Here is a 144,179-nt window from a genome sequence, read left to right on the forward strand (position 1 = left end):
ATTAAAAAAACAAAAAACACCTCACTCCATTTCAAACATCTGACTGCAAGGCCAAAGCCTCCAAAATCCTGACAGAGAAAACCAGTTTTACATATAGCCTACTCTGAGCTTATATAATTAAGATTGGGTCCTGTCTGGAAAACAAAAATAAAAACACTGAATCCTGTAGGTACTATATAAATGCGAGCCACTGAACCCAACCATCCAAAAGGGGGCGCAGAAGAAAACCAGCTCTGAACCATGGAACTTCCCTCAGGCCAAGCTGTCCTAGAGTTGTAGGGTCAGAGCAAAGTGGTGTAAAAAACTAAGGGGCTGGCTATTCCTGTGTGTTTATATTCAGGCTAATTATTTCCACTAAGCTTTAAATTATGCTACTCATCACTGAGCAATGGAGGGCCATCTACCCTCAAGTCTCTCCCACACTTCCTTTCTGGTGTCTGCAAATAAGGGACCTTATACCACCACCACATGAACTAAAGACAGACTTTCACAGTCTAACCATGAAAAGAAGTTTCCAAGTTACTCTACCATTTTCTCATGTGGCTCCAGCTGCATATTTTGGATGTGAGGTGGTTCTTATAAACTTGGAAGGTCCTTATAAACTTTCTTATCATGGTACACAAAATGGTTTCATAACCTGAACTCTTACAGTTCCTGATGTTTTTCTTGAGGCATCACACAATCTATCCAGGTGGAAAAATCAATCCAGACTCTTCTGTGCTGAGGCTGTCATTTAAATTAAAAGGCAGATAAACTTTTCTTCTTCCAGCCCTAGGCTCTTTACCTCCTGCCTTTTGGTTTTATTTTGGTATTAAGAAAACCAGATAGCCTGGCCAGTGTGGCTCAGTGGTTGAATATCCACCTATGATCCAGGAGGTCACAGTTTGATTCCTGGTCAGGGCACATGCCCAGATTGCAGGTTCAATCCCCAGTAGGGGACATACAGGAGGCAGCCTATCAATGATTCTCTTTCATCATTAATGTTTCCATGTCCCTCTCCCACTCCTTCTCCCTTCCTCTCTGAAATCAATAAAAATATATTTTAAAAAATGAAAGAAAACTAGATAATTCCAGTTCAGAATTCAAGGTGCTACTGCTTGGTAAATTATTAACTACATAGTGAACCTAATGTGGATTCACTAACAGTACCAAGGTCTGTAGGACGCCAGAAGGAGACTTTTTCCCCTAAAGACATGCCATTAGCTATCCTTTCCATTTTCTCTATAGAGGTTGAACAGAAAAGGAAAGAAAATACTGCATGTTTGCATCACCAGAACAAGAATCAGGTGGGTTTTCCCTGGAAATCCAGAGTGACCAGGCCCCTCAAAACCAGTGCCTAAAGCTATGCAACAAGCAGGGTTCACAGTTGAGTGAACATCAATGCATAATGAGTGGAGGTATTTCCATGCAAATAAATGCTGAATATGAAGGATTAAAGAAAGGGGAAATTAATCTTTTTCATAACACAGGGCATTTTTTTTCTCTCCCTTGCGCTCTCTTTTTAAGTCATGCACACAACTGCTGGAGGGGATCCAACTTCCCCAGTGTGGTGGTGCTGCTTCATAAAAAGCAGAACATACACATTTAAGACCATGAATTTCCTGATACCAGCAACTGAGATTCTGATAGCTCTTCTGAACAGCCTCAGAAGAAAGGCTTCACTAAGTGGGGCCAGACTGACTAGTAAAAATCTCATTTCAACCCAACCTATTTTTCCAAACTCATAGCTTCCTGGGGTGTGGATGGTTTAAAGGGTTTGGTTTCAGCATCTGGGGGTATTTGGATGCAATTACTGAAGGGATTTTATTTTTCAGTTTGTTTCTAATTGCCCCATCCAAGTGATGCTTTTGCAATACCAACAAAATAAATAGGGCAGTTTCATGCTGCTTTAGCAGGTGGCTCCATCTCCTCCCAGTCTGATCTTCTTATGCCTAATGTCTCAAACCAGAGAACAAAGTGGTAGCACCTCTTCAGATTATCTCTTTAAAAAAAATTTTTTTTTAATCTGCCAATGAAGCTTTTTGTCCTAGCACAGGTTTGTATCAAACACAGGATTTCTCAGACATCCAAATTGTCTATCAGGCTATCATTTGGAGGGGGCGGGGGAAACCTCAAAATTCAAGTGGTCCCTCCAAAATCGTTAACCTAGGTTAAGAATTTTCCCAAGGTACAAGTTGGAGTAATTTCCAACTTGTTCCTTTTTCCTCAAATAACATTCTGAGAAAAAATGTCAAAGACCTAGAATTTTTAAAATAGGTTTTTATAAATAATGTATTCAAAGATTTTTGACCCACTACATAAAGAATCCCACTCCTTAAGAAAAATATACAAGTTTGGTAAGAGTTTAAATTCTGAGAGTGTCAAGCTTGATTCCAAGCCTTGAGATTTTTACTGCTTCAGTTCCAAAGGACCAACGGATAACAATTTTAGTACACAAAACTCCATTATGCTGTATAGTTCCTTTTCTCCTGGGTCAGACAGCTTTATTCTGCTTCATTAACCCCTTCTTTGCGCCTTGATGGATCTTGGAATCCAGTTTCCCTGTAAGGGAGAAAAAGAAGCCTCATTATTTATTTTTTATATTTGCAATGCAAATCTTTCATGGCCTCCCAGGTCTTCTGGTTACTGTGTTCCTGTCACATTCAATTATCTTGCTTCAGGACTCTGACACTTTCAAACTTCAGAGTTGCATTCTGTAAGAATGAGGAAGCAGTGGGAACACCATATAGAGATACAAAAGCATGCACACAAACATAGTGAGTATTCGCCTAAAGAATCTAAGTTAATATTTCTAATTTTGTAGCTAGTAGAAAAGAAACATCACCTTTTCCAGGGTGTCTAATACTAAGACAAGTTTTTAATGAATATAAAATATAATAGAGAAAGGCATTTCACACAGTGGGAAACCCATTCCTCTGACCTGTTAATTCACTGAGCATAATGCATGAACCTCCCTCACAATGAGAAAAGCAGTTCAACTCACCCCTTTCCTGCCTCTGACTTAATAGGGGGAGTGACCTGAAACAGTGGAGTAGAATCCACATGAATGCTGTACTGACAAAGGGCCCCTATCACCAGCTAAGAAGGGCAAAGGTCATAGGCTGTATGACTCTTCTAAGTGTTAAAGTTAGAAAACAAGCAACTTTCCTGTCCCAGGTGACCTTCTTTAGGAGTGAAGAACCTGTGGTCTCTGACCTCTGACTCCTCAGATCTACCAGGACAGAGTTTGGCTCAGTGATAGCAGCCTGAGGAGCCATCCACCTCATGAAGAGAAAGAATCTTGAGTTCCTTCCTGTCTGTCTGGCCTGAGAACAGAGTGTGCAGGTTGCTTTCTTCAAAAAAAGTCTCATTTAAGTCCATAGCAATGCTAATGCTGGAAACAGAAACAATTAAGTTGAACATCATCCTCGGCATTAAAAAAAACCCACAAAACCAAAAAAACAAAAAACTAAAACAAGGATCCACATGTATTAAGGATGTATTACAGGCCCATACCTACAACCTTTGCCCCCAATATGCTGTCATTTTCATTTCTTGCAGCAATCAGGTGTAAAAGAGCACTAGACTAGGAGTCAGGAGACTCAGGTTCTTGTCTGATATTAACAAGCTATATGACCAGGGGCAAGTCACTGTTCCTCTGGATTTCAATATCCTCATTTGCCTAATTAAGAATACATGTTGTGAAGGTCAGTTGGTTAAAGCATCATCCTGATACACCAAGGTTGTGGGTTTGCTCCCCAGTCAGGGCACATACAAGAATTACCCAATGAATGCGTAAATAAGAACAACAACAAATCGATGTTTCTCTCTCTTTCAAATAAATTTTTTAAAAACCTTATTTAAAAGAAAAAGAACACATGTCATGACTACTGCAAAAAGAGATTGTGAGAAAAATAACCACAACTTAACAAGTTTCCTGGTTTTCTAAATTTCTTCTCCCCTCTCCCATCTCTCGAGGGCTATACCTGCTTCTGTAATAACATTACTTCTTTTCTGGGCTTTCTCAGAAACCATCACTAAATGATAACCTAAATGCCATCCACAATATTCACAATGCTGTTGATTTGATTTTATTTTTACAATGCTGTTGATTTTAATTTGGGCTTTAGAACACAGAATATTCCCAAGGATTTAGAAGGTCTTTCATCCCCTAGGCTGCCTGGTTGGAAATCTGAACATGTGCCAGCAATCAGGCAAAGAACCCTATTACAAGGCAAGTTTGGCCCTGGCTGGCATGGCTCAGTGGTTACAGTACCGGCCTGTGCACCAGAGGGTCTCAGATTCGATTCCCAATCAAGGGCACTTATCTGTGTTGCAGGTTTAATCCCCACCCTGAGTTGGGGTGCATGTGGGAATGTGGGAGGCAACCAATCAATGTGTCTCTCATATCAATGTTTCTCTTTCTCCCTCTTCCTCTCCCCCCACCACTCCCTTTCACTCTAAAAATTAAAGGGAAAAATATCCTCACTACTTCAGTGAGGATTAAGAAACAAGGCAAGTTTGCCTTTGTATCTCTAACGCGACCAAATGATAGGCGCTCAATAAATGTTTTCATCAAATGAATTAAACAAAGAAGGCAGACACTACAAATTTCAAAACCTTTACATTATAGGGACTACTGAGTAACCAAAAATAGATAATATTAAGAGTACCCATGGTAAAGTGGTGGTACCCAGAGGTACAAAGAAGTATGGTGTGTTATTCAGCTTTTTAGAACAAGCCAGGCCAGAATTTAGAATTCCATCTAGGACTCCAGACTTCTAGTTCTCTTTATTGAATAAGCTGGAAGAACCAGGTCCCAGTTTTAGTCCTGAGACTGCCTAGCTGTATAACCTGAAGGAAGTCACCCAGTCACTCTTGTCCTCAATCTTTTCAATGCTAAGAAACTAGACTATATAGTACTGAAGGCTCTTTCCAGCCCTATGATATTATGTTCTAAAAATGAAATGTAAATTGGAATGATTTGTTTCTGAGGCAATATGAAAAAAAAAAAAAAAAACTAGAAAAGAGCTGGAAACCTAGAAGCAAAAATACAATTCTTATAAACCTGTTTACTCAACTAAAAATGAAAGGAGAAAAAATTCCTACCAACTTACAAAGTTGCTGAAAGGATTATAGCTAACATTAAGTGCTTTCTATATACCAAGCACTGTGCTAAGTATTTTACATGCACTAGTCATTTAATCAAATAACTAATTGAAATCATATATATTAAAGTGCTTCATAAACTCAAAGTTCTCTGAAAAAGTAGTTGAGGCTTGGGAGCTGTATTTCTTAGTTATGGTCTCAGTTTTACTTTTAATTTACCATATAACTCTAGGCAAGTGTTTTCATTATATTCACTTCAGATTCCTCATATTAAAAAAAAGAGACATTACCCTCTTCACACTCTCCAAGCTTTACTGTATAAGAACTTTCCAAGTATAATTTTTAGAAAACTGCAATCTGGTTATAACAACCTTCAAGTAAGACCAGCTCAGGTAAGATCAACCCATCAGAGCAAAGCACTCAGTGGTAGGCAGACTAATCTCTGACTTCAATTATGATGTCATAAAATAGAAAACTAATAGGAGAAAGGAGGAGTAAGGATTTCCAAGGCATTTCCAGGGATTCAGAAGTTCTTTTCATCCCCTAGGCTCTCTTAAAAAAAAACACAACAAAAAAAACACATAACTGTACATGTGCCAGCAATCTGTGTGCTCCTTACAAATAAGGACTTCTTTGCATTCCCTAGCATCTACTACAGTGACTGCCAATAGTAACAATTCTTGGGTCAGCTGTGGGCAATGAGGGCAAGGGACTGGGGCTTCTTGCATGAAGAAGCAGTCATCATGGCTGCCCTTGGATTACATGGACTCTGAACTTTGAATTCTAGTTCAGCTTGGATTTGGGATCTGGACAGTTAACTAATGTAACACACAGTGTACACTCTCTTAAAAGCAGAGTGATAATGCTTAGTTTCTGTATTTCCCCAATACTTTTACATTTAGTACCTGCAGCATTTCAATACTAAACCATATCCTCAATCATGGTGCCTAAGAGAAAATCAAATGCATGTGCAACAGATGGGCTAGAAGTTGAAAGGGAAAAAGTATTTGCCATCCATTGATATAACTCTCATAGGGATTTTCACATGCTTTGCATAAAATATAAGGCAGTATTTGCATGAGTTTATAGAGCATGTAGTTTATTTAAAGTAAAAAGATTCCTTTATCTCTTTGAACATTCAACCTATATATTCTACTATACTAAACATTTTTGCATTTCCTAACTTGAGCAGCGCCAAATGATAACATATTGCACACTGCTCTTTTCTAAATTATTTCAATTTCAAGAAACACCATTATCCCCAGGTCAAGCAAGTTCAAGTTTACATGTCCAAAAATATAAATCAAAATGTATACCTTTCATTGAAGGCATATATACATATACTACTGGCCCAGTGCACGAAATTCCCTCAGCCCAGCCTACACCCTCTCCAATCGGGGACCCCTTGGGGGTGTCCAACTGCCGGCAGTGGGATCAGGCCTAAACCGGCAGTTGGACATCCCTCTTGCAATCTGGGACCGCTGGCTCCTAACTGCTTACCTGCCTGCCTGCCTGATCACCCTTAACTGCCTCTGCCTGCCTGCCTGATCGCCCCTAACCCCTCTGCCTGCCTGCCTGATCACCCCTAACTGCTCTCCCCTGCCTGCCTGATCACCCCTAACTGCCTCTGCCTGCCTGATTGCCCCTAACTGCCCTCCCCTGCAGGCCTGATCGTGCCTAACTGCCCTCCCATGCCAACATGTTCTCGCCCCCAACTGCCCTCCCCTGCTGGCCTGATCTCGCCCCCAACGGCCCTCCTCTGCCGGCCTGATCTCGCCCCCAATGGCCCTCCCCTGTTGGCTTGATCTCGCCCCCACTGCCCTCCCCTGCCGACCTGGTTGCCCCTAACTGCTCTCCCCTGCCGGCCTGATCTCGCCCCCAAATGCCCTCCCCTGCTGGCCTGATCTCACCCCCAACTGCCCTCCCTTGCCAACCTGATTGCCCCTAACCTCCTGCCGGCCTGATCTCGCCCCCAACGACCCTCCCCGGCCAGCCTGATCGCCCCTAACTGCCTCTGCCTCAGCCCCCAGCACCATGGCTTTGTCCGGAAGGAAGTCAGACATCCGGAAGATGGCCAGTTGACCCGGTCTAATTAGCATATTACCCTTTTATTAGTATAGATCAGGGGTGGGCAAACTTTTTGACTTGAGGGCCACAATGGGTTCTTAAACTGGACCGGAGGGCCGGAACAAAAGCATGGATGGAGTGTTTGTGTGAACTAATATAAATTCAAAGTAAAGGAGCGGAGGGGAGAGCAAGAGAACCCTCTGCTCTTTCGGCTCTGCGGGTCAGACAGAATAGCCGAACGGGCCGGATCCGGCCCGTGGGCCGTAGTTTGCCCACGGCTGGTATAGACACACATGACACAACATGTAAATGTGTTGTATTCTAAAAGTTTATTTGCAAGTCAGAAGTTTAGAACTTGAAATACATTTCTCATAGAACTAATCTATAAAAGGTGGTTAGGTTCCTAAGCCATCCCACAAAATTTTTTTTTTTAAATTTAAACTATAGTTATGGCAGTAATTAAAGTAGAGTAGTAACTATATTATTAATATTATGGAACTTAACCACTTCAAGTAACAATATATCTAGAATAAACTATGAAGCATTCTAAATTAAAAGCCAACCATATATTCTTCCCTGTGGCAGTGGGATTAAAGACTCTCCCAGTTGTAAACTACTGAAGGTGGCCCCTATGGCCTAAGGCAAGGAAGTTCTGGCAGAGTGTAAAGTTTTTAGAGATGGTAAAATTGAATGAAGGATAAAGGAATGGGGAGTTACAGAGAACAGAAACTTTACACCAGACTAAATCTTCACTCTGGTTTCCTCTCAATTGAATTTATTTTTCTGAGACACACAGGGATTGGTGAGCCTACTCTTTCCTTTTAAAAAACACACACCAATTTTCTCTACCTATTGTTTCTGACCAATGTTTTTTCACCTTGACTGGTCTACCATGAAAGAAGCTGTAGGCTCATAATTTCTATGTAGCTCTGTTGTCCCTGAAACAAGTATGCATCCCATTTTGGCTTTTAAAAGCTTTTAACTAATAGAAACAATGGGGAAAGACAGGAGGTTATTAAAGCTTGCTCCCTAAGTTCATCACTCCCAACCTTATTAAACCTTACGGAAAAAAATGAAGGCCATATATGTGCTGAAGGTGGGTCTCTGTCTGGGTAGAGATAGTACTGAATTAAAACATTTCAGAGAAGTATCTAAACTCTGTGTACAGAGAACATTTTCTCACGGGAGCTTAAACAGTAGATAAAAACCAAGATAGAGGAGGAAGCTAAGAAAAGGTAAATAAGGTAAAGATCAAGGTAGCAGTGGGTTTGACAGAGGAGACATACCACATTTCCTCTTACCACCAGTGTTGCTATCAGTGCCTAGAGTAAGGTGAGAATGGGGGTAGAATGAGACAGAGAAGAAGAGGGTAGAATGCCACAACCACAAAGGGGAGGAAAAGAAAGATTTAAATCCTATATAGTGTAGAAGAAGGGAAAAGAATTTCCAGGGCCACTCGGATAACCGTTGGGGTAAAGTCTGAAGTAAATAATTTGTATAAGTTAAGGGCAACTTATGTTCAGATTTTCTGATTTGTAGGAAACTTAGGAACATATGTGTCATTTAAATCATGAGGGTTGCCTGAATTTTGTAGTGAATATACAGTAATTTAAGTTCATACTCAAAGTATTTCATTTTGTGATTGAAAGCAGTATTACTCAAAGTGTACTCAGTTGACCAAAGCCATCAGTACTACTTGGGAGAAGGCCTAGGATTCTGTCTTAACAGCTCTATACGTGATTTTTATTTATATTACTAGAGGCCCGGTGCACGAATTCGTGCACAGGTGGGGTCCAGCTGGCGGTTGAACTCCCGGTCAAGGGGACAATTTGCATATTACCCTTTTATTATATAGGATAGTTTGAGAAGTCCTTCTCCATAGAAAAGATTTATAAAGTGGCTAGTTGGCCTCCAAGGTAACAGGTGAGATAGAGTTGTGCACAGATGAAGACAATGCATGCCCCAGAATCACCCAGTTCACACAGTGGGAAAGCAATGTCACAGAGGCACAAAATAGTAACTGATATGAGCAAATGAGAGAATAGTTGATGTTGTTTTTTAAAGAAAGTTAGAGAGGATACCACTACGTTTCCTTAGATTGCTTTGAAACAGAAGAGGCTACTGCAGGACCAGACAGAGAAAGAGAAGATGGAAGATGAAGAAAAGTTGAGAGTTCAAAGAGTAGTCAACAAGAACTTCCTAAGAAGTGAATATAAAGAGGGTACTATAATCACAAATACATAAAAGCAAACGTTACAGAAAAAGAAATCATCAAGATGTTTCAAAAAGAGATGAAAAGCAAGAGGCTTAGGGCAAAGCTCTAGAAACGAGTGATCAAGGATACTGGGGGGAGGGTGAGAGGGAATAGTGGGTAAGTAATGCCTCCAAAATAGACAATTAAGAATAGACACTTAGCTCTAGCTGGTTTGGCTCAGTGGATAGAGCGTCGGCCTGCGGACTGAAGGGTCCCAGGTTCGATTCCAGTCAAGGGCATGTACCTTGGTTGCGGGTACATCCCCAGTAGGGGGTGTGCAGGAGGCAGCTGATCGATGTTTCTCTCTCATCGATGTTTCTAACTTTCTATCCCTCTCCCTTCCTGTCTGTAAAAATCAATAAGAAATATATTAAAAAAAAAAAAGAATAGACACTTAAAAAGTTGTCTTATTCTTGGATTGAATACTGAGGAACAATGGATAAATGACAATGTTGCCACTGAGCAGTATAGCAGAACAAAGCACACTCTTTTGGCTGACAAATAGGACTTAAATGTACTGGGGTCCTAAAGTGAAGTTTAGAATGATTCATTAGCATGCCAACAATTGTGGACCAATCAGGATACACTTTAGAAAAGGTATTTTATAGTTAACCTAACATTAAAGTTATCAATAAATATAATTTTATTAATCCTCCAACACTTGAGATGCTATAGAACAGGGTAAAAAGAGAACATTTTTAAAAAGTTAAACAAGTGAGGTGCAAGATAAAAAAAGAAAATTAGACCATCAAAGCTTGTGACTTACAGATTTTTGGATTTCCTTTAATAGGAAACTTCACAATCATTTCCTGGGGATTTGTGCAGATGAAAACAAATGGAGAATCAGATTCTTGACTCATGTCTGGATACTGTGAAATATAAAAATAAAAAGTTCAGTCTAGTTGGGACAAATTTCGAATTTCAAGAAGATCAAAGGATGTCCCAGATTTCACCTCAACATGCTGATGACAATACTCTTCATTTCATACTCATGTAAAGAGGATTATGCTCAACAAACAAGAACAAACCTTCACCTTTTCTCAGGCCTTAGCACAGTATTCTTACATAGTCTATTGCCTACCATTTCTTTAAAAAAAAGAAAGAAAAAAAAGAGGATGCCTGAAATCTTCCCAGAATAAGACTCCCTGTTCCTTTAATATAAGCGACTATGAAGTAGGAGATTCAGAGGTCTCCTTCAGGAACAATGGGCACTCCTTAGGTTCAACTCAAGTGAAACACTGGAAGATTTAAGAGAAAACAGAACATTTGTAAAAATTCTGCTAAAAACAGTCAACAGAGCCCTTCTCTCACTAAAGGGAAGGAAGATGATTCATTCTGAAAGGTATGAACATGAAAAAGCTGTTTTGCTGGAAGCATTCCAAACTTACTTAGGGTGAAAAGGTAACTGATAGAGCAATTCTGAAAATTATTTAGAAGCCTCCTCTGGATCTCTTAACACAAAACAAATCTATGTGAATACTTTGGACTTTTATTCCTTCTGCAAAGACAAGACACAACATCTAGAGTAAGATTATGCTGACCAGGCAATCACAATTTAAGGAACAATTGGGGATTGGCATAAAGTGCTCTCCAGCAATGCCCAACTGATCTGTTGTTTCATTTTTTCCTATCTTGGATGTCTTGTGTTTAGCATGTTTGACAAATATGTTTCATGGGTTGAGTACGACTATGGGTCAAACTTCATTACCAGGGGAGCCTTTCTCCTAGTAATTACCATTAAAAGTATGAAATTATTTTCCACTCTTTTTCACCTGCCAAGATGTATCCTCTAAAGATCTAAGGCTCTAAAGTAGAAATGGAGGAATCAGTAAGAAAATTTAAATTTCTCTGTAGCAAGTGGAAGCATGAACAGTTAAATTTCTTTACTGGCCACTCTGTGTTAGGTGGTAAGTAATGCTGTGGAGAAAACAAAGACTTTAAGCAGCCTTTGGTCCTGTCCACATACCATGGCTTTCTGTGTGGGACAGGTATGGCATGTACCTTTTTTTAATCCTCACACCAGCATAAAATTTTCCCATTGATTTCTAGAGAGAGTGGGAGAGAGGGAGGAACGGAAGAGAAAGAGAGATACATTGACTGGTGGCCTCCTGCACGTGCCCCTACCAGGGCTGGGGAGCTTGTAACTGAGGTACGTGCCCTTGACCGGGAATCGAACCCATGACCCTTCAGTCTGGGGGCCAACATTCTAACCACTGACCAAAATTAGCCAGGGCAGTGTGGCATGTACTTTGATTAAACATAGCTTAATATCAAGTATCAGCTACAATTATATCACAGCCAAGGTCAAAATGTTCATGGTAGAAAAGAAAGACTAAAGATGGGAGGGTAAACTCCTCTTTGTTTACCTCCTGGAGCTTTAGAACTCAAAGAAAAGTAGGGTCCAGCTGGTTACCATTGGGGTGCTTTGGTACAAATAAAACCAGAGCTGCTATCAAGATCTTTAAACATAATTCTACAGAGGCCAAAGCAACAGTAGTCACAATTGACATCGCTTCATGTTTTTTGCTTTCTCCTCTGTTTTAACAGAGTACAAAGGTAGAGGACAATGTTGCCAGTACTTCACAGCTCTGCTTTTCCAAAATTGCAAGCCATTTCAGCCATTCTCTCCTTTTCCATCCGCATCCATAAATGTTCTCTCTCTCGACTTTATTAACCTCATTAACAAACATACTTATGGCCCTAGCAGGTTTGACTCAGTGGTTGGAGCGTTGGCCCGCAGACTGAAGGGTCCTGGATTCAAATGCAGTCAAGGGCACATACTGCCGTTGCAGGGACGACCCCCAGCCCTGTTCAGGGTGCATGTAGGAGGAAACTAATTGACGTGTCCCTCTCACATCAATGTTTTTCTCTCTGTCTCTCTCCCTAAAGATCAATGGAAAAAATATCAAGTGAGGATTAACAAAAACAACGAAACAAACTTTCTGTAATGTATGCCATAAAACAAAAACTCTCCAGATCCCCATTCACCTCCAGCTATTGCCCCATTTCTCAGATTCCCTTTAATAAAATCCATTTAAAGACTATCTATACTACCTGCCTCAAATTCCTCTCCTATTTTTTTTCTTGAATTCACTATAATAGGCTTTCAACTCCCATTGCTCCACCCAAACTATTCTTGTAAAGGTCATTATTGATTTCCAAGCTAAATCAAATGATAAGTTTCTCAGTTCTTATTTTAATTGATCTGTTGAACCTGACAAAATTCTTCTCTCCCTCATTCTTTTTAAAAAAATATATTTTATTGATTTTTTTACAGGGAGGAAGGGAGAGGGGTAGAGAGTTAGAAACATCGATGAGAGAGAAACATCGATTAGCTGCCTCCTGTACACTCCCTACTGGGTATGTGCCAGCAACCAAGGTACATGCCCTTGACTGGAATCGAACCTGGGACCCTTCAGTCCACAGGCTGACACTCTATCCACTGAGCCAAATCGGTTAGGGTCTCCCTCATTATTTTTTTTTTTAATAAATCTTTATTTTTCAGATAATTACAATTGTTCCTCTTTTTCCCCCCCATAGCTCCCCTCCACCTGGTTCCCAACCCCCCTCTGCCCTTACTCCCCACACTGTCCTTATCCATAGGTATATGATTTTTGTCCAGTCTCTTCCCGCACCCCCACACCCCTTTCCCCCCGAGAATTATCAGTCCACTCCCTTTCTATGCCCTTGATTCTATTATATTCACCAGTTTATTCTGTTCATCAGATTTTTTTATTCACTTGATTTTTAGATTCACTTGTTGATAGATATGTATTTGTTGTTCATAATTTTTATCTTTACCTTTTTCTTCTTCTTCCTCTTCTTAAAGAATACCTTTCAGCATTTCATATAATACTGGTTTGGCGGTGATGAACTCCTTTAGCTTGTTCTTATCTGTGAAGCTCTTTATCTGCCCTTCAATTCTGAATGATAGCTTTGCTGGGTAGAGTAATCTTGGTTGTAGGTTCTTGCTATTCATCACTTTGAATATTTCTTGCCACTCTCTTCTGGCCTGCATAGTTTCTGTTGAGAAATCAGCTGACAATCGAATGGGTGCTCCCTTGTAGGTAACTAACTGTTTTTCTCTTGCTGCTTTTAATATTCTCTCTTTGTCTTTTGCTCTTGGCATTTTTTTTTTTATTTTTTTTTATATATTTTATTGATATTTTACAGAGAGGAAGGGAGAGGGATAGAGAGCTAGAAACATCGATGAGAGAGAAACATCGATCAGCTGCCTCCCGTTGGGGATGTACCCGCAACCAAGGTACATGCCCTTGACCGGAATCGAACCCAGGACCCTTCAGTCCACAGGCCGACGCTCTATCCACTGAGCCAAACCGGTTTCAGCTTGCTCTTGGCATTTTAATTATGGTGTGTCTTGGTGTGGTCCTCTTTGGATTCCTTTTGTTTGGGGTTCTGTGCGCTTTCTGGACTTGTAAGTCTATTTCTTTCACCAGGTGGGGGAAGTTTTCTGTCATTATTTCTTCAAATAGGTTTTCAGTATCTTGCTCTCTCTCTTCTTCTGGCACCCCCATAATTCAGATGTTGGTACTCTTGAGGTTGTCCCAGAGGCTCCTTACACTATCTTCAAATTTTTGGATTCTTTTTTCTTTTTGCTTTTCCAGTTGGGTGTTTTTTGCTTCTTTGTATTTCAAATCTTTGACTTGATTCTTGCGTTCCTCTAGTCTGCTATTGGGTCTCTGTATAATATTTTTTATTTCAGTCAGTGTATGCTTACTTTCTAGTTGGTCCTTTTTCATATCCTTGAGGGTCTCGCTAAATTTATCAGCCTTTTCTAGAAAATTCTTGAAAAACCTTATAACCGTGGTTTTGAACTCTATATCCAGTCGTTTGCTTTCCTCCATTTCTTTCATTTGTGATCTGTTTCTTTGTCTTCGCATTTTGGCTGCTTCCCTGTGTTGATAGAGTGGCTTTGTGTGCTAGGTGTCCTAGAGGGCCCAGTGGTTCAGCCTCCCCAGTTACCCAAGGTGGACACTCTTGGTGCACCCCTTTGTGGGCTGTGTGCATAGTCTTGCTGTAGTTAAGCCTTGATTGTTGTTGGTATCACTAGGAGGAATTGACCTCCAGACCAGTTGGCTGTGAGGGTCAGCTGTGTCTGCGATGGGAGAACTTCTGTGCTGGAGACACCCTTATGAGGCAAGACTTGCTTCAGTGGGGCTTTGGTGCTCACTGAGTCTGCCCCCTAAGTGTGTCCCTTATGGATCTGAGGAGTTGTAATCTGGATGGTCCTACTCAGACCCCTGGGTACACTGGCTCTTGGATCTCCAAGGAGGTGCTAATTTAGCCTCTGCCTGAGGCCACCCAGCAGGAGCTACAGAGAGATCTGCAGATTCCTCTTCTTTGTTTGGGTTTTGGAGGTGCCCAGATGAGGCCCAGCTGTGAAGCAATGCAAGCTGCTGTGGGGCCTTGGGCCTTCTTTTGGATGTTCTGGGTCTCTCTGACTCAGCTGCAGTTTGTTAGGTAAATTTAGATTTCAAAAGACCAGGCCATTCATATGCAAAAGCCTCTGCACACAGCTTGGATGGGGCGGAGTCTCAGGGCGGAGCAAACAGCAATGGCTTCCATCAGCCCTGCCCTAAGAGGCCCCCGGGTCTGTGTCCCTTGGTAATCGCTACAAGCACCTCTGAGAGAAAGCCACCCTCGAGTTCCGCCAGCTGCCAGACAGTCCAGTTTCTCCCCGTATGAGTCTGGGTCCCCAGAGTCTCGCCCAGAAGTTCAGAGCATTTGGGAGCTTGTGTCTCCCTGCGGATTGAAAAAGCCAGCTGCGTACTCAGTTGCCATCCCCCTCTGCGCGTGCATCTGTACCTCTGCACTTTACTTCCGCAGCTCCTCTGAGTCTCAGTGTGATTTTCTCTAACCTCCTAGTTGTAGAATTTCCACTTAGCCAGCCTTCCTGTGGTTCTGGATGATGTCCGTTTTGTCTTTTAGTTGTAGTTTTGAAGTTGTTGTGCGAGGCAGCAAGGTCAGGTGTTTACCTATGCCGCCATCTTGGTTTCTCCTCTCCCTCATTCTTGAACATATTCCTCAGTTGACTTCTAGAATACCATTCTCTTCCTGGTTTTTTTGCTTTACTAACTGCCTCTCATCTCCCCATTCTTTAAATGTTGGTATGCTTCAGGGATCAGGTCTCAGACCTCTTCTCTCCTGGGCCTCTAACTATGAGAGGTGATAGATGGTAACTAAATGTATTGTGGTAATCATATCTATATCTATATCTATATATATCTCAAGTCATGTTGTACACCTTAAACTAATACAATGTTAGATGTCAATCAAATCTCAATAAAACTGGGGGGAAAATAAGGTCCTTAAAATGCATATCAAAATGAGGTATCGCTTCTTGATCACTAGGATGGCTATTATAAAACGGTACATCCACTGTAGCAGTTTGGAGTTCTTCAAAAAGCTAAACACAGAATTACCATATAATTCAGCAATTCCACTTCCAGGTATATACCCAAAGAACTGAAAGGGACACAAATAGATAAATGTTCACAGCAGCATTATTCACACTAGCCACTAGTTTTCTCAATTCATCAGTAGGTTAATGAATAAACAAAATGTGGTATTTGCATAGAATGCATATTATTCAGCCTTAAAAAGAAATGAGCTGGCCAGTGTGGCTCAGTGGTTGAGCATTGACCTATGAACCAGGAGGTCACAGTTCAATCAGGGCACAGTTCAATCAGGTTGTGGGCTTGATCCCCAGTGCAGGGGCATGCAGGAAGCAGTTCATTGATGATTCTCTCTCATCATTGATGTTTCTATCTCTCTCTCTCCCTTCCTCTCTGAAATCAATAATATATATATATTTTTAAAAAAGAAATGAAATTCTGATACAAAATAGATAAATCTTGAAAAATCATACTAAGTAAAATAAACCAGACACAAGGGGCAAATATTGTATGATACTACTTATATGTGGTACTTAGAATAGGCAAATTCATAGAAACACAAGGTAGAATAGAGGTTACCAGGGGTTGGGGGGGATAGAGAAAGAAGGAATTATTATTTTTTTCCCTTCAATAACTTTTTTCTTTTTAATCCTCACCTGAGGATAGGTTTTTATTGATTTTAGAGAGAGAGGAAGGGGATGTGAGTGAGAAACATCAATCAGTTGCCTCCCTTATACACCTGACTGGGAACTGAACACGCAACCCAGATATGTGACCTGACGGGGAATCGAGCCTGCAACTTATTGTTGTATGGATGACACTTCAATCAACTGACCCACTTGCCTGGGGCTAGTTATTTAAGTTTTTTAATTTGGCCTCCCCTTAATAGTATGAAAGCTCCATGAAGGCAGAGATTTTTGTCAAAATTTCCTTCTCAGCACCAATCATGCCTGGCATATAGTAAGGCTATCAATAAATACTTGTTGAATGAAAGAATAAGGAATTTACCAACTTGTGCATTAAGGATAACTTAATACTGAATATGCATAGGCTGGGAACCAGACACTCCTAGGATTTTAACTCTGGGTAAAAGCAGGTGCTATTCTGTAATCTGTTATCCCTCAAGCTAAATTAAAACTTTTGTGTCTTGGCAAGTATCCAATAAGGCCCTATGTTTAATAAAAAGTACCCTGATATATATTAACAAAGTAAGCAAATGTCAAATAAAGGGGAAAAGGTTGGATAAATGATATTATAGAACAAGAGGTTCCTTGGACCCGTTTATGCCTCACAGTAAAGATAAATATTAAAATCAACTTTCCCTTGTGCACCAATGTCACCCCAATAAATTCAATAATATAAAAATCAACTTTCCCAACTGAATCTAAATCCAAGTTTCATGTGAATATCCCTTTTCCCAAGCTCTATCACTGAACTTTAAGAGGCTTATAAGAAACAGAGCTGAAGAACAAAGCAGCCTACAAGGAATAGAGAAAAGTAAGGCCTATGCATTGGGAAAAGAGATTATTTTTCATGGCAAAATGCATTATAGCAAAGTCAGCTTGGCAGAGCCTCAGTACCTCCAAAAACATACAATCTCTGCAACTGCAGCCTGGGCACTAGGGACCACATTATACACTAACAAGTCAGAGATAAGAAAGGAATTTCTGGTCTGAGAGGCAAAGACTAAAATGCAGCTGACTCAGAGAAAGAGTAAATTAAGAGAGGGGGATTCATATTTGTGAAGAATGGAGATAAACTCTGATGTCATATCCAGAGAGAATGCTAGATTAAGGATCACTGACATAGTACAGTAGACATTGTGGGCTATAAGATCAAGCAAGCAACTCAAAGCAACCATTCAGATTCAGTGACAGACTCTTCAGGAAGTTGCTACTGTCCTTACCCAAGACAACATGACTCCTATCATCACCTGGTTTCCAGCCTAACCACCAGGGGAGGTGTGGTGGACTCTTCTTTCATGCCTCATAATTTTCACAGCTGTCTAATATAAATAGTAATTAACTACTAAACAGCCATTTTCTTCTCCCCTCCAGAGGAAAATTATTCACCAGCCATCTAGAACAGCGGTCGCCAACCCATGGTCCACGGACCACTGGTGGTCTGTGAGATTCAAAAGGTTGGCGACTGCTGATCTAGAAAACATTTCTTTTCCATTTTCATAAAAGAAAAAAAGTTTAGTAGTTTTGGGCAACCACAGATTCAGAACCAAGTGGGCATTTTCACCAACTCTGCAAGAGTGCCTCCATTTAGTCCTTATTCTAAAATATCAGTAAACTCCTAAATGATGTCACTCTTCACAAATCCCCAGATGACCTCTAAATCTTATTCCTGTCTCCCCAGAACTAAGAGCTAAAGCAGTCAAGAAAAAGTCACTGACAAGAAACATGTATTTGCTGTAGGTTTTCTTGGTTTAAACTTTGAGGAACTAGATAAGACATAAAATCAGGCTCTGAAATCTAGTTAGTTGAAAACCAACTCCAAGTAGATTGAGGTGATAATACTCAGAAAGAAGAAAATGAGTCTGATAAAAAGGCCACAAGCACAATAGATCCAAAGCAGCAGATCCTGAAAGCAACTGTGTTCTCTGATAAATAGTTCTTGTTTACATTTTCCTTCAAAGCAATTCAAGGTGTTCAAAGGATAACTAGCATCCCGGGCCCTACTCTCCTGGAAGATAAAAGTTTCCTCACATCAGGGTAACAATGATTATGATACTTTGACTACTGTATATTGATTGGGGTTGGATAAAGATCATGCCAGCCGGCCCAAAGTGGGATAGCTGAACTCCCTTGTATCAGTACCCAATTCAAATCATGTATAAAAGGCAGGTGGTTCCAGCTCAATGATACAGAGTCAATTCATATTTGCTTCAGGTGAAATGAGTAAGTTATAAGCGATATGTAGTTTATAGGTCTCATAGTCATTTGAGGAAGATGATCTGGTTTAAGTCACAAAGCATTGGTCTCCTGGTCCCATCCTACTCACAATAAAATTTCCACTATGGTTTTCTGTGCCTTTTGGAGTCCTATGCTGGAATCTCCACATGTAATAGAATCCAATCAAGTATATTTCTCTAAAATTAACCTCAGCTTTTCTGCCCTGACCTTTCAAGACCTAAATGGGAATCACCCATTCATGATAAGTATTTTTGGTCTTAATTTTTATATAGCAAGTTTTCACTCCTACTTAAACTAGTAAGAACCAAAAGAAAATTGCTCTTAATTAAAGATACTACATTGTAAGGTTGTTAACCACTGAAGTCTACCCTGGGACTAATACCTCCTCCTGAGTTAAAGACTGTCAATTTTAGATTTTATCTCTCAACTAGAGGCCCAATGCACAAAATTCGTGCAAGAGTAGGCCTTCCTTCCCCTGGCTGCTGGCACCGGCTTCCCTCTGGCACCTAGGACCTGGGCTTCCCTCTGGCCGCCGGCAGGCACCAGGGACCCGGGCTTTCCCTCGCAGCGCCAGTTTCATCCAGAAGGTTGTCTGGTCTAATTAGCATATTATGCTTTTATTATTATAGAATAGAGGCCCGGTGCACAAAATTCATGCAAGGGGGCGGGGCGGTGTATGTCCCTCAGCCCAGCCTGCACCCTCTCCAATCTGGGACCCCTTGAGGGATGTCCAACTGCCCATTTAGGCCCGATCCCAATCGGATATCCCTCTCACAATCCAGGACTGCTGGCTCCCAACCGCTCACCTGCCTGCCTGCCTGATTGCCCATAATCGCTTCTGCCTGCCAGCCTGATCACCCCTAACCATGCCCCTGCCAGCCTGATCGACACCTAACTGCTCCCCTGCCAGCCCAATTGCCCCTAACTGCCCTCGCCTGCCGGCCTGGTCACCCCTAACTGTTCTCCCCTGCTGGCCTGGTCACCCCTAACTGCCCTCCCCTGCTGGCCTGGTCACCCCCAACTGCTCTCCTCTGCAGGCCTAGTCCCCCACAACTGCCCTCCCCTGTAGGCCTGGTCCCCCTCAACTACCCTCCCCTGCAGGCCTGGTCCCCCCAACTGCCCTCCCCTGCAGGCCTGGGTCCCTCCCAACTGTACACCCCTGCAGGCTTGGTTGCCCCCAACTGCCCTCCTCTGCCAGCCCGGTCACCCCTAACTGCCCTCCCCTGCAGGCCTGGTTGCCCGAACTGACCTCCCCTTGGAGGCCTGGTCCCTCCCAACTGCCCTCCCCTGCTGGCCTGATCACTCACAACTGCCCTCCCCTGCCTGTCAGCCATCTTGTGGCGGCCATCTTGTGTCCACATGGGGACAGCCATCTTTGACCATATGGGGTGGCCATCTTGTGTGTTTGAGTGACGGTCAATTTGCATATTAGTCTTTTATTAGGATGTCTGGTTTGACTCAGCTGTGAACTATTCTGAGGCAGAGCTCAGATAATCCTTTGACCTCAGTTAACATATCAAGGTAAGATCATTATTGAGCATGATTAACATTAACAGTACCCCTTTATTACATAACATTTGTCTTTTAAAACAAAACAGATTAAAATATTTTAAACTATGCAAATGAAAACTTATAGAAAAATTGATTTTGGTATCGTGAGCACACACTAGAGAACACCTCTCCTTCATGGCTACAATATAGGTTTCCTTTGCCATAGCTCATTTATTTTAAAATGTCATTTACCTTAAAAGAAAATTATTTTCTTTTGTATACCCCATCTGGACTAATGGTAGTACCATTACCCACTCACCACAGCCAGAAACACAAGTTTATCCTAGACTTTTCTTTTTCTCATTCTTCATATCCAATCAAATCATCAAGTCCTAAATATTTCTTTTTTTTTTAATTTAATAAATCTTTATTGTTCAGATTATTACAATTGTTCCACTTTTTTCCCCCCATAGCTCCCCTCCACCTGGTTCCCATCCCACTCTCTGCCCTTACCTCCCCACCACTGTCCTCATCCATAGGTGCACGCTTTTTATCCAGTCTCTTCCCGCACCCCCCACGCTCCTTTCCCCCTGAGAATTATCAGTCCACTCCCTTTCTATGTCCCTGATTCTATTATACTCATCAGTTTATTCTGTTCATCAGATTTTTTTATTCACTTGATTTTTAGATTCACTTGTTGATAGACATGTATTTGTTGTTCATAATTTTTATCTTTACCTTTTTCTTCTTCTTCCTCTTCTTAAAGAATACCTTTCAGCATTTCATATAATACTGGTTTGGCGGTGATGTCCTTTAGCTTGTTCTTATCTGTGAAGCTCTTTATCTGCCCTTCAATTCTGAATGATAGCTTTGCTGGGTAGAGTAATCTTGGTTGTAGGTTCTTGCTATTCATCACTTTGAATATTTCTTGCCACTCTCTTCTGGCCTGCATAGTTTCTGTTGAGAAATCAGCTGACAATCGAATGGGTGCTCCCTTGTAGGTAACTAACTGTTTTTCTCTTGCTGCTTTTAATATTCTCTCTTTGTCTTTTGCTCTTGGCATTTTAATTATGATGTGTCTTGGTGTGGTCCTCTTTGGATTCCTTTTGTTTGGGGTTCTGTGCACTTTCTGGACTTGTAAGTCTATTTCTTTCACCAGGTGGGGGAAGTTTTCTGTCATTATTTCTTCAAGTAGGTTTTCAGTATCTTGCTCTCTCTCTTCTTCTGGCACCCCCATAATTCAGATGTTGGTACTCTTGAGGTTGTCCCAGAGGCTCCTTACACTATCTTCAAATTTTTGGATTCTTTTTTCTTTTTGCTTTTCCGGTTGGGTGTTTTTTGCTTCTTTGTATTTCAAATCTTTGACTTGATTCTTGCGGTCCTCTAGTCTGCTGTCGGGTCTCTGTATAATATTTTTTATTTCAGTCAGTGTATGCTTACTTTCTAGTTGGTCCTTTTTCATATCCTTGAGGGTCTCGCTAAATTTATCAGCCTTTTCTAGAAATTCTTGAAAAACCTTATAACCGTGGTTTTGAACTCTATATCCAGTCGTTTGCTTTCCTCCATTTCTTTCATTTGTGATCTGTTTCTTTGTCTTCGCATTTTCGCTGCTTCCCTGAGTTGGGGGAGTAGCTTTGTGTGGTAGGTGTCCTATAGGGCACAGTGGCTCAGCCTCCCCAGTTACCTGAAGTGGACACTCTTGGTGCACCCCCTTGTGAACTGTGTGCTCAGCCTTGTTGTAGTTAAGTCTTGATTGTTGTTGGTATCACTGGGAGGAATTGACCTCCAGGCCAATTGGCTGTGAGGGTCAGCTGTGTCTATGATGGGAGAACTTCTTTGCTGGAGACACCCTTATGGGACAAGACTTGCAAAATTGCAAAAGCCTCTGTGCTCAGCTTGGATGGGGCGGAGTTTCAGGGCGGAGCCGACAGCCTTGGCTTCCCATCAGCCCTGCCCTATGAGGGCCCTGGGTCTCAGTGTTCCTCGGTAATTGCTGCAAGCACCTCTGAGAGAAAGCCGCCCTCGAGTTTCGCCCGCTGCCAGACAGTCCAGTTTCTCCCTGAATGAGTCAGGGTTCCCAGAAACTTGCCCGGAACTGGAGTTCAGCGCAGTCGGGAGCTTCCGTCTCCCACCCACTTTAGAAAGCCAGCCGCGCACTCAACCGCCAGTGCATTCAGCAGTCAGTCCTCTCTGTGCGCTCGCGCCTCCGGACCTCTGCCTTCCGCAGCTCCCAAGTCTCAGTGTGCTTTCTCTTTTCCTGACAGTCCAGATTCCCCCCGAATGAATCTGGTTTCCCAGAGTCTTGCCCAGGACTGGAGTTTAGCGCAGTAGGGAGCTTCCATCTCCCTCCTGCTTTAGAAAGCCAGCCACACACTCAGCCACCCGTGCATTCAGCCACCCGTGCATTCAGCCACCCGTCCTCTCCACACGTGTCTCTGTACCTCAGCCTTTTGCAGCTCCTCTGAGTCTCAATGTGCTTTCCTCCTTCCTTCTAGTTGTAGTATTTCCACTATGCCAGCTTTCCTGTGGTTCTGGATGGTGTCCGTTTTGTCTTTTAGTTGTAGTTTTGAAATTGTTGTGCGAGGCAGCAGTTTAGGTGTTTACCTATGCTGCCATCTTGGTTTTTCCAAGTCCTAAACATTTCAATCATTTGTTCCTTTCTGTCCACTAAACTGCCAGAGTATTGTTGCAGACCTTCATCATGCCTCACCTGCACAATCATTTCCTTGTATTTAGGCTTGCCCCATCCAGTCCATCTTTCCTACTGCTGCCAGGGTAATCTTTCTAAAATACACATCTCATTACAGCACTTACATAGTTTCCTTTAGAATACAATTCTAATTCCTTCACAAAGCATTTAAGGCTTTTCATATATCAACCATTGCCAGCCTCTCAATACCTAGTATATTGTTACAACTTTTATTGAGCACCTACTACGCGCCAGGCTATATACTAGGACACTGGAGATAAAAATAAAAATGAATATGACATAGATGGTGACCAACTACATGTGAACATTTTATTTATTTTTTGTAATTATAAAAAAAAATTACCATCTTGCCAAGGAGGAAATGGGCTGAAGTCAGGGAAGACTCTACTGAAAGAATGACATATAAGCTGTTAAAAAAGATTAAATAGGAACTCTCCTGGTGGACAAGAGCATAGACACATGATATAGCATGGTATATTGAGGAAGACATAAATTATGCCTTCTTCAGGACTGACCATTTTTAGAAGCTTCTTTAACCTTCCCTACCCTACCTCCAGCTGACTTAGGGTTTGGTCTCCTCTTTTGTCTATTTCTTTGTTCATATGATAATTATTATGGTTGGGTTTTTTTTGTTTCAATCTCTTCTAGTAGACTTAAGGATTTAGAGGGAATAAAATATCTTGCTAAGCCCTGGCAGGTATGGCACAGTGGTTAAGCATCATCCCATGAACCAAAGGTTGCCAGTTTAATTCCTGGTCAGGGCACTTATCCATGATGGGGGTTTCATCCCTGGTCCGGGCACATATGGGAGACAACTGATCGATGTTTCTCTCTAACATCAATGTTTTCCTCTTTCTCTCCCTTCCTCTCTCTAAAGTCACTAAAAAATATATATTTTTTTAATCTTGTTAAAACTCTGGATCCTCAGTCTTTAGCACAGTGCCTGGTACATGGCACATGGTTAATAAATACTTCATGAATGTACGATTGTATAATATTCTGAGCAATAAAATTTTTAAATAGGAGATGATTTACCACCTGGTTCATACAGTGGACTGGATGACAAATCAAGAAGCTTTGAACAGATTGCAGTAGATAGTGAGACTACAGCAGATTCCTTCTAAATCAAGCAGACCACATTCTAAGCCTGGGTTTACTTACAGGTAAAATGAAGGTGTCAGATTAGGTGTTTGATTCTACCTATATAAAACCTTTTGCATCTGCCCCCCCTCCCCCGTATTGCCTAATTCCACTAGCATTATCCTAGAACGGATTTTAAAAAATATCTCTACCTTGAATGACAAATGCCTTCTCACTAGTCTTCCTACCTTGAGTCTTTTTACTGCAATCCATCTTCCACATTGCTGCCAGAACGATTTTTCTCAAGCAAGGCTCTGATCACCTTCAAAACACCTTTTCCCATCCCACAACTGACTACAGAAAAAGTCTTCCCTCTAGAGCCTGTCATTCAAAGGCATCTACCTCTGACAAAAACATACCTTTCCAGTTTTGTTTGCAGCTTCTTCCCCTTCACTCATACTCTTCCCTCAACAAACTAGTTTGCTATTACTCTCCATACAGGCCATAACTGCCTATCTCACCTTACTCCTTCTCCTTGGCATGTGCTTTCTACCCTCTAAGTAGGAAGACTTGAACAGCAATCCCAATTCTACCAATTACTAACAGTACACAAGTTATTTTAACTCTCTTAGTCTTAAGTTCTCTCATTTCTAAAAGAGGGGTAATGATAACTTGGAGCTGTTGCGAGGGTAGAAAATAACATACATAATAGGCCTGGCACATAATAAATTATCAAAAAGTAATAGATTTTATTATTACTACCCTTCAATGTTAATTCAAAAGCCATCTTTTTCTTAAAGTCTTTTGTGATCCCACCCAGCTGGAAGCAACCTTTTCCTCCTTTAAGTTCCTCAGAGGCAGCCTTTACTTCTCTTGAAATAGTCATCTTTGCTTTTTATTTTGTATTTGGTTTACATACATATCTTATCTACCTGGCGGTCTTTCAAACATTCTGAGGTCAGAAACTTTGGCTGATTCAATTTTTTGTTTCCTTTAGTGTCTAAAACCATGACTGATTTGTGATAGACATTCAAGTATTTATCGATGAATAAAAGCTTAAGAAAATCTTAAGAATTATATGTTCATTTTCAGATGAAAAGCTAAACATTTAAAAATGTACATAAATTAATATAAAAGTATTAATATTCCCTTCCTCTCTTCAGGATAAATACAACAGAAAGCATAATGCTTCCTAGATTATTAAAAAATGTACATGCCTAATAATTCATTAAGTGAACTCTTGCTACCCAGGTTGCAAAAAACTCGGAGTCTATTCTGTCAGAAATTCTAGTAAATGTTCTAGTTGTCATCAGATTCCAAAAATACATTACCTATCTCACTCAAATGAGCTGTGATTTTAAAGAACTGCCAGGGATTAGGCTAATTGTGGCAGATATTCAACACCCCACTTTATGGGTTCTCAGATACAGCCCTCAAGATTCCTTAGGAACATACATTTTAGATCTATAAATTGGTAAGTTTTCTCAGTACAACATATATATATTTTTATTGATTTGAGAGAGAGAGGAAGGAGAGAAAGAGAGAAGTATCAATTGGCTGCCTCCTGCATGCCCCCTACTAAGGATCAAGCCAGCAACCCAAGCGTATGCCTTGACCAGGAATCAAACCTGTGACCTTTTGGTGCATGGGACCAAACTCAGCCACACGGGCCAGGGCCCTTTTCACATATTTTAAGAGACAATTTGGGGACTCTGTATTATTTAAGGTCAACGCCCGATTTAAATATTGACTATTAATTACTTCCTTCGTTTTCTAACTAACCTCTCAGACTTAAAATCGTTGGTGATAGTAGCCAATTATTTCCACATGTGAAGTGGTATTTGCAATCTTCCTGATCTGTATCACTTGGATGCTTTTTTTAAAAAATATGTTTTTATTAATTTTTAGAAAGAGGAAGGGAGAGGGTGAGATAGAAATATCAATGAGGGAGAAATATCAACATCAATCGATTCCCTACTGGGGAATCAGCCTGCAACTGGACCATGTGCCCTGACTGGGAATCAAAACCAGTGATCTCTTGGTGCATGGGTAGACGCTCAACCATTGAGCTACACGGGCCAGGCTGGATATTCTTATAGAAGTCTTCTCCTCTGGAAGATTGCAATTCTATTGCTAATGCAATTATATAGGCACACAACAGCAGAACTGCTTTATCACAATTCCTTGAGCCCTGGCCGGTTTGGCTTGGTGGTTGGAGTGCTGGCCTGGGAACATAAGGGTCACCAGTTCGATTCCAGATCAAGAGCAGGTACCTGGGTTGCAGGTTTCATCATCCTCAGCCCTGCTGGGGTGAGTGCAGGAGGCAATCAATGGATGTCTCTCTCACATCAATGTTTCTCTCTCTCTCTCTCCCTCCCTTCCACTCTCTCTATAAATCAATGGAAAAAGATATTCTTGGGTGAGGATTAAAAAAAAAAAGATAGGGTCTTGATTATTATAAAAACCATAAGATCAAATGGAATAAAGGGTCAGCAAACTGGCAGGAGAGAAATGGATTCAGTACAGAAGAAATTGAATAATCAATGACCTTGGAGATTTCAGACAAATCTGATTTTCTATTGAAGGCAGAGATATAAATAGCACAAACATAACACAGACACACAGAAACAAAAGCCACCAGCTCAACTTTTTGTCTGAAAACTTGTTAGGTCTAGAGAACTGTTCAAACCACAGCTGCTAATGGTTATGGATTTGGCAATCAAAATGTCTTTGTTTAAAAAAAAAAGTTTTAACTGCCTTACTATTGAGGTTACAAACCGCAGCCTTGATGCATTGTTGCAGTTAACATCCTCCCTGCTGTTTTTGAGAGCTTACATCTGCTGCTGGCAGATAAAACGCATGGGCTCCTTCCAGGGGAATACAAAAGTTTTAACTAGATGGCTCTCATTTACCTCAGTCTCCTGAGTTGAGCCTACAGTGCTTTCTGTAGCACTCCTACCTTGTCTAGGTTGATCCCCTGCTATTACTTAAGAGGGTTGAAGTCTAGTGGGATTTTTTTTTCTGGTACAAATCAGCCATGCCAACCATACTATTCTTAGAAGATAAAAGAAAGCCCTAACCGGTTTGGCTCAGTGGATGGAGCATCCGCCTGCGGACTCAAAGGTCCCAGGTTCGATTCCGGTCAAGGGCATGTACCTTGATTGCGGGCACATCCCCAGTAGGGAGTGTGCAAGAGGCAGCTGATCAATGTTTCTCTCTCATCCATGTTTCTAACTCCCTATCCCTCTCCCTTCCTCTCTGTGAAAAATCAATAAAATATATTTTTTTTTAAAAAAGAAGATAAAAGGAAGATGAATTCTTAGCTCAGGAGAAAGCACTTTTAGCACATATTTTAAAGCCACTTCTAGTGTAGTGCACTTGATTTTTAACCACTAATAAAACTTTTACTGTGTTGTGTGTTTTTTTTTAACTAAATGATCACACTATGCTGAAAATAGTGAGGGCTTAGTATATTTTAACTAATCAAAGAAAGGCCAAGAATTTGAGGTCAGGAAGTAAGTTACTGAGTTTCTTTGGGGAAGAGAAAAGTTAGGAACAAGATGGAGAAGTAAAATGTGGGCCAAGTCACATAAGAGATTGGTTTCAGTTGAAATAAAATTAGTATATCCACACGGGTTTTCAAAGAAAATGTAATTTAGCTGAGTGATGAGAAATGAGTGCGGAAATGCAGAAAGAAGACTTAAATCAGGAAAGTGTCTCTTGGATGATTCTCCCTCAGTGAGCTGATCTATGAGGATGCGAGAAAACCAAACATACCCAGACTAGCACTTCCAAAACTTACACACCACAAGATACCAGTTCTGAATATGCAAATACGGAGTGTTTGGGGAGAGGAGGGGAGAAGAAGGGACAGAGATGTGGTCAAAAGTTTTGTGAACAATGCAAGTTATATCCACCAGATATATCAGAGAGTTACATCAGAGAGTCATAATACATACTAGCATATTAAGGGCTCTGAGAAGTTTTTCAGTAAATAAATTTATTTAATCCAAATACATTTTCCAAATGTATATGCTCATGGAAACCTCACAACCCCCCTACCCTTGCTATTTTTCAGAGAACACCTATGCCATGGAATAGTTTGTGAAATGCTAGCGTAGGGTTATTATTCCTAAACTCTCAATTCATTCTTGCAGAAATGAGAATAAGGTTGGTAAAACAGACAAGGCAATTACATTTGGTACATCAAAGAACCCTAGCTCAAAGAGAGACAGACAGGTAGGTTACCAATCGTGCTTGAGACATTTTCCAAAAGCAGCCAAATACCAAAGCTACAACTTTAAAAGCTGTAAGATCCCCATTTGATAAACAATCATCAAATAGGGCTAATACCAATTCTGAATACATTCATGTGCTACCTTCAAACACAGACTAGAAACAATAGGGAAAAGCCACAGAAAAGCTGACCATAGGAAAAACAAGCATGGGATTACTGTGTTTAATGAAGCTTAGAGGCTTCTGGCATTTTGAGATATTCTAAAGTCATACATTAGGGAAATTCATAAGGAGAGTTGCCATGACCTCCAGATAGAAACATATGAAAGGATTGCTACACTTCAATAAGCTACCTTCAGCATTCTCAGGATAAAAGACAGAACAGGAGGAGTATTACGCTACCCTGAAAGACAGGTAACCTGGAGAAACCAAAACGATGTTTTGTTAATTAGATTTCTAATTACATAGACTAGGATTATAGTTTCCCAACCTTTTCTACATAAATTGTGGCAAAAAGACTAGCTATAAATCATTTGATCTTGTATCAGGTGGTGGTTTGCTTGATTGGCAAATGGGAAAGTAGGTTCCTTGCCAAACCACCACCCACACTGCCAGATGCTCCTGGTTATTTTTGTTAGAATGCAAATAACCTAAGAAGAAAAGTTATACTACGCTGTTAATGACTGTGAGAGTCTCTAAAATTGTAAACCCTACACGAATATAAGGAATTCTTACATTATTTCTAAACTGAAAAAAAAGGATAGAGTAAAAAATGACACTGAAAAAAATGGGCAAAGGGCCCATTAGATGGATAGGACAGGCACAAATGTGTGGAAAATGAAGAGCCTCCACATGTCTCTGGTTTTGCGTAGATCTAGATCAGTGCTAAGAGCAGGAAAAAAAAGGTCAGGAGTAAAAATTCATGCCAAATTACATGCATTGTATTTACATACATAAAGCAATCAGGGAAGGGCTGAGGAGACGATCCACAAGAAAATGAAAGGCAGAAAACTAGAGAGATAATAACTATTGGCTAAAATATGTGAAGAAAGGATAGAGAAGGTGATATAGGAATAGTGTTTTTTAAAAATGCAGACAGTAATAACACTAGTGAAAGGCATATACGTCTGGAAAGCAAAGAATTTACTGAGAAAAACTAAGCTGAAGAACACTTTCTTAAGCACAGTGGTAGAAGCCCTACAGCTTAAAGTAACGATTTAAAGTACAGGTAACCCATACTGATAGGTAAAACTCTTCATGCTTCAAGGATGATCCTTCTGATTTCGGATTTCTCTAGTCTGAATCTAAACACAAGGCTCTAAATTTCAAGTTTTCCAATTAAGCTAAAGTCCTTTGGCTCCCTCTGCTGTTCAAAAATGTACTTTAGTTATGTCAGTTCAATCTTAAAATGATCAAAATAAATAAAAATACACACATATGTATACACGCACACCAAACTTGGCACAATCCAGGCAATCAGAGTTCAAACATTTGCTTATCATGAATTCTCTGGCCCAGACCAAATGTTCCAGAATAAATAATAACAAATTCTATCATTCCCACCACCTAACTGAAATAATTCAAGGGATAATGGAAGCTTCATTCACCAAAAGCAGCGAACTTTTACTAAGGAATGAGAATCCTATATGTGTTATCTGGATTGTGGCAAAAGCTTTTTATGCAGAAATGTATATGTACCTATTCTCCATATACCAGAAATCAAAGCATCACTATACCATACTTTTTCTGTTTTTACCCTGGTCTTTTCTCTCCCTAATATCTCCTAATTAAGTTTCTCTTCACATGTTTAAATTCAGTTGCTAGCACCTTACTATCTTGAGGATATCCTGTGTTGAAGGATCTATATAGGTCAGTTATAGTGGCAAAGCAAGCATCTGTCCAAGAGAAGTATTCTTACTCACCTGATCCTTAAATTGATTCTGGGACAAGCAGTCAATTAGGTCCACACAGCCCAGTAGACAACCTGATGGATAGTCATTGGGAAATTCCACATCTGAATCAAGAATAAAGAATGATTAAATTTCCTTTTTTGTGACCATGGAACTCATGAATCTGTTTTCAATTCTGAACAAATCACTTTCTCTATTATCTATATGTAGACATAAGGAAAACAATGAGGTTTTTATTTGGCTCAACTATTGATATTTTAGCAAAAAAATTTGAGTGGCTGGTTTAGTCCACTCTCCACATCTTAAGCTATAGGAAAATTACCCACACACCATCGAAGTTCAAAGACCCCACAATTTCACTTCAAACAAATCAATTCCACTACACTCATCTGGATCAGACTAGATTTTGGTGATGATGGGTTTTGGAAACAAGCTACAGGTGTCAAGAGAAAACCCATAAATATTTTTAAAAAATTAAGAATGTCAGAACACACAAATTTAAAACAAGCCAGTTATATCAGTCAAAACAGAAATACATTTTTATAGAAACATGTACTTTTGATTCTGAAACCAAAACAAAGCTTGGTTTCATATATATGTATATATTAGAGGCCCGTTGCACGAAGATTCATGCAATAGGCCTTCCTTCCTCTGGCTGCCAGCACCGGTTTTCCTCCGGCACCCAGGACCCAGGCCTTCGCTCTGGCCACCACCTTCAGTCTTCGCTCCAGCCAGAGCGCTGCTCCTGTAGCTCCCTCCGCCCCCCACCCTCCCCCTCATAGCAGGCATCCTGCCCCACCCGGCCACTCCATGCCTGCATGCATGCTGCCCAGAGGCCCGGAGCGTTTGGAGGGGTGGGGCCGCCGCCTTCTCTGTTGTGTTAATTTGCATACTCACTCCTGATTGGCTGGTGGGCATCATGAAGTGACGGTCAATTTGCATATTTCTCTTTTATTAGTGTGTGTGTGTGTGTGTGTGTATATACATACATACATACATATATAAATAAATTTTTTTAAATTTATTTCAGAGACGAAGGGAGAGGAAGGGAGAAAAAGAGAGCTATAGAAACATCAATGATACGAGAAAGTCATTGATCGGCTGCCTCCTCCCACACTGGGGATCGAGCCTACAACCCGGGCATGTACCCTTAACTGAAATCTAACCCGGGACCCTTCAGTCCTCAGGCCAACGCTCTATCCATGGAGCTTGAATTTTAAAAAACTTTATAGGTGTTGCCCTGGTCAGTGTGACTCAGTTGGTTGGGTGTTGTCTGTGCAATGAAAAGATTGCCGGTTCGATTCCTGGTCAGGGCACATGCCCTGGCTGCAGGCTCAATCCCTGGTGGGGATGTGTAGGAGGCAGCCGATGGATATTGCTCTCACATCAGTATTTCTCCCCCCTCGCCCCCCGCCCCGCTCCCTTTCTCTCTCTAAAAATCAATAAAAAATCTTTAAAAACAAATATATAAAAAACCTTTAAAGGTGTGTCTGTATTTATCCTCTCATTCTATCTTAAAAAGAACTGTATGATCTGAATAAAAGGAAGGAAAACAAGAAACCCAAGGGTCAGAAGTGTATTTTGAGATCCAAATTTAGTGTGCTGAGGGTGATTGCCAAAATACACTGCTTAAGTCAACCAACCTTGATATGTCCAAATCCAATAGCAGATATCTATTTAGGTCACTACTGATAAAAATCTTATTTATGGTTCTTCCCAATCTAAAGATCCCAGAGTTTATAGCAGTCATTTTACTATCATAGTAAATATACTGTGAATAAAATTTTCTCAGATAAAACTAAGATTGCCCTGGCCAGTGTGGCTCAGTTGGACTGTCAACACATACACCAAAGGTTTCGGGTTTGATTCCTGGTCAGGGCAAATACCCAGGTTTCCGGTTAGATCCCCTGTCAGGGTGTGTATAGGAGGCAGTCAATTAGTGTTTCTCTCTCAAATCCATTATTTCCTCTCTCTTTCCCTTCCTCTCTCTCTGGAATCAATGAAAACATATCTTCAGGTGAGGACTAAAAACAAACAAAACAAAGTAAAACTAGTTGGTTGATTTCTGTATTGAGAACTAAAATTTTTATTTGCACTATTTGGCAAATTAATGCTTTCAACAGCTATCTATGACCTGCCACTAAACAAGCAAATACACAAAGTTTAAAGTCACTTTCATACTTTCAGCCAAAAAAAAAAAAAATCATAGGAAGAAGGAAGTGAGAGTCAGTGACTTCTCTCAATAAAGTAAGACTAAAAGGAGAATATATGGTTGTTACCTTTCCCACGAAGAAAACGATATGTAGTCTGGAGTTCTGAGACTTCTTGAGGGGAGGGTCTTTTGGCTGTGGCTGCTATCCAAAGTCGTCCTCTGTGAGGGGTGTACCAACTTCTGCCCTCCACCCTTAAACAAGTACAAATTTATCAGGAAGAATCTAAATTCTAGTGTCCTGGAGGATCTCATAATATACAATAAATTATCCAGTTGAACAAGAGATCTGTAGATGATACCTCAGCAAGAGGAATATTTTTTGTGAAAAATAATTCTCCCACAATACTCTTCACTTGAGTATGAATTGTGTTCCCTTTCCCCAGTTATTCCTATTATCAGAACAAGGACAATTCATCTCTCTCAGCTTCTGTTTTTTAAAATATGATCTCTATAACTCAGACTGGGGGCTTTCATTCGTCTCGGGACTTTTATAATCCAAATCTTCTATTTTCAAGGTATCCAAGTTGTCCCACAAAAATGGAAATCTGTGCCTTTCTTTGAGTCAAAGGCTAACCTTTTCCCTGAAAGATTTGTTAATTGTTCTCTAACCTGACAGAAAAATTCTCACCCACATATAATTCCTCAAGAATAGTTACTTTTATAATTGTTATTTATTAGGATTTAAGTAAATAAAAATGTTTATAATCTTTACTCTTTAAATTGCCACCACATTCATTTATATTTTCCAAGTATTTTATGAAAGGTTATGTTCTTTGCAGGTAATTAAATAACCTGTTCACTAGTTTGAATCTTTAAATGGAATAACAGAATGCATTCCAGAGAATTTCATTACTCCAAGGATTACAAAAGGATGTTTCTCTTTTAATTCACACCAATAAAATAAAGTACCTAGATGATATACCCCTATGATACTATTCTTAGAATGGGAAAAAGGGATGTTCTCATATCCTTAGTTTTCCAATGTAGATGAATTGGAAGACTGCTGGGCACAAAATAAGTACTTAGTAAATGAGGAATGAATCAATATATTTCTTCCCTCTAGTCCCATGGTCGGCAAACTGCGGCTCGCGAGCCACATGCGGCTCTTTGGCCCCTTGAGTGTGGCTCTTCCACAAAATACCACGGCCTGGGCGAGTCTATTTTGAAGACGTGGCATTAGAAGAAGTTTAAGTTTAAAAAATTTGGCTCTCAAAAGGAATTTCAATCGTTGTACTGTTGATATTTGGCTCTGTTGACTAATGAGTTTGCCGACCACTGGTCTATACCAAATAACCTTAAGGGCAACTGGGGAAATTATCTCACAAGCACAGCAAAACCACCCACTTTATTTCTGTGGGATTAGTGATTGTGGGTTGGATGCTGCTTATCCTGTTCTTTGCAGTGAGAAAATCTGAATAAACATATCCAAAATAGGGTAAGAGAAATGTAAACATTCTGATTCCCTCAGCAGAGAACAAGCTGTCTAGTTTTCTACTTTAAAAAGGGAAGGCACCTAATTGCAGAGAACGAATGAGGAAACAGACACCTGTAGGCCTGGTTGCCCTGGAGCAGCAGCAGAGTCCTACACACCTGCTCTAACAGCACAACACACCTGGACTATGATGCAGATAGACAAAGCAGGAAAGCCTGACCTTCAAGAGGAGGGGAAAAACGGTAATGCAACTTAATGAAGGAGGGAAATCACTACTAATCATGAAAATACCAAAGCACTAATGATTGTTCCTAAATATTGATAACAAATTTTCTTTCAGGAAAGTAGAAAAATGACTCTTACACAGTGAGTGGAAAAAGCACTTTGAAACCTGACCTCTAGTTCCATTCCTGCCACTAGTAACTAACTTTGGAATTCAAAGCAAGCTACTTTACCTTTGCCTGCCTAAATGCCCTCATTTGTCCAAGATTGTAATAATACTGCCCCAATCTATTTAATAAAGCTACCTCTTTGAAAATGGTAAAATGTTATTTAAATACAAAATATTATCCCGTTATGAGTTAGGACACTGCCAGGCATATAAAATTCTGATAAATAAGAAGGAAGAAAGTGATATCTGTACTCCCACATTCACTGCAGAATTATTCACAATAGCCAAGACATGGATTGATGAATGAATGGATAAAGAAGGTATGATATATATGTTTATATACATAATGATATATTATTCACAACCATAAAAATGAAGAAGATCCTGACATTTGCAACAACATAGACAGACATTGAAGGCACTTTGTCAAGTGAAATAAAATAAGTTAGACAGAGCCCTGACTGGTTTGGCTCAGTGGATGGAGCATTGGCCTGTGGACTGAAGAGTCCCAGGCTCGGTTCTGGTCAAGGGCACATGCCCCAGTTGTGGGCTCGATCCCCAGTAGGGGGCATGCAGGGGACAGCAGATCAATGATTCTCTCTCATCATTGATGTTTCTATCTCTCCCTCTCCCTTCCTCTCTGAAATAAATAAAAATACATTAAAAATAAATAAAATAAGTTAGACAGAGAAAGACAAATATTGTATGATCTCACTTATATGTAGAATGTGAAAAAAAACAAACTCATAGACACAGAAAACAGATTGGTGGTTGCCAGAAGGAAATGGGGAAAGCAGTTAAAAGTTACAAACTTCAAGTTAGAAGTAACTTCTGGGGATATAATGTACAAAATGGTGACTATAGTTAACAATATTTTATTATATATATTTGAAAGCTGCTAAGAGAATAGATCTTAAATAGATCTTTTGTTTTTGCCATCACAAAAAAAAACAACAAAATGTGTAGCTGTGTGGTGATGGATGTTAACTAAACTAATTGCGACAATCATTTTGCGATATATACATGTATATCAAATCATTATGTTGTATACCTTAAACAAATACAATGTTGTATGTCAATTTTATCTTTTTGTAATGTTTTTATTGATTTTCTTTTTTTTTTAGAAAGAGAGGAAGGAAGAGAGAGAGAGAAACATTGATGAGAAAGCATCATTGATCAGCTGTTTTCTACACGTCCCCTACTGGGGAATCAAGCTTGCAACCCGAGAATGTACCCTGACTAGGAATCAAACCAGCACCTCTCAGTACCCAGGACAACGCTCAACCAACTGAGTCATACCGGCCAGGGAAAATGTCAATTTTATCTTAATAAAATTGGATAAAAAAGGAAAAATAAATGTTGTAATAAAAAGTGAAAGAAGAAAAACACAAACATAAATACATATTATGACCTCACTATATAACAATTTGCATAGGAAAAAGAACATAAACACTCCAAAATGCTAACAGTAGCTGTTTCTAGGTGATGGGATTATAGGTGATCTTTCTTTTTCTAGCTACTTTTCTGTATTTTCCAATTTTCTATTTACATTTATAAAAGAAAAATACAAAACTATTTCTAAAAATTGAATTGAGAAGAAACATATGAAACCATGGAATTATAAGCTATTACTATCACCACTAACAGGTACAACTCCACTATATTATACCTCTACTACGTGTTTCCCCGAAAATAAAACATCCTCCGAAAATAAGACCTACTTACAGGTTTCCTTCTGAGTGAAATATAAGGCATCCTCCTGAAAATAAGGCCCCCGGGCTCTGTCTCAGAATGAAAATTAATTTACCGTAAACTGGTCGCTAGGGCCGCCCCGACTGGCATCTAGCAACCAGTGACGTTTCTCAGAGTCCTGACGTCACTGCTGTGTGGAGGTGGAGCGGAGGTCGGAGTGAGCGGTGAGCGCGGGGCGGGAGAGAGGAGGAGACTTTCGCAGATGCGTGTAGAAGAACAGGAGGATTAGAGCGGACGGGACGTGGCGAAGGTGGTGAGTGCTGGTATGTCTCTGGTGACACTACCTGATGCTCACGGCTGCCTTCATGATGACTGAAGGTTCTCAGTCAGTGGCAGACCCTGCTCCAGCCCAGATTCAGGCCCCAGCAAGCCCAGTGACAGTCCCCAGGCAGGCCCCAGGGGGTAAATGTCTGATAAAGGGGTAGGGAGGATGTCTGGTGAAGGTGTTCAGTGGCACAGGGGTGGGGGGAGGGGGATCACTTAAAATGACACAGGAGGATCAGAGGGGGCAATCAAAATGACACAGGAGGATCAGAGGGGACAATCAAAATGACACAGGAGGGTCAGAGGGGACAATCAAAATGACACAGGAGGGTCAGAGGGGACAATCAAAATGACACAGGAGGATCAAAAGGGGTTACTAAAATGGTAATCCCCCCTCTGATTCTCCTGTGCCATTTTGATTTCCCCCTCTGATCCTCCCTGTGTCATTTTGAGTGATCCCCTTCCCCCCACCTTGATACCCCAATTCCTTTTTTTTAACCCTAGAAATGAGCGCAAAAAGAAAAAGCTACTCCGTGGAGTACAAGAAAGGAATCGTGGAAGACTCTTGGGGCCAAAATCTTACTGCTTTCTGCAAAGAGAAGATGTTGAGTATCCGATTGGTCTGAAAATGGCGAGCAGAGTATGGTAACCTCATTGAACAAGTGGACAAGGGAAATGCTAAAAAGCGCAAGTGTGGATCAGGTCGGCAACCATTATTTTCCGAGCTGGAAGACCTGATCTGTGAATGGGTTGTTGACAGGAGAGCAAAGGCTTTGGTTGTGAATAGGGCTCAGATTCAAGAATTTGCCTTTGCAATGGCACCACAGTTTGACATAGCCCCCAAAGACTTCAAAGCATCACAACACTGGCTGGATAATTTCCTTCAGCAAAGTGAACTGTCTTTAAGAAGATCTACCAACATTGTTTAGGTTGGAAGATACTCAAGTTATTAAGCGAGCACTTGCATTCAAGTCCTTTATTGATGCTGACTTCTCTAAATACAATCTTTCCAACATGATTGCTATGGATGAAACTGCAGTGTTTATGGGCCAATCATCTCAAACAACAATTGAACAGCGGGGTGCCTCCTTAGTGTACATACCCTCCACTGCTTACGAAAGTGCATGTGTTTCCTGTATTTTGGCAATTCGTCTGGATGGCACTAAAATCCCACCTTTAATCATTTCTAAGGGCAAGAAGGAAAAGACTGAACGTGTTTTGGGCATTTTTATTCTTGAAACTGAAAAAGCCTGGGCCACACAAGCAGTTATAAAGAAGTGGGTCAATTTAATGCTGCCGCTTGTTATGCGAGGGAGCCAAAGAGGTCTGCTAGTCTGGGATGCAGCCAGCACTCACCGCGCTAAAGACATGAAGACATTTCTTCACGAAAGAAAAATAGATCAGATAATGATTCCCGCAGGAATGACGGCCTATCTCCAGACTCTTGATATTGCAATAAACAAGCCATTCAGACAATTTGCGCATGGAAATTAATGACTACATTGAAAATAGAATGGAGAGAAATCAGCGTGGAAACTTTGTGAAACCTAAACTGCAAGAAGTTGTGACTTGGGTGAAGAATTCATGGGAGAAAATCACTGACAGTTGCACTGCAAATGCACTGCGAGCAGGCTACCTTGACAAGAAGTACTCATTTAAAGACAGTGCTATTGCTAAACATGAGAGATTTGGTCCACTGATTCTGAAAGAAATGGAGTCACAAGAAATTCACCAGGAAATTCAGGAATTGGATTGTTATGATGATGTTCCAGAGATGATGACATGATTGTCATTGAATGAGTAAATTCTTGATACTGTAGGATTCACAGTTTGTCTGGTTTGTGTTGACAACTACTGTACTACCGTACCGTATACAGGTAATAAATTTCCTTTATTTTCATTTAACAATAAATGTGTACTGTATTCTTCTTCATGGAAAAATAAGACATCCCCTGAAAATAAGACCTAGCGCATCTTTGGGAGCAAAAACTAATATAAGACACTGTCTTATTTTCGGGGAAACAGGGTATATTCCTCACTACTCCTCCGACTTTTTGTAGCAAAGGAATTTGTGGTAAAACAGTTTCTCAATATGATTACTCAGACAGATAGATTAGCTGGATGGACAGACAGATAGATGAATAAAAGAAAAACAAAAGCAAATAGGCTAATGTCTTAAATTAATAAATATTAAAAACCTTGAATTTCAAATAGGATCAAACCATTAAAAAGTTGAATGCCTTATTACAAAGGCAGTACCAAGATAAGTTTTATCAATAGACTTCCTACAAAGATAAAAAAACTGGTATTCTATTGTTTGTTATGACTAAAATCCTTAGTCATTTTAACCTCAGTTTTTTAAAGCTATTCAGTAAAAAAAAGTATTATCAAGTCAGTAACATTAATATATTGCTTAAAGTTTTATGTAATAAAGGTTATAAATAATCACTAGATTGGGGAAAATAAATTCTAATTCATAACTCTAAATCAACTTGATGTCACTGTAAAATCTCTCACTGTCAAGATTCACTTCTGTTCTTACCTTTTAATCCCTCTGACAAGCAGAGAAGCCCAGGGCTGATGCATAGAGAGGCACCAGCCACCATCAAAGCCTTCCTGAAATTCTTCATCCTGGATTCGCAACTGGTGTCGATGTGAGTTGAACTCTGGTTCTGATCCTGCTGAATGGAAAGCCTTCTTCTGTGTGGCTGCAGCTGTCTGGTCTATCCACTACACAGGGGGAAAAAACAACATACAGTTCTGAAAAGGAAAGTACCCGGAGTAGGTCTAAAAAATGAGATGAATGCTAATAATGAAATCATAGTGGGAACATATATTTAGAAAATTTTATCCCATCTTTGAAACAAGGACAAAAGAGCTGGAGAAGGTACAAATTCAGTAGAAGCCCAGGTATGATAACAAGGTTCCATCTTAGAGGATAATTAGAATGTTGAAATCTCCACACAAAGCTTTCTAATTCCAGCAACAGTACAACTATCACACCAAATAACTGGTCTGTAATTATTTCCATTTTATACTTATTAATACATTATGTTTCCCAAAATAAATATTTCAGCCCAATGAAGATTTAACGTTTTGATCTGTATATTCTTCATGTGCTGAGGGGCAGAATCACATGCTGGTACCATGATAAAGCCAAACAGATATTGTCAGGGGCAGTAGTTCTGACTACTGGATGCAAGAAGTATTATTTTCTTACCCTGAATTAAACAACTTGCCCCTAAAGGAGAGGATGGAGCACTACAGAAATGAGGCTTTCATCATGTAAAGAGAATAGAAATTACAGGGTACAGGTAGTTACAGGAGACTGAAGAGTCCTGACAGTAGTTCAGTCAGAGAATGACAAAGCTTAGTGTTTCTTCCATCCAGAGCAAGAAGAATGAGTGCTCCAAAATTTAAGGGGGGAAAAAGAGGCTTTATTAGGATGGTGAGGTTAGATTAGTTGTCTTAATTTTTTTACTTTTTACTTAGTAATTTATAGATGGGAAAAAATGCTAGAGTGGTAGTCCAGAAACTCTAAGCAATCATTTAACCCCTAAAGGTTTCACTTTTCTATAATGTAAAATAATGGGGCTGGACTAAATAAATCTCTAAGAATCTTTCCGCAATAAAATGTAAGTCCAATCCACTTTGTATATTTAAAAAAACCCCACAGAAACATTCAAGTACTTAATTATATGAAAAGGCAGAAAGCAGCAACATATAAAATATAAAAAAGATTATGGTTCTTGATTTCAAGGAAGTTACAATCCTAATAGAAGACAGACACATAAATATCCAAATTATAAGGCAGAGAGATGCAAATCAAAACGACAATGAGGTACCATCTCAAACCTGTCAGAATGGCTATCATCAACAAATCAACAAATGACAAGTGCTGGAGAGAATGTGGAGAAAAAGGAACCCTTGTGCAATGCTGGTAGGAATGCAGACTGGTGCAGCCACTGTGGATAACAGTATGGAGTTTCCTCAAAAAACTAAAAATAAAACTATTTGACCCAGTGATCCCACTGCTAGGAATATATTCCAACAAACTAGAAACACCAATCAGAAAGGATATATGCACCCCTATGTTCATAGCAGCACAATTTACCATAGCTAAGATTTGGAAATAGCCTAAGTGCCCATCAGCAGATCAGTGGATTAAAAAATGTGGTACAGTCCTGGCTGGTTTGGCTCAATGGATAGAGCGGCGGCCTGTGGACTGAAGGGTCCCGGGTTCGATTCCGGCCAGGGGCACATGCCTGGGTTGCAGGCTCGATCCCCAGGAGGCAGCCGATCAATGATTCTCTCTCATCATTGATGTTTCTATCTCTCTCTCCCTCTCCCTTCCTCTCTAAAATCAATAAAATACATTTTAAAAATAAAATAAAAAATGTGGTACATTTACACAATGGAATACTATACTGCTGTAAAAAAGAAGGAATTCTTACCATTTGCAACAGCATGGATGAAACTGGAGAGCATTATGCTAAGCGAAATAAGCCAGTCAGAGAAAGATAAATATCATATGATCTCACTCATTTGTGGAATATAATGAACAACATAAGCTGATGAACAAAAACAGATCCAGAGACACAGAAGCATGGATCAGACCGTCAAACCTCAGAGGGAAGGTAGGGGAGGGTGGGGTGAGGGGGAGAGATCAACCAAAAGACTTGTATGCATGCATATAAGCCTAACCAATGGACACAGACACCAGGAGGGTGAGGGCATGACTGAGGGGTGGGGGAGCAATGGGGGAAAAGGACACATATGTAATACCGTAATCAATAAAGAAAAAAAAAAAAGAATGCAGGAAGACCCAAGATGGTGGCGTAGGTAAACACCTAAACTGCTGCCTTGCACAACAATTTCAAAACTACAATTAAAAGACAAAACGTCTATCACCCAGAACCACGGGAAAGCTGGCTGAGTGGAAGTTCTACAACTAGAAGGAAAGAGAAAAGAGCATTGAGATGTGCACAAGCGCTGAAAAGCTGAGGTACGGAGGCACACGTTCCAGGCTGGCATCAGGCTTGCTTTTTTCAACCTGAAGGGAGACAAGCTCCCGATTACTCTGAAATCCAGTTTCTGGGGAGACGCGGGGACCCAAACTCCTACAGGGAGAAGCTGGACTGTCTGCCATCGTGTCGGAAAGTGAGGGTGGCTTGCTTGCAGAGCCGCGCGCAGGAATAATTATTTACTGCGCTGGGGCGTGGGACGCGGGGACGGAGACGCAGAGCTGGCTAACTGGCAGCCATCGCTGTTTGCCACGCCCTAGCCTAGTGACGCCCTGAGACCCCGCCCTGCACAACCTACAAACCCACCCAAGTTCCAAGCAGCGGCTTTAGCATATGAATGGCCTGCCCTATCGCAGCTTAACCTAACAAACTTGCAGCCCGGGTCAGACAGCTCCAAAACCTCCAAACCCCAAGCAAAGAGGAGAAAACTGTAGTTCTCGCTGTAGCTCCTGCTAGGTGGCCTCAGACAGTAGCTGACCTGCACCCCATTGGAGATCCAGAAGCCAGTGTACCTAGTGGTCAGTGTGAGACACCAGATTTCAACTCCTCACATCCATAAGTGACACATTCAAGAGGCAGACTCAGTGAGCACCAAAGCCCCACTGAAACAAGTCCTGCACCATAAGCGTGTCTCCAGTGCAGCAGTTCTTCCATTATAGACACAGCGGGTCCTCACAGCCAATTGGCCTGGAGGTCAATTCCTCCAGTGACACTAACAACAATCAAGGCTTAAACTACACCAAGACTTTGCACTCAGCCCACAAAGGGGTGTACCAAGAGCATCCACCTCAGGGGATTGGGGAGGCTGAGCTACTGGCCCCTATAGGTCACCTACCACACAAAGCCACTCCATCAACACAGGGAAGCAGCCAAAATGCGGAGACAAAGAAACATGTCACGAATGAAAGAAATGGAGGAAAGCAAACTACTGGACGACATAGAGTTCAGAACCACATTTATAAGGTTACTCAAGAATCTTCTAAAAACCTCTGAGGAACTTAGTGAGACCTTTAAGGACCTTAATGAGAATGCCAAAAAAATAAAAAAGGACCAGTCAGAAATTAAGCATACACTGTCTAAAATAGAAACTCAACTGTAGATCAACGTACCCCAAGAATCAAACCAAAGATCTGAAATATGAGGAAACAAAAAACACCCAACCAGAAAAACAAAAAGAAAAAAGAATCCAAAAATATGAAGATAGTGTAAGGAGCCTCTGGGACAACTTTAAGCGTACCAACATCCGAATTTTTGGGGTGCCAGAAGAAGAGAGAGAACAAAATATTGAAAACCTATTAGAAGAAATAATGACAGAAAACTTTCCCTACCTGGTGAAAGAAATAGACTTACAAGTTCAGGAAGCACACAGAACCCCATGCAAGAGGAATCCAAAGAGGACCACACCAAGACACATCATAATTAAAATGCCAAGGGCAAAAGACAAAGAGAGAATCTTGAAAGCAGCAAGAGAAAAACGGTTAGTTACCTACAAGGGAGTACCCATATGACTGTCAGCTGATTTCTCGGCAGAAACTATGCAGGCCAGAAGGGAGTGGCAAGAAATATTCAAAGTGATCAACAGCAAGAACCTACAACCAAGATTACTCTACCCAGCAAAGCTATCATTCAGAGTTGAAGGTCAGATAAAGAGCTTCACAGACAAGAAAAAGCTAAAGGAGTTCATCACCACCAAACCAGGATTACATGAAATGCTGAAGGGTATTCTTTAAGAAGAGGAAGAAGAAGAAAAAGGTAAAGATAAAAATTATGAACAACAAAATGACATCAAATACATACCTACCAACAAGTGAATCTAAAAATCAAGTGAGTAAAAAATCTGAAGAACAAAATGGACTGGTGAATATAATAGAATCAGGGACATAGAAAGGGAGTGGACTGACAATTCTCAGGGGGAAGGAGGTGTGAGGGGTGTGGGAAGAGATTGGACAAAAATCTTACACCTATGGATGAAGACAGTGGCGGGGAGAGTAAGGACATGGGGTGGGGTGGGGTATCAGGTGGAGGGGAGCTATGGGGGGAAAAAAAAAAGAGGAACACCTGTAATAATCTGAACAATAAAGATTTATTAAAAAAAAAAAAAGAATGCACACCAGAACCTACAAAAAACCCCAAACATATAACATATAAGGCAGAATTGAGTAAATACTACACAGGGATATAAACTCTTCAGTAGGAACACAGAGGAAGAACTGATCCATTACAGGGGAAATAAGTAATTTCATAATTATGTTAATATTTGAACAATTCTGAGGCTCACATTCTCTGTTCTTCTCTATTACAGTTCTTGTTTATATTACTTGTTTCTATATTCTCACAGTCATTTTGCTAAATTAATCTCTTATTACCTTTCAATAATACTATTGAGCCCTGTTAAGTGGTCTCATCTACCTTTTTAGCCTTTAAGAAACTGTCTACTGCCCTCCTAGTGCTACAACACTAATTTAGGCTCTCAGAATCTCCCCACTGTGCTACTACAATAACCTTTTCAGCTATTTCCCTGCTTCTAGTCTTATTCCTCCCTCCAATCCATTCTCTATATAGACATGGAAGTCAAGTCAATCTTCAGCTAAAATCCTTCAAGGCCCCTTCTTTGTCTACTTTAGGATAAAACCAAACTCCTTAGAATGAGACATAAAGGCTTTCATAATGAGATGCTGCCTACTGTACTGGCTTAAGTAATATTCCCTCCAAATTTACGTCCACCAGAACCTTACTTGGAAATAGAATCTCTGTAGATGTAAATGAGTTAAGATCATACTGGATTAGGGTGGACCCCAAATCTAATGACTGGTGTCCTTAAAAAAGAGGAGAACACACAAAGACAAAGACAAAGACAAAGACAAAGACACACAGGTGGCAAGCTCTTCCTCCAGGGAGCACACCCTTAACTTCTCTCTGCCCCTCCCCTTCTGCTTCCCCCGACAGGTAATTTCCTAAACTCTAAGGGACCCCACCCCAACCAAGGTAGCAATGGGCAGTGGCAGTTCGTACAGAGCTAACCCGCTGACCCTGTCCCCAAGGTTCCCTTTTCTCTGACTTCCTAGTAAGCTAAAGCAGACCTGCCTAGGCTCATTTCCCCAGCCCTTTCTTGTTTCACTGTCCCCAGCTTTAATATAAATATTTTTTAAAAGATACACAGGAAAGAAGGCCATATGATGACAGATGCAGAAACTAGAATGACAAGCTACAAACCAAGGGCTGCCTTACAGATACCAGAAGCTGAAAGAGGCAAGAAAGCATTCTCCAGTAGAGCCTTTAGAGGGAGTATGGCACTGCTAACACCTTGATTTCAATGTTGAGAACTGAAAGAGAATAAATTTCTTAAGCCAACCAGTTGTGTTGCTTTGTCATGGCTGCCTTAGGAAACTAATACACCTACTAGTCCATTTTAACTTCAAACAATACTTAATTACTTGTGGTTCTCCAAAGCTCTCAAACTGTTGAGCCCCTATATATGTTGTATCTTCTACCTGGAATTCCCTTCCCAGATCTGTCTGCTTCAAAATTCCTATTTATCCCTTATGTCTTCTCTTAAACACTATTTCTTTTGTGACTCCTTGAGTGGGCTTATGAACTCTCTCCTAAAGTCCTATTGTACCTATGACATGTGTCTATCATAGCAGTTACCTTAATTAATGGTAATTATTTGTATTCAAACACATCTTCCTACTAAATTTAAAGTCCTTAAGGACTGGAGTTAGGCCTTTATCTTTTAATTTCCCAGCACCCAGCAAAAAAAACCTAGCACATATACAGTACTGATGAACAAATATTTCCAGTTAAGCTATCTGCAGCACTGTTTTGATTGCAACTCTCTGTTTAAGAACCTTCTATGGCTCACATTAATTTACAAAATAAAAATGTGAAAACTTCCTAGCTAACCATTTAAGCTCTGGTTCTACCTACCTAACCCTATACTATTTCTCACGATAATGCCTTTTATGAGTACTATCTAGGTTGCTTAAATTCAGTATTCCATATATACACTGAGTGGCCAGATTATGATGATCTCTGAACACATAATAATCTGGCCACTCAGTGTATATCCTATATAATAAAAGGCTAATATGCAAATTGTCCCCTCGACCAGGAGTTCGACCAGCAGGCAGGCAGGCCGGCCAACTGCCCATGTCCCCTCCCCCTGGCCAGGCTGGCTGGACCCCACCCATGCACGAATTCATGCACCAGGTCTCTAATACACACACACACACACACTGAGTGGCCAGATTATTATGCATTCAGAGATCTTAATAATCTGGCCACTCAGTGTATATTTCCCATGCTCTTGTGTACCCATGGCTTATTCCAATAATTCATTCTGCCTGGAATGTTTTTCCCATCATTCCCAAACATCCATTTTCTTGGATATTTACTTGTAATGAATGACAGCTTCCCTATAAAAAGCCTCTTTTAATCCCCTGAACTGGAAGTAGTCTTTCCCTCCTCTGGATTTCCACCGTACTTTATTTATATCTCCATTAGTCTTAAAGTTGCATATATAATCTTTTCCCCTATTTGTCTATGAGTTCTTTAAAGATAGAAGTAATGCCTAATGTGCTTGTACAAAACAGATGCTCAATGTTCTTGATAGAAAAATGACGACAATGAATATGTGAATTAATGTATTAATTTAAAACATCACTCTATTGGACTACCCATATTCTGTAAAATATACAGAAAAAAACACTAACAAAAGGACCATGGAATTATCTAAAACTATAAGTACTTAACAAACCCTCTCTTTGGAAATACTCAGAAGATAATACAGTCAACTTGTCAGAAGTGCTGCAAAAAGACTGGAATGAACTGAACCAGAGAATAAGGTTGGTGGGTATGTTGAGAAAGCAGATTGGGATTTAAAGCCTATTGAAGAGGCACACTTGAAAGGAGAAATGTCTGGGCCCAAACTTCTCTCATTATCAGTTAGAGCAAAGATCCACTAACCTGGGGAGGGGACTGGTACAGGTTCGGATTCACCAGAATTCCCAAAGGCTCTTCAGAAGATCTATCCAATTTGGTCAGTGATTGGTTCAAGGTTCCACTGGCAATAGCCTGTATTGTCTCATCTAGTCTGTGATAACAAACCAAAGGATGCAATAATTGGTAATATTCTATGTTCAGTAATACTTACCACCAATAAAAAAACCTTCTACAGTAATAATTTTACAATTCAAAGAGGGGTTCATAGATAACCGCCTTCCCCCACCCAAATTTCCTTCTCTTTACTCCAACAACCCGAAGGAATATGAGTTAGTAAAAGTTCCAGAATGCTAAGAAAATAGGTAGAGCCCACTATAATCATTTATCTGTCTAACCAGGTTATTAAAAGTGCAAGGATTAGAAAAGTTGCCTAGAAAAAATCTGACCCACAGAAGAGTATTCTATGACAGCCTATTTACTCAACACATTCAATTACTCCTCTGCTCACTCAGGAGTCCCTCTCTCCATTCCTCCATGATGATATGAATTCTAGCCTTGCTTCAAGGCCCAGAAGTTCTAATGAGGCCCTCTACTGGCCCCACACAAAAGTGCTTCCTTTCTCTGAAGTGCTGTATCATCTACTATTTAGTCATTGGAAACATCCTATGGTCGTGTTTGCTATGGCTATTTGGCTCTATATGATAATGTTCATTGGTGGAACTAATTCTATTGGACAGTAAGAAATCATAGGTCCTGCAGGAACTGTATCTTATTCTACTCTATACATTACTTGCTGCTTTACTCCATGCCCCTGCTGGATGTTTGACAAATGTGGATGATGATGATTCTGAGACACAACGTAATGAAAATCTTCTACCAGTAGGAAAGACTGAACCTGACTTTGAATACAATTAAAGAGTTACTTGTTAGGAACCTGTTATATGGAAGGCAACTTAAAAGGTGTAGAAGACATGGTTCCTCCTTTCAAGAAAGCTTTGAGTCTAAGTGGCAGGTTTAAGACAGCTATAAAGATGATGAACAAAACATGAGAGGATGTAATTAATACTATGAGGCAAAATCCATTTGGTGGTTATAATCCTATCATCCCATGTGCTGTACTAAGCAGGTTCAAGAGAGAAAGGTAGACATTTGAAAGGCAAAAATTGGGGGAGGGATTTCCAAACCAAGGGAAAAGTAAAAACAAAGGCATGAAGCTTAAAACAAAACAGTACAAGAATTTGAAGGAAGAGATGAGTCTAAAATAAGGCAGGGACAGTAGGATTTGAAGAAGAGAAATAGATTTAAGACATAGTACAGTGGTAAGTATATCCAGAACACCATAATGTATAAAAGAAATAATACAAATAGCTAATGAATACATTTTTAGAATGTTCGAAATGTGAATAAAAATTACGATGAAATGTCATTTTTCATGTGTCAAAATGGCAATTTTTTTTTAATCCTCACCTGAGAGTATATTTTTTAATGATTTGAAAGAGGAAGAAAGAGAGAGAGAGAGAGAGAGAGAGAGAGAGAGAGAGAAATGTGAGAGAGAAATATGGATCGGTTGCCTACCGTACACACCCTGACTAGGGATTGAACCTGCAATCTATGTATGTGCCCTGAACAGGAATCGAACCCACAAGGTTTTGGTGTACAGGATGATGCTCCAACCAACTGAGTCACCTAGCCGGGGCAGAATGGCAAATAATTTTTTTAAAATATATTTTTATTGATTTCAGAAAGGAAGGGAGAGGAAGAGTGAGACAGAAACATCAATGATGAGAGAGAATCATTGATGGGCTGCCTCCTGCATGCCCCCCACTGGGGGTTGAGCCTGCAACCCAGGCATGTACCCTTGTCCAGAATCAAACCCGGGATCCTTTAGTCTGCAGGCTGACACCCTATCCACTGAACCAAACCAGCTAGGGCGAGAATGGCAAATAATTTTTTAAATTGTTGAGAAGCAAATAAAGAAACTGGCATTTGATATCTGGTGTGCAGCTGATAAGTCAAAAAGTATGCACAATTTAAATTTTGAGATACTGTCCAGTTTCCCTTCTAAAAGGCTGAACCCTTTCTTATTAGATATAAAATGATTTTTATTGTAAAAGCAATCCATTTTTATTATGAAAAAACTGAAAAATACAAATAGAAAGGAAAAGAATTCCTAAACCCATCACCCAAAAGTAATTTCATTTTTTTCTTTATATCTGTGTATCATATGCATAATAGATGAGAGCAAATAATTATTTTGAAGCTAGTGGCAGAATTTCCTGAAGGGAGAGAATAAACTCTGTTTAGGAAAGTTTGATTATGGAGTTGCCAGGTATGAAAGAGAAAAGCCAAGGACTTGGCCTTGTGAAAAACACTTCTCTGTTCACTAATATCCATTTGTGTGTGTGTGTGTGTGTGTGTGTGTGTGTGTATGAGAGAGAGAGAGAGAGAGAGAGAGAGAGAGAGAGAGAGAGAGAGAGAGAGAGAGAGGTGTCATTTTCAAAACAGAAAACAGGGCAAGATCTCTATGTGCTTTCTTTTCGTTGGAGCCAATATGCGTATCTCTTCTCAACTCCAGCCATAATGGCAATTTTTTTTCAATAGACTTTATTTTTTATAGCAGCTTTAGTTTCACAGCACAACTGAATGTAAGGTGCAGAATTTCCCTTACACTCATACTCCCTTGTCCCCACACATGCAGAGCTTCCCCCATTATCAAACATCCTTCACTGAAGTGGTACATTTGTAACAATTAATCAGCCTACACTGAGACATCATTATCACCCAAAATCCATAGTGTATATTACAGTTCACTCTTGATATTGAGGCTGTACCATTTAATTTATTTATTTGTTTATTTATTTTGGGGGGGATCCTATGCTCCACCTTCTGTGCAGTTGTGTGATTTTACACACATACACACACACACACACACACACAGTTTAGAATTAGACAGGCCCTTTGCTGTGTAGTTCACACTGGTCACTGTTCATGCTCAGGTGAACAAAGGAGACAGTAGGCACCGCAAAGTCTAGTCCTGCTTGTGTTTATCTCCTAAAAAGGCATCTAATTGTATGGTATATAATTGCCTGATCACTAAGCTTTACACCTGAAAGAGGCTGTACCATTTTAATACTCCCATCCACAGTGAAAGAGCACACCTATTTTCTTACACTCAGAAATTATGCAATATTATATATATTTTATTTCAACCAATTTAATGGTAGATATGTTTAAAAATATGCACTTTTTTTTATTTTGGTTAATCCTCACCAAAGATACTTTTCCATTGATTTTTTTCTTTCTTTTTTTTTTTTAGTGAGAGTGGAAGGGTGGGGGAGAGACAGAAAGAAACATCAATGTGAGAGACACATATCGATTGGTTGCCTCTTGCGTGCACCCAACCAGGGCCAGAGATCAAGCCTGCAACTGAGGTATGTGCCCTTGATCGGAATCAAACCTGGAACCCTTCAGTCTGTGGGCCAAGGCTCTCTTCACTGAGCCAAACCAGCTAGGGCTAAAAATTGGCATTTCTTTGATAACTAGTTGAGTATCTTTTCAAACATTTAATGACTTTTTATTTCTTCACCTGTAAATTGTCTATTCTTAGCGTTTGATCATTTTTCTACTGGATTTTTAAAAATACATTTTTACTGATTTTTAGAGAGAGAGGAAGAGAGAGGGAGAGAGGAACATCGGTGTGAGAGTGTAACATGGATGGGCTGCCTCCTGCACACACCCTACCAGGGATGGAACCCACAACCTGGGCATATGCCCTTGACCAGGAATCAAACTGGCAACCTCCTGGTGCATCGGATGATGCCCAACCAACTGAGCCACAGTGGCCAGGATGTAGTCTCTCTCTCTCTCTCTCTATATATATATATATATATACACACACACACACACACACACACACACACACACACACACACACATATTGATTTCAGAGAGGAAGGGAGAGAGATAGAGAGAAACATCAATGATGAGAATCATTGATTGGCTGCCTCCTGCACGCCCCCTATAGGGGGGGATTGAGCCTGTAACCCGGGCATGTGCCTTTGGCCGGAATCGAACCTGGGACCTTTTAGTCCGCAAGCCGATGCTCTGTACACTGAGCCAAACTGGCTAGGGCTAGTCTTTTTCTTTTGATTTGCAGAAGGCCTTTATATATTACTAGAGGCCTGGTACACGAATTCGTGCACAGGTGGGGTCCAGCCGGCCTGTCCTGATGGGGGCTGATGAGGGCTGGGCCGTTGAGGGGGAGGGAATGCGGGAGGTTGGTAGGCTGGCTCCACACCCGATGGGCAGGGCAATCAGGAGTGGGGCCAGTGGGGGGGGCCACAGGAGGTTAGCCAGCCAGCCCTGCCCCAAATCCAGCTGGCTGGAGGGAGGGCCCCCCCCCCCCCCATCAGGCCAGTTGGCCGGCCACAGTGTGCGTTATAGAGACTGGTCGTTCTGGTCACTTGGCTTTTATATATATATATAGATGGATGTTAGTCTTGGTTAAATGTTGAAAATATTTCCTCCAAGTCTGTTACTTTTTTACTTTATTTTAAATATCTTATGTCTTTTGACTTCTGGGTTTTGTATCCTACTTCGAAGAGATTTATCACACCAAAACTATAACTATATCCTCCTATATATTTGTTTCTGATTCTTTTACATTTAACTCTGTAGTCAAACTATCACAGAATGATTTTTTTTTAAAGGTCATGAGTTATCTTTTTTATAAATATTTTTATTTATTTCAGAGAAGAAGGAAGAGGGAGAGAGAGGTAGAGATAGAAACATCAATGATGAGAATCATCGATCAGCTGCCTCCTGCAAGCTGCTCACTGGGGATTGAGCCTGCAACCCGGGCATGTGCCCTTGATCAGAATCAAACCCAGGACCATTCAGTTTGCAGGCCAACGCTCTATCCATTGAGCCAAACCAGCTAGGGCCACAGAATGATTTGAGTTAGAGATCTACTATAGGTATTTTCTAAGCTGGAGGCCAATCATCCCATCATATATTTAATCCTTTCTTTACTATTTAGAAATATTACCTTTATCAATTACTAAATTTACACACATATAGACACACACCCATGCACACATACACACACAATACAGACACACAGGTTTCCTTCTGGAATCTACTGTTTCATTACTTATTCCCATGCCCAAACTGTATCTCATTTTTTTTTAAGTTTTTTTTTTAATAAAATTACTGTAATTATCTAGTAGGACAAGTTCCCCTCCCTGTTCATTTTCAAAATTTTCTTAGCTACTCTTACATGTTTCTATTCCAAATGAATATATTATTTTTTTAAATCAATAAAAATAACAGATCCATAAGATGGGGTAAATCTTTTACAATCAAACCATCCCCTTCTTTCAGACCTTTTCTGCTGCTATCCACTTACTTGCTATGATATTCAGCTAGTGGATTTTCATCTTCCACGATCTTCCTGCCTGCAAAGTCAATGGTGATCTTCTTAGAAAGCCGAGAGGCATGTCGAAATTCTCTCAGCTCCTCCTCTCGCTTCTGCAAAGTTTCCCGCTCAATTTTGGATAACCACTGGTTAGAATCACTGGCAAAGTAATCTGACTCATCATCAATTACTTGGGTCCTTCGAATACTAAGTAAAAGAAAAACAACAACACATGGCAATTAGGACACCTATTGACAAATAGGAACTTGATCACTGGGAAACTGCTTCAAGGTAAGTCACTCTTATGCTGTCCTAAAGGTTATTATCTCAAATTTGGAGGTCCAAGAATGTTCTAAAACCAGGTCAAGCTCTGCCTGGTTCCTAGCTTCTGCATATTATCTCCACTGCAAGCTTAGCTCAGCTTCTAAAACTAATCTCATCATCAGGCAGGAAAAGACACAGTACCATAATCCACTGTCCTTCTAGCTTTCTTAATACAGTACTCTAGTCCTCGTCTTCTGAAATCTGGACTTCTGCCTGGTTTTGCTGCAGCTGAGTTCATGTCTTGGCAACTTACTTAATATGACAGTCCCTCTATAACTCGGACTTAGTCTATTCTTGTTAGGCCCAACTGCTATCCTTTCCCTTAGAAACTGGTGTTCTAATCTGGACTCTCAGTCCTGTGGCTTATTCTTAGGACACTTACTACTCTACTACTATATGTCAGTCCCCCTTCCCCAAATCTCCAGTCCCTCACTAATATAATGGCCAAGTTCTGAATGTGATAATCAGGCCTCTTTCTAACAAAGAAACTGAGAACTAGAAGTAATCTTGATGATCCACTCTCTCATTCTTCAGATAATAAACCCAGGGCTCACAGAAGTTAAGTGATACTCTAAAATAACAAATCGCCCTAGCCAGTTTTGCTCAGTGGATAGAGTGTCGGTCTGTGGACTGAAGGGTCCTGGGTTCAATTCTGGTCAAGGGCATGTACCTAGGTTGCAGGCTCCTCCCCAATCCAGGCCCTGGTCAGGACGCGTGCAGGAGGCAACCAATGGATGTGTTTCTCTCACATCAATATTTCTATCTTTCCCTCTCTCTTCCACTCTCTCTAAAAATAAATGGAAAAATATCCTTGGGTGAGGATTAAAAAATAATAATAATAATAAAATGACAAATCAACTGGATTTGCACATAATTACAAATTTGTAATATACATATTTATAAGGAAACATATTCATATAGTGATTTCAATTACTCAAGATTCAGCTGGAATTATAAAAGTTTTAAGGTAGACTGAGAGTGGGAAGCTTAAGAGGGCTCAGGAGAAATTGGTCCTATATATGAATCTAAATAATGCAAGTGGTACCCTTGAACACATCAGCAAAAGGGCAACATCAATAGAGAGAGACACTTTTCCAGTTTTTACTTATCAAGAAATATAATCCATTTCTAATTCTATTTCTAATGTTAAGTTTTATTGAGTAGGTATAAAAGTGATATTTAAAGAATTAAGAGTAAATATGGAGTTACAAACCTGGTAATAGGCTTAAGAAATAGTTTTCAAAGTTATATCTCATGTATTCATAGCAAACAGTTTGGTAGTAGAAGGTGTGTCTAACCAAAGGACTAAAAACACACATACACAAAGAATTGTAATGCCAGGAATAGACTACCAGGTCAGTTACAGTAAGTAAGAGATTTGGGGTCTAAGAACCTTCACGTGGCCATTTGAGAAGTGAGCATTTACGTCCTATTTAAATTTTTTTTCTTTTTACCATTAACTGATTTTCAATATATGTATTTGGTCCCAAAGAAGAAGAAAATGAAAGAGAAAGAAATAGAAAATAGAACTAGCACATTCTATCTCTTAAAGAGAAGTCAGTGGGCTAAATAACAAAAGCGTAGGAATGTAAAAGCCAATTGAGAAACATTTTAATATATTAATCATTGAATCAGAAAACAAATTTAGTGTCAATGATATGGCGTTACCTACACTCGCCCAGAGGCAACATCTCATAGATATTCCGCAGCCCAACACAACAGTTTGCACAGGGTAGGCACTCTAATATATATGATGACTGAATGTCTGTAAGTGAAACAAGTGGGGAATTATTCAACCCAAAGCAACTATCTGGGGGTATACTAGCATGTGTCAAAAATAAAAATAAAAATATTTCTCAGTAGGATCCTCTTGATAGGAGCCTATCTTATTCAAACATGGATTTAAAAAATACATATAGGCCTCCTATGTAGGGCATCCAAGCTGTTCTTTCCCTGTAATCTTTTTCATACTCCACCCCTAAAAATGTATCAAGTGCCAAAATAATTTCTTTTTTTTTTTTTAAATATGTTTTATTGATTTTTTACAGAGAGTAAGGGAGAGGGATAGAGAGCTAGAAACATCGATGAGAGAGAAACATCGATCAGCTGCCTCCTGCACACCTCCCGCTGGGGATGTGCCCGCAACCAAGGTACATGCCCTTGACCGGAATCGAACCTGGGACCCTTCAGTCCGCAGGCTGACGCTCTATCCACTAAGCCAAACCGGTTTCGGCAAAAATAATTTCTTAATGGGCAGAATCTGTGGACTAGTCTACTTCTTAGCATTTATTCTTTTTTTTTTTTTAATATATATTTTATTGATATTTTACAGAGAAGAAGGAAGAGGGATAGAGAGCTAGAAACATCGATGAGAGAGAAACATTGATCAGCTGCCTCCTGCACACCTCCCGCTGGGGATGTGCCCGCAACCAATGTACATGCCCTTGACCGGAATCGAACCCGGGACCCTTCAGCCCGCAGGCCAACGCTCTATCCACTGAGCCAAACCGGTTTTGGCTTAGCATTTATTCTAATCATATCATACCTAGTTCTATCAAACTCTAACAGTTTGTCTTTATGCTTGATAGCCTTCTCCAGACCAGACTTAAATCGCAACTCTTGATGAGGAAGAAGGTCCTTGATAGAGATGTCCACTTTTCCAGAATTCTCCATCCCTAAAATTCAGTAAGAAAATCAAATGGTGTCAGCTTACAATACAAATTAGTTATATCACTGTGCAGCAAAAAATAAAATCAGAAGATCTGGCTCTGCCCTGATGACCTACAGCCTTCATTTCAATGGAAACCAAACAAGTACACAGGCAGTGCTTGGCACATAGTAGATTCTGAATAAATGTTAAACTCCATTTCTTCCCTTACGGAAATTTGGATCACCAAGAGGTACCAAACTGTTTAACAACACAATATTAAATGCCTTAAAAATGAAAAACTTTATTGGGTAGGACTGAGTATCACCTTTAAACATACTTTTATATATTAAAACTAAAAACTAAATAATGGAAGAAATAGCCTGGCTGGTGTGGCTTAGTGGTTGAACATTGACCTGTGAACCCAGAGGTCACGGTTCAATTCCTGGTCAGGGCACATGGCCAGATTGCAAGCTTGATCCCCAGTAGGATTCTCTCTCATCATTGATGTTTCTATCTCTCTCTCCTTCTCCCTTCCTCTCTGAAATCAATAAAAAAATATTTTTAAAAATAAGTAAATAATGAAAGAAACAGAGGAAAAATTGCAGAAAGAAATAATGAGAACTTAATAGATGCAAAGGCACTTAATATATATTATGTAATACTCATAATAACCTTGTTAGAAAGTTTGTATTATCTGTTTTACAGATAAACAAAGTTAAGAAATAATAAAATTACTGAATTCACTCAGAAATTAAAAAGTAAAAATAAAATTTAAACTTAGGTCTGTCTAAGTAAATAAAGCCCACATTCATTCCTTTGCCCTGTGTTATCTACTTCGTGACAGCATACTACAAATCTATAACTCCCAGAAAAAGAGCCATAAATTATGACAAAACCAAGATCTAAAAGTGGTTAGGAAAACAACTAGGCTATAATGAAGGCTGACCATTCTCTTTATCTAAAACTCTAGGCCTGTTCAAAATCCTATTAAATATTTCTTTTAAAATTTAAAAACAGCCCTGGCCGGTGTGGCTCAGGTGGTTAGAGTATTGTCCCATGCACCTAAGAGTCATGAGTCTATTTGGGTCAGGGCACATACCCAGGTTGTGGGTTTGATCCTGACTCAGGTGCCTATGAGAGGCAACCGATTGATGTTTCTCTCTCTCTCTCCCTTCCGCTCTCTCTGGAATCAATGAAAAAACTCACATCCTCGGATGAGAATTAAAAAAAAAAAATTAGCCCGGCCAGCTTGGCTTAGTGGTTGAACATCTACCTACAAACCAGGAAGTCATAGTTCGATTCCCGGTCAAGGCACATGTCCGGGTTGCAGGCTCAATCCCCAGTGTGGGGCATGCAGGAGGCAATCGATCAGTGATTCTCTCTCATCACTGATGCTTCTATCTCTCTCCCCCTAAAACTTCCTCTCTGAAATCAATAAAAATATATATTTTTTAAAAACATACAGACACAAAAAAAAGACAGCAAGAGAGAAAGATTGACTGATTGATTCTTATATTCTGAATGTTAAAAAAGCACTTAGAACTAACTTTTCTCATAATAATGACTTTAAAGAAATCCTAATTAAAAAAATATGGAGGAAACTTCCAGTCAAGATGGTCATATAGGTAAATGCAGCATGAAAATCCTCCCACAACCATGTCAAAATTACAACTAAACTTACAAAACAACCATCATTCTGAACAGCCTGAAATCTAGCTGAATGTTAGTTCAACCATTAGGGATTTATAGAAGAAGCCACACTGAGACTGTAGGAGGGGCAGAGACATAAAACAGGCTGGTCCTACAGCCACGTGAGCCAGATAAAAATTGAAAGAAGCCCTGGCGGGTTTCTCAGTGGTTAGAGCATTGCCCAGTGGACTAAAGGGTTGCAGCTTCGATTCCCGTCAAGGGCACATACCTCAGTTGCAAGCTTGACTCCCTCCCTGGTGAGGAAGCGTGCGGTAGGCAACCAATCAATGTTTCTCTCTCCCCATCCCTTCCACTCTCTCTATAAATCAGTGGAAAGAATGTCCTTGGGTGAGGACAAACAAAAATCTACCTAATAAAAGAGTAACATGCTAATTGACCATACCTTCATGATGCCCACCAGCCAATCAGGAGTATGCAAATTAACCCAACATTATAAACTGATGAACAAAAAGATAGTTACAGAGGCAGTAAAGCATCAAACAGACTGTCAAATTACAGTGGTAAGGTTAGGGAGAGGTGGGGGAAATAAGAGATCAACTGAAGGACTTGTATGCATGCATATAAGAGTAACCAACGGATGCAAAACATTGGGGGGTGAGGGCATGTATGGGAGTGGGGTGGGGGTGGGGGGCAATGGTAAGATATGTACACATATAATACCTTAATAAAAATTTGAAAAAAAAAAATAAAAATGGCGGGTTAATTTGCATATGCAGGCACCGAGCGGCCAGGGGCAGGGCGGATGCTTGTGTTCTGCACCACCCCAGCCGCTCCGGGCCTCTGGGCAGCGTGGAAAGGCGGAAAGGCAGCTCCGGCCACAGCAACGGTTAATTTGCATACACAGGTGCAGAGTGAAGACCGAAGACAGCATAGAAGGAAGCCAAGCACTGCAGAAGGGAGCGAAGCGGCGGCGAAGGGAGTGAGGCAGTGGAGAAGGGAGGGAGTGAGGCAGCGGAGACAGGAGGGAGTGAGGCAGCGGAGAAGGGAGGGATCGAGGCAGTGGAGATGGGAGGGAGCAAGGCAGCGGAAACGGGAGGTGACCAGGCCTGCAGAGGACGGCAGTTGGGGGAGACCAGGCCTGCAGGGGAGGGCAGCTGGTGGGGACCAGGCCTGTAGGGGAGGGCAGTTGGGGGGACCAGGCCTGCAAGGAAGGGCAGTTGGGGGCAACCAGGCCTGCAGGGGAGGGCAGTTGGGGGCAACCAGGCCTGCAGGGGATGGCAGTTGGGGGCGACCAGGCCTGCAGAGGAGGGCAGTTGGGGGCAACGAGGCCTGCAGAGGAGGGCAGTTGGGGGTGATCAGGCCAGCAGGGGAGGGCAGTTAGGGACAATCGGACCTGCAGGGAAGGGCATTTGGGGGGGACCAGGCCGGCAGGGGAGGGCAGTTGGGGGGGACCAGGCCTGCAGGGGAGGGCAGTTGGGGGAGACCAGGCCAACAGGGAAGAGCAGTTAGGGGCAACCAGGCCGGCAGGGGAGGGCAGTTGGGGTGACCGGGCCAGCAGGGGAGCAGTTAGGCGTCAATCAGGCTGGCAGGGGAGTGGTTAGGGGGTGATCAGGCTGGCAGGGAGAAGCAGTTAGGGGCAATCAGGCAGGCAGGCAGGCAAGCAGTTAGGAGCCAGCAATCTCAGATTGTGAGAGGGATATCCAACTGCCCGTTTAGGCTCAATCCTGGTGGGACATCCCTCAAGGGGTCCCAGATTGGAGCGGGTGCAGGCTGGGCTGAGGGACACCCCACCCCATGCATGAATTTCGTGCACTGGGCCTCTAGTCAGAAACATATGGGGAAGAACTGAAGTCTGACATCAGGGGGAAAGCTGGCGGGGGACAGCTCTTTACTAGATAAAAGTGCTGACAGAGACCATTGTTCTTTTTCTGAGATCCTCCTCCCCAACATAGCCAGCAGGCACCACATCTGACTCTCCATCAACCTAGTTCACAGTATTCACCCCACCCTGGTGATTCCTTGAGGCCCTGCTGCACCCAATTTGTAGGCCCACCCAAGCTGTTTCTAGCGGCTTTTCCATACAAACTGCCTGTCTTAGCTCCTGCTGCAGACTTTCCTATAATCTCTTAAAGGTTCAAAAATTGCAAACAAGCAGCACCTGGCCTTGGCATGCCCCATATCTCTTGCTAAGTGGTCCCAAGCCTGGCACTAGCAGCAGCTAGCCTTGGTTTGCAACTTAGCCTCTCCTGTGCACCTCCAAGATCAGCATAAGTAGCAGCCATCTGCAGATCACTCTGTAGCTCGTCGGGGTGCCCCAGGCAGAGCATAGGCAGCAGTTGACTTGTACCTCTTAAGATGCCCCACAACCAATGTACTCAGTGAACAGCTTCAGAACATGCCGGATTACAACCCTACCTCATCCAAGAGTGACAAATTCAAGGGGCAAACTTGGTGAGCACCAAAGCCCTACTGAAGCAAATACTGCTGGGTAGGATCAGCTCCAGCACAGCAGCTCCTCTGCTGTAATCAGCTGATCCTTGCAGCCTGGGGGAGGGGGATGTCAATCCCTCCCAGTACTGCCAATAGCAATCAAAGCTCAACTACAACAGGACACTGCACACAGCCCATACCGAGGTATAACTGGAGTTCCCAGCTTGGGAGACTGGGGAGGCTATGTCACTAGACCCTAAAGGACACCTAATACGCAAGACCACAATACCAGGTCTGGGAGAAGTAGCAGTTCTGCCTAATACATAGCAACACACTTAGAAAAGCAGCCAAAATGCAGAGACAAAGAAACAGATCCCAAATGAAAGAACAGAAGAAATCTCCAGGAAAAGAACTAAATGAAATGGAGGCAAGCAAACTACCAGATACAGAGTTCAAAACAATGGCTATAAGGATGCTCAAGGAACTTAGTGAGAATTCAACAGCATGAAAAAGAACATAGAAACCATTAAAAAACAAAAGTCTGAAATGAAGGAAACAATAACTGAAATTAAGAATAATTTACAGAGAATCAACAGTAGTAGATTAAATTGAGAATCAAATCAGCAATTTGGAATATAAGGAAGCAAAAAAATCCAATCAGAGAACCAAGATGGCAGCGTAGGTAAACACTTGTACTCACCACCTCCCACAACTACTAGTAAAATATAGAACCACCATCATCCAGAACTGCCTGAAAGCTGGCTGAATGGAAGTCACACTGAGACGGATAGGAGGGCCAGAGGCATGGAATAAGCTGGACCTGCACTCATGTGTAATGCTTTTTTAATCAGGAGGGAGGTTGTATTGGAAGTATTTAGCAAATACTTCCAAACTCTACCAACTCAAGGAGACATAGCAGCTCTACCCAATACATAGAAACAAACACAGGGAAACAGCCAAAATGTGGAGACAAAGAAACATGTCACAAATTACAAGAAATGGAAGAAAGCAAACTACTGAATATAGAGTTCAAAATCATGGTTATAAGGTTACGCAAGAATCTTAATGAGAGCTTCAAGGGATTTAGTGAGACTTTCAAGGATCTTACTGAGAATGCCCAAAAAAATGGAAAAGGACCAGTCAGAAATTAAGCATACACTGAGTGAAATAAAGAATAATATACAGGGATTCAACAGTAGAGTAGAGGATTCTAAGAACTAAATCAATGATTTGAAATATGAGGAAGAAAATAAACACCCAATCAGAAGAGAAAAAAGAAAAAATAATTCAAAAATATGAAGACAGTGTAAGAAGCCTCTGGGACAATTTCAAATGTATTATGGGGGTGCAGGAAGAAGAGAGAGAGCAAGATATTAAAAACCTATTTGAAAAAATAATGACAGAAAACTTTCCCCACCTGGTAAAAGAAATAGACTTACAAGTCCAGGAAATGCAGAGAGTCCCAAACAGGAGGAACCAAAAGAGGACCACACCAAGACACATCATAATTAAAATGCCAAGGGCTGAAGACAAAGAATCTTAAAAGCAGCAAGAGAAAAGCAGTTTAGTTACCTACAAGGGAGCACCCACATGCCTGTAAGCTGATTTCTCAAAAGGAACTATGCAGGCCAGAAGGGAGGGGCAAGAAATATTCAAAGTGATGAATAACAAGGACCTACAACCAAGATTACTCTACCCAGCAAAGCTGTCATTTAGAACTGAAGGTCCGATAAAGAGCTTCACAGACAAGAAGAAGCTAAAGAAGTTCATCACCACCAAACCAGTATTACATGAAATGCTGAAGGGTATTCTCTAAGAAAAGGAAGAGGAAGAAAAAGATTTTTAAAAAATGAATGAAAAGGCAATAAATATCAACTGAATCTAAAAATAAAAAATAAACGAATAAAAAAATCTAATGAACAGAACTTGTGAATAAAATAGAATCAGAGGCATGAAAATGGAACATATGGACGATTCTCAGAGGGAAGGAGGGGGCGGGAAGAGATTAAACGAAGCTCTTATATCATATTAGAGGCGAATTTGTGCATCAGTGGGGTCCCCCGTCCTGGCCTGCGCCCTCTTGCAATCTGGGACCCCTCAGGGGATGTCAGACTGCCGGTTTCGGTCCGATCCCCGCAGGCCAGGCTGAGGGACCCACCGGTGCACGAATCCATGCACCGGGCCTCTAGTATGCATGTAAGATCTTTGGTTAATCTCTTCCTGCCCTTCCCTCGGCCCCCTTCCCTCTGAGATTCATCAGTCTGTTCCATGTTTCCATGCCTGTGGTTTCCACTCCTGCGTTGAGCATCTGCCCCCTTGTGGTTAGTGTATGTCATAGCTAGGCCGGTTGCTTAGGCTTTTATATAGATAGATATGCATTACCTATGGACATAAACAATAGAATGGTGAAGGCCTGGAGCAGGAACCAGGTGGAGGGGGGCAATTGGGGGGAAAAAGAGGAACATCTGTAATACTCTCAACAATAAAGATGAAAAAACAATAAATAAATAAACAGAAAAAGAAACACAAAATAATCAGAGCAGCAAAAAGAGCCTGGCTGGTCTGGTTCAGTGGTTGAGCATCGACCTATGAACCAGGAGGTCATGGTTCGATTCCCAGTTGGGGCACATGCCCAGATTGCAGGCTCGATCCCCAGCTGGGGGACATGTAGGAGGCACTCAATTGATGATTTTCATCATTGATGTTCTCTCTCTCTCTCTCTCTCTCTCTCTCTCTCTCTCTCTCTCTCGCTTTCTCTCTCCCCCACCCCCTTCCTCTCGGAAATAAAAAAAAAATAATTTATTTTTTTTTTTTAAAGAAAAAGGACTATGAAGAAATGAGGATAGTGTAAGGAGCTTCTGGGACAACTTCAAGCATACCAAGATTTGTATCATGGGGGTGCCAGAAGAAGAGAGAGACAAAAATATTGAAAACCTATTTGAAAAAGAAATGCCAAAAAATTCCCTAACCTGGTGAAGAAAATAGACATACAAGTCTATGAAGCACAGACAGTCCCAAACGAGTTGAGTCCAAAGAGGCCCCACACCAAGACCCATCATAATTAAAATGCAAAAAGTTAAAGACAAAGACAGAATCTTAAAAGCAGAAAGAAAAAAAGAGTTCATTACCTGTGAGGGAGCTCTCCTAGGCTAGAAGGGGTTAGCAAGAAATATTCAAAGTGATGAAAAGCAAGAACCTACAACCAAGATTACTTTATTCAGCAAAGCTATCATTTAGAACCATAGGGGAGATGAAGACCTTCCCAGATAAGAAAAAGCTAAAGGAGTTCATCACCACCAAACCAGTATTATATTAAGTGTTAAAGGATCTTCTTTAAGAAAATGAATTTAAAAAATCAAAAATTTGAATAATAAAATGGCAATAAATACATACCTACCAACAATTGAATCTAAAAAAACAAAATAAATGACCAAGCAGAATAGAAACAGACTTAGATACAGAGGACATTTTGACAGTTGCCAGATGGGAGAGGGTATGGGAGATTGGGTAAAAAAGATGAAGGGATTAAGAAGTACAAATTGGTTGTAACAGAATAGCCATGAGTCTGTTCTGCAGTTTAGTTGTAATTTTAATGTAGTTGTGGGAGGAGGTGAGTACCACATTTACCTATACTGCCATCTTGACTAGAAGTCTCCTCTCACTTTATTAATTAGAATTCTTCTATGAGAAAGAGCTGTCCCTTCTCCCCCATTTAGTTAATTCAGGAAGTATTTTACTCATCGGGTTATAAACCATTATTATTTGTTTTTTTGTTCAATGTTATGTGGTTTTAATAATAATTTTCAAAAAAATAAGTGCTTATAGAATAAATGAGTGAATAAACTTCATCTTACATACCAGGATATGAGAAAGATAAATAAACACAGATACAACAAAATATATCCATCACCACAGTAATCCAATCAAAAGATTACTGCCTACCTGACATTAGCTTCTTGAGCAATTTCTGGCTCTTGTTTGAGTCACGCTGTAAAATATCCTTTTCTTCACGAGTACATACCTATATAGTAATAAAAGTCACATGAACCCACAGTTATTTATGTTGTTTGCTTGATATACCTACAAAGTAACCTTAAATTACACATTAGCTATGGAAATTAAAAAAATGAGATTGTTGGTGCTTTTTTATTCTGACAAACATACCAAAAAATATATATACAAATGAGTTTTGCCCTTCTCTTTCTATTTCTCCCTTCTTTCATGAACCATACAAAAAACTGATCTCACTTCAAGTGACCCTGAATGCCTTGATAATTAAAAAAAATACACACACACACACACACACACACACACACACACACACACGTTTATAAAACCTATTTTCAAAGGAGAAAGATGTGCCATCGAGAATATTGGAAAAAAATATTCAATACTTTCTTTTTAAAAAAAGCTTTCCAGTTCTAGTCATGAAATTCAAGTCTTACAGGAGAAATTATAATCAGATACCTTATTAGAAAGAAGCAGAGAAAAAAGCAAATTACAATATCACCAGTGAAATCTAGCCTAGCTAGATTAGAAAAAATATATATATTATTTGCCTTTGAACATTATAAAATAATGAATATATTGAGCAAAAAAAGGTTCTGGTTATTATAAAATCACTGCAATTATAAGAAGGGAGGCAAAGAAGAGGTTACTTAAAAATAGTTTCATATTAAGCTTATAAAGCTACAGGCTTCAAGGCCAATCTGTTTTACATTACTCTGTTTCTTGAACTGTTATATCTCCAAGGGATCTAACAGAAAATGCTGTACTTCCTAGTAGTTGTCTTGGTGGCACACAGAGTTTCTGCCAGCAGCTGTAGCTTGTTTCTCCATAGAAAGCTTCATATGGGAGGACTAGTGGCCCGGTGCACGAAATTCATGCACATTAAAAGGCAATTAATTAGAGGAAATAAGTTAATATTGTTATTTGCCCTTTCTCTATAACAGAAGTGTCAGACATGAAAGAAAATTAGTAAAATGTATAGAAAACATTCCTCCTGTCAGAGTCTGGGGCTCACCACAGGACTCAGGGTCAAGTCCCCACCCACCCACATGCACTTCAAAATCACATGAGACCCAGACCCGGCCGCCCCCATTTAAAGGGCATAAATAACACTTATCTACAACCTCTGCCAGACACTTCCTCTCTTTAGAGTTGTTGGGCTAGCCATTGGGCTAGATCTAGACCTGGCCAGTCCCATGCTTGTCAAGCCCCGCTGGGCAGGGGGCGTGGCCTCAGGTCCCCTGGCCCAGCACCAGGACAGGGAGACACAGCCTGAGATCCCCTGTCAAGCCCTGCTGGGTGGGGGGCATGGCCTGAGGTCCCCCGTCAAGCCCCACCAGGCGGGGAGGCGCAGCCTCAGGTCCCCCATCAAGCCCCACTGGCAGGGGGGCACAGCCTCAGGTCCCCCGTCAAGCCCCACTGGGTGGGGGCACGGCCTGAGTTCTCCCGGCCTGGGGCGGGGGGAGCAGCCAGAGGTCCCCTAGCCCAGCACCAGGACGGGAAGTGCACCTTGAGGTCCCCTGTCAAGCCCTGCCAGTGGGGGGTGCGGCCTGAAGTCCCCTGTCAAACCCCACCTGGTGGGAGGCGTGGCCTGAGGTCCCCTGGCCTGGTGCTGGGGACAGGGGTGTGGCCTGAGGTCCCCCGGTCTGGTGGCGGGGCAGGGGGCAAGGCCTGAGGTCCCCTGTCAAGCCCCACGGGGCGGGGGAGGGTGCAGCCTCAGGTCCCTGCTGATTGCTCATTAAGGCTCCTTAAGGGAACTTGGCCTCAGCTGTGGGTGCAGCCATCTTTGTGACAGAGTGATGGTCAATTAGCATATTCCCTCTTTATTAGATAGGATATTTTCTGCCATTTTCTAAACATTTCTGATGGTAGACATTACATTTATCAGGTCATCCATTTTCTGTCAGCTTGTTCTTTGAGTATACCGAAAACTTAAGAGCTCTAAACAAAGCAATTAAAGAGAAGGTAAAACAAAGCAATATAAAATAGGTGCCTTCAACACCACCAAATGCCAATGCTTCGGCCAGCCAGCTCAACTGGCAAAATAAGCTTTTTTAAAAAAAATTATCACCCAAGGATATGTTCTACTGATTTCAGAGAGAGGAGAAGGAAGAGGAGGGGAGTGAGGGAGGGAGAAGAAGAGAGGGAGAGACGGAGGGGGTGGGATGGGGGAGAGAGAAGGAAACAGATTTATGAGAGAAATATTGATCAACTACCCACCCACCCCCAAACACACACACAAGGCCCGCCCCCCACCACCACCACCAGGATCGAACCCACAACCCAAGTATGTGCCCTGACCGGGAATCAAACTGGCAATCTTTTGGTGCATGGGAAGATGCTCCAACCGAGTCACACTGGTCAGGGCTGGCATAGTTAAAGTTTTAGACAACTCATTAGGGTGTTTGTAAGAGAGTCATTACTGCTACACTCTTGGGATCATTCTCTCAGACAATACAGAACTATAAAGAGTTGTCCTAGAAACAAAACCTTTAATGACCCAAAGATTGTGTCACAATGGTTCTGTTCCTTTGGGAATGTGAACCACATCTGAAGACTTTGACAAACATTTTTGGCCCTAAAGTTTTCTTCAATTGAAGTTAATAGGCCTCGTTACTAGAATAAAACCTTGTTAAAAAATTCCTGCTACTACAGCTTACTGGACATCACAAGGAAGAAATTTCTATTAAAAAGAGAGTACTAGGGATGTGAATGTTCCTATTTATTAAACCAAAACACAGTAGTAAAATAAAACAGAAGATAAACAATTACCAGGGTACCACAGAATAAGCAAGGACCAGAACCTTCTTGTTCACAGACTATACGCCCGCAGATCAGACAGTTATTGATCAGCTTGTGCTTCTGGCCCAGGCAATCACAAGGGTGGCGACCTGGGATCAGGACTGCAAGCTTGTCTTGTCCCTCTTTTGTGTATAAACTGACAAACTTTGTCTTCTTCTTTAAGGAGTTGTTGTTCTCTTGTGCCTAATTGTACAAAAATATCAGAAATAACATCAAGTAATGAATGACAATGAAAACAGTCAAGAAGAGAGAACTTCAGTTCTGTTCAATAACAACTTATTCACTACATACAAATTAATTATAATCAAGGGTTTAGGGAAAGATTATTGCTCTAGAAAAAGTAACTAATATCCCTTACCTTTTCAGCCTTCTATTACAGTTGGTGGGAGGTAGATGTAGCAGTAAAAACTGATTATGTGACATATTTAAGCATAGCTAAATTGAAGGTCATAAGAAATAAAAATTCTTCTAAAAGCAGATGATATTCACAGATTTGGAAATATGACTAAAACTAGAGGCCCATTGCACAATATTCATGCAAGAATAGGCCTTCTTTCCCCTGGCTTCACTCCCAGCCGCCCGGGAGCCAGCATGTCCCCGCTCCCGGCCCGCCCGGGAGCCGGCAAGTCCCAGCTCCCCGGCCGCCTGGGAGCCGGCAAGTCCCCGCTCCCCGGGCCCAGCCCTCCCGGAAGCCGGCAAGTCCCCGCTACTGGCCAGCCAGGGAGCCGGCATGTCCCCACTCCCAGCCCTCCTGGGAGCCGGCAAATCCCAGCTCCCCGGCCTGCCCAGGAGCCAGCAAGTCCTCGCTTCTGTCCAGAGCACAGCTCCAGTAGTTCCCTCCACAGCCCCCCTTCCCCTCATAGCAGGTGTCATGCCCCTCCCGGCTGCTCTGCACCTGCATATGCAAATTAACCTCCATCTTTGTTGGGTTAATTTGCATACTCACTCTGATTGGCTGTGGGCATAGCGGAGTGATGGTTAATTTGCATGTTTCTCTTTTATTAGGTAAGATAAGAATAAAAATAGACTGAATAGCCCTGGCTGGTTTGGTTCAGTGGATAGAGCATCAGCCTGCGGACTGAAGGGTCCCGGGTTCGATTCCAGTCAAGGGTACATGCCCAGGTTGCGGGCTCGATCCCCAGTGGGGGGCGTGCAGGAGGCGGCCAATCGATGATTCTCTCTCATCATTGATGTTTCTCTCTCTTCCTCTCTGAAATCAATAAAAATATTTTTTTAAAAAATAGACTGAATAAGGCCCTGGCTGGTAGTTCAGTTAGCTAGAGCATTGTCCCCATATGCCAAGATTGTGGGTTTAATCCTGGGTCAGGACACATACAAGAATCAACCAATGAATGGATATACAAGTGAAACAACAAATTGATGTTTCTGTCCCTCTCTCTCCCTCTCTCTCTCTAAAATAACTAAATAAAAATTTTAAAAAATAGACTCAATAAGAAAAGACAAATAACACAATAGAAAAATGGACAAAAGACCTAAATAGGAATGTAATAAAAGACAATATCCAAATTGGCCAACAATCACATGAAAAGGTGCTTAACTTCATTAGTCATCAAGATAATGCTAAATAAAACCACAATACATACAACTACATACCAACCAGAATGGCTAAGTTGAAAAAGACAGAAAATACAGAGTGTTGGCAAAGATACAGAGCAATTAGAGCTCTCATACACCGCTGGAATATAAATTGAAGCTGAACAATGTAAACCCTGTGACCCAGCAATTCAACTCTTGGATAGATACACAATAGAAATGTGTAAATATGTTCACTAAAGGACAGGCAAAAGAATGTTCATGGCAGCAATGGGATTAGAAACTACTCAAATGTTCAACAGTAGAGAGATGTATTCACTTAGTGGGATCCTATGTAGCAATGAGAATGAAAAAGCATAGCTACACAAAACGATATGAATAATTATTATTAAGTGTGTTAATTGAAATAAGCCAAAAACAAAAGACTACATTATTATTTAGCTCCATTTATACAAAGTTCATAAGCAGGCAACACTATTCTCTGATGTTGGAAGTTAAGAAGGAGTTTGCCTTGGGAGGGTTGTCATTTTGAGGAACATTGGGGGTCTTCTAGAGGAATGGAAATGTTTTGTTTCTGTCTATACAGGTATGGGTCAGTTTGTGAAAATTCATCTGTTCAATTCTGCATATGTGTTATAAAATAAAAAGTTTAAAGAGAGAAGTGTATTTATCAGCCTCTGTCTCACTCCATTCAAGCTGCCATAACAAAATACCATAGATTGGGTAGCTTACAAACAACAGGAATTTATTTCTCACAGTTCTGGAGGCTGAAAGTCCAAAATCAGGATGTCAGCATGGTTGGGTGAGGGCCTTCTTCCAGAAATGACATGTAGGTCACTGTGTTCCCACATGGTGAAAGGGGCTAGGAACTCCTTGGGGTCTCTTTTAGAATAGCACTAATCCCATTCATGAGAGTTCCACTCTCATGACATAAGAACTTCCCAAAGGCCCCACACCCTAATATCATCACATTGGGCATTGCAATTTCAACATGTGAATTGGGGGTGGGGTAAGGGATACAAACATGTAAACCATAGCAGCCTCTGACATGTGAAGTGTATAGATGCCTCTCCCATATTGTGGTCTTATTTCCCTTTAAACTGAGAGTTCCTCAATCATTTCCAGAGACTGAAGTTTCACAGTGGAAAAATCTCAGAAGTCTAGCAGTTGGGAAAATACTAAAAGGAAGAGAACAATTCTTTAGTAAGTAAAAAGAGATCTGAAATGCCCTAATGCCCAAAGCCAAAAGTTGAGATATAAAGACAATATCAAATAAGTCAACTTAGGTAAAAATTAAAATGTAAGACAAGTGCTAAAGATTTTATCAAATCTAGTAGGCTGCATTTTTTCAAACTCATCAATTATATCTTTGGCTCTCAGGGATAGAGATGGAGGGAAGATTAAAATCTCTAAGCAGAGCCCAGCCTGTGTGGCCCAGTGGTTGAGCATCAACCCATGAACCAGGAAGTCATGGTTTGATTTCAGGCCAGGACACATGCCCAGGTTGCAGGCTGGATCCCCAATAGAGGGCCTGCAGTAGGCAGCTAATTGATGATTCTCTCTCTGTTTCTCTCTCTCTCTCTCTCCCTCCCTCTTTCCATCCCTCCCTCCCTTCCTCTCTCTGAAATCAAAAACATTTTACAATCTCTAAGCAGACATTTGTATTTTATTCCCATCAAAGTAAACAGTTACATTAAAATAAGGTATTTGAGGGATTGAGACTTGGGCTTTGATGAGGTCTCATATATAATGGGCAGTAAGTATTTCTTAAGAAGGAGAGAGAAAGAGAAATAGAGAATAGGAAAACAGGGCATGCAAGAATATTCATAGCATATCATTCTACTGCTTAAAATCATCATCGGCTTCCCATTGTGCTTAGAATAAAATCCAAGCTACTTTCTAATTACCTATAAAGCCTTACATATGGCTCTCCAACTTCATCTACATGTCATTCTTTTCCTGCTCACTATGACCAGGCACATAGAGCTTCTGATACTTCCTAGAACACTTTTCTCCATCTCCCCTTTGCACATGTTAATTCCTCTATCTGCACTGTTACTAGTCCATCTCTTTATATATAGTTCCTTTTCATGTTCAGATTTGTGTGGGTGTTTTTTTCAAATTACAAGAGAAAGTTTATTTAGAAAGTTATAGAGATAGAAGTGAGCCAGCTGAGCTTTGTAGGCTCAGAAAACAAGCTACAGAAGCAAAAGAAGGACCCTTGGAGCTTAGAAGAGGAAAAGGTAAAGGGGGAAGTAAAGAGGAATGGGAAGGGCACAAGCGTGCTCTTGAGAGGGCCAGCACTTCAAGTTCAGGTCTTATCTATAATTTCAGTTCTTCAGAGAGGCTTTATCTAAATGTCCTACCTAAACTAACACCCCTCTTACCAATTACTGCCTATTGTCCTGTTCTTTTTATTTTTCATAGTAGTCTTCACAATCTATAATTAGTTAAAAATTTTTTCTTTGACTGTCTTTTTCACTTTTCCTCTGAACCACTAAAATGTACACTCTAGGAGAGCAAGAAAGCTGAATGTGTCTTGCTTATTGCTATATTTCTAAAACCTAAATCAGTTCTTGACATACAGCAGACATGCAATAAAAATAACCAAATGAACTGCCTGTGAAAGTTGAAGATAGATTTACTTACAGGTCCATTTGTAGGTACAGTTTGATACTGGTGCTTCCAGATCTGTGAATTTGCCTACTTGCAAAAATTTATTTGTAACCCCAAAATCAATACTCCAGGGGTTTTCACAATCATTCATGGACATGTACAGAGTGGCAATAAATTTGAGTCACCAAATGCACATATTTCCAGCTAAGGTCAAGCAAGGCAATGGTTTGCCTTCTTATTTCAGCTCTCATACCGTAAACAAGTGTCTTTTTAAAAATATCTATGTTTTGCCCTGACTGGTTTGGCTCAGTGGATAGAGCGTTGGCCCGCGGACTGAAGGGTCCCAGGTTCGATTCCGGTCAAGGGCATGTACATTGGTTGCGGGCACATCCCCAGTAGGAGGTGTGCAAGAGGCAGCTGATTGATGTTTCTCTCCCATCGATGTTTCTACCTCTCTATCCCTCTCCCTTCCTCTCTGTAAAAAAATCAATAAAATATGTTTTTAAAAATATATATGTTTTTATTATTTTTAGAGAGAGAGGAAGGGAGAGGGACAGAGAGACAGAAATGTCAATGAGAGAGGAACATCATCATTTGGCTGCTTCCTGCACGCCTCCTACTAAGGATCAAGACCTCAAATCCAGGCATGTGCCCTCATTGGGAATCAGCCTGTGACCTCTTGGTTCCCAGGTTGACGCTGAGCCACACCAGCCAAGCCACAGTGTCTTTTTTTAATCTACTTGGTGCCACTTCTTTGCATTTTTTGTGCTTTTAGTTGGTGACCTCACCATTTAAAATAGCCCCCATGCAATGTGCTGAAGTGCCGTCTAGTGTTCCTAAGCACAAGAAGACTTATGTAGAAAAGAGGCATCTTATAATTAAGCTTTTTTCAGGCATGAGATATAGTGGTGTTGGCCATGAATCAACGTTAATGAGTTAAAAACACATATTAAATAAAGTGTCTTTAAACAGAAACACTCATAAAACAAGGTTATGTATTGACTGGCGGATGGAACTGTTGTGATCAGAGGTTCTAAGGCAGGGGTCCTCAAACTTTTTAAACAGGGGGCCAGTTCACTGTCCCTCAGACCGTTGGAGGGCCGGACTATAGTTTAAAAAAAAACTATGAACAAATTCCTATGCGCACTGCGGGCCCGGAACGAGTTGGCTGCTAAGCAGGACAGGCAGTGGCACCCGGCGGGCTGGATAAATGTCCTCCACCGGCCGCATGTGGCCCGCGGGCCATAGTTTGAGGATGCCTGTAAGGAATCTAACCCTGTATTTCCCCTAGGAAGTTCAGCATTCACTAATTCAGTATACACTTCTGCTTTAATAAGAAATTACTGTATAGGGGAGAAACCATTTTTTTAAACTTATTTTCCAAGTTTCCTTAATGAGTGCAAAACACTTAAGGACAAAACAGACTCAGAAACAAGTTGTTGAGAGATAAATTGCTCTGAAAGAATTAAGAAATATAAAGTTAAATATTAAATCATTATTAATTTGAAGATTTTCCCTACCCAAGTCTGGAAACTTAAGAGTAACCCCCAGCTTTTACTTTATCTTATGAAACCCACTTAACAGCAAGCATTAAGACACCTTATCCACTAAGGACCATTAATATAAATAATGAAATTCTCTGTCAAACTACAATTGCCATTTACCACACTAAAAATTTAGATTATAAGAAATCTAGGAGGGAAAAATGGCAGCTGAATAGGCAGACATGTCCTGAGCCTTATCCTGGGGCAGACAGAAGGAGCATCTAAATCAAATAACATCCACCTGGAATTGGTGAAGTAGACACAGCTAGTGAGACAATTTGCAGCTGAGAAAGGCAGAGGATGCCTGGAGAACTGTAGGATCAGGGATCTGCACTGGAGAGAGTCGTGAGACCACGAGCCTAGAGCAGTGGTCGGCAAACTGCGGCTCGCGAGCCGCGGTTTGCCGCTCTGTTGACTAATGAATTTGCCGACCACTGACCTAGACTCTCGATTCCAATAATTACAGGCTGTTGTTGTTCCTTGTGATTAAGCCCCTATCCCAGTGGTCGGCAAACTCATTAGTCAACAGAGCGGCAAACAGCGCTCGCGAGCCACAGTTTGCCGACCACTGGCCTAGAGGGTCAGAAGGAAGCTGCACAGCACCAAGTCCACATCCCTTGGGGACAGGTGTAACATCCTACTGTGGGAAGGAAATCCACAGGGCTGCTGGCAGCAAGGGATTCTAGATCTAAGTCCACAGCCACGAGAGGCTGAGCCCAGAAATGCAGCCTGAAGAACTGCTCCAGCTGTGCAGTGCCAGAGGAAGAGAAACTAGCAGCCGTGTGGTTGTTTTGCCTTTGTCTTGTTTTACTTTTATTTGCTAAACCCAATTCATAGGACCTTTCAAATACAGACACTCAGCCATGGCTGCGATGCAGGTGGAGGTGCGGACTTATGGAGTCTGGGGAGAGGTTGTGGAGGAGAGTGGGTCGGGGAGAGATGACCAGGAATCTGGCATTGAGACATTCCTGACCCTCCCAAACTAAGCAGCCATTTTTCTCCTGAAGAGACAGCCCCTCCCAGCAGCCTCAAGGCAGCTAATACAGCCACACCCTGACTACACCCTGAGCTGTACAAAGGACACACAAACTCTGAATAGCCCCAAAGAGCCCTCAGGCACTAGGTTGAAGAGAGGCCTTTCAGTACCAGAAAGCAATACAGCACCCTTCCCACCTATAGTCCTGTCAAAAACAGATGCTGGAGAGATTAAGATTGACAGCAGGCAGCAATCCTGAGAGAGAAAAACAAAATTAGAGATCATAATACCAGATATCAAGTAATATTACCAAGCCACTGTTCTCAAAACAGCCTGGTACTGGCACAAGAACAGGCATATCAACCAATGGAACAGAACAGAGAACCCAGAAATCAACCCAAGCCATTATGCTCAATTAATATTTGACAAAGGAGGCGAGAGCATACAATGGAGTCAAGGCAGTCTCTCCAATAAATGGTGTTGAGAAAACTGAACAGATACATGCAAAAAAATGAAACTAGATCACCAACTTACACCATACACAAAAATAAACTCAAAATGGATAGAGGACTTAAACATAAGATGGGAAACCATAAAAATCTTAGAAGAATCCATAGGAAGCAAATAGCAGACATATGTCATAGCAATATCTTTACCGATACAGCTCCTAGGACAATGGAAACTAAGAAGAAAATAAACAAATGGGACTACATCAAAATTAAAAGTTTCTGCACAGCAAAAGAAACAATCAAGAAAGCCCACTGCATGGGAGAACATAGTATTTGCCAATGTTATATCCAATAAGAGTTTAATCTCCAAAGTGTACAGGGAACTCATACAACTTAACAAAAAGGAAGCTAAACAATCCAATAAAAAAAATGGGCAAAGGACCTAAATAGACACTCTTCAGAAGAGGACATACAGAGGCCAAGAGACATACGAAAACATGCTCAAAGTCACTAATCATCTGAGAGATGCAAATCAAAACGACAATGAGGTACCATCTCACACCTGTCAGAATTGCTATCATCAACAAATCAACAAATGACAAGTGCTGGTGAGGATGTGGAGAAAAAGCACTGCTCGTGCACTGCTGGTGGGAATGCAGACTGGTGCAGCCACTGTGGAAAACAGTATGGAGTTTCCTCAAAAAATTAAAAATGGAACTCCCATTTGACCCAGTAATCCCACTTCTAGGAATATAGCCCAAGAAATCAGAAACACCATCAGAAAGGATATATGCACCCCTATGTTCATAGTAGCACAATATACAATAACTAAGATTTGGAAACAGCCTAAGTGCCCATCAGCAGATGACTGGATTAAAAAACTGTAGTAGATCTGCCCTAACCGGTTTGGCTCAGTGGATAGAGCGTCGGCCTGCGGACTCAAGGGTCCCAGGTTCGATTCCGGTCAAGGGCATGTACCTTGGTTGCGGGCACATACCAGGTGGGGAGTATGCAGGAGGCAGCTGATTGATGTTTCTCTCTCATCGATGTTTCTAACTCTCTATCCCTCTCCCTTCCTCTCCGTAAAAAATCAATAAAATATATTTTAAAAAAAACACAAAACTGTAGTAGATCTACACAATGGAATAAAAAAGAAGGAACTCTTACCATTTGCAACAGCATGGATGGACCTGGAGAGCATTATGCTAAGCGAAATAAGCCAGTTGGAGAAAGATAAATATCACATGATCTCACTCATTTGTAGAATATAGTGAACAACATAAACTGATGAACAAAAATAGAGCCAGACAGAAGCATCAAACAGACAGTCCTAGACTCTCGATTCCAATAATTAGAGGCTGTTGTTGTTCCTTGTGATTAAGCCCCTATCCCAGTGGTCGGCAAACTCATTAGTCAACAGAGCGGCAAACTGAGCCCGTGAGCCGCATGTGGCTCGCAAGCCCGACCACTGGTCCAACCTAAGAGGGAAGGTGGGGGGTGGGTGGGAGTGGGAGAAGCCAGGGAGACTTGTATGCATGCATATGAGCCTAACCAATGGACACAAACAGTAGGGGGGTGAGGGCATGTGCTGGGGGTTGGGAGCAGCCAGGGAGAGGTCAATGGGAGAAAAAGGACTTATGTAATACTTTAAACAATAAAGAATTTAAATTAAAAAAAAAAAGACATATAAAAAAAGAAACCTAGGTTAGCCCTAGCCAGTTTGGCTAAGTGGTTAGAGTGTCAGCCCAAGGACTGAAGGGTCATGGGTTCTATTCCAGTCAAGGGCACATACCTTGATTGCAGGCTCAAGTCCCAGCCCCGGTGGGGGTGCATGCGGGAGGCAACCAATCGATATGCCCTCTCACATCGATGTTTCTCTCTGTGTCTCTTCCCCTCCCTTGCATTCTCTCTAAAAATCAATGGGAAAAAAAATACCCTCGAGTGAGGATTAACAAGAAAAAAGAAAGAAAGAAATCTAGGATATAGCAGTAGAAATTTTACATATACAGTGCAGGCTTCTTTAATGTGAATTGGTAAATGAGTGAGCTGACCAAACAGATTAGAGCAATATAGGATTGAATAAATTTAAAAAGAAGTTCTTAAAAGGATTAGCATATATAAATTTAAAAATATTAGCCAAAACCGGTTTGGCTCAGTGGATAGAGCGTCAGCCTGCGGACTGAAGGGTCCCAGGTTCGATTCCGGTCAAGGGCATGTAACTTGGTTGCGGGCACATCCCCAGTAGGAGGTGTGCAAGAGGCAGCTGATCGATGTTTCTCTCTCATCGATGTTTCTGACTATCACTCTTCCTTCCTCTCTGTAAAAAATCAATAAAATATATTTAAAAAAAATATTTATTAATAACATTTAAAAACAGAACTAGAATTTTTTTTTAAAGATTTGCTTTTTGAAAAACAATTTTTTTATTGGTTTCAGAGAGGAAGAAAGAGGGAGAGAGAGAAACATCATGATGAGAGAATCCTCCCCCTACTGGGGACCAAGCCCGCAACCCAGGCATGTGCCCTTGACTGTAATCAAACCCAGGACCCTTCAGTCCACAGTCTGATGCTCTATCCACTGAGCCAAACCAGCTAGGGCCAGAACTAGAATTTTTTTTTTTTTTAAGGCATTCTTAGAGCCCTGACTGGTTTGGCTCAGTGGATAGAGCATCAGCCTGCAGACTGAAGGGTCCCAGGCTCGATTCCAGTCAAGGGCATGTACCTTGATTGCTGGCACATCCGCAGTAGGGGGTGTACAGGAGGCAGCTGATTGATGTTTCTCTCTCATTGATGTTTCTACCTCTCTATCCCTCTCCCTTCCTCTCTATAAAAAATCAATAAAATATATTTTAAAGAAATAAAAAAGTAAAAAAGTAAAAGCATCCTTAGAAAATTGACTCAAAGAAAACACAGATAATAGTTCTCATGCTGTTTTCAACAACTTTCTGTCCTAGATGTTAAAAATGAATTTATTAAAAGTTTGCTATCATACTTTATATTATTATTTCATAATTTTTAAAATTTTAAATTTTTAAAATTATGAAATAAGGCTTTTAAAATTGCATCTATTATTCATCAAACTGACCATAAATATTTTCCTCATGTTTCTATTTTAGTTTTACCATAATAGTCTATATATTTGTAATCACCACTAGTAAATTGTATATTAACACCTATATATAAAATACCTCCTCTTTAAAAATAAGTATTTTTATTGGTAAGAGTAAAATAAAAAATCACTCAAAATAATGTTCAGATGGATTACAAACCTAAAAGTGGACATTTTCCCAAATTCTATACTTTGGAGAATAATTTTATTAATTGTATGGTAGTCCATTAAATGAGGAAACCATAATTTATTGATATTTATTTATTTATTGTTAATCCTCACCCGAGGATATTTTTTCCATTGATTTTTTTTAGGGAGGAGGGATGAGGGAGAGAGAGAGGGAGAGGGAGGAGGAGGGAGAAGAGAGAGAGAGAGAAACATTGATATGAGAAAGACACATAGATGTGAGAGAGACACATCAATTGGTTGCCTCCTGCATACGCCCGAACCCCCAACTGGGACCGGGGATGGAACCTGCAACCCTGGTATGTGCCCTTGACTGGGAATGGAACCTGAGACCCTTCGGTTCTCTGGCCAACGCTCTAACCACTGACAAACATAGGCTAATTTATTTAATCCTTCTCTTATGACTAAACAATCAGGTCAGTTCAAATTTTCAGTATTATAAATAAAATTGTATAGAACATAAGTTTTTAGCATGTACTTCTACTTTCTTAAGTTACATTAATAAGTCAAAAGTATCTGAACATTTTCCATGGTTCTTGATGTATATATGCTGCCAAACTGTCCCCAAATCTTAAACCAGTTAATATTGCCATCAGCAATGTACATGAGGTTCCTGTTTTAATACTACATCATCATCAGAAGTATTCTAGTTTTAAAATATTTGACAATTTGATAAGCAGTATCTCAAGGGATTTAATGTGTATTTATTTAATTATGAGTACAGTAACCAACCATCCTGGTTTGCCCCAGATTTAGGGGAATCCCAGAAGATAGGACTTTCAATGCTAAAACTGGAAAAGTCCCAACCAATTAGGGTGATGAACTGCTCTTAATTACTAGTAAGTTAGACATCTTTTTATGTTTATTGGTCATTTGTGTTGGCTTTTTTTTTTTGCTTGTGGTCTTTGATCATTTTATTCTGACGGTTAGAAAGCTTAAATCTCTATTTTTTCCGTTCAACTTAACATCATTTTGTAAACATTTTGCCATGTTTTTCTGCATAATCATCACACTCAGAATTTTCTGAGCACTACTTCTCCATTTCAGCATAATTAACTTTTCCCTTATGTTGGGATATTTAGCTGGTCAAATTGTCTTATAAATTTTTCTGCTCACAGGGCTATTTTGGTTGCCAAGAGAAAATACAAAAAAGCTCTAACGTTAAATGCTGATAATGGTGGTAGTAGATGGCCCAAAGAGGAACACTGTTAATAACAGCTAAAATTGTACATTCTTTTAGTATAAATCAGCACAAAAAATGTTGAAATTGAAGGCCTGGTGCACTTCATTAAATATTTTACATTAAATAAATAAATAAATATGTATATATTTATTTATATATTTATTATATATTATATCGGGCCAAAACCAGCCATCCAACACCGCCTGCAGCTCCTACCTGCTGCTCCCGCTCATTCCGGCCCCACTGTTCCTGCAGGGGGCTCATGCCCAATCAGTTCCAATTGGGAGAAGCTCATGCTGCCACAGTAGCGCCTGCCAACCATGAGCCCTGTGTCTGGCACCCTCCCAAGGGGAGTGGCCTGCAGGATCCGGTTGGGTTGAAACCCATTCTCGGACACCCCCCAAGGGGTCCTGGATTGCCAGAGGGTGCAGGCCAGGCTAAGGGACCCCACTGGTGCACTATCAGGCCGGGGGAGGGACCGCGGGAGGGCTCCAGGGCGTGCCCGGCCCATCTCGCTCAGTCCCGATTGGCCGAACCCCAGTTGGAGCATCTGCCCCCTGGTGGTCAGTGCACATCATAGCGACTGGTCGACCAGTTGACTGTCTGCCCCCTGGTGGTCAGTGCACATCATAGCAACTGGTTGACCAGTTGATTGTCTGCCCCCTGGTGGTCAGTGCACATCATAGCAAGCAGTTGAGCATCCTTAGCATATCATTAGCATATTACACTTTGATTGCTTGTTCTGCTGTTCAGTCTATTTGCATATTACCCTTTTATTATATAGGATATATATATGTGTGTGTGTGTGTGTGTATATATATATAATCTTCAAGTAAAGATGTCCTTATAATACTTATTTAATCAGGCAGCCAAAAATACTACCATATAGAAATTATCACTTTCTTTTTGTAAAACTCATGCATTTGTTGAAAAATTGCCATTCTAGACCAATGTGTACACTTTGTACAGTCATTCTTCTTCTCCATATAGCCAGAAAAAATTTCATTTTATAAACACTTACCTTGGCCAAATCAAAAGGTGTTTTGACCTCTATAGTTGTGTCAGGTTCAGCAAATGCAGGAAATTCCTGTCTGTTTCTCCCTTTCCGCCTACTTCTCTTTAGCTGGTCTCCTGATTTCTGCCCGTCTAAAATTTCTGTAAAGAAGAAAAAAATATAGAGAGGGGTAGAGGGAAAGGAAGAGGGAAAGGGACGGGGATGGGGGAGGGAGGAGAGAGCGAAACATTAATTTGTTGTTCCATTCATTGGTTGATTCTTATATGTACCCTGATCAGGGAACCCACAACCTTGGCAGTGGAGATGATGCTCTAACTAACTAAGCATCCCAGCCAGTGTGATGCTTAATATTTAAAGTCAAGATATGAAGTCAGGCCCTGACCAGTTTGGCTCAGTGGGTAGTGTGTCGGCCTGCAGACTCAAGGGTCCCAGGTTCAATTCCAGTCAAGGGCATGTACCTTGGTTGCGGGCACATCCCCAGTGGGGGGTGTGCAGGAGGCAGCTGATTGATGTTTCTCTTTCATCAATGTTTCTAACTCTCTCTCCCTCTCCCTTCCTCTCTGTAAAAACATCAATAAAATATATTTAAAAAAAAAAAAAGAAATGAAGTCAGGCAGGTTTTTAAATTATATTTTCCTTTCAAACAAGCATTAAATTTAAACCATCACTTTCTAAAGTGTAGTCAATGATAAATAACGACTACTGGCTAGACTTAAGAAGTTAAATTAAAATCTGATATTTTAGATTGCATAATAATAATGACTTAGATTATTTAGTTTGGTGCTCATGCTGTGTTTAAAGAGTTAATTCTAAATGCTATTTATACTAAAATTGGTCAACATTTACCTTCACCAGGTATGCACGTAACTGGAAAGTGTTCCTTTAAACCATGTATAAATTTTTCAAATTATTCTGAAGCCACATTTATATCTGCAAACAGTATTTTTGTGATATTTTCTAAGTTGAAAAAATGTGAACTAGAACAATATTCATCAGAAATTGAGAAGAACTGGATTAAAACTATGTATACATATGATTCTGCTTAAGTTGGCTGTGAGGAAATACAGAGTGACAAAAAATACCAATTCCTATAAGCCAGCCCATTTACCAATATTTCAATCTTTACTTAATTACATTAACTCACCATCTTTTTTGAAGGACGGCTGCAGAGCATCAGAAATCAACTCCTGATCATTCTTTTGCCATTTGTTTATAAGCTCTTCTATGAATTGACCTTTTTTGCCCTCATTTCCCTGAAGGAGGTCAGTAACATATTCTCGTATCTCTTCAGGACTCTCAATTGATAAAACATACCTCAAGAAGAAAAGATATAAGTTGTTGAAACAAGGCTAGCTTACACTATGGTTTTCAATAATCATAATAGAGATCAAGGTAGTAAAAACCATTAATCCATTAGAGTGTTTACTTTGAGTCAAGTTCTACTCTAGATGCTAGGAATATCAATTTGATTAGGACAAAGACCCTGACATCAAGCAGTTCGTATTCTAATCTTCACAATCTTCTTGTATTTAAAAACCAAATAAGTGTATTGAAGAGAGGCTTGTGGGCTACCATTAACACAGGAATACTGTTTTTTTTATTTGTATTAAAATACAGTTAGCAAAATAAATAAAATAAAATACAATTGGCAGAATATTTTTTATAACTATATATCTGCAATCATATTTTCCTAGGAACAATACAAATTACCTAATCTCTATGTTGCAAAACCTAAAATTTCTCATTTTCACTAAAAATATAAATATACTAGAGGCCCGGTGCACGAAATTCATGCACAGGGGGGAGGGGGTGTCCCTCAGCCCAGCCTGCACCCTCTCCAATCTGGGACCCCTCGAGGGATGTCCGACTGCCCGTTTAGGATCGGGCCCAAACGGGCAGTCGGACATCCCTCTCACAATCCAGGACTGCTGGCTCCCAACTGCTCGCCTGCCTGCCTTCCTGATTGCCCCTAACTGCTTCTGCCTGCCAGCCTGATCACCCCCTAACCACTCCCTTGCCAGCCTGATTGATGCCTAACTGCTCCCCTGCCAGCCTGTTTTCCCCTAACTGCCTTCCCTGCAGGCCTGGTCACCCCTAACTGCCCTCCCCTGCCAGCCTGATCACCCCCTAACCACTCCCCTACCAGCCTGTTTTCCCCTAACTGCCCTCCCCTGCAGGCCTGGCCACCCCTAACTGCCCTCCCCTGCTGGCCTGATTGCCCACAACTGCCCTCCTTTGCAGGCCTGGTCCCTCCCAACTGCCCTTCCCATGCTGGCCATCTTGTGGCGGCCATCTTGTGTTCACATTGGGGGCAGCCATCTTGTGTGTTGGGGTGACAGCCAATTTGCATATTACTCTTTTATTAGATAGGATTATAAATTCAAACCAGTTATTGATTTAATATTCTTAAAAATTGTAAATCAAGATTGATATGACATCAGAATAAGCAAATCTACAGGCATACCTCATTTTATTATGCTTCACAGGTTTGGGTGTTTACAAACTGAAGGTAAGACCCTCTACCAGCAAAGAGATTAGGACTTGCTTTATTATAGTGGTCTGGAACAAACCAGCAATATATCTGAGGTATGTGTGTATTTAAGGAAATTTTATAAAGGGTTCTTAAGTGAGGTGGGAGTACAAGTCAGTACAACTTTTCTAGAAATCAACTAGTTAGTATATTTAAAATGCCTTAGAAAAAATCCAATAATTCCCTTTGTAGGACTCTATATGAAATAGAGACAGAAAATTTTATGCAAAATAGTTAACTACATCATTATTTAAACTGGTGAAAAAAGTAGAAACTACTGAAAACATCCATTCATGGAGAAGGGGAAAATGAACTCAAGTTTTTAAACTTTACAACCACTAAAAGTGAAATTTTTGAATAATTATTGTTAACCTGAGGAAATGCTCTCATACAATGGTAAGTAAAATAATAGCTAGGCTGTACAACATATGATCTAAATTGCTACAAAAGAAATGTGTATATCTATACACTTTGTGTAGAAAAAGTGTAGAAAGTTATACACCAAAATGGTTATCACTGAGTGGTACGATTAAAAAGAGTTTTAGTTTATTTTTATTTTCTTTCCCCCCCTACAATTTTAAAATATATTGCAATATGCATAGATAAAAACACTAAAAGAGAAATTATGGTTATCTCTGGGTTGTGGTAATTTTAGTTTCTTCCTTTTAAATTTATTTTATTTTTATTTTTTAGTTTCTACAGTGAATATGCACATCATCAGAGAAGTAAAAAAAATTACTTATAAATTAAGATAATGTACCATGGAAGCATTATCAGATCTGAAGAAACTAATTCAGATACCTAATATTGGACATACAAAAAATTAATACTACTATATCCTTTAAATTTAAAACATCATGCAACTGTGCCATCATTGGTAGACAACCATTTTCGGGGCTTTTACAGTTTAATCAACCTGATCCCTAGACTTACCAGCCCCCATCAAAAAATCAATTGCTATCAAGGACTCACAGTGCTGCAAGGAACCTCAAGGGATCATTTAACTCTGGGGTATTCAAATTACTAGGAAAATACTTTAAAAGCTCCAGAAACATTTGAATAAATGTCATTTTAACTATTTAATAAATTATAATAAAGAACAACATACAGCCCTAGCTGGTTTGGCTCGGTGGATAGAGCGTCATCTTGTGGCGGCCATCTTGTGGTTTTGTGTGTGTGTGTGTGTGTGTGTGTGTGTGTGTGTGTGTGTGTGCGCGCGCACCTTTTTGGTTGAGTGTGCGGACTGAAGGGTCCCAGGTTCCATTCTGGTCAAGGGCACATGCCCGGGTTGTGGGCTCAATCCCCAGTGGGGGCGTGCAGGAGGCAGCCAGTCAATCATCATTGATGTTTCATCATATGATGTTTCTGTCTCTCTCCTTCTCCCTTCCTCTCTGAAATCAATAAAGATATATTTAAAAAAAAAAAAAAAAAGAACAACATACACCCAAATGTGTTATATACCAAATCTTATATATCAACCAAAATATGAACTAATGTGGATTGTGGCTCTAAATGTCGCATAAATGTGTCATTGATCGGGAAGGTAAGAGCTCTGTGCTGTCTTTTTAAAAATTTCAGGCCGCTCAAGTAAAATTACTCAAATTACCTGACTACTACAGTACACCTAGGTAATTTTCAAATACCATGCATGGCACAGCAAATTTACACAACAAATGGCATCACAGGCTGTTGTGCAATAACTAGTAAAAACCTAATAAGTGGTTTAAATAGAGTTATATTATAGGGAGCTGTAATGCTTATTTTTTTAAGTTTTGAATAGTTCTTGTCTAATTTATATTTACAAATTTTTAAAAATGCAAGCAGGTGGTTAGCCATAAGTAGTGCTTCAGCTTTAAAACAAATTTCTGATCACTCGTCTTTCAAGGCTGTGGATAAGTTTAACCAAGAAAAATCTAAGACTGCAAAATAAGCTTTTTAAAAAAAAAAACATTTATAGACCAGACAGTGTAGCTCAGTGGTTGAGCATTGACCTATGGACCAGGAAGGAGATCAGGGTTCAATACTTGGTCAAGGCACATGCCCAGGTGGCGGGCGGGCTGGAACCCAGTGTGGATGTGCAGGAGACAGCCAATCAATGATTCTCTCTCATCATTGATGTTTCTATCTCTCTTCCCCTCTCCCTTCCTCTCTGAAATCAATAAAAATATATTTTAAAAAATATTTATAGGTATCAGTAAGAGTCTCAGTTGTTCTAAAATTTTTATTTATTGATTTTTAGAAAAAGAGGAAGGGAGAAAAATATTGATTTGTTGTTCCACTTATTTATGCATTCATTGGTTACTTCTTATATGTGTCCCAACCAGGGACCTGCAACCTTGGCATATTCGGATGACGCTCTAACCAACAGAGCCACCCAGCCAGGTCCTGCAAAATAAGCTTTTAAACTATAACCTCTGAGAATTTAAATTTTTGTGAAACTATATAAGCAGACAAAATACAATTGAATTTGGAGACTGAAAAGACTGCACTAATCCATACTCCATTGTTGATCCATCAAAAATAGCATCCATATGTAATACTTTCAACAATAAAGATTTAAAATAAAATAGCCTCAATTTTTTTGATTGAATGACTTTTTTTGTTTGGTATATTTTTTAAAAGTCTATTTTATTTGACAGCACTCCACTGCTTTAAAAAAATGTTTGAAAAACTATTTAACCTGACCTTGCTTTCAAACAATGGTATAGCCAAGCCATATGATTTGGCTGGATTTTTTTTAAATTCTTTTTTGATTTTTACTTTTTGTGGTTTGTGTGTGTGTGTGTGTGTGTGTATCTTTTTGGCTGGGTTGTTGTTGTTTTTTAATGTCTATTCCAGTGTTCAAAAAAAAATCCTTTAATATAGGCTCTCTTAACACTCTCCTTGCCAACATGTCTATTTTCTCCCAAACTTAGAAACTCACCTTACTTCCTACAAAAGTCCTACAATTGCAATTCTGATTTCAGCATCAACGAACAGGGAACAAGAAACACAGGTTCCTTGATCAAGACCAATTTTTGTGGAAGCTTTTCCCTCTTGCCTGAACATTGCACCTTCACCTATCCATCCTTTAGTTCTCGGGTTAAAGTCATATGTTTCAGGAAACTGCAATTTCTCAAATCTTAAGAGTCCTTTTCTCCGTGCTCCCACAACACCCTGAACTTCCCCTACCTCAGGACTGACTCATCAACCAAGCAGAACCCAATTGTAGCAATTTTCTTTGTTGCTCCAGCACCTGGCTGGTAGTAGCGCAACAAGTATTTGTTAAATCAACTGAAAGCAGATATTAAATCATGTCATCATTTCCATTTCATAAGAATCATATAGTATAAAATAAGCTCTATTAGTTAGTTTATAGATGATGAAACTAAGGTACAGAGGGAAATTAAGTAGCCCAAGATTCCAAAACTAATAAATGACAACAGAAACTAGAACCTGGGACCCCTTAGCCACCGTACTACGCCGCCCCATTTAAATCATAGGCCCTACTTGTCAACTCAGATGAGGCAAACGAAAATGCTCAGAATAAGGAATTTCTGGAAAGACAATTTGGCTTGCCCCTTCTCTCCAGAATCTGTAAGAAAACTGGCTCCCGGGATAGTCTTACAAATTCTAATGACAGGGATTTGGCGTTTTCCTAGGGGGTAAAAGAAGAAAAAAAGACCCCATCAGCCTGACACTCTATTCCAGAAACTAAACTATAAAACCAAAAGTCAAAAATCGGTGCCCAGTGACCAACAGCCCTCTTATCACATTACTTCATTCTCATCAACTTTTTTAGCCCTCCCTGCTTCCGGGTTCGCTTGGCCTGTTCACTTCACAGAGCTCTTTCCCGCCTCGGACCCGAACCGCTCTTACTGCATGATCTCCTCACTGACATCCAGGCCAAAAGTTTTCCGCAAATGCTGGGTACACCAGCCCACCAACTGCTCCCGGGGCGCCGCCCCAGCCACCGCCATTTTCCCCAGCCGGAACCAGCTGGGCTGAAACAGCCTCGAGTCCTGCGCCAGACTGGTTCCCTTCGCAACAGCGACTTCACTCGCGCGGGTTCCGCCAGGCCGCACCGCCCGCCGCAGCGTCGTCTCCCCTCCAACCTGTGCCGGCTCCTCCTACTTCCCCGCTCCGAGCCGTCCGTACACTCAAATCAGAGCACTTGCGCGTGATTCTTCCGCGTTGGCAGATGTAGGACTCGAAAATTGAGAATTCTATTGAGAAGGCAGTACAAATACCTATAAAAACCACAGTTTGGGAAAATCAAAACTGTAACCCATAACTTGAGGGGCCAATTTTAAATTCTTGGATTTATGTAAAATATTTAAAATAGTACTTGGAAGCTGAGGCAAAGCACTTACTAGTATAAGAGTTTTTAGTGGTAGAGGTTGTATTAATACCGCTCCCTACTCCCACCCCCGCCATAGTCCAAGACTAGAGTCATGCTGCTAAAACCTCTCTATTTAATTTTTTGAGCCAGATCGTTCCCAGGAGAGCCAAGATAACTCAGCAAGCTCCATGGCGGTGCGGGGGTGAGGGGTGGGGGGAGGGGGAGCTTTATATAAAACAGGTGTTGGGATTTGGCTTTGAAGACCTTCCACATGAATTCAATGTAGTGATAAAAATACTACAGAATTTGAAGGTATGTATTTCAATCCACGATGGCCCGATTTAAACGTCTTTTGCTATTCCTTAGATCACTGTAGACTCGGGAAAATTTAGCCAGACTTTTCTAAAGAGCCTATTTCCCCCCCCCCTTTTTTTAGAGAGAGAGAATGGAAGGGAAGGGGGGGGGAGAGAAACATCTATACACATGGATTGGTTGGCTCCCGCAGGCGCGCTAGGGCCAGGATGGAACCTGCAACCCAGGTATGTGCCCTCCACCCAGAACTGAATCTGCGACTCTTTGGTGTGCAGGCCCAGGCTCCCAGGGGTCCTCAGACTTTTTAAACAGGGGGCCAGTTCACTGTCCCTCAGACCGTTGGAGGGCCGGACTACAGTTTAAAAAAAAAAAAACTATGAACAAATTCCTATGTGCACTGTGGGCCCGGGACAAGTCGGCTGCTAAGCAGGACAGGCAGCGGCACCTGGCGGGCCGGATAAATGTCCTCCACCGGCCGCATGCAGCCCGCTGGCCGTAGTTTTGAGGACCCCTGCTCTATCCATTGAGCCATGCCAGCCAGGGCTCTTCTGATATATTTAATCAATAAATTTAATTGGCTGACTTGGTTTTACATTTATAGAGTCTTCATTTCCATTAGGCCCGTGGTCGGCAAACTGTGGCTCACGAGCCACATGCGGCTCTTTGGCCCCTTGAGTGTGGCTCTTCCACAAAATACCACGGCCTGGGAGAGTCTATTTTGAAGAAGTGGCGTTAGAAGAAGTTTAAGTTTAAAAAATTTGGCTCTCAAAAGAAATTTCAATCGTTGTACTGTTGATATTTGGCTCTGTTGACTAATGAGTTTGCCGACTACTGCATTAGGCTATTTAGACTACATTAATTGGATGCTCTTTCATCTTTTTATGCAAATGTTTTCCTTGACAAAAATTGTAAGTGTGCTGATTTACATTGAATTTAGATTGCTTTTAATTTGGAAAACATGATTTTCTAGCTTAAAAAAATATGCTGAATGTTTGTTATTAGTGGGTACAAGTTTTGTTTCTTCATAAAAATCCTCTACGTTTAATACTAACTATAACATATCCAAGAAGTTTACTTGTTTATCTGTTCAGTCTCCATAACTAAAGTGTTAACTTCTTAAAGACAGAGACAAAGACTTCAGTTTTATTTACAACTAGAGGGCCAGTGCACGAAATTCATGCATGGGTAGGGTCCCTAGTGGCTACCTGCTGCCAGCCAGGGCCTTCCTTCATTCCGTGCCGCCCCCTGGTGGTCAGCTCACATCATAGCGAGCGATTGAACTCCCAGTCAGTCAAACTCCTGAGGGGACACATTGCATATTAGGCTTTTATATATACAAATAAGACTTAATACATCATACATATTATGATGAAATTACTAGGTCCTCAAGAATAAAAGTGTTCTTTTTTCATAAGGCCTGTTAAGGATTGTAATCTCTAGTTCAGCCGTGGGCAAACTACGGCTCGCGGGCCCATTCGGCTGTTCTATCCGGCCAGCGGAGCCAAAAGAGCGGAGGGTTCTCTTGCTCTCCCCTCTGCTCCTTTACTTTGAATTTATATTAGTTCACACAAATACTCCATCCATGCTTTTGTTCGGCCCTCCGGTCCAGTTTAAGAACCCATTGTGGCCCTCGAGTCAAAAAGTTTGCCCACCCCTGCTCTAGTTTGTAATGCTTGTGATATAAGGTAATACCATTTACAATCATTATCATTTATTAGCTTTTGCCTGAGCAAAGCAAGCACTCCTATTTAACATGACTTAAAGATATTCTTTCGTATAAACTTAGGCAGAAATTTTAATCATATATACTACAATTTTTCTTAATGGCCTAGACCAGTGGTCGGCAAACTGCAGCTCACGAGCCGCGGTTTACCGCTCTGTTGACTAATGAGTTTGCCGACCACTGGCCTAGGCCCTAGGGGCTTAATCACGAGGAACAACAACAGCCTGTAATTATTGGAATCAAGAGTCTAGGAGGCCTTTGAAATTTTCAGATTCACACCACAGAACTCTCTGTGTTTTATTTAACTGCAGAGGAGATGCACTTCCTCACAGCAAACATTTAAATTAAGAATTTTTACTGGGGCCTTGGCTGGTGTGGCTCAGTTGTTTGAGCGTCATCCTGTGCCCGGAAGGTTGTTGGTTTGATTCCCAGTCAGGGCACATACCTAGGTAGCTAGTTTGATCCCTGGTCAGGGTGTGTACAGGAGGTAACCACCCGGAGGAGCAATGTTTCTCTCTTGCTCTCTCTCTTCTTCTTCTCCCTCTCTTTCTAAAATCAATTAAAAACATATTTTTAAACAAATATTTTTCACTAGGCATCACCATTTTTTCTTTTTTTTAAACTCTAATATTCATCCTTCCCTAACATATTTGGTATTCAAAAGACAAATATCCAAACAAATATAGCTATAGTAATATGTAGACTATCCTTGTGCCCAAAAGTATATTTGCAACTCTTTGAAGCAATTTACTTGATAAGTGGACTAGGAGGAAAAAATAGCAGATTCCCTATGTATTTCTAACTTCTGCAGGGGTCTGGGATATGAGTTCAAACTAAGTAATTCAGGTCTTTGTAGAAGCCACTTTAAACGGGAAAGAAAACAATGTGTATTGAAGAACGATTGTGTATTGAGAGGGGCATGATGATAAATAACAAAGGACTCTACCCTGGAGCTTGTTGATTTTTCTGATAGGAATTTAGCTCTAATCTTAGACTACAAGGTTTAGTTAGACAAAGCTACAAGTAATTTGCAATACATTTCCTTCTATCTTAATGCTAATTTCGCCTGTTGTCTAGATTCTTTCATTCTAAAACACAAAGTAGTTTTTTTGTTAAAATACTAAAAAGTTCCTAAAGTATAAACAATTTATTAGAGAAAATCAATGCTGTGCTGATACTTTCAGGGTTGCTTTTCAAGTGAGAATTTAACAAAATCCCAAGGTAAACTCATCTGATGTTTTATGCATGGTATTCAGAGTGAAAATCACTCCCCATGGGTATTGTACTTAGATGATAGGCACAGGATAGAAAATATTATGGGCTCCTATTTTAGAGTTATGCTCACTGTCTGCTAGAGATGCAACAACACATTTGGCATATTTTAAAATATATAATTTTATTAATTTCAGAGAGGAAGGAGAGGGAGAGATAGAAACATCAATGATGAAAATCATTGATCAGCTGCCTTCTTCATCTCCCCTGCCTCCTGCATGCCCCCCACTGGAGCTCAGCCTGCAACCCAGGCATGTGCCCAGGGGAATCCAACAACCTTTCTGGTTCATAGGTCAACGCTCAACCACCCAGCCGTCCCAGCCCTACTGGCATATTTTTAACACCGAGATTATACATGTCTCAAGAAAGCATTTTATTAGTTTTCTTTATGTGTGTTTGGATATACAACTCACTCAGTTTTCCCCTTAGTTTCACACCACCCTAAAAACGTAAAGCCCTATTAATAAATTGCATTAGCTTCCTTTTCTCCCATTCTGTAGCATTGTTTTGGTTAGTAGAGAGAGTTCCTCCCTGAAGTATTAAAGGAAAGTTCTATTTATTTTGATTTGCATGAAAAAGTCCGCTTCATTTCAGGTTTCACTTCCAGGAGTTGAATCACTATGGATTTAACCCTGAGGTAACTTTTGAATAAATGGTAAAATTCTCGTTCTTTGCTCCCCCGCCCCCGCTCGCAGTAGACCCATTCCTAGTTCAAAATGTCCCCCCCCCCCCCACCCCCAGTTCAAAATCTTAAAACCCTCACTGGAGCCACCCCAGGAAAGCACCCCGCGACCGCCCATCTGGGGCGGTAGCAGTCGAATCACAAGCTTCTGCCAGTTGATGGACGGGTCAGCACTGTGCCAAGAACCTGCAGCTGTCTCACTGGGCACTGGCCATTGGTTGCGGGGGACCGCGCGGAACCAATGGGGAGAAGGCGCGGTACCAATGGGGGAGAGTCCCTGGAGTGCGCGGGAAAGAGACCAGTATAAACTGTGCCCGGGAGATTCGTTTTCTTGTTCTTGTCCAGTGAGACGCCCTCCGTGGGAAAGTCAGTGGGTTGCTCTCATCTCCTCGTGTCCGAACATGGTGCGGACTAGAGCAGACAGTCTCCCGGGCACCTACAGAAAAGGTGAGGCAGTCAAGCTTGGTAGGGGAGGGCAGGGTGCGCCCCTCACAGCTCCCCCCATTACCTCAACCCCCCCACCCCCCCCACCCCCGCAGCCGGCGGCAGAGGCTTGTGGGGGATGGGGGGCCATGGCCTGGTGTGCCAGACTTAGAGAAGGCTGGGAAGCAGCGGCCCAGCTGCTTAAATGGGAGGAAGACGCCCAGGGGGCAGGGGAGGGTTATCCTGCCGTTCTGGGTCGTGGGGCTCTCCGAGAGCGAGAGTTTGCGTCTGGGACTGTGGAGCGTGGGGCTCAGTGTCGGAACCTTCCTGCCCCCTTCTAAACGCTCTCCTCTGCCTCTTTCCACAGTGGTGGCTGCTCGAGCCCCCAGGAAGGTGCTTGGTTCCTCCACCTCTGCTACTAATTTCACTTCGCCTTCCTCTAGGAAAGGTAAGAAGCGCCCCTACAAGCGCCTGGAGGAACCCTCTCAAAAGGGGATCAGACCTGGTACCACAGTTCTCCCCTTGGTACCACATCTCTCCTGATCTGCAACACCCTTACCCATCATGTAATTTATTTTCCTGAGATCCTCATGCCCGAATTTCTTCCTTGTCCTATGATACAATGAGGGAGTCTTGGCGTCTTGGAGAGTTGGTGTAGAGGAGGGGAAAAAAATCTCAAGCCTCGATGTTAGGGATAAATACAATTTATCTTCAAACCTATTTTTTCTGGTTTAGTGTGTTGTTTTAATATTGAAAAATGCCATTTTTAATTTAAAAATTTTTTAAATATGTTTTTATTGGTTTTAGAAAGAGAGGGAGAGAGAGATAGAAACATCGATGAGAGAGAAACATCATTGATTAGCTGCCTCCTGCTCGCTAATTATTGAGGCTAGAGCCTGCATTTTAGTTGATTTAAAAAAAAAAAATATATATATATATATATACACATATATATATATGTTAGAGTCCCAGTGCACGAAATTTGTGCACTGTGGGGGGAGGTCCCTCAGCCCAGCCTGCACCCTCGTGCATTCCGGGACCCCTCGCTCCTTACTGCCCGCCTGCTCGCTGCTCCTTACCACTTGGCTCGCTGCTCCCGCCACCACCACTACGCACTCCAGCCATTAGCGTCTGCCCCCTGGTGGTTAGTGCACATCATAGCGACCAGTCGTTCTGCCGTAATGGTCGCTTAGGCTTTTATTATATAGATTTTTATTGATTTCAGAGAGTAAAGGAGAGTGAGAGAGAGAAACATTGATGAGAGAATCATTGATCGGCTGCCTCCTGCATACCCCACACTGGGATAGAGCCTGCAACCTGGACATATGCCGTGACCAGGAATCAAACTGTGACCTCTTGGTCCATAGGTCGACACTCAACCACTGAGCTATGCCAGCCGGGCTAATTTATTTATTTATTTTTAAGAGAGAAGGGAGACAGAGAGAAATATGGATGTGAGAGAGAAACATTGATTGATTGCCTCCCCTGGTGCCCAGACCAGGGATCTAACCACAACTTAGATTATGTGCCCTGACCAGAATCGAACCCACCACCTTTTGGTATAGGGGAGGACACTCCAATCAACTAAGCCACACCAGCCAGGGCACAATGGCTTTTTCTTATAAGAGATTATGTAAGCGTCCCTTTACTAGATTAAGAATTAGGATGACAGTTGACAGTACTAATCATATTGTCTTCTTAGTGTAAACGTTTTGTTTTCATTTCTGCACGTTTTTCTCCCTCCCCACCCCCCCTTTTGTTTTTTGGAGTGTGGTGTCTGTGTGTTTCCCAACTTTACAGCTCCTGATACTGCCTTTGGGTCACAGTAATGAAAACCCGGTCAGGGAAATAGCTTCACACTGCTCCTGTGCAAGGATAGGTTGAGAAAATACCCTGCCATCTGTTGCCTCGTTCCTTTTGGTAGGAAATTGAGCGGTAAGGAAGATTAATTCCACAAGGTCTAGTTAGGAACAAGGAAGCACTGTTAAGGACTTCATGTTTGTTTTTTACTTTCAGGGAGGAAGGGAGAGAGAATATCAATGATGAGAGAGAATCATGGACCAGCTGCTTCTCGCACTCCCCACTCTGGGGACCGAGCCCGCAACCCTGGCATGTGCCCTTGACTGGAATCAAACCTGGGACGACCCTTCAGTCTGCAGGTCAACACTCTATCCACTGAGCCAAACCAGCTAGGGCAGGACTTCATGAGTTTTTATGTTAACTCATACTTCCCCCTATTCTAAACATTTTATTAGAAAATATTTACTAGTTCAGCCCTAGCCGGTTTGGCTCAGTGGATAGAGTGTTGGCCTGTGGACTCAAGGGTCCCGGGTTTGATTCGGTCAAGGGCATGTACATTGGTTGCAGGCACATCCCCAGTGGAGGGTGTGCAGGAGGCGGCTGATTGATGTTCTTTCTTTTTAAAAAAATATGTTTTATTGATTTTTTACAGAGAGAAAGAGAGAGGGATAGAGAGTTAGAAACATCTATGAGAGAGAAACTTCGATCAGCTGCCTCCTGCACACCTCCTACTGGGGATGTGCCCACAACCCAGGTACATGCCCTTGACCGGAATTGAACCTGGGACCTTTCAGTCTGCAGACCGACGCTCTTTCCACTAAGCCAAACCAGTTAGGGCTGATGTTTCTTTCTCATCGATGTTTCTAACTCTCTATTCCTCTCTGTAAAAAATCAATAAAAAATATTAAAAAAAGAAAAAGAAAATATTTACTATTTCAATCACTTTAGATAAAAAGGAATAATAGGTCAAAATTTTGGGGAATAGATGAATTTATGGAGAATATCTTGTACCCTGTATCACTACACTAATTTCCACATAGGGACACATTGGCCCACTGTTGAAGCACAACTGAATAGGCCCTTAATGAACTTGTGTTGGAAAGATGCACCTATTAACACATTTTACAGATCTCTATTTTTAATCAATAATCAACTATATGAAATTGGTATTTTAAAGATGAGGAAATTTAAGCTCAGGTTACATACTTCGGTAAAGGTCACACATCTAAATCTGCAGAGCTGGATTTGAATTCTATGCTGAACTATCTGCTACTGCTATATGCTTTCTAGTAGTGAAAGCATTCTCATTAAGTTTCCTTCAAGAAAGTAATTAACCAAAGGATCACTCTTTTTTAAAGGCAATTTGTACTTTTTAAAAAGTATAAACCATAGGACTTTAGATAGTATATATGTAGGAATACTTTTATCAGTTTTTTAACAGCTAGAGTTTGTGACAAATGTATTTAAAGCAAAGGATATATGTAGTAACTTAAAAATTTGCTCTTCTTAGTATTCTAATCATTACTTTGTAAAAAGGATAGAAATTTTCCCTTTATATTACTGTTTTAAATAATCAGGAATTGGATTTACTTTATGAACTAAAAAGGAGCCAAGTGCTTTGAAAAGTTGAACTTATTTATGCAGAAATGCTCACTGCTATACACTACTTATTTAGCCTTCTATATTTGCTTTAATTAAATCTTATTAAATAAGAAATTGTCAGTTTAGCCTTGGCCAGGTAGCTCAGTTGGTTAGAGTGTCCTCCCACTATGCCAAGGTTGCGGGTTCGCAGGTCAGGTCACATACAGGAATCAACTAATGAATGCATGGATGGATGGAAGAACAACTCTCTCCCTCTCCTCTCCCTTTCTCTTTCTGTAAAATCAGTCAACAAATAACAAAAAAAATTTTTAATTGGCAGTTTATGGTACATGATGCTACCTTATATTAGGAAAAAGTGTGTCAAGCTTTATTATCATGACAGTACACAAGACTCTTTGAATAGGTCTTGTAGATAAAATATGAAAAGTATTTTCCATTTGCAAAAATTCCATTAATGCTATTTTTCTAGGCTAAAGGATTATGATGATAAAGTATTATTATACATTATACTACAATACTGTATAATGTACTACTAACTGAATACAACTTTATTTTGTCATATTTTCCAGTTCTTCATTTTAAGATGGATGTAAAACCGTTTAATAACCTTTAGATTTGATGTTAAAAAAATTGTTTTCCTGTAAGAAACAGCTATTGTATTCTTAGTTCTTATTTAGTTCCATATGTTTATATTTTACAGCTGAAAATAAGTATGCAGGAGGGAATCCAGTTTGTGTGCGCCCAACTCCCAAATGGCAAAAAGGAATTGGAGAATTCTTCAGACTGTCCCCTAAAGATTCTGAAAAAGAGAATCGGATTCCTGAAGAAGCAGGAAGCAGTGGTTTAGGAAAAGGGAAGAGAAAGTAAGTTTTTATATTCTGGAATATAAGAAAATATTTATATTCTTGAAACTAAAAGACAATAGGATGTTGAGTAACTTTTAAGTTTCTCCTTGAGAAGTTAAGAAGATACAAACCAAAGGGTTTTTAAAACTTGTGCTGATCTCTTATTAAAAGTCACTCCCAAATTTCAAACATCAATGAAAGGTATTCTGTTTACTCATTCCAGTCACTTAAAGAGTATCAGTTCACATCAAGATGAGTACTATGTTTATTAACTATGAACTTCCTGTCTTTAGTCTTTAATTTTTATTGTCTGTTTTCTATAGTCTTTTCAAAAAAGCAATTTCCATGTTGATTTATCTAGTTTGAGTTTCATTAATACTTCCCCTTAAAAAACTATTAGTTCAACCTCCAGAAGAAATATATAACCAATGTAGAAAAGTTGGAAAATTGAGAAACCCCATCACTTAGAAACAACCAAAACTAACTTCATTGGGTATTTTCTTTACAACTTCTCTATAAATACACTAGAGGCCCGATGCACGAAATTCATGCAAGGGCCTTGACCCTGCCCGCTGCCACCACCACGGCTGGGGGTCTCTGCCATCTCTGCCTCAGCCCCCACCTGCTGCGGCTTTGTCCAGAAAAAAGGATGTCTGGAAGGATGTCCAGTCTAATTAGCATATCACGCTTTTATTATTATAGACTAGAGGCCCAGTGCATGAAATTCGTGCACGGAGGGTGGTGTACCTCAGCCCAGCCTGCACCCTCTCCAACCCAGGACATCACTCTCACAATCCGGGATCGCTGGCTCCTAACTGCTCACCTGCCTGCCTGCCTGCCTGATTGCCCCTAACTGCTTCTGCCTGATCGCCCCTAACCACCTCTGCCTGCCAGATCGCCCCCTAACTGCTCCTCTGTCATCCTGATTGCCCCCTTACTGCCCTCCCCTGCTGGCCTGATTGATACCTAACTGCTCCCCTGCCAGCCCAATCACCCCCAACTGCCCTCCCCTGCAAGCCTGGTCACCCCCAACTGTCCTCCCCTGCAGGCCTGGTTGCTCCCAACTGCCCTGCCCTGCCGGCCATCTTGTGACAACGTGGGGGCGGCCATCTTGTGATGACATGGGGGTAGCTATCTTGTGGTGGCCATCTTGTGACTATGTGGGGGGTGGCCATCTTGTGATGACGTGGAGCAGCCATCTTGTGACATGAGGATGTGAGGGTCAATTTGCATATTACCTCTTTATTATATAAGGGGATCATTGTAGCTTGTTTTGGCTAATTCTTTTTTCTAAACTTCCCCATTGCTTTCACCTGGAATTCACAACAATCAAGAGGCATAGTAAAATGCCTCACTCAGAATGCACTTGTCTCCATAATTTGAAAAGCAAGCTCCTGTGGGCTCAAAGCAACCATCAATCCAGCAATGAAGATTTATTTGAAACTGCTTCCCAGGAGGTAGGGGAGGAGAGCTGAGTAGCTGTGCTGCCAATACGAATAGATTTAGCACTAGATATTTTGTGATTGTGGCAATGAAGAATTGGTGGTGATGGGGCTTGTAGGTGAAGGAAAGGCCAGGGATCCAAAGGCTCTTCAGTTACCTTCTGCTGCTTCATCCTGCTGTTCATTTACCCAGAGGTGAGGTTGTCTCACAAGTGCTATGAATTTAAGAAGCAGGGGAAAAGCCTGCCGGCATGACTCAGTGGTTGAGCATTTACCTATGAACCAGGAGGTCACAGTTCCAGGTCAGGGCACATGCCTGGGTTGTGGGAACGATCCCCAGTGTAGGGCATGCAGGAGGCTGCCAATCAGTGATCTCTCTCATCATTGATGTTTCTTTTTCTTTTTTTAATCCTCACCCCAGGATACTTTTTTCATTCATTTTTAGTGAGAGTGGTAGAGAGAGGGGAAGATAGAAATATTAATGTGAGAGAGACACATCGATTGGTGCCTCTTGCACACGCTCCTACCAGGGCCCGGGCAGGGGAGGAGCCTGCAACTTGCCCTTGACTGGAATTGAACCTGGGACAACTTTGGTCCACAGGCCGAGGCACTATCCACTGAGCCAAACCAGGTAGGGCTCATCACTGATGTTTATATCTCTCTCTCTTCCTCTCCCTTCCTCTCTGAAATTAATGAAAAAAAATTTTTTTAAATTAAAAAAAAAATAGAATCAGGGGAAAAAATAATGCCACTTGGAAGAAAAGACAATGGAACCTTTAATATAGATTTTATAATTGATAGGGGTTCAAGCTCTTTAAATAACTTTGAAATATTTTTTTAAATATATTTTATTGATTTTTTACAGAGAGGAAGGGAGAGAAATAGAGAATTAGAAACATCGATGAGAGAGAAACATCGATCAGCTGCCTCCTGCACACCCCCTACTGGGGATGTGCCCACAACCCAGGTACATGCCCTTGACCAGAATCGAACCTGGGACTCTTCAGTTCGCAGGCCGACTGAGCCAAACTGGTTAGGGCTGAAATATTTTGTTTTGAAAACGAATTATTTGATTGGGGGTGGGCAGTGGTGAGGACAGGTGGGCGGGTCATGCCACATCACTGCCATTATGATGCTTCCTGATTTAAGACCCTGCTAGTTATTTCCCCAGCACCAAGCAAGAGCCCAAGATCCTCCAGCACACCAAGTGGTCGGCCCAGGCCAAGGTGTGGTGACCAACATGGGCATGGGGATGGTGGCCAGGCTCAGTCTGGGGCTGCTGCTTCTGGTGCTGTTTCTACCCACGCAGATTTATTCAGAAGTTCCTTTGCACAGCACACCAGAACCTCCTGAAACCACAAAGCTATCCAAATGTGCCTTGCAATTATCAGCCAGTCTCCTTGTGATCTTGTGTGCCCTTCTACATCTCTACCTTTAAGAGACTCAGGCCAAAAAAATATCTACAGTTCACCAACCCATATTCTACAGCCCAATTCATATGGCATCTTGAAGTACAATGTGACAAGGAAAAACAGGTCTTTATCAAATCTACTAATTACTAATCTACCAATGCAGGAAATACTGAGAATCTCACATTCGACTGGTTTAAAGAATATCTGCAGTTTGACTATGTAATGAATGCCAATAGTAAATCTGCTGGAGTTTCATGTACAAGAACGAAGAAAGAGACAACTTAGAAAATTAATGTTGTGATAAAATGTAGCTTAAAAGTTTTAAGTATGGACACCTAAAACTTTACTTTGAAAATAAGAATAATTTCACCTGGATCTAGAGAAAAAGGATAAACTGTGGAATGGAGTCAGTTTATCCTTGGCTTCATTAAATCTCGGAGGCAGTAAAAGGATTAGCTAATATAAAAAGCTTCTGTGATTTCATTTATGTGTACACTAGAGGCCCGGTGCACAAAATTTGTGCATGGGTGCGGTCCCTAGGCCTGGCTGGCTATCGAAGTGAGAGCGTCTGGAGTGAAAGGGCAGGTCCCAGCTGACCTCTGGGTTCTGGGCAGCACCTGGGCCCCTGGGGCCTGTGTGCCCCTCTCCCCCTGAGTCATGGCACCGGAGTCCCCATGTGGAGATGTGGTGAGCATGGCCGGATGCCGCAGAGCCAGGCAGGCAGCGCGCTTTCTCCTGGCTGGCCTCACAGATCGGCTCCTTTGCGAACCCACAGGGATGGCCCCTGTGGTCCCAGCTGCTGCGGCCTGGCTCACCCAGAAGAGGCTGTGCGGGTGCGGGTTGGGCTCCTTGCGTGTGCCCAGCACCTGAGCACTGGAGCCCTGGCGTCCTGGGGGAGGGTAGCAGGTGGAGTGAGAGCGAGTTCAGCGGACAACCCGCATTTTCACCTCACCACCTTCCCCATCACCCCCGCCCCCAGGTAGCCCCGGGGGGAGGTCGCAGCCCTGTGCCCGCCCCCCTCAGGCACCGAAGGAGGTTTGTTGCCGCCACCCACCCCAGCTCCCCATCCCAGCCTGGGTCCCGGCCCTGATTGGGCGATCAGGGCCTGCCGGCCACTGGCCACCATCTTCAGGGTGATCAATCAGGGCCACCCCTCACCCAGCTCCCTCAGCGCCTGGGAGCCGGGTGGCGGCCATGCTCCCCTGGCCTCTCCGCCCCCCCCCCCACCCCTCCCACCTCCACTGCTGGTTGCTGTCTGCGGGGTGATCAACAGGGCTATCGGGCCCCCACTCGCACCCGCCTTGGCCTGGCACTGCCTGCTCAACTGCTACACCATCCCGCTCTGTGCCTCCACTGCTGCCCGCTGCCAGTGCCACACTGCCGATACCCGCCATGTTCTGCACCGCCCCCTGGTGGTCAGCACACTTCATATGGAGTGGTCAAACTCCTGGTCTCCCAGTGAAACTCCTGGTTGAATGACCGCCCCAGGGGACAATTTGCATATTAGGCTTTTATTATATAGGATTGGAAGGAACTAAAGGTGTTACTATAAACTCTTTGTAGTAACTCTTTCAGCAGTCCTAATTTGTTTTTAATTTTTAATTCTTTATGTTTTTTACTGAGATTTTACAGAGAGGAAGGGAGAGAGAGAGAGAGAAAAACATCGATGTGAGAGAGAAACATCAATTGGTTGCCTGCCGTTCACACCCCAAGAAGGGATCGAACCCACAACTTGGGTATGTGCCTTAATCAGGAATTGAACCCTCCACCTTTCAGTGATAGGGAGGACACTCCAACCAACTGAGCCACATCTGCCAGGTCATCTGCAGTCCTAATTTTTTAAAAAAATATATTTTATTGATTTTTTACAGAGAGGAAGGGAGAGGGATAGAGAGCTAGAAATATCTATCAGCTGCCTGCCCACAACCAAGGTACATGCCCTTGACCAGAGTCGAACCTGGGACCCTTTAGTCCGCAGGCCAACGCTCTATCCACTGAGCCAAACTGGTTAGGACTGCCAAACTACAGTCCTAATTTAATGTTGATATATTCTACATAAACTTTTACATTGTTAAGTTTTCACTATTTTCTTGAGAACTTAACTCTCTCCTCTGGGGTTTCTGTGTTCGATTTTGCGTTTGACTTTATGTAGTAATTGACATGTGCCAGGACAATGCTGGATTCAAATCTACAAATCTAATAATGAGTAATTCTTGGATATACGCTTAAAATTCAAATGACAGATATTTCCTGTCACACATTCTCACCCAATGTAAGTACCATATTTTTTCTTTATTATATTTTTATTGATTTCAGAGAGGAAGGGAGAGGGAGAGAGAGAGAAACATGAATGATGAGGGAGACTCATCAAATGGCTGCCTCCTGCACATCCTCTACTGGGGATCAAGCCCACAACCGGGGCATTTGCCCTGACCATAAATGGAACCGTGACCTCCTGGTTCATAGGTGGACATTCAACCACTGAGCCAGACCACCTGGGCCGGAGTGCCATATTCTTTTAGCTATCTTGGATCACTTACATTGATTTTGAAAATTAGAAGTACATTGACATTAAAATACTGTTTTTAATTTCTGCATATGCTGAATAATTTTTACAATTTAAAAACGTATCTGTTTGAAGGCATATTTGACAAATCTTGAAATTAAGAGGTGATTATATGAAGGAGACGTAAATAATACATATTTATGTATTGGCAACTTGCCTGCATTCAATTTACAACCCTTTTGTGCTCTTGCTGTAAATATTTTTTTTAAACTTTGTGAATCAGGATAGTTACATTTGGAACACTTTCTTTATCAGTCAGTGTTTTTAGATTGTTAGAACCTGATCTAAGTGTACTTGATTCTGGAAATTAAAACTTTTTTTATAACTGCTTTGATATACAAAGGCCTTTTTAGAAATAGACACTCCATGAAATCTTTGGTTCACATGTCACACACTGATGCTTAGATTTGATAGTATCTAGCATGGCCACAGTACTCTTAAGTCTTAAACTAATATTTGCCATCTTTATTGTTTTTCATATTTTTATTGAATTTAGTGGGGTGATATTGATTAAAAAATTATATAGTTTTCAGGTGTACAATTCTGTAATATATCATCTGTATATTGTATTGTGTTTACCACCACAAGTCAAATCTCCTTCCATCATCATTTATCCACCCTATACCTTCTTCTACCTCCCCCCAAAATATTTGCCATCTTTAGAAAACTACACAGTAACAACCAGATCAACAGATCTCAAACTATATGAGATCTATGTGTGAGAATACTTTTTTTTGGCCTTATATCTGAACACTGTACATCGGTTTTGGATGGTATATTGTGTTTGGAATTGATTTGCATTTAACACAAAAATAAAAATGAAATGGCTTGAAGAGCAATTAAATAAAAGTAAATGGCTTGAAGAGCAATTAAATAAAAGTAAATGGATGGAAGAACAATTAAAACAAAGTATTTGAGCCCAGCCTGCGGACTGAAGGGTCCCAGGCTCGATTCCGCTCAAGGGCATGTACCTTGGTTGCGGGCACATCCCCAGTAGGGGTTGTGCAGGAGGCAGCTGATCAGTGATTCTTTTTCATCACTGATGTTTCTCTTCTCCCTTCCTCTCTGAAATCAATAAAAGTTCTTCTAAAAAAAGAACAAAACAAGTATTTGACATATAAAGTGATGTTTATGCATATACATTTTTAAGAATTATTCAATACTATTCATAAAGTCATTTAGTAAATGGTTACTAAGCTCTTACTGTCTTATGAGATATTTAAAAGGAATGTCAAACTTTGGAGTTAGAATTAAATTTTATTTTATTTTTATTTATTTTTTTTTTAGGAATTAAATTTTAGACTTTTTAGCTATATCACTATTATTATTTTGGGTTTTAATAAAAATCAACAACCAAAGAGATACATTTTTGGTTAGAGCTTTTTTTTCTTTTTCAATATATATTTTATTGATTTTTACAGGGAGGAAGGGAGAGGGAGAGAGAGTTAGAAACATCGATGAGAGAGAAACATCAATCAGCTGCCTCCTGCACAACCCCTACTGGGGATGTGCCCGCAACCAAGGTACATGCCCTTGACCAGAATCGAGCCTGGGACCCTTCAGTCCGCAGACCAACGCTCTATCCACTGAGCCAAACCAGTTAGGGCTGGTTAGAGCTTTTTAATAGACTTGGTTTAATGATCCTGTAAGTGTCTTCTAGTTCACTCTCACTGGCACCATTCTTCCTTGTACTTTCTCATTTTAATATGAACAAGCTAATAGTCAATATGAGCTCTAGAATAAATTACAATTCTTTTGAATTATTTGTGACTTCCATTAAGGAAACAAAATATTTGGCAATACAGCCAAATATGGCTATACCATTGATCATCATAGCAATACAACTTATATTACAGACTTTCTATCATATGGAGAAAGATTACACATATATTCTCATTAAAAACTTTGATGTATCCTATATAAAAAAGAGGGAATATGCAAATTGACAGTCACTCCGCCACAAAGATGGTGGCGCCCACAGGGGAGGCGGGGTTTCCGTAACACCAGATGGCTGCACCCACAGTGGAGGCCAAGTTCCTTAACGAGCAATCAGCAGGGGACCTGAGGCTGTGCCCCACCCCCGTGGGGCTTGACAGGGGACTTCAGGCCACGCCCCCCCCACCCTGGCGCCAGGCCAAGGGACTTCAGGCCCTGCCTTGGCACCAGGCCAGGGGACCTCAGGCCACGCCCCCTGCCTGGCAGGGCTTGAGGCCGTGCCCCCTGCCCCGGCACCAGGCTGGGGGACCTGAAGCCGCGTCCCCCACCTGGTGGGACTTGCTGGGGGACCTCAAGGTGCGCCCCCCCCCCCGCCCCATTGCTGGGCTGGGGGACCTCAGGCTGCTCCCCTCACCCTGGGCTGGGGGACCTCAGGCCACGCCCCGCACCAGTGGGGCTTGACCAGGGACCTCAGGCCACACCCCCCGCCCCGGCACCGGGCCAGGGGACCTGAGGCTGCGCCCCTCTGCCCGGTGGAGCTTGACAAGGGTGGGACCGGCCAGGTCTGGATCTAGCCCAATGGCGGGGGTGGGGGCCAGCCAGGTCTGGGTCTTGTGTGATTTTGAGGTGCATGTGGGTGGGCAGGGACTTGACTCTGGGTCCCGTGGTGCGCCCCAGATTCTGACAGGAAGATTTTCATATACATTTTACTAATTTTCTTTCATCTCTGACACTTCCATTATAGAGAAAGGGCAAATAGCAATATTAAAATATTTCCTCTAATTAATTCCCTTTTAATGTGCATGAATTTCGTGCACAGGGCCACTAGTTGTATAATAAAAATATTTATATTACTCCTTTAGCCTCCTTTTTAAAAAACTTTTTAATTGACATTTTTAGAGAGAGAGGAAGGGAGAAGGAAAGAGAGGCAGAGAAACATCAATGTGAAAGTGAAACATTGATTTGCTGCCTCCTACATGCCCCCTACCAGGGATCAATACCCACAACCTGGGCATGTGCCCTGATGGAGAATCAAACTGATATTCTTTTTTAAATAAATAAATAAATATATATATATATATATATATATATATATATATATATATATATGTGTGTGTGTGTGTGTGTGTGTGTGTGTGTGTGTGTGTGTGTATTTCAGAGAGGGAGAGAGAGATAGAAACATCAATGATGAGAGAGAATCATAGATTGGCTGCCTCCTGCATGCCCTGTACTGGGGATCAAGCCCACAACCCGGGCATGTACCCTGACTGGGAATGGAACCGTGACCTCCTTGTTCATAGGTCGACCTTCAACCACTGAGCTACACTGGCTAGGCCAAACTGGTATCCTTAAGGTGCACAGGTTGATGCCCAACCAACTAAGCCACATCGACCAGGGCAAGCCTCGTTCTTTGTTGTTGTTTTGCAAGCCTCTTTCATAAATTGGTCTTCGTTTGGGAAAGTTGTAATTACCCATTTATGGATAGTAAATCAATAGATTAACTATTAATAGTAAATAGTAATCTACCAGTTTATCAAAGGACTTCTGCTATTAACTCCCTAGTTCATAATCTGGAATATGATATCTCCTATAGCTTTATTTTCCCCACAAAGGCAGGATAAACTCCATTAGTTACATGGGGGAGTCAGAATCAAGGAAGACTAGCAGCTACTTAAAACCTTGAACAGAATCATGATACTTAAAGTAAATCAAATCCTTGCAAAAAGGAACTTTGGTTCATGATGGTGTTCATTTGTTAACTATTAAATTTCTAGGAAAATAAAAATAAAGATATCTCCGTAATCTAATAGGTGAGTCAATGATAATTTCATACCAAGTCAAAATACCTTTGTTTTACCTTCCTTATTTCACTAGTTCTATGACAATTCAGCTTACTGGATCTAAATTGAAAGCTGATTATTTTAGGATAGATCTCACAAATTTTCATCCGCTCTAAAAAAGAAAAATTCTGACTTACGATTACGTGGTTTTTTAAAATATTTTTATTGATTTCAGAGAGGAAGGGAGAGATAGAAACATCAATGATGAGAATCATTGATTGGCTGTCTCCTGCACGCCCCCCTAGTGAGAATCGAGCCCACAACCTGAGCATGTGCCCTTGACTGGAATTGAACTCTGGGACCCGCCAGTCTGCAGGTCGACACTCTATCCACTGAGCCAAACCAGTTAGGGCATGATTACGTTTTTGATGTGATCTTTTTTTCTGTAAAAAGCATAATGAGTACAAATGGCTTTGAGATAATGTAACTTATTTTTCATATTTTTAGATGCCAGCTTAAACAATTGGGGTTTTTTCTAATTAGATAATATATTCATATTGTTCAAAAGGGTATACAGTCAAATATGACAACTTTTCTCTGCTCCAATGGATTGTAAAAATTTTTTTGCTCTTTACTATCACAAAGTTCTTGCTGAAGGATTTTATTCCACTTTTAACATCCATTTAACATGTTGAAATAAGATGCTATAGAAACAGATTTCTTTCTTTTATAAAAATGGCAACATATCCTAAAGAAGAAACACTGATTTTATAAATTGACAAAATAAATTGTTAAACATTTTGTTGCTCTAGCACAGGGGTGGGGAACCTTTTTTCTGCCAAGGGCTATTTGGATATTTATAACATCATTCGAGGGCCATACAAAATTATCAACCTAGCCTGCTATATTTGGTTAAACATTTAATTAACTCACCCCTAAAGTCTAGTCTAGTGCTAGGAATTTGTAGGTGTTTGTCAATAAATGGTTTTATTTTTCTCTCATTTCCAGTCACTTGACCAGACCCACTGCACTGTTAATTAATGTTCTTGATTTATATGTTTGTGACTATTTTTTAAAAAAACAACAGTTGATACTGACTATTGAAGTTCTCTGTTCTTTCCACAGAGTACATCCTTTGCCACCTGATGACACAGATGACGAAAAAGAATAGAACTTTCTTATTCATCCTTGACTAATGTCTCTTGTTTACTCTGGTATTCTAGGATGTAAATTTGCATAAATGTATTTGTTCCCGTTAGCTTTGTTGAAATAGGCATTTAATTAAAAATGAGGGTTACATATAGTTATTCAAAAGCAACTAGTTACGATATTGGAAGATTTACGAGATAATTATGGTTACTTACCTTAGCATTCAATATAATGCAGTATTTGGTTTCTTTTACCTGTTATTAAGTTTCTTATTCTTGCTAAAAAGAAATCATTGCATGTTGTATACAACAAATCTGTTGTTTTTGAGATTTGTTTAGATTTTTGTACTGCTGCCATTTTTATTGGCATTAGATTTTTTGGGATGGTGCCATATTTTCGTTCCTTTTATTTGATTTAAAGAGCAGAGTTGGATTTCCGCACATTAAAAAAAAAAAAATCAGTATTAATTAAACCACACCTGTATCCGTTTTAAGACTGGGGGCCAATGTTGAAAAAATTTGATGGCTATCTGTGTTCTCCATAGGAAAAAAGTAAGGGCAATTTGATCCTGAGAGTTTCAGGTAGGAAGATTTCATAGACTACATTAAAAGAGAAGAATTTTCTTAGAATATGCATTTGATTTGGTATCATAAAATAGTGCTCTCTGGAAATCAATAAATCATGAAAGGCAAACATGCCATAAATTCAGAGCTATGTCTAAAGTTCTTAGAGCTACCTTTATATTTTTCAAGATAACAGGGGTATAATTGAAGAGGTGGGTATAATATAACTTAGTAACAGTAATTCTTGCTTCCTCATCACATTTTTTTTTTTTTTTGCTGACATCTGTTGTCAAAATTAACCATGTTTTAACAGATATGTTTTTCTGAAGTTTGTTTTTAATAAATGAATACTTACTTTCACAATAGATTATATCCATTTGTGTGCTTCCTAAGATTCTACTAGATACTTCTGTTTTATTTCTTCCAAATACAAATCTGTGCATTGATCTGATTTTATCCCCTTCCACACTGAGTCCTGATGACTCTAGATTACATTTATTTTGTCTTAGAGGTTGATATTAAACAGAATGTTACTGAATTTCAAGTAGAGTTTTATTTTAAATACTTCTTTGATAATTAGGCTTCTTATTAAGGAGAAGCTCAAATCAACTCTTATTAAAGTCAAGTATTGATGGGTACGAAACCTGATTTGTTATTTTTCACTGATGGAGAGAGAAACTTTTTGGTGGTGTCTCCCATGAAGTATAATTTTGATATGTAATTTTAAAAAATTTGACCTAATGAAACTACAGTCTCTTCAAATATACATTTGATGATGTCTCACTTTTATTAGGCAGAGGTGTCTGTTCCATGTAATGTTTTTCTGTCAACACTTTTTGAAAATTCAGATTGGCAATTTAGCCTCTTCTGAAAACATAAGGGAAGTATAGATTCCCTGTTTCCATTGAAATTGGTTGGCAACTATTTGTTTTTTGTTTTGTTTTTATTATTGATTTTTAGAGACATATGTGAGAGCTTAACATCTATGGATCGATTGCCTCCTGCACTCCCCCTACCTGGTGGATAAAGCCTGCAACCCAGGCATATGCCCTGACTGGGAATTAAATTGGTGACTTCTCAGTGCATGGAGCAATGCTCAACCATCTGAGCCACACTGGCCAGGGCTGCAATTCTTAATTGTGAAAAACATCATGAGTTAAAATTTTGAATTTTTGTAACTTCCCTCTTCCTATTCTCCACACCCCCTTCCTATTCTTGGTTCTGTCTTTGATATAACACAGAACAAGTTATTCCTTCCACATGGAAACCTTCAAGTACTTAAAGATAGCTGTTATATCTTTAGCCTTCTCTTCCTAAGGCTAAACATTCTATTGTTTATGTCACATATATCCTAAGTTAGTTTCTCTAAGTCCCTTGTGTAAGGGGCTATGTCTTGTATTGTATATTGCTTTGGCACATAAATAATAAATTTGGCTACATTTCTTGTAACTGATCCAAGTAGTCATTAATTATTAGACTTTAGTTTTTGTATCTTTTTTAAAAAAAAGTATATTTTATTGATTTTTTACTGAGAGGAAGGGAGAGGGAGAGAGAGCCAGAAACATTGATGAGAGAGAAACATGGATCAGCTGCCTCCTGCACATTCCCTACTGGGGAAGTGCCCGCAACCAAGGTAAATGCCCTTGACCGGAATGGAACCCGGGACCCTTGAGTCCATAGGCCGATGCTCTATCCACTGAGCCAAACCGGCTAGGGCTGTTTTTGTATCTTTTATATATGGAGATGCCAATGGAACTCTGAGAATATTTCAATATTAATTATTCTAAGAATATTTAAATATTCATTATTGCATAACGGTTATAGTTTGCAAAAATAAACATTAGACACCCTAATTCTTTATTAAATGATTACAAAGAGCAATAAAAAATTGGGGAAAAAAAGCTCTTAAGAACTGAGAAAAGCCTGGAAGTCATATCTACAGGATAAACGTACTGTACTGACTTTGAAGGCTATTTGAGATCTAGCCTAGAACTGAAAGCACTGTCTTAATTATGGTTCATATTAAGAATACTGACTCCTGTCCTAACTGGTTTGGCTCAGTGGATAGAGCATCAGTCTGTGGACTGAAGAGTTCTGGGTTTGATTCCAGTCAAGGGCACATGCCCGGGTTGTGGGCTTGGTAGGGGGCGTGCAAGAGACAGCCAATCAGTGATTCTCTCTCATCATTGATGTTTCTATCGCTCCCTCTCCCTCCCTCTCTGAAATCAATACAAATATAAAAAGAAAGAAAAAAAGAATATGGACTCCAATAGTACTGCTCACAAAATCCTATAAGTGTAGTTAAACTCACATAGCTAATTTTAGGTGTGGGTTGTGCTCTTTCTCTTTTTAGGCCTCTAAACAATGACTACACTGAAAATGATAGAATAATAGAAGTCGTGTGACTATTTAGGAGTCAAGCCAGTTATATACCTACTAGAGGCCTGGTGCACGAAATTGATGCACTGGGTGTGAGGGGGTGTCTCTCAGCCCAGCCTGCACCCTCTCCAATCTGGGATATCCCTCTCATAATCTGAGACTGCTGGCTCCCAACCGCTCGCCTGCCTGCCTGCCTGCCTGGTCACCCCCTAACCACTCCCCTGCCAGTCTGATCGATGCCTAACTGCTCCCCTGCCAGTCTGATCGCCCCCAACTGTCCTCCCCTGCTGGGCTGGTCACCTCTAACTGCCCTCCCCTGCTGGCCATCTTGTGGCAGCCATCTTGTGACCACATGGGTGCAGCCATCTTGTGCGAGGGCATGATGGTCAATTTGCATATTACCTCATTATTATATAGGATGAAAAAGTGACTACTAATAAAACTGTAGGAAGAGAGGATCTAAATAAATACTGTCATTTCGTCAGGCAATGGGAAAAAATGGATGTTGCATAGGAATTTTCATTTCTATATTGGCCTAAACCAGTGGTCGGCAAACCGTGGCTCACGAGCCACATGCGGCTCTTTGGCTCCTTGAGTGTGGCTCTTCCACAAAATACCACATGCAGGCGTGCACGTACAATGCGATTGAAGAAGTACCCTAATTAAGTTAATAACAATGTACCTACCTATATAGTTTAAGTTTAAAAAATTTGGCTCTCAAAAGAAATTTCAATCGTACTGTTGATATTTGGCTCTGTTGACCAATGAGTTTGCCGACCACTGGCCTAAACTACCACATCTAATCTTTATTAATTGTACTCAATAAAACATTTCTATAGAACACATTTGCCATAATTTTTAAAAATTTTTATAGACATGTAGTCCACTGTAGTTTTATATAAGTCATTGTTCATTGGGCTCATAGTTTTACTTTTCTAATTTAATTTTTTTAAAATAAATCTATTGGCAATTAAAATATCAAGTTCTATTTTGTCATGGTAATGGTTTATCACTTGTCACAGACAGGTTTTTTTATTTATTTTTTATTTTTTATTTTTTAAAATATATTTTATTGATTTTTTACAGAGAGGAAGGGAGAGAGATAGAGAGTTAGAAACATCGATCAGCTGCCTCCTGCACACCCCCCACTGGGGATGTGCCCACAACCAAGGTACATGCCTTTGACCGGAATCGAACCCGGGACCCCTCAGTCCGCAGGCCGACGCTCTATCCACTGAGCCAAACCGGTTTCGGCAAGATAGGTTTTTTAAAGAACACTTAATTACTGGATGTTCTCAGATTCTATTTGAATTGTGTGTGTGTACTTAAACATGTATGCATGTCCATGAGAAGGGTTGTAATGTTTTAGACTTATTAAACAACCTACTACTGACATTTTATTTTTATTTTTTGTTAATCCTCACCCGAAGATATTTTTCCCATTGATTTTCAGAGAGAGTGTAAGGGAGAGGGAGACACACACAGAGAGAAACATCAATGTGAGAGAGACACATGGATTGGTTGCTTCCTGAGAGCTTGCAACTGCAGTACGTATACCCTTTGACCTGAATGGAACCCCGGATCCTTCAGTCGGAAGGCGGACACTCTATCCACTGAGCCAAACCGGTTAGGCCCCATTTAGGGTAGGGTGAAAGACAAAACTTACCATTCCTATGAGGGGCTGTCAAAGGAGAATGAAATGCATGAGAAAACTTTCATACATTGAAGATTTTAAAAGGCCATTTGAAACACAACTGAAAATCCACAAGAGGGAGATGCTTGCTAAACTGCTAGAAAAGAGAATTCCCACAAGGGACGGGAGAGAGAGAGAGAGAGACCAATGGGCTCAGGGTGGGAGGAAGCAGGTGTTCATAGTAGCTGGGGGGTAGGGGTGGAGGCGTGGGCACAGCTTAGGGAAAAGCAAGATGGGCTTTGTGACTCTGGCTGTGAAGCGTGTGCTCTAAGACTAGGAGCAGAAGGTAGAAGGGTGTTGTCAAAGAACAGTACACACTCCCAGCTACCTCCTGATAGTCCCAGAAGAAATGGGGGTGGTTTTGAGGCACTTCCGCTTAGCAACCCCACGCGGTTGCTAAGGAGGGGCAGGAGTGGGGTGACCCGGAAGTGGTTGTGTCAATTTCTCGCTAACTGCTTTAAGTTTGTCCTATCCAGAGCGCCCGGGTGCTTTGCTCCAGGCTGAGGGTGGGGCCAGTGTTAGTGGTTCCGGCTCGGCTCCTGTCGCCCCTCTGCTCCTCGCCTTCCCCCTCCCCTCCCACACCTCTCCTCCCCTCGGGTTCCTAGGAAAGAGAGAAGCTACCACTGTGGGTGGGTAAAGAAGCGCTCGTCGCCTCTGGGAGGGGACCGCGCCTGCCCCTTGTGATCCCCGGAGCACCACCAGACCAGGTACTCGCTCTGGCTTCGACGGGTCCCGGAGGTTGGAGCCTAAGGTGGGTGTGTGTGTGTGTGTGTGTTTGTGGGGACTGGTTGCAGGAGGAGGGGGGTGGGGGCGGGCCGCGTTCTCCGGGTCGGGAAGGGGGACGCCGAGATCCTGGGTGGGGCGCAGGCCGGCTCTTGTGTCTGTGGAGGGTTGCGGGGGTGGAGAGGAGGGACTGGTGGAAACCGCGGGCGGAGAGTTTCGGGTGGCTGGATGAATGTTGCGGAGGAGGCTCCCCTTTAGATGCAGAAGACTTCTGTCGTTGTGGACGGGGAGTTTGCCACCTGGAGGACTCGCTTTGAAAGGGGGAGCGTTCTCCGGCGCCAGAAGGAGGGCATAGACCTCGGCAGGCTAGTTGGAGCAATCCAAAGCTTCCATTGCCTGCTTTCCCTGTCCACCCCGCTGGGACATAGCCCGGTTTTGAGGTTTTTGGGGATTGTGACTCGGCTGGACACCGTGGGGAGCCGCCCTTGACCGAGCTAAGGCAGAAGAGTGGGTAAGGACACCTTCCTCCACCCAACTTCCGTGTGCGTCCCCCACTTCTTCCTTTATTGCTCTTGTCCCTGCGTCGTACGGGAGCGGTACCCCCCCAGTGGGCGGCATCACAGCGTAAAAGAGAGTGGAACTGGGTTTGTTGCCTCTAAATGATACTTTAAATGTTTGAAAAGTGCTGGAATAACATATTCAACAGCGTCTCTCAGTTCTGTATTAAATCGTATAAATTATCTTAGAAAATTGCAATTCTGAAAAGCACAAAACTATAGGCTAGTCCGGCATAGTCTTGTTTGGTAGATATTGGTGTTTATAAATATATAAAAAAAATAGAATAGAACAGTATAGAATAGAGGTCTAGGAGAGACATGTTGAGGCAAGCCTTTTCCACCCTCTTTTTTTTTTTTTTTTTTTACCTGCGAGTAAGCCTGCCCTAGTTTAAATGAAGCAGAACGAAGCTCTTCATTTTTATTTCAATCAGTGGACTGGTAAGTACTGTGTGTTGATGTCTTAGAATAGATATGTTGAGAGAGACTGGATTGTCTGCTTTTGAGCCTGTCTCTTAATCTTTTAAGGAGATAATTGTGGTCCAGGGGAAGTTTTGGCTTTGAGGTAGGTAAATCTGGGATTGAACCCAAACTGCCACTGGCTAGTTGTTGATCTTGGGCAAGTCATGGATGGAACTACCAGAGAATTATTTTCTTCATAAATAAAATGAGTTAAAATTCTTACCAGTATTGTAAGGTGGTGATATACTTAAATAATAGCCCACTTTAAATGGAATCACCTTCTAATTGAAAGATGAATTATCATTCATCTTACACAGTCAAGGTAGCCCAGTTTGGTGGAATAAGGCTTGAGATAGGAAGGGAATTTGATAATATTTGAAAACATGTATACAACAAGACTTTCAGTGACTTACAGAAATTGATCATAAGTAGCATGAAATTCAGTTATCAGTAGTTTCTTAACTCTTAAAAATAAAGTAGAATATGTGCATTTATTCAAAATACCAATAATGTTTCAAAGGTTTTCTCAGATTTGTGTTGTATATAGTATGGATTGATAAGAAAAATATTTAAGCCCTAGCTGGTTTGGCTCAGGGGATAGAGCAATAGCCTGTGGATTAAAGGGTCCCAGGTTCAATTTCTGTCAAGGGCACATGCCCAGTTGCGGGGTCGATTCCCAGTGGGGGTCGTGCAGGAGACAGCTGATCAATGATTCTCCCTCTCTCTCCCTTCCTCTCTGAAATCAATAAAATCTATTTAAAAATAAAACATTTAAAAAGTAATTTATATCCTAGCTGATTTGGGCATCCACCCTCAGACTGAAGGGTCCAGGGTTTGATTCAAGTCAAGGGCACGTACCTGGGTTGCAGGCTGGATTTTCCCCCTCCCCCTCCCAGATGGGTCAGGTCGTGTTGTGTGCAGGAGGCAATCAATCGATGTCTCTCTCTCACATCGATGTTTCTCTCTGGCCCTCCCTCTCCCACTCTCTCTAAGAATCAATGGGAAAATATCCTCGGGTGGGGATTAACAACAACAAAAAAGTAATTTATGTAAATTTCAATTAACATCCCATGTCTCTGAAGAGAATTAAATTGGGGCATAAAATAGTTGTAATTTAAGATTAAAATTAATATCAGTGTCATGACTCATCTTAATTAGATTTAAACTATTAGCAAAATTTACAGAATTCTTATATGTATAATCTGTAAAATAAACAAAAATGGAGTGAATTTCTGCCTTTAAGTCAGTCATGATAATATAGAAATAAATCTCAGGAACATGAAGTCTTTATAATTTGTTTATTTTATAGTTTTAAAATGATAGTTATATGTAACCTGTTGTATGTTATATTATCAGCTAATATAGTTTGCTTTGTGATGTAACATGTAGTCCATACTTTTTAATTTTGTTGTTGTTGTTAATCCTCACCAGAGGATATTTTTCCATTGATTTTTAGAGAGAATAGAAGGGTGGGGGGAGACACAGAGAAATACTGATGTGAGAGAGACACATGGATTAGTTGCCTCCTGCATACGATATGTCCCCTTGAGTGGAATCAAACCCAGGACCCTTTAGTTTGAGCCAAACCTGTAGGGCTCAACTTTTTAATTTTTTAAAAAAATATTTTTATTGATTTCAAGTAGGAAGGGAGAGGGAGAGATAGAAACATCAATGATGAGAGAGAATCATTGATCAGCTGCCTCCTGCACTCCCACACTGGGGATTGAGCCGGCAACCCAGGCATGTGCCCTGGTCAGGAATCGAACCATGACCTCCTAGTTCATAGGTTGATGCTCAACCACTGAGCCATGCCGGCTTGGCTGTACTTTTTTAATTTTTAAATGTGCTTTATACTCAACAGATAAAAATTGAGTAACTTACTTTAGTAATAGTTTTTGTGTGTAAAAAATATATGAAAAAACTCTGATAAAAGTCACCAACTATACTGCATGCTCCTTGAGGTAGAAATACTATTTTAAGTTTTATCCACCACTGCATCTATATAATAAGCAATAAATATTGGTCACATTGATAAATGGATTGATGTATTTAAAATTATTAATAAAGTACCCATACCTTTTTACAAAATATATTTTGTATTGATTTTAGAGAGAGAGGAAGAGAGAGATAGAGAGATAGAAACATCGATGAGAAACATCCATCTGCTGCCTCTTACACACCCCTACTGGGGATTGAGTCCAAAACCCAGGCATGTACCCTGACTGGGAATTGAACCAGGGACCTCTTGGTTCATAGGTTGACGTTCAGCCACTGAGCTACACCAGCAGGGCTCCATACCTTTTTTGAAAAAAAAGTTGAAATTGTTTTTGGTGGTTGTAGCTTTTTGTAAGATTATTCCACTTTCTGAATGGCCCTTTAAAGAGTGTAAAGTTTTTAGTGTATCTTTAAGCTTTTAGCTGTGTTTTCCTGGATAATTTTTTTCATCTTTTGAATCTAAAATTTGAGGCAGTGTTATCTTGCTTTGTTGGTAAAGATATCAGGAGCGCCTATTTTCTACTCTCATCATAAAACTTTCATAAACCATGTATTATAGTATTATAAGAGGATATTATCTGTTAGAGTAAAAAGATCTACGTAAATTATAGGCAACAATAGAGATTGTTATAGATGATACATTTCTCAATGACCTTTTCCACTCAAAGTATGTGGCGGTTCCAAGAATCTTTGCAGTTGTCAGTTATGGAATTTGCTTGTCAGGAAATCTAAAAATGACTCCTTTAATATCCATTCCTTGGATGAGCTCAGAAAGCTTTAGGAAAAATTGGGAAGGTTTATATACCATATACTAGAGTCAAATAATGGACAAAGTACATACAGCTAATTTTTTATTTTTTAAATATATTTTTATTGATTTCAGAGAGGAAGGGAGAGGGAGAGAGAGAGAGAAACATCAATGATGAGAGAGAATCACCGACCGGCTGCCTCCTGCACGCCCCCCACTGGGGACCGAACCCACAACCTGGGCATGTGCCCTTGACTGGAATCGAACCCGAGACCCTTCAGTCCCCAGGTCGATGCTCTATCCACTGAGCCAAACCAGTTAGGCTACAGCTAATTTTATTGGTGCTGTCAATCAGGAGTGAAAGTTACTGTGTAAATGTTTTTAAAATGCCAGGCAGTGCTTTACTCAAACCAAATGAGTATTCTTCTAGAGCTTGTTATTTGAAAGCTTCTTCTTTTTTTTTTTTTTTTTTGAAATATGATGTGAACTTTTGTAATGAAGATAAATAATCATTGTATCCAGAAAAAAGGAGCTGATATCATAGACAGATTTTAATATCACCAATCTTGATAGTAAGTGCTTCAGTGGCTTCAGATAAGTGGAAGTAGAGTTTCATGAAAGAACTTCAGAATTTGTGGAATGGTATTTTTTAATATTTATTATTTATGTTTATTTATTTATTTATTTTTAAATATATTTTATTGATTTTTTTTACAGAGAGGAAGGGAGAGGGATAGAGACTTAGAAACATCGATCAGCTGCCTCCTGCACACCCCCTACTGGGGATGTGCCTGAAACCAAGGTACATGCTTTTGACCGGAATCGAACCTGGGACCTTTCAGTCCGCAGGCCGACGCTCTATCCACTGAGCCAAACCGGTTTTGGCAGGGCTACTTATATTTATTTCAGAGAGGAAGGAGAAGTAGAGAGAGATAGAAACATCAATGATGAGAGAGAATCATTCATTGGCCACCTCCTGCATGCCCCCTACTGGGATTCGAGCCCACAACCTGGGCATGTGCCCTTGACCAGAATTGAGGACCCTTCAGTCCTCAGGCGGACACTCTGAGCAAAACCAGGTGGGGCTGGAATGATTTTTTTTTTAAACATCTAACTTCTCTCTACTCTTTCTGCCTAATATAAAAAATTTAAGAAGCTGGGAGGAAAAAAAATAATAAATTTATTTCAGAATTACCATTTTCTTTTTTATTGATTTTTTAGAGGAAAGGGGTAATGAGAGGGAGAGAAAGAAAAAGAAAGAGAAACATTGTTGCTCCACTCATTTATGCATTTATTGGTTGCTTCTTGTATGTGCCCTGTCCTGGGATCTTGTTGGGGATGACGCTTTAACCAACTGAGCTACTTGGCCAGGGCAGAATTACCATTTTCTTTCTTTTCTTCTTCTTTTTTTGGTTAATTTTTCCATTCATCTTTTTGAGAGAGAGTAGGAGAGAGGGAGAGAGGAGGAGGGGGAGAGAAAGAGAGAAACATTGATGTGAGAGAGAGACACGTGTCAGCTGTCTCCCGCACCCCCCCCCCCCCCAACCACCAACTGGGGCTGGAGAACGAACCCAAAATCAAGGTTTGAGCCCTTGACTGGAAATTGAATATCTGACCCTTGGATGTGCAAGCTAATGCCCTAACCACTGGGCAGCACTGACCAGAGCAGAATTACCATTTTCAGTTTTGGGAGATTTACTTATTTGGAGAGCTAAATTGGATTTTGACATTATTGGGATTGTGTTCAAGATGGACTCAGGAAAAAAAATTAGATGCCATCTGTTTCAGATTTTTTATTTTCTCGCCCTTTCATGTTTTGTGGCTTTGAATTCATCAGATTATTTTTCAAAAATAAAAATCCTCTGATTTAGGTTATATAATTTCAGCTATATCAGTGAACACAAGAGTCAAAGAATCTGCATTTTTATACTGCGTTACACAAAGTTCACAGACATTGGTTAAAAGTAATTTTTTTTTCAGACTGTGAACATTAGGTAGCATCATATATCTTTGTCATCATTCACTTAATAAACCATTCTTTTCCTTTTCTTTTTAAGATAAATTTCTGTGAGTTTATTTGAGCCAAACTGAGGACATGCCAAGGAGCAAGATTCCAAATACTCCTTAGTAAACTATTATTGTTAGTAGTGCTTAACCATAGTCCACTCCTGGTGGAAGTTGCTAAGAAAATGGATTATGGAGATACAGAATAAATAAATTTTTCCCTTTGATAACGCAATCAGAAGAGGAGCTTCTGCTGGAGATTTTTTATTTAGTGATAAATCCACTTAGTCTTTTGGTAGTGAGTTTTGCCTTATCTATGCCAGTTGCTATACCATGACAATTCATAGGGCACATTCTTGTCACTTTTCAGTTTGAATCTTAATAAATTTTGAGGTCAGACTTTTCGGTTTACTGAGCTGGAAAAGACCATTACTTGTTCAGGTTTCAGTAGTTGACGTCTAACATGGACCCTAAAAACCCAGGCATCTTTGAGAAGCTTTAAGTAGAACTGGTGTGGTATCACAGAAATGGACTGAAGAGAGGGCCATCCTTTGATTTCAGCAGGAGTATTCTGGTGATATAGGAAAACACATGGACTACCTTGCCTCTAAACCACTGTAGTCTGTTAGTTGTCTAGAAACGCTGAGTGGATAGTGTAGTTATGGTAGGACCTGGGCTGTCAGGGATGGGAATTATTCTTCAATAATAGCTCATCCATCACAATGGAGGCATTGACATACTGGGGAAAGGGATATTCTCTTGGATTTTGCCTTGGCCAGAGAAGCTGGGTGAACAGGTAGCCATTGCCCTTGCCATCAAAAAGAACTTGGTGCAACGCCCCTCGGTGCTGGGTAAGCCTATCAAAATGCTACAGTTTGACGTCTCCATCAAAATTCCACATAAATTTCTAGGGAACAAAGCATTGGAACTAAATTGATTTCTGTAGCTTATACATTCTAACTTTTTAAAAAATATATGTTTTTATTGATTTTAGAAAGGAAGGGAGAGGGAGAGGGTAAGAAACATTGATGAGAGAGAAACATCAACATCAAATGGATGCCTCTTGCACGCCCCCCACTGGGGATTGAGCCCCTAACCTGGGCATGTGCCCTGACCAGGAATCCAATCAGTAACCTCTTGGTTCATGGGCCAACGCTTAACCACTGAGCCAAACTGGCCAGACCATTCTAACTTTAACCTACAAAAAGGGGTGTTGAGGACTCGAGCCTCTGAATGGAAGTACCATACCTTTACATCCCTCTTGATAAATTTATAACTATAGTTTGTTGGCATTAATGAATGATGTGAAAATATTTTAAGTTTTGTGTGTTTGTGTGTGTGCTTGAGTATCCGTGATAGTCACCAGATCTCATTAGTTCTTCAGGCTCAATTGCTAACCATGACTGATCAAGCAGCTTCCCAGCTGGGTATCTTCTCCATTTCCTAGCTGTCACTCTCTGATGTAGGTGTTAGTGAGCAGGGATATGATCAATATGGCCAATGCCAAGAAAATGGCAATGGGATTAAAGTTAAAATATTTTTATTTAAATTAAAATTAAAATTTGATTTTATTTAAAGTCAATTTCTTTTTTTCACTGACTAGAATTTTTATAAATTCTAGTTTTTGAGATTGTGGATGCTCAATTTTAAAAAAATTGACCTTTTTTAAAAAAAACAGTTTTAGAATTATGGAATAATTGAGCAGGTAGAGTTCCATATTTCTCATATCTACATATCTTGCTTCCCCATTTTCTCTATTAGTAACATCTTGTATTAGTATGGTACATTAGTTACAATTAATGAACCAATATTGCCTATTTTGATACGTATTATTAACTATAATCCATAGTTTTCATTAAGGTTCACTCTTTGTGTTGTATAGTTCTGTGGGTTTTAACAAATGCATAATAACATTTTCCATAATACAATTTCATACTGAATAATTTTACCACCCTAAAAATTCTGTTTTACCTATTCATCCCTCCTCGCCTTCCCCCAGAATCCTTGGCAACCACTGACCTTTCTACTCTCTATATATAGTTTGCCTTTTCCAAAATTTCATAGAGTTGGAATCATATAGTCTGTAGCCTTTTTAGACTGGTTTCTTTCAGTTAACAATATGCTTTTAAGTTTCTTCTATGTCTTTTTGTGGCTTGATAGCTCATTTTCTTTTATTGCTGAACAATTTTCCATTATATGGATGTACCACAGTTGTTTTATCCCTTCACCTATTGAAGGACATCTTGACTCTCCTATTTTTTTTTGGTGATTATGAATAAAGCTGCTATAAACATGCATGTGCAGGGTTTTATGTAGACCTATGCTTTCAACTCCTTTGAGTAAATATCTAGCAGTGTGATTGCAAGATTTTATGGTAACACAATGTTTAATTTTGTAGGAAACTGCCAAACTGTCTTCCAAAGTATTTATACCATTTTGTATTCCCATCAGCAATGAAGGAGCATTCCTGTTGCTCACACCTTGTCATTATCTGGTATTATCAGTTTTATGTACTTTAGCCATTCTAATAGGTTTTTAAATTTGCAATGACATACAATGTTGAGTACCTTTTCATATGCTTATTTGCCATCATCTATGTATCTTTGGTGAGGCGTCTGTTCAAATCTTTTGCCACTTATTAAATTGGGTTGTTTGTTTTCTTATTATTGAAATTTTAAATGTTTTTTGTATATTTTGGATACAAATCCTTCATCAGATATGTGTTTTGCAGATACTTTCTTCCAATTTGTGGCTTGTCTTTATTCTCTTAACAATGACTTTCATAGTACAAATGTTTTTAACTTTAATGAATTTAACAAGTTTTGCCCAGCCAGTGTGGTTCAGTGGTTAAGTGCCACCCAGGAACCAAGAAGTCGAAGTTCGATTCCTGGTCAGAGCACATGCCTGGGTTGTGGGCTGCATACCCGGAAGGGGCATGCAGGAGGTAACTGATCCATGATGTTTCTCTCTCATCAATGTTTCTATCTCTTTATCCCTTTCCCTTCTTCTCTCTCTAAAAATCAATGAAAACATATTTTAAAAGAAACACACACACACACACACACACACGTATATACTTACCAAGTTTTTCTTTCATTGAGCATACTTTGGTGTTGTATCAAAAAACTCATTGCCAAACCCCAAGATCACATAGATTTTTTTCTAACATTATCTTCAAGAATTTTCATAGTTTTGCATGTTACATTGAGTTCTAAGATACATTTTGAGTTAATTTTTGTGAAAGTTTTAAGGAGTGTGTCTGTCTGTGCACAAGGATGTTCAATTGTTTTATAAAAATATTTTCTATTCCAAAAATGTTAATGTGGTATTTGAAAAAAGGCTCTGTGTGTGTGTGTGTGTGTGTGTGTGTGTGTGTGTGTGTGTGTGTTTAGAATAGTTTTGGGTTCACAGCAAAATTGAGAGGAAGGTACAGAGATTTCCTGTGTACCCTCTGTTGCCATACAGTACATGCATAGCTCTCCCTCATCCTTCCTTCCTTCCTTCCTTCCTTCCTTCCTTCCTTCCTTCCTTCCTTCCTTCCTTCCTTCTTTAACATTTTAAATTGATTTTTAGAGAGAGAGGAAGGGAGAGGGGGAAAAAGAGAAACATCAGTGTGCGAGCACAATATCAATCTGCTGCCTCCTGCACACCCCCTACCGGGGATTGAGCCCACAACCCAGACATGTACTGTGACCTGGAATCGAACCATCAACCTTTCGATGCACGGGATGATGTCCAGCCAACTGAGCCACAATGGCCAGGGCATCCTCCCTCATTTTCAACATTACCAGAGTGGTATGTTCCTTATAATTGATGAATCTGCATTGACACATAATCACCCAAAGTTCATAATTTAACTTAGGGTTCAGTTTTTGTGTTGTATATTTTATGGGTTTAAAAAATATGATAACATTTATTTATCATTATAATGTCATATAGAGTATTTTCACTGCCCTAAAAATCTTCTGGGCTCTGCCAGTTCATCTCTCCCTCTCACTCCAACCCAGGCATTTAAAATATATGTTCTTACTGATTTTTTAGGGAGAGGGATATATAGAGAGAGAAACTTTGGAGAGGGAAACATCAATCAGCTGCCTCCTGCATGCCTCCCACTGGGGATCGAGCCCCCAACCTGGGCATGTGCCCTGACTGGGAACTGAACCAGTGACTTCTTGGTTTATGGGTCAATGCTCAAGCTCAACCACTGAGCCACATCGGCTGGGCCTAGGCATTTTTTTAAAAGAAACTAAAATGAATAAAATAATTTGTGGCTGGTTTTGAAAAGAGATTTTCCTAACGTTCTTAGATGTAATTAGAAGCATTATTTAAAGTCTTGAGTTTCCCTTTCAAAAAGATTGGTATTAGGTCATTAAGTGTTAACTGATAGGTGCCTAATTCTTTGAGATTAGGAAGTGTGAGCTAAATGTGGTACCGACCATATGACAGTAGCAGGTGGTAAAGGAGATCTAAATTCAGAATTTTTGAACCATCACTAAAGTTAAGGTGCCTTGCCAGTTGCATTTTATTGTCACTCCTGGTTTCAGCTGTACAGATTTCTTGGCCAGAGCTCCAGTGTTTGCTTATTACACTTGTAAGAAACAATCCAGAAGCTTGAGCTGGCAAAGGTTTAGTAGGAAGAGTAGGATTGTTTCTTAGTTGTAGTTGCCTGATTATTTCCAATTCTGACTCAGTGGGAATATCTATTATAATGGCAATAAAGTGCTGTCCTTATACACTATTTCTTACATAGCCTAAGTAGTAATTATTAAGTAGAATCCACTTTTAGTTGGCTTTATCATGTCCTGTTCTGGATTTATAGGGACACCCTTTGTTAGTCCAAAGTATCTTTTTTAAAAATATATTTTTTTGTTGATTTCAAAGAGGAAAAGAGAGGGAGAGGGAGATAGAAACATCAATGATAAGTGAGAACATCATTGATCGGCTGCCTTTTGCACTCCCCCTACTGGGGATCGAGCCTGCAATCCGGGCATATGCCCTTAACCGGAATCGAACCCAGGACCCTTTGGTCCGCAGGCCTTCTGTCCACTGAGCCAAACGAGCTAGGGCTTAACCTTAATTTGTATTGTGACATCCACATATTCTGGTCATCTAGGGTATGATGTAAAAATTGTTTAGTAGCTCCGTGTTTGGTGGATTATGTTTGCTTTTTCACCTAGTTAAATAACACGCAGGAACAATCTGTTTCTGTGAAAGCACTTAGTTTTTCTAGAGATAGATGTTCTCCATATCAATCAATACATAAGCTCACTTTGTCTTTAATGGGATCCATCTGGTTAATGATTACGTTTCTTGAGTTTCATAGGTTATGGATTCATAAAGCTAAAAGAAAACAATGAAGATGGTCTAGTTAGATTCTTTCATTTTTGAGTTGAGACTACTTAAATGCAGAGGCTAAGTGACTTGCTCAAGGTTATATACTTTATGTTAGATTGGACCCCATGGCTTCTGAATATCAGTCCTATTTCTGATATAATACATTAATTGGTTCAATTTAGTTCATGAAAAAATTACGATTTTATAAGAAAATTCCAGGAAATTTAATTGGACTATTAAACTACTACAGTATTAGAATTCAGATATTTGGTTGAATTTCCTAGTTAATTTCTAAAGTGTTAAGTGAGTTGTTTTTTTCTTTAAGTACCAAGTGTCACTGGATTTTTAGTTAAGAGCAAATTTACTTTTTACATTCTAGATAGAAATTGGCCAATTTAAAAATAATGAAGAGCCAAAACCGGTTTGGCTCAGTGGATAGAGCGTCGGCCTGCGGACTGAAAGGTCCCGGGTTCGATTCCGGTCAAGGGCATGTACCTTGGTTGCGGGCACATCCCCAGTGGGAGGTGTGCAGGAGGCAGCTGATCGATGTTTCTCTCTCATCGATGTTTCTAGCTCTCTATCCCTCTCCCTTCCTCTCTGTGAAATATCAATAAAATACATTTTAAAAAAATAAAATAAAAATAATGAAGATATGATAGCCTATATCAGTGGTCGGCAAACCACGGCTCGCAAGCCACATACGGCTCTTTGGCCCCTTGAGTGTGGCTCTTCCACAAAGTACCACGGCCTGGGCGAGTCTATTTTGAAGAAGTGGCCTTAGAAGAAGTTTAAGTTTAAAAAATTTGGCTCTCAAAAGAAATTTCAGTCGTTGTACTGTTGATATTTGGCTCTGTTGACTAATGAGTTTGCCGACCACTGGCCTATATTTAGCAAGCACACATTTGACTGCATTAAAATGAATCTTAATGTATTTTTTTTTTGCATAGTGGAGATAATCTGTTAATATTTAATGTCATAAAGCACTAGTGGATTCTGCTTAATGTGGTGAAGTATTTATAAAACTAGAGTGGAGTGTTACATAAAAACTAAAAGTGGGGATTAATTTAATATGTATCTGGTGAATTCAGGGCTTGAAGGATACACATCTGTTGAGAAAACAAGTCAGGGCTTTAAATATTTGTGCTTTGATTCTCTTTAACTTTTTTGAAACAGTCTTAATGTGTTTAGAAAAGGCCATTTGCTCTAAAGAAGCAACTGTGAACCATTTATGATGCTATTAATAATTTTATTATTTTTCACAGCATTTTGATACATTAGTATTTTTCTTTCCAATTTATTTATTGGGGCAGGAAGGAGTTAAATGACTCACCATAACACAATTAGTTTGTTGCAAAACAATATTTAAAAAGAGGGAGTGTAGTTTCCTGAATTGGATAGATTAGAAATATTTTAAAGCTCTGAATTCTATTTTGAATCCACAATCCATGAAGAAATAATCACAGAGCTCCTACTATGTATTCATCACGATACCAGTGCTGTAAGAATGTAGAAATTGAAGATATGATCCCAGATCAAGTTGGAGAAATAAGACTTAAAATGAAAGTTACAGAGTAGTACAATCTGTTAAGTAACTTCTTTTAAATTTGGTAATATAATCTGGGAACACTACAGGAATTTAGAGGGGAGAAAATTCAGTGAGTGTTCATAATTCTTTTGGGAAACAGATTGAAGGAAGGTAAAGTGGTGGATCTCAACTCTGCCTGCCCATCAGAGTAAAATGGGGAAACTTTCCCCAGGATCAGTTGAATCAGAATCCGACAGGTGGTGCAACCATAGTTTTTTGTTGTTGTTGTTGTTGTTTTTAAATATATTTTATTGATTTTTTACAGAGAGGAAGAGAGAGGGATAGAGTTAGAAACATCGATGAGAGAGAAACATCGATCAGCTGCCTCTTGCACACCTCCTACTGGGGATGTGCCCGCAACCAAGGTACATGCCCTTGACCGGGAATCGAACCTGGGACCCTTGAGTCTGCAGGCCGACGCTCTATCCACTGAGCCAAACCGGTGAGGGCGCAACCATAGTTTTTAAAAGTGTTCTCAGGTGATTGTAATGTAAGGCAGTGTTGAGAACTACAGTCTTAAAGGATGGGTATGATTTGGGTAGGCAAGCAAGTGTTTTGGGGCAGCAAAGTTAAGCAGGGAGGAAGAATTGGGCACAGCTCGTGGAAAGATGAATCCAATAAAAGAATTATGTGTTGGTTAGGGAATAGGGAGAAATAAGTTTAAGGAGACAGAATGGGATCATTTTGGAGATGTATTGTAAATATAGGTTTTGAGGCCTGCTTCAGACTCCAGAATTGGAAATTCTAGAGGTAGCATACAACAATCTGTTTTAATAGGCACCCCAGGTGATTACAGTGTACACTAAAGTTTGAGAATAGCTCTTACTACAGGGTAATGGAAGTCAGGCAGAGGGCCTGGCCAGTGTGGCTTGGTTGGTTGGAGTGTAGTCCTGTGCACCAAAGGGTCATGGGTTCAATACCCAGTCGCTGTGCATCTGGGAGGCAACTGATAATGTGTCTTTTTTTCTCTCCCTCTCTAAAAATCAATGGAAGCATATCCTCGGGTGAGGATAATAGAAAGAAAAGAGAGTCAGAGGAAGTTAGATTTGATGTTGTAATAAGTAGGGGGACACACTGAAGGTTTTTAAAGCTGGGGAGTAACAGGATGTATTTGTATGTATGAAAGGTAAATCTGATTATGATGTGCAGAATCCTTTGGACTACTAAAAGATAGAAATGAAGGAAGCCATTTCTTATAAAATTTCCATTTCTTGGAACTGTCTTGTAAAAGTGGTTGTGAGAAATAACCAGTGGAAATTTTTGTATTGTGTTTTTTAGGTATAAAGTTCTTGTGATACCATATCTATGAAGTGACTTGTGATTAGCTGTTTCTGGGTTTTATCCTCTCACTCATGGTGACTAAATTAGAACCACCTCATCCAGCTTTTAAAAAATATCTTGTAGCCCAGCGGCATGGCTCAGTGGTTGTGTGTTGACCTATGAACCAGAAGGTCACGGTTCGATTCCCAGTCTGGGCACATGCCTGAGTTGTGGGCTTGATCCCCCAGTGTGGGGCATGAAGGACGCGACTGTTCAGTGAGTCTCATCATTGATGTTTCTATCTGTCTCCCTCTCCCTTCCTCTCTGAAGTCAATAAAAATATGTTTTAAAAAAGTAACTTTTAGATTTTAGAATAAATAAGTCAATGATTAAATTATGCCTGAGAAGCTTTCTATAATGGCAGTCATTGCTGATGTTATAGAAAATGTCTTAAGATAGTTTAAGAAATATTTCATTGTTATTTTTTTAACAGGCACTCCAGGTGATTATAATGTACAGTGTTTTAGTTGGGAAGCAATAAGTAGTAAGCATGCTTGGGTAATTGTTTTCAGATGTTATCAATTCTGTGCTAGCATTCTCTTATTTATTGGGTAAAATTCACACATCATAAAATTAATCAGTTTAAAGTGCACAGTTTGGTGGTATTTGGTACATGTGTTATGCAATCAGAATCTTTATGTAGTTCTAAAACATTTTATTATCCCAAAAGGAAAAACCCCAAACCTATTAAGCAATTCCTTCTTCACAGCCCCTGGAAATCTGCTTTCTATCTCCATGAATTTACATATTCTGGATATCTATACTAATAAAAGGGTAATATGCTAATTAGACTGGGTCGACCGGCCATCTTCCAGACGTTTGACTTCCTTCCGGACAAAGCCATGGTGATGGGGGCCGGACAAAGCCATGGTGATGGGGGCCGAGGCAGAGAGGGCAGTTGGGGGAAGATCAGGCCGGCAGGGGAGGGCAGTTAGGGGCGATCAGGCAGGCAGGCAGAGGCAATTAGAGGTGATCAGACAGGCAGGCAGGGAGGTTAGGGGTGATCAGGCAGGCAGGCAGATGGATTAGGGGCAATCAGGTAGGCAGGCAGAGGCAATTAGGGGCTATCAGGCAGGCAGGCAGGTGAGGGTTAGGAGCCAGCGGTCCCAGATTGTGAGAGGGATGTCTGAATGCTGGTGGGGTCGGGCCTAAACCGGCAGTTTAGGCCCGACCCCACCGGCATTCAGACATCCCTTGAGGGGTCCCAGATTGGAGATGGTGCAGGCTGGGCTGAGGGACCCCCTCTCCCCCATACACGAATTTCATGCTCTGGGCCACTAGTTTCATATAAATGAAATCATATAATCGCCCTTTTGTGTTTGCTTTTTTGTGTGTGTATGTATGTGTGCTTTTTTTCACTTGGCATAATATTTTTAGGAATGGAATTGCTGGGTCATATAATAATTGTACATTTTACTTTTTAGGGAACTGCCAACCATTTCCCACAGTATCTGAACCATTTTACATTTTCACCAGCAGTGTTCAAGGGTTCAAATTCCTTTCTTTTTTTTTAAATTTCTTTCTTTTTTTATTTAATAAATCTTTATTGTTCAGATTATTATAATTGTTCCTCTTTTTTTCCCCCCATAGCTCCCCTCCCCCGGTTCTCACCCCACCCTCTGCCCTTACCCCCCCACACTGTCCTCATCCATAGGTGTATGATTTTTGTCCAGTCTCTTCTCGGAGCCCCCGCACCCCTTTCCCCCCGAGAATTGTCAGTCCACTCCCTTTCTGTGCCCCTGATTCTATTATATTCACCAGTTTATTCTGTTCATCAGATTTTTTATTCACTTGATTTTTAGGTTCACTTGTTGATAGATATGTAATTGTTGTTCATAATTTTTATCTTTACCTTTTTCTTCTTCTTCCTCTTCTTAAAGAATACCTTTCAGCATTTCATATAATTCTGGTTTGGTGGTGATGAACTCCTTTAGCTTTCTCTTATCTGTGAAGCTCTTTATCGGACCTTCAATTCTGAATGATAGCTTTGCTGGGTAGAGTACTCTTGGTTGTAGGTTCTTGCTATTCATCACTTTGAATATTTCTTGCCACTCCCATCTGGCCTGCATAGTTTCTGTTGAGAAATCAGCTGACAATCGTATGGGTGCTCCCTTGTAGGTAACTAACTGTTTTTCTCTTGCTGCTTTTAATATTCTCTGTCTTTTGCTCTTGGCATTTTAATTATGATGTGTCTTGGTGTGGTCCTCTTTGGATTCCTTTTGTTTGGGGTTCTCTGCGCTTCCTGGACTTGTAAGTCTATTTCTTTCACCAGGTGGGGGAAGTTTTCGGTCATTATTTCTTCAAATAGGTTTTCAATATCTTGCTCTCTCTCTTCTTCTGGCACCTCCATAATTTGGATGTTGGTATGATTGAAGTTGTCCCAGAGGCTCCTTACACCATTCATATTTTTGGATTCTTTTTTCTTTTTTCTTTTCTGGTTGGGTGTTTTTTGCTTCTTTGTATTTCAAATCTTTGACATGATTCTTGCGATCCTCTTGTCTGCTGTTGGATGTCTGTATATTATTTTTTATTTCAGTCATTGTATGCTTAATTTCTAGTTGGTCCTTTTTCATATCCTCGAGGGTCTCACTAAATTTATCAGCCTTTTCTAGAAAATTTTTGAAAAACCTTATAACCGTTGTTTTGAACTCTATATCCAGTCATTTGCTTTCCTCCATCTCTTTCATTTGTGACCTGTTTCTTTGTCTCTGCATTTTGGTTGCTTCCCTGAGTTGATAGAGTGGCTTTGTGTGCTAGGTGTCCTATAGGGCCCAGTGGCTCAGCCTCCCCAGTTACCTGAGGTAGACACTCTTGGTGCACCCCTTTGGGGGTTGTGTGCACAGTCTTGTTGTAGTTAAGCCTTGATGGTTGTTGGTATCACTGGGAGGAAATGACCTCCAGGCCAACTGGCTGCGAGGATCAGCTGTGTCTACGATGGGAGAACTTCTGTGCTGGAGACACCCTTATGAGACAAGACTTGCAAAAGCCTCTGCGCTCAGCTTGGATGGGGCCCAGTCTCAGGGTAGAGCAGGCAGCATTGGCTTCCCATCAGCCCTGCCCTAGGAGGCCCCTGGGTCTCAGTGTCCTGCGGTAATCACTGCAAGCACCTCTGAGAGAAAGCCGCCCTCAAGTTTTGCCCGCTGCCAGATAGTCCAGTTTCTCCCCAAATGAGTCTGGGTCCCCAGAGTCTTGCCCGGAATTGGAGTTCAGCCCAGTCGGGAGCTTTTGTCTCCCTCCTGCTTGAGAAAGCCAGCCGCGTACTCAGTTGCCAGTCCTAATCACGCGCGGGCACGCGTCTCTACCTCTGCCTTCTATAGCTCCTCTGAGTCTCAGTGTGCTTTTCTCTTTCCTTCTAGTTGTATATTTTCCACTCAGCCAGCCTTCTTGTGGTTCTGGATGATGTCTGTTTCGTCTTTTTTTTTTTTTTTAATATTTTATTAATTTTTTACAGAGAGGAAAGGAGAGGGAGAAAGAGTTAGAAACATCGATGAGAGAGAAACATCGATCAGCTGCCTCCTGCACACCCCCCACTGGGGATGTGCCCGCAACCAAGGTACATGCCCTTGACCGGAATCGAACCTGGGACCCTTGAGTCTGCAGGCCGACACTCTATCCACTGAGCCAAACCCGTCAGGGCTGTTTCGTCTTTTAGTTGTAGTTTTGGAATTGTTGTGCGAGGCAGCAGTGTAGGTGTTTACCTATGCCGCCATCTTGGTTTTTTTCCAAGGGTTCAAATTTCTTTATGTCCTCACCAATATTTGTTATTTTGTGCCTTTTTTAAAAAACATCAAATGAAATGACCCATTATAAAGCAAAGAGATATGGAATAAGTGCCAAAGTTAACCTCACATATTGGACAGTAGTCCCCTAGAAAGTAGCCTTGCTCAATTGAGAAAAGATCCAAGCGACAAGAGTAGCTCTCTCTGGAAAGTTGTAATTGATTTTACCAACAGCTTGAATGCCAGAACAGCAGAATATACCTTTGAAGGCAGGAGGCAAAATAATGCTAATCTGTGAATTGTCTCTTCTTCTGTGAACCCATAAACTGCCACAGATCAACAGAAAAGGAGCTCAATGAGAAGACTTAAAAAAAAAAATACTGCCAAAACCGGTTTGGCTCAGTGGATAGAGCGTCGGCCTACGGACTGAAGGGTCCCGGGTTCGATTCCGGTCAAGGGCATGTACCTTGGTTGCGGGCACATCCCCAGTGGGGGGTGTGCAGGAGGCAGCTGATCGATGTTTCTCTCTCATCGATGTTTCTAACTCTATCCCTCTCCCTTCCTCTCTGTAAAATATCAATAAAATATATTAAAAAAAAAATACTACAGCTATTCTAGTGGGTGTGTGGTATCTCCTGACCTTGCTTTGCATTTCCCTAATGAAGCATCTTTTCTTCTGCTTATTGGCCATTTTATAGATTTTTTTGATGACATGTTTATTCAAGTCCTTTGCCCACTCTTTTTGGTAGGGATTTTTCACTTTATTTGTTTATAATTTGTCCATTTTCACATTAAATGTAGCTCTTTACCTTAAGCTGCTATATTTCCCAAGTGATTACTGCACAGATTCACACAATGGTCCCTACTCTTTCTATATTTGCTTTTAAAAAAATAGTGGTAAAATATAACAAAATTTACCCTTTAATGATTTTAAGTATATATGTATAATATAACACAGTATTCTGTGGCCTTTGGATATCATGTACATTTGACAGCTAGCTAAAAAATAAAATTTATATAAAAATAAATTAGTACAGTTTTATAGCCACATTAAATTGTATTAATTTCTTTTTTTAATATGTCAAGAAAAACGTTTTTAAAAATAATGTTACCAAAACTGTACTTACATAGTATAATATCACAAAAGTTGCAGGACATATTTAAAATCTGCAAATAACAGGATTACTTATATTCTAAAATATTTTTTTCCTCTGGCTCTATTTTTTTTTTATTTTAATAAATCTTTATTCAGATTATTACAGTTGTCTCTCCTTTTTCCCCCCATAGCTCCCCTCCACCCAGTTCCCACCCCACCTTCTGCCCTTACCTCCCCCCCACTGTCCCCATCCATAGGTGTATGATTTTTGTCCAGTCTCTTCATGAACCCCCCATATCCCTTTCCCCCTGAGAATTATCCATGAACATGGTATATTCTTCCATATGTTTGTGTCTTCCTCTATCTTTTCAACGTCCTGTAGTTTTCTGAATGCAGGTCTTTTACCTCCTTAGTTAAGTTTATTCCTAGATATCTTAATTTTCTTGGTGTAATAGTAAAGGGGATTTTATTTACTTATTTATTTATTTATTTTAGTTTCTCTTTCTGTGGGTTCATTATTGGTGTATAAAAAAAGCCATAGAGCCCTAACCGGTTTGGCTCAGTGGATAGAGCATCAGCCTGCGGACTGAAAGGTCCCAGGTTTGATTCCGGTCAAGGGCATGTACCCTGGTTGTGGGCACATCCCAGTAGCGGGTGTGCAGGAGGCAGCTGATAGATGTGTCTCTCTCATCGATATGTCTAACTCTCTATCCCTCTCTCTTCCTCTCTGTAAAAATCAATAAAATATAATTTTTTAAAAAAGCCATAGATTTCTGTGTGTTAATTTTGTATCCTGCTACATTGCCAAATTTATTTAAGTCTAGTAGTTTTTTGATGGAGTCTTTAGGGTTTTCTATGTACAATATCATGTCATTTGCAAATAATGACAGTTTTACCTCTTCTTTTCCAATTTGGATGCTTTTTATTTCTTCTTCTTGTCTGATTGCTATGGCTAGCACTTCCAGTACTATGTGGAACAGGAGTGGTGAAAGTGGGCATCCCTGTCTTGTACCCGTTCTTAGGGGAAATGGTTTTAGTTTTTGCCATTGAGTATGGTGTTGGCTGTAGGTTTGTCAAATATGGCCTTTATCATGTTGGGATATGCTCCCTCTATTCCCACTTTGCTGAGAGTTTTTATAAAACCTGGGTGTTGCATTGTGTCGAATGCTTTCTCTGCGTGTACTGATATGATCATGTGAAATTTGTCTTTCAATTTTTTTATGTGATGTATCATGTTTATTATTTTGCAAATATTGTACCAACCTTGCATCCCTGGAATAAATCCCACTTGATCATGGTTTATGATCTTTTTAATATATTGCTGGATGCAATTTGCTAATATTTTGTTGAGGATTTTAGCATCTATGTTCATCAGGGATATTGGCCTGTAATTCTCTTTCTTTGTAGTTTCTTTATCTGGTTTTGGAATTAGGATAATGTGGCCTCATAAAATGATTTTGGAAGTGTTCCTTCCTCTTGGATTTTCTGAAATAGCTTGAGGAGTATAGGTGTTAGTTTTCCTTTGAATGCTTGGTAAAACCCCCCATGTGAAGCCATCCAGACTGAGTGGGCTGGTGGGAATTTTTTTAATTACTGCTCTGTTTCATCAGTTGTTACTGGCCTATTCAGGTTTTTGGATTCTTCCTGATTCAGTTTTGGGTGATTATATTTTTCTAGGAATTTGTCTATTTCATCCACATTGTCCAGCTTGTTGGCATATAGTTGTTCATAGTATATACTTACAATGCTTTGTATTTTTTTGGTGTCAGTTGTTACTCTCCACTTTCATTTCTGATTTTATTTATTTGTGTCCTCTCTCTTTGTTTCTTAATGAGTCTGGCTAACGTTTTATCTATTTTGTTTATCCTTTCAAAGAACCAGCTCTTGGTTTCATTGATTTTTTTTGGGGGGGGGGTATTGTTTTTTAAGTCTCTATGTTAATTTATTTCTGCTCTACTCTTTATATTATTTCCTTCTTTCTGCTTAATTCTGAGCTCTTCTTTTTGTTCTCTTGGTCATTCTTTAAGTTGTAGGCTTAAATAGTTTATTGCTGATTTTTCTTGTCTTTTGATGTATGCCTGTAGTGCTATGAATTTTCCTTTCAAGACTGCTTTTGCTGTGTCCCTGAGATTTCGGGTTGTGTGTAAATGTTCATTTGTTTCCTGGAAGTTTTTGATTTCTTTCTTGATCTCGTTGGTAACCCATTCACTGTTTAATAACATGCTATTTAGCCTCCAGGTGTTTGAATGTTTTAGAGTGTTTTTACTGTCGTTGATTTCTAATTTCATTCCACTGTGATCTGAGAAGATGTTTGATATGATTTCAATCTTCTTGAACTTGTAGAGACTTGTTTTGTGTCCTAACATGTGGTCTATCTTTGTGAATGATTCTTGTGGAATGTATATTCTGATGCATCAGGGTGATATGTTCTATAAATGTCAATTAAATCCATCTGATCCGGTGTGTCTTTTAGAGTCTCTGTTTCCTTGTTAAGTTTTTCTGGAAGATCTATCCAGGGAAGTCAGAGGGGAGTTAAAGTCCCCTACTATGACTGTATTGTTGTTGATCTCTCCATTGAAGTCCTCTAGAAGTTTTTTTATTTATTTAGGTGCTCCTATATTGGGTGCATATATGTTTACCAGGGTTATATCCTCTCATTGGAATGGTCCCTTTAGTATTATATAGTCACCTTTGTTGTCTCTTGTGATGGCCTTCATTTTAAAGTCTATTTTGTAGGATATGAGTATTGCTACCCCAGCTTTTTTTACTTTTCCATTTGCATGGAAAAATTTTTTCCATCCTTTCACTCTTATCCTGTGTATGTTTTTTGTTTTGAGGTGGGTCTCTTTTAGACAGCATATAGTTGGGTCATGTTGTTGTATCCATTCAGCTACGCTGTGCCTTTTGATTGGAGCATTTAATGCATTTACATTTAGGGTTATTATTAATACATTTACATTTAGGGCAATTATTTATTGCCATTTTAATTATGTATGGCTAGTTTTCTCTCTCCTTGTCATCTTCTCATTACAGCAGCCCCTTTAGCATTCCTTGTAATGCTGGCTTGGAGGTGATGTACTCCTTTAGCCTTTCTTTGTCTGGGAAGCTCTTTATTTGACCGTCTATTTTGAATGATAGCCTTGCTGGGTATAGTAATCTTGGTCTCAGATCCTTGCTTTGCATTACCTTGAGTACTTCATGCCATTCCTTTCTGGCCTGTAGGGTTTCTGATGAGAAATCAGATGTCAGCTTTATGGGAACTCCTTTATAGGTAACAGGTTTTGTTTCTCTTGCTGCCTTTAAGATTCTCTCTTTGTCTTTAATATTTGGCATTTTAATTATGATGTGTCTGGGTGTGGGCCTGTTTGGGTTCTTCTTGCTGGGGGTTCTCTGAGCCTCCTGAACTTGTGTGACTTTTTTATCAGGTTAGGAAAGTATTCTGCCATTATTTCTTCAAACACGTTCTCTATTACTTTCTCTCTTTCTGCCCCTCTGGCACAACTGCTATTCTAATATTGTTACGTTTCACGTCGCACGGTTCCCTTAAGCTGTCTTCATGTTTTTTAATTGTGTTTTTTATTTATTTTTTTTTGGTTCTCTGATTGAGTGATATTTTCAATTCTGTCTTCTGATTCACTGATTCAATTCTCAGCTTCCCCTAATCTGCTGTGTATGCTTTCCAATGTGTTCTTTATTTGTGTTACTAGAGGCCCAGTGCATGAAATTCATGCATGGGGGAGGGGGTGTCCCTCAGCCCAGCTTGCACTCTCTCCAATCTGGGACCCCTTGAGGGATGTCCGACTGCCCGTTTAGGCCTGATCCCACTGGCCGATGAGGTCAGCAGGGAGAGCAGTTAGGGGTGACCAGGCCAGCAGAGGCGGGCAGTTGGGGGAGACTAGGCCAGCAGGGGAGGGCAGTTAGGGGGGACCAGGACTGCTGGCTCCCAACTGCCCTCACCTGCAGTCCTGGTCCCCCCAAACTGCTCTCCCCTGCAGGTCTGCCCCCCCCCCAACTGCCCTCCCCTGCTGGCCTGGTCACCCCTAACTGCCCTCCTCTGCTGTCCTGGTCAACCCTAACTGCCCTCCCTGCTGGCCTGATTGCCCACAACTGCCCTCCCCTGTAGGCCTGGTACCCCCCAACTGCCCTCCCCTGCAGGCCTGGGTCCCCACCAACTGTTCTCCACTGCAGGCCTGGTCCCCCCCAAACTGCCCTCCATTGCAGGCCTGGTACCCCCCAACTGCCCTCCTTTGCTGGCCCGGTCCCCCCCAACTGCCCTCTCCTGCTGACCTGGTCTCGCCCAACTGCCCTCCTTTGCTGGCCTGGTCACCCCTAACTGCCCTCCCTGCTGGCCTGATCACCCACAACTGCCCTCCCCTGCAAGCCTGGTCCCCCTCCAACTGTCCTCCGCTGCAGGCCTGGGTCCCCCCCAACTGCCCTCCCCTGCAGGCCTGAGTCCCCCCCAACTGCCCTCCTCTGCTGGCCCAGTCACCCCCAACTGCCTTCCTCTGCTGGCCTGGTCACCCCTACCTTCCCACAAGTGCCCTCCCCTGCAGACCATCTTGTGGCGGCTATCTTGTGTCCACATGGGTGCAGCCATCTTTGACCACACTAGGGTGGCCATCTTGTGTCTTGATGTGACAATCAATTTGCATATTACTCTTTTATTAGATAGGATGTCTCTCTCTTTTTTTTTTTTATCTCAGACTGTGTTTTTTTCATAGTTACTATATCTTTTTTCATGCTGTTGGGCATCTTTACTATCATTACTCTGAACTCTGTTTCAGATAAATGTCTTATCTCTGCTTCATTTATCACTTCTTCTGGGGAATTCTCTAGTTCTTTCATTTGTGGGTTGTTTCTTTGTCTCCACATTTTGGCTTTCTGTTTGGGTTTGTGACTGTTTATTAGGCAGATCCTCTACACCTCTCAATCTCTAATGCAGGGCAGTGTTGAAGGCTGTTTCTGACATTAGATCAGGCAAAGATTCAAAGCCTCCAGAGACCACCTCTGCCTACAGACTGATAGGATTCTGACTTGAATTTTCAACAGGGTGGGGCAGTTGCTTCTGCCTAGAGTCTTATTGTTATTTTTAATCTCTTAAGTGGCCTCAGTGTTTTCAAATAGGTTTTGTCAACTGTCTTTCTCCCAGGCAAGGCAAATGTCTATGTGGGAAAGATGTTCTCTGCTGCATGAGGGAATGACTCAGCCCAGGAAACTTGGGGTGTCTGCCTTCTGAGCTCTATCCCCACAAGTCCGCAATCCTGGCTTCTGCTCTCACAGCTCTCGTCCACTTCACCTCCCTCTGTGGGAGCACAAGGTGGATGGCTTCACAGGGAATTTTGTGTGTTGACTCTTTAAGAGGGTGCCTGAATTTTCAGCTGTTTCTCCCTGGCAGACAGCTACCTCACTGCTTTTCACAGCCAGATGTTAGGTGGGTTCGGGTCTCAGTTTTTGTGCTCTCTGTTGGGGGGTCCGGCTTGGGGATTAGATCCCAGAGCTCTCAGTGGGAGCCCCCCACGACTGAGATAACTCTCTGGGACTTCAGCTGCTGTCTATGGGCGGCCGGCCAGCCCTTTCATGCCTCTGTCCCTTCTACCATTCTCTGTGAGGTCTCCACTTTCGGTCCTCGGATATCAGGGTTCTCTCCTGCTAGTATTCATTGATTATTCAGGAAGTTTTTCTGTATTTCAGTTGTAATTCCAGTTTGTTCCTGGGAGCATGTTCGTGCAGCATCCACTTACTCTGCCGCCGTTTTTCGACAGTATATTTTAAAGTGTCAAACACTGGTACTTCCTGTCTCAGATTGTATTAATTTCTGACATGTTAGATGGTAATGAAAATTCCAAAGGACCTGTTTTTCTAGTTTGTATTGTCATATGTGTAAGATTTGGTAGAGTCTGCTGATGAGTCCACTAAGTTTTTATGTGGTTGCAACTATGACGTGGCCCTAAAGATTCTTGGGTTATAGCTACTAAGAATCATCTTCACCTTTGGCTGAAAAACATGTTGGAAAAGATGGTTTGCTAAGAAAATTATTAGTGGAATCAGAATAACAGAGGCAATAGATAACGTAACAAAGAGCAAATTGCTTTAGAGGTGTTCATAGGTGACATTTTAATTATAGACTTTTCCTGTTTATTTGTATTAAGGATGTCAATAGACTCCTAATTAGAAATTATTTTTATTAACTTGGTTTATTGTTTGTATTTGAACACAAAATAGCATTTCTTTTTTCTTTAATATTTTTAAATTTCTGTATTAAAATTTGTAAGTTAAAGATACTGGGCTGATCATGAAACTAGTCTGCCCTTTCTAAAATGTAACGCACTTTCTTATGAATTAAAGAGCAATGACCATTTTCAGTACACAAATCACATGTCTTTTACCCACTGCTCCTGATTAGCTCTATTTTCCCTAATTAGGAAATGAAATGACTTTTCTTTATCCAGCCATAGTTTTACACCCATAGGAACTCTTGCAGTTTTATTTCTCTAGAAACTTCATATATACACAACTGCACACTCAAGTGTAAATTAGGAACTTCGTATTCTAAAGTCTGAGTCCTAAAACTCCTATGCTTCAGAGTATACTTCTGAAGCTTCCAGGAGCATAGTCACCTGACTTTATTGTCACCTTACTTTACTTAGTTTGCTTATAGCTCATAGGAAGTCAAAGAAGCAGATTATAAGGAACCAGAGAAGGAAGGTGCTGCTGGAGCTGATCACACCAGCTATAAGAAGAGATTTTTGATACATAAGAAAAAAATAATAGTCTTAAAACTACTATAAAAATCTAATGGCCTTGGGCCATTTAGTATAGTAACATTTGGAATTACACACTCATTAGAGCTAAATTACATAATTTTTCAAAGGAATTTACATAGGTTGTCCTCGATCATCAAAAAGGTTAAATTCAGCCTTAGATGGTTTGGCTCAGTGGATAGAATGTTGGCACATGGACTGAAGGGGTCCTGCGTTTGATTCAGGTCGGGCGGCACATACCTCGGTTGCAGGCTCAACTCCGCCCCTAATTGGGGCATATAGGGGAGGCAACCAATTGATGTGTCTCTTTAAAATCGATGTTTCTGTCTCTCCCTCTCCCTTCCACTCACTCTAAAAATCAATGGAAAAATATCCTTGGTTGAGGATTAACAAAAAAATGGTGGGGGGGGTTAAATTCATTTAATGTCTTGTGTTTGGATGCCTAAGAGTCCATCTGTGAGAATATACTCTAAAATTATTATCTCTTCCTTTTCAGTATTTATAGCTCATTTCTTTGTTTTATTGAATTGGCTAAGACCATTGGTTAAGTTGTTGTTTTTAATATATTTTTATTGATCTCAGAAAGGAAGGCAGTTTAAACTTCAATTTAGTAAATTCATCTATTCAAGAAATAATGTCCTAATGATTAGACTAATAAGAGATTATACTTAAAGATATTCACATCTATGCATAGGTACAGTTTGACATATTTACCCAAATGTACATTTTTTAGAAGTATTTGGTTAGACAGAATTATGGTTTACTAGAGGCATGAGTAGATTAGGAGATGGGACAAGGTAAAGGCTAATTATGGAAAGGAGTAGAAAGGTTAGGTAGGTATGTGTGATAGTTGGGGAAGAGAAAATGATTAATCTGAAGATTAATATACTAATGATTCTATTCTTGGAATATTCATTAAAAGGAAGTTTTTCATTTTTCTATTGTAATATCACAATTTCCCTAGAAATTTTGTAAATACCAGATATTTCACTTTAAGAGTAAAAAATTTATGTAACTGATTAAAATTATTTATGACTAGAGGCCCAGCGCTGGAAATTTGTGTGCGAGTACGGTCCCTAGGCCTGGCCTGCGCTCAAGGCCATCTTCCCCAGCTGTTCGCAACTGGCCCCGCCCCCCGCCGCCACCCACCCCCGGTTCCCTGTTCGCCATCAGGTGATCGGTGCCTGATGGCCAGGGGAAGGGACCAAGAGGTGGTTAGTGCACCTCATAGTGACTCGTCCAAAGGTCGTTCTGGTTGTTCTGCCATTAGGGTCAATTTACACATTACCTTTTTATTATATAGGATTATTAACAAGTGGGGTAAAAGGGAAAGGGGCACGTGAAACCCAGTTATCTTTTGAGTAACAGAATTTTTCTGTTCCATAATTATAAAGCATTTCTTTAGACACTGGACTTTTATGCAGCCAAATGTACAAAATTAATGTGTTTCACTACACTGTCTTGATCATTGAATTTGGCTCTGGCTCATGGGAATCCTGTGGGTGTGCACATGTTTTACTTCTGAGCAAGCTCCTACAGAAGGGTTGGTTTTAATTAATGCTTCACAAAGCAATGCTGAAATATGGACTTTTGGGTGGGTTTTTTGTTTGCTTGCTTCTTTGTAGTGGGCTTACAATTGTTTGTGTTTTTTTTTTCCATTGTGCCTTTCTTGCCTTTAAAGAAGAAACATCCTTCTTTCTCATTGCTTTTACTATTTCAAAGTGAAACCAATATGTACGTCTCTTCTTTTAGTGTAACAGTATTAAATACAGAGTTAGCAGTTCTTTTTTCTACTTTAAGGTGATGGGAGCTTATTTCCTCATCTACTTCTTTCAAACATCTTTTTAGAGTTTTCACTGGGTTTTCATTTGAGGGACTGTTTGCCAGCAGGAGACTACTACTATGCATATACACCTAGAAACTTAATGGATTCTTTTGAATTCAGTATGGAGTCATAGGAAGGAAAGGAGAAATTTCTGGGTCTGTCTGCAATCATAATAAATTTAAATTGTCAAACAAACCAATACTAATTCAAGTTCTCAAGATTGTTTATTTGCTGTGGAGGTGCAAGAGCAGTAGAAACTCCTTGGCCCTCTGTATGGATATGGAAAGGGCCCTCTACAGGTTATGGTTATCTTTTGTCTACTCATTTTCCTTACCTACATAGTTCCTCCTACTGCTTTGAAGCTGTTTACAGGAAGAACAGGGATGAGGGGAAAGAACACTGTTGGTGGGTTGCCCCATATCTTTAATCAATTTTGTTATTTTTCCTTGGTGGCCATTCTCATTTTACCAATAAAGAAATTGAGGCATAATCAAAGGTTACTGTTTTCCTAGATTCTCTGTCCATTGCTTTACCATTGAACCTTTTGTGAGTCTGTGAGTTTTCCCTACCCTTGAGTTCTGAAATAATCCTAACTTTCTTCTTTACAGAGGAGGTGCATTGAAATAGTAGTAATTTACCAGTTAATGATTTCAGCCTGATTCCCTTTATTGGCAGATTGTGAAGTTGGAACTGCATTGGTTTTTATTATAAAACTAGAGGCCCAGTGCACAAATTCATGCACTGGTGGGGTCCAGCTGGCCCGCCCTGATCGGCTGATTTGGGCCGGCTGGCTGGGGGGAGAGGCTGCGGGTGGTTGGCCTACCGGCACTGCCCCCATTGGGCCAGTTGGCCAGCCGCAGTGGGTGTCATAGCACCTGCTCATTCCGGTCATTCTGGTTGTTCCGGTCGCTTGGCTTTTATATATATAGATACACTTGTGGTTGATATAAAGAGTGGGATGTCTTTATATAGTTTTGAGATAAAAACTGCAGCCCACAACTCAGGCATGTTCCCTGATTGGAAATCGAACCGTGACCTCCTGGTTCATAGGTCGAGGCTCAACCACTGAGTCATGCCAGCTGGGCTATTTTTCTTTTTTTTTTTTTTCATTCTTTATTTTTGAAAGTATTACATATGTCCCCTTTTCCCCCCATTGTCCTCTACCAGTCTGCCCCCCACCCCCAGCCCTAGCCTTTACCCCCGCCCCTATTGTCTGTGTCCATTGGTTATGCTTATATGCATATAAGTTCTTTGGTTGATCTCTTATCCACCATTATGCCCCCTCCTGAGGTTTGACAGTCTGTTCGATGAGTCTATGTCTCTGGATCTCTTTTTGTTCATCAGTTTATGTTGTTCATTATATTCCACAAATGAGTGAGATCATGTGATATTTATCTTTCTCTGACTGGCTTATTTGCATAGCATAATGCTCTCCAGGTCCATCCATGCTGTTGTAAATGGTAAGAGTTTTTTCTTTTTTACAGCAATGTAATATTCCATTGTATAGATGCACCACAGTTTTTAATCCACTCATCTGCTGATGGGCACTTAGGCTGTTTCAAATCTTAGCTATTGTAAATTGCACTGCTATGGACATAGGGTTGCATATATCCTTTCTGATGGTGTTTCTGATATCTTGGATATATTCCTAAAAGTGGAATTACTGGGTCAAATGGGAGTTCCATTTTTAATTTTTTGAGAAAACTCCATACTGTTGTCCAGAGACTGTACCAGTCTTCATTCCCACCAGCAGTGTACGGGTTCCCTTTTCTCCACATCCTTGCCAGCACTTGTCATTTGTTGACTTGTTTATTTTCATTTTTAATTGCCGTTGTGTTTGTCTATAAATATGCTTGATTGTTATTATTTGGTAATAATATGATAAATATATATTTATATTCTACTAGAGGCCCGATGCACGAAGATTTGTGCAAGAGTGGGCCTTCCTTCCCCTGGCTGTCGGCACCCCCTTCGCTCTGGCCGGAGCCGCCTTTCTGCCTTCCCACGCTGCCCAGAGGCCCGAGCGGCTGGGGTGGTGTGGAACGCCTGCATCCCGCCGCGCCCCCAGCCGCTCAGTGCCTGTGTATGCAAATTAACCCACCATCTTTCTTGGGTTAATTTGTATACTCACTCCTGATTGGCGGGTGGGCGTTGCGAAGGTACAGTCAATTAGCATGTTTCTCTTTTATTACTGTAGATAAAACCATATTTTAAAAATTAGGAATATTGGGAAAATTTTATTAATTTCATTAATTTTTTTTTTTTAGGGACAGGAGAGAGAGAGAGAAAGAGAAACATCAATGTGAGAGTGGAACATTGATCGGCTACCTCTTGCACTCCCCCCCCCCCCCACTGGGGATCAAGCCCAAATCCTGGGCATATGCCCTTAACCAGGAGTTGAACTGGCAACGCTTTGATGCATGGGACAATGCCCTACCAAATGAGCCATACCAATCAGGGTGGGATATTGGGAATTTTTTTAAAAATATGTTTTTATTGATTTCAGAGAGGAAGGGAGAGGGAGAAAGAGATAGAAACATCTGTGATGAGAGAGAATCATTGATTGGCTGCCTCCTGCATGCTCCTTACTGGGGATCAAGCCCACAACCTGGGCTTGTGCCCTGACCAGAATTAAACCCAGGACCCTTCAGTCTACAGGCCGACACTCTATCCACTGAGCCAAACTAGCTAGGGCGATATTGGGAAATTTTTAAAGGTTTTAGAAATGGGCGGCAAAGACTGGAAAGTAATAGTTGACTCTTGAACAGTGCGAGGGTTGGGGGGCACTGACACCCTCTCCACCACCCACCCCCACAGTTGAAAATCCACATGTAATTCTGATTTCCCCAAAATGTTAACTAATAGCCTACTGTTGACCTTAACAATAACATAAATAATTAACACATATGTATGTTATCTACACTAATAAAAGAGAAAGATGCAAATTGACCGTACATTCGCAACGCCCACCAGCCAATCAGGAGTGAGTATGCAAATTAACCCAACAAGGCACCAAGCAGCTGGGGGTGGGGCGGGACGCTTGCGTCATCGCCATGGCGACTATGCAGGTGTTGGCACCGCCCTAGCTGCTCCAGGCCTCTAGGCAGTGTGGGAAGGCGGAAAGGCGGCTCTGGGCCAGAGCAAAAAGGTGGCTCCGGCCAGAGCGAAGGTGGTGCTGGCAGTCAGGGTAAGGAAGGCCCATTCTTGTATGAATCTTCATGCATTGGGCCTCTAGTATGTATTATAATAAAGTAAGCCAGAGTAATGAAGATGTTATTAACATTATAAGGAAAAGAAATCTATTTACAATATTTATTGAAAAAAATTTACATGCAAATGGACCCATGCAGTTCAAACTCATTTTGTTTAAAGGGTCAGCTGTACTTCCTTATAGTTCAGCCGTGGGCAAACTACGGCCCGTGGGCCAGATCCGGCTGTTCTATCCGGTTCTCTTGCTCTCCCCTCCACTCCTTTACTTTGAATTTATATTAGTTCACACAAACACTCCATCCATGCTTTTGTTTCAGCCCTCTGGTCCAGTAACCCATTGTGGCCCTCGAGTCAAAAAGTTTGCCCACCCCTGTTATAGTTATTTGATAAAGGACACTCCTTAAAAAGGAACAGTGAAGGGGTGAAGGAGGAGAAGAATAAGGAAAGGAAATGTACAAGGAAGGTATAATTTCAGAACCTTTGGTGTAACATAATCTTATATTTATGATCAGTTAAGAATAGGTATGCCCTACCTGGTTTGGCTCAGTGGATAGAATGTTGGCTCTCACACTGAAGGGTCTCAGTTTTAGATTCCAGTTAAGGGCAGGCTCAATCCCTAGCCCTGATGGGGGCACCTGAGAGAGGCAACCAATCGATGTTTCTCTGTGTCTCTCCCTCTCCCTCCCACTCTCTCTAAAAATCAATGGAAAAACATCCTCAGGTGAGGATTTAAAAAAAAAAAATAAAGTAAAATTAATTAAAAAAAATACTCTCCAGGTCTGTCCATGCTGTCTCAAGTGTTAGAGATCCTTCTTTTCTACAGCTGCATAGTACTCCATAGTGTAAATGTACCAGGAAAAGTTCTAAGTTTTAGGTTTACAGAAAAATTGAGCAGAGAGTATAGAGGGTTCCCATATACTTCTTTATACACACCCCTATTTTCTCCTATTAATAAGTATTTTCCCCTTGAATTAGTATGATACATTTGTTACAATTGATTAGTCAATAATGATATATTATTCTGACATTAATATTATATAACTAGAGGCCCGGTGCACGAAATTCATGCATGGGGGGGGTGTCCCTCAGCCCAGCCTGTGCCCTCTCCAATCTGGGACCCCTCGAGGGATGTCCGACTGCCCGTTTAAGCCCGATCCTGGTGGGATCGGGCCTAAATGAGCAGTCGGACATCCCTCTCACAATCCAGGACTGCTGGCTCCCAACTGCTCGCCTGCCTGCCTTCCTGATTGCCCCTAAATGCTTCTGCCTGCCAGCCTGATCACCCCCTAACCACTCCCCTGCCAGCCTTATTGATGCCTAACTGCTCCCCTGCCAGCCTGTTTGCCCCTAACTGCCCTCCCCTGCAGGCCTGGTCACCCCTGACTGCCCTCCCCTGCAGGCCTGGGTCCCCCCCAACTGCCCTCCCCTGCAGACCTGGTCCCCCCCCAACTGCTCTCCCGTGCAGGCCTGGGTCCCTCCCAACTGCCTTTCCCTGCAGGCCTGGTCGCCCCCAACTTCCCTCCTTTGCAGGCCTGGTCCCTCCCAACTGCCCTCCCCTGCTGGCCATCTTGTGGTGGCCATCTTGTGTCCACATGGGGGCAGGATCTTTGACCACATGGGAGCAGCCATCTTGTGTGTTGGAGTGATGGTCAATCTGCATATTACTCTTTTATTAGATAGGATAGAGGCCTGCTGCATGGGTGGGGCCAGCTGGTTTGCCCTGAAGGGTGTCCCGGATCAGGGTGGGGGTTCCCTTGGGGCATGGGGTGGCCTGGGTGAGGGGCCTGTGGTGGTTTGCAGGCCGGCCACGCCCCCTGGCAACCCAAGTGGAGGCCCTGGTATCTGGGATTTATTTATCTTCTACAATTGAAACTTTGTACCCTGGAGCAGAGCCAAGCCTTCTGCTTGCTCTGTGGCTGCAGCCATTTCTGTTGGGATTTATGTATCTTCTATAATTGAAACTTTGTAGCCTTAAGTGGAGGCCTGGGCCTGCCAGGGTGTGCAGAAAGCTTGGCTTCCTCCATTGCCGGGGACAACCCTAGCCTCCTGCTCTTTCCAGCTCCGTGGCTGCCGCCATTTCTGTTTGGATTTATGTATCTTGTATCATTGAAAGTGAGTGGAGGCCTAGGCCAGCAAGGGCAGGTGGAAAGCTTGGCTTCCTCCATTGCTGGGGAAACCCAAGCCTCCCTCCTGCTCTCTGTGGCCATAGACATCTTGGTTGGGTTTATTTGCATACTTGCTCCTGATTGGCTGGTGGGCGTTGCTGGTGGGTGTAGCAGAGTGATGGTTAATTTGCATATTACTCTTTTATTAGATAGGATTAACTAGAGGCCTGACGCACGAAATTCGTGCAGGGGTACAGTCCCTAGGCCTGGCCTGCAATCAGAGCCATCTTCTCCAGCTGCCCACAGCCAGCCCCACTCCCCGCCTCCACCCACCGCAGTTCCCCGTTCACCATCAGGTGATCGGAGCCTGCCGGCCGGGGGGAGGAACCAAGAGATTGGCCGTTCCACCTGCTCGCTGACCCCATCCCCGCCATGGGTTGCCTTCTGTGTGTGAGGTGACTGGTGGGGCAGGGGCCTTGGCCTGGTGCCACCCGTATCCCCCATCACTCACCCCCGGTTCCCCGTTTGCCATTGGGTGATCTGAGCCTGCCGGGCGGGGAAAGGAACCAAGAGGTGGTCAGTGCACCTCATAGTGACTGGTCCAGTGGTTGTTCTGCTCTTCCTGCCATTAGGGTCATTTTCCATATTACCCTTTTATTACATAGGATTATTATATAGGATTGTTTACATGAGGGTTCACTTCTTGTGTAATATTATTCTATGGGTTTTGACAAGCCCACCTCCCCATCTTTCCCTGAAAGAGGACTATTTACATATTTTATTTTTAAAAATATATATTTCATTGATTTTTTACAGAGAGGGAGAGGGACAGAGAGTTAGAAACATCAATGAGAGAGAAACATCAATCAGCTGCCTCCTGCACATCCCCTACTGGGGATGTGCCCGCAACCAAGTTACATGCCCTTGACCAGAATTGAACCTGGGACCCTTCAGTCCGCAGGCAAACGCTCTATCCACTGAGCCAAACCAGTTAGGGCTATTTACATATTTTAAGAGGTGCTGCATGCAGGTCAGCTTTCTACTTTAGCACATATCTATGTACAGACTATACTCTTCCAGAAATTCAGGAGATTGGCAGCTGCCATCTCTACATTCTCCTTCTGGCCCACTCCATGTCAGTTGTGTTGCCCTGGAATGAGCTTGTACACTCATCTGGTGTCCCGGGTTTTGTGGCTGCCTCCCAGGGGATACACCTTTTGATTGCTTGGCCATGGTGGCCGGCAGGGCTTGTGTTAGTGGGTACCACAGGACTGTAACAAAGAAACATTCCTAACTGTTCCTATACTGTGTTACCCTCCCCCCAGGACTCAGCGCAGGGTGAGCAGACCCAAAAACCTAGCTCCCAGTCTCTGTCTGAAGGAGATCTAATTACATACTTTATTATTTTTTTAAATATGTTTTTTATTGATTTTAGAGAGGAAGGTAGAGGGAGACAAAGATAGAAAGATCAAATCATTAATCGGTTGCCTCCTGCACACCCCCTACTGAGGATAGAGCTGGCAACCCAGGCATGTGCCCTGCCTAGGAATTGAACTGTGGCCTCCCGGTTCATGGGTCAATGCTCAACCACTGGGCCACACCAGCTGGGCTATTTGCACATTTTAAAAGCTGTCTGAGGGTCCTGCTTCCAAATAACCTGCATCTAGGTACTGGACTGAGATCTCCCCTTTGGGACATTGACAGGTCCTGGCACACCCTCAACTACTGAGAGCCACTAAGAACAAAGAAGGTAGTTTAAACAATCAAGATTTGAGTGACAACTAAGAGCTAGGGTCTGGCCCAATGATAAATTTCATCTTCTACAGACTACTCCTTTAAGACTGGGAGAAGTAGCTGTTTTATCTAATGCACAGAAACCAACCCAGAGAGTTAAGGAAAATGAAGAAACAAATATTTTCCAAATGAAAGAACAAGATAAAACTTCGGAAACAGAACTTAATGAAGGAGACATTTTACCTGATAAAGATTTCAAAGTAATGGTCATAAAAATCCTCACCAAGGTTAGGAGTCCTTTAGTTTTGAAGGATAAAGAATTTTTAAGACAAGCAAAAACTTAAGGAGTTCATGCCACTAAATCAACCTTACAAGAAATTTTACAGGGACTTCATTAAGCTGAAACTAAAGGATGCTAGTTAGGAAAACATGAATGTATAAGTCTCAAAGGTAATGATAAATATTATAGTTAAA

At 41.1% G+C, this 144,179-nt stretch overlaps 3 protein-coding genes across 9 annotated transcripts in view; 2 read left to right on the plus strand and 1 right to left on the minus strand.

Moving 5' to 3' along the window:
• Positions 1 to 1,977: 1,977 nt before the first annotated feature.
• On the minus strand, positions 1,978 to 84,791 carry TRIP4 (thyroid hormone receptor interactor 4). Of its 4 annotated transcripts, XM_080658351.1 has the most exons (13): positions 84,489 to 84,791; positions 79,245 to 79,414; positions 78,107 to 78,240; positions 65,440 to 65,652; positions 62,602 to 62,680; positions 54,475 to 54,604; positions 51,597 to 51,812; positions 46,214 to 46,340; positions 38,767 to 38,954; positions 32,453 to 32,577; positions 30,186 to 30,277; positions 10,176 to 10,278; positions 1,978 to 2,541 (listed from the first exon to the last, which is right to left on the minus strand). In XM_080658351.1, exons 1-13 carry the CDS (start codon positions 84,587 to 84,589, stop codon positions 2,474 to 2,476), a joined length of 1,746 nt encoding a protein of 581 aa, XP_080514477.1. In that variant the 5' UTR covers positions 84,590 to 84,791; the 3' UTR covers positions 1,978 to 2,473. The 4 variants fall into 4 exon arrangements, with proteins under 4 accessions (XP_080514477.1, XP_080514479.1, XP_080514480.1 ...); XM_080658353.1 differs by lacking the exon at positions 79,245 to 79,414 and having other exon boundaries at positions 2,242 to 2,541; positions 84,489 to 84,609; XM_080658352.1 differs by lacking the exon at positions 10,176 to 10,278 and having other exon boundaries at positions 2,250 to 2,541; positions 84,489 to 84,655.
• Positions 84,768 to 104,819, plus strand: PCLAF (PCNA clamp associated factor). The gene is made up of 5 exons (XM_080658387.1): positions 84,768 to 85,263; positions 89,286 to 89,387; positions 89,731 to 89,811; positions 93,466 to 93,628; positions 103,872 to 104,819. The coding sequence occupies exons 2-5, from the start codon at positions 89,342 to 89,344 to the stop codon at positions 103,915 to 103,917; spliced, it is 336 nt and encodes a 111-aa protein (XP_080514513.1). The 5' UTR covers positions 84,768 to 85,263; positions 89,286 to 89,341; the 3' UTR covers positions 103,918 to 104,819.
• A 4,135-nt stretch (positions 104,820 to 108,954) lies between these two features.
• CSNK1G1 (casein kinase 1 gamma 1) overlaps positions 108,955 to 144,179 on the plus strand; it is a gene marked incomplete at its 3' end in the record, with an annotated part of 153,377 nt that continues 118,152 nt past the window's right edge. For 2 of the 4 annotated variants that reach the window (XM_080687150.1, XM_080687148.1), the window contains exon 1: positions 109,045 to 109,237. Of the gene's footprint in view, positions 109,282 to 144,179 lie in introns of all 4 variants that reach the window. The other 2 variants (XM_080687149.1, XM_080687147.1) reach the window with 2 other exon arrangements.

This window comes from Plecotus auritus (assembly GCF_963455305.1).
Source record: "Plecotus auritus genome assembly, chromosome: 1".
NCBI classification, from domain to species: Eukaryota; Metazoa; Chordata; class Mammalia; order Chiroptera; family Vespertilionidae; genus Plecotus; species Plecotus auritus.

Bases quoted from the DNA above. Each gene is read 5' to 3' on its own strand.
- TRIP4 (XM_080658351.1), bottom strand. From the start codon at position 84,589: ATGGCGGTGGCTGGGGCGGCGCCCCGGGAGCAGTTGGTGGGCTGGTGT. The intron at 38,955-46,213 runs GTTAGTGGATCT...CCCCCTGTGTAG, and splicing joins TGTACCAGTCCCCTCCCCAG to TGGATAGACCAGACAGCTGC. The intron at 2,542-10,175 runs GTAAGTCACAAG...TCTCCCTTACAG, and splicing joins TAAAGGAAATCCAAAAATCT to GGAAACTGGATTCCAAGATC.
- PCLAF (XM_080658387.1), top strand. From the start codon at position 89,342: ATGGTGCGGACTAGAGCAGACAGTCTCCCGGGCACCTACAGAAAAG. The intron at 89,388-89,730 runs GTGAGGCAGTCA...CTCTTTCCACAG, and splicing joins CCCGGGCACCTACAGAAAAG to TGGTGGCTGCTCGAGCCCCC. The intron at 89,812-93,465 runs GTAAGAAGCGCC...TATATTTTACAG, and splicing joins TTCGCCTTCCTCTAGGAAAG to CTGAAAATAAGTATGCAGGA.